This window comes from Bactrocera neohumeralis, chromosome 5 (genome assembly GCF_024586455.1).
Source record: "Bactrocera neohumeralis isolate Rockhampton chromosome 5, APGP_CSIRO_Bneo_wtdbg2-racon-allhic-juicebox.fasta_v2, whole genome shotgun sequence".
NCBI lineage: Eukaryota > Metazoa > Arthropoda > Insecta > Diptera > Tephritidae > Bactrocera > Bactrocera neohumeralis.
Window position 1 is genome coordinate 8,641,613 of NC_065922.1, and position 121,896 is coordinate 8,763,508.

At 33.6% G+C, this 121,896-nt stretch overlaps 1 protein-coding gene and 1 long non-coding RNA gene across 7 annotated transcripts; one reads left to right on the forward strand and one right to left on the reverse strand.

Moving 5' to 3' along the window:
- The first annotated feature begins 46,237 nt into the window (after positions 1 to 46,237).
- On the forward strand, positions 46,238 to 120,604 carry LOC126758534 (transcriptional regulator ovo). 5 transcript variants are annotated; one of them, XM_050472836.1, is made up of 5 exons: positions 46,238 to 47,098; positions 113,578 to 115,023; positions 115,141 to 116,378; positions 116,870 to 117,349; positions 118,754 to 120,604. In XM_050472836.1, the coding sequence occupies exons 1-5, from the start codon at positions 46,486 to 46,488 to the stop codon at positions 118,937 to 118,939; spliced, it is 3,963 nt and encodes a 1,320-aa protein (XP_050328793.1). In that variant the 5' UTR covers positions 46,238 to 46,485; the 3' UTR covers positions 118,940 to 120,604. The 5 variants fall into 5 exon arrangements, with proteins under 5 accessions (XP_050328793.1, XP_050328794.1, XP_050328795.1 ...); XM_050472837.1 differs by having other exon boundaries at positions 46,241 to 47,098; positions 115,141 to 116,162; XM_050472838.1 differs by lacking the exon at positions 46,238 to 47,098 and adding an exon at positions 112,785 to 112,915.
- Positions 109,211 to 112,597, reverse strand: LOC126758545 (uncharacterized). 2 transcript variants are annotated; one of them, XR_007666859.1, is made up of 6 exons: positions 112,322 to 112,597; positions 112,159 to 112,254; positions 110,945 to 112,046; positions 110,214 to 110,490; positions 110,070 to 110,141; positions 109,211 to 109,851 (listed from the first exon to the last, which is right to left on the reverse strand). It is a non-coding gene; the product is annotated as an uncharacterized LOC126758545 (long non-coding RNA). The 2 variants fall into 2 exon arrangements; XR_007666858.1 differs by having other exon boundaries at positions 110,214 to 112,046.
- Positions 120,605 to 121,896: the final 1,292 nt, after the last annotated feature.

A 121,896-nucleotide genomic window follows, 5' to 3' on the forward strand; every position in this document is an offset into this window, starting at 1 on the left:
TTTAATTAGTGAAAGATTTCCAAAGATTTTGCTGATAACTTAAAGCAAAGCTCGACGTAGCTATTTTAAAGCTTCCAAAGGCAAACTCTTAAAACGTCTTCCGAGCATTTAAAGACCCTTGCCCTGAATCAAAGCAGAATGTTCACTATATGTATGTTGCTTTTCAGAGCTTTCAAAGCTCCCACTATAAAAAAAGAAGGTAAAAGCTGAATATATGATTAGAATATAATGAGAAACGGGATTAAATCTTTAACTGAACTAACTCTAATATTTCTCTGAGCTTCTCCAGCAAGGCTCGACGTCGCTCTTTCAGAGCTTTCAAAAAAAAACTCTTAGAAAGTTCTTCCGAACATTTAAAGCCCCGACTAAACGCAGCAAGGCAAAAAGCTCTCTATATGTATGCTTATTTCAGTGCTTTCAAAGTTTCTACTACAAAAAGCAAGGTAAAGGCTGAATATATGATTCCAATAAAATGAAAAATGGGATGAAATCTTTAACTGTAGGAACCGCGACAAAAGTCCGTTTCTGAATTCATCAACCTAGAACAATTTATTTTCTGGAACTTCGACCTCAAATAACATAGGCATCCTAAAGTCACGTGAGTAAGTACCAGCAGCTTCTACTACATTCTAAACTAATCTTTAAAATATTAACTTTTTGGAATAATGACAGGATACTTTTTTATTACAAGCCAAAGAACCAAGAAATTGGGTATATCGTTTTGAGGAGAGACCTAAGAGTTCAGACCATAGCTTAAAGTCCAAATTTCTGGAAATTGTTTAATACTTTTCAGGACCATGATGAATATGTTCGAACAGAAATGAAAAATTATTCTTTGAGAAGAAACCACGCAATATTTTTTACTAGGCTTCTACTTTTTTTGGTGTCTTTTGATATGAACGTGGACCGACGTTAAGTCGTGATATGGAGATCGTCTAGAACAAATCTTGACATATATTTGGCCAACATATCCAATTCTTTTGACATAATTTCCTTTTTTCGAAGGGAAGTTTTGTAAATGGAACAGTTTTTATGGCTGAATTGGCCTAAATCAGACGAAGTCGACCACTTCGCTCTCTACCATTAGCTGCAGATATTTAGGGAAAACGATAAATACGATAAATAGTGCACACTCTATTTTTGATAAACGAAAGTAAACACTGAACTGATTAATATACATATATGAGAAGGCTCTGCACCTTTTATGCGATTGTGTCCTCATTGTATGTATTTTAAGCTGTGTGTGTAACAGAATTTATGGCAAGATTAAGTATATATGAATTTGGAATCCGATTTTAGAAACAACATAAGTGTAAATATTGATGAAAAAAAAGTCAGATAAAACTGTTATCCTTACGGGTAATCCTTCAATAATATTGCGTTTTTTTAGACCTTTTTTCTCACAAAAGATCTAAATTCGCCGAAAGAGTTACATGAGCACAATGACAACCCAGAGAAGAATGCCAAGACCCGAATTTCATACAAAATATACTCTGTTTCTGTGTTCAATTCTGTATCGCAAGGTTCGACTTCAAATAATTAACGCAAACGACCGCGAAGGTGACCTTAACGAGAATTAACAGCAGCTGCATTATTTCTGCCACATTTTTCGCAGCGTTTAGTGCAACATTTGAGTGACTGACTAACCGAATGTTGACGAGTGCCTTTGTTGCTGCGGCAAACTTCTAATGCAGCCGTGTGACTTTGTGCAATCGTCACATTGACATTGGCATTTCAGGCGGGCGATTAAACTTCGCCACTTGCCGACCGCCAGCAACCAGCAACCAAAAAACTGAAAACAAAGAAACTTCAAAAATGAAAAAAGGCGAAGTTAAGCGAACAACTGTTGCACTTTGCGGCGCTTGGCCCCAGGCGCGATCCATCAATCGGCGGAGACAATAAGCCGTTGATAGTGTGAACTGCTAAGCGCGCAGGCGAGCTGCCGAGTAGCCGACTGATGAGTGCCGCGCTGATGGCGCTGATGGACTCCTAAGCCGCTAAGCTGCAGCAGCGTTTCTTCTTGCATTCAAAGCGCTGGAATGTGCACTTGCGTGTTCTCTTGTATGTATGTGTGTGTAATGTGAGTGCGGCTGCTAATTTGCTCATGTCTATGTCGTTCGCGTCAGCGGCCAATTAGTTTTTCGCTCCCGCGCGCCACGCTTGCCGCTTGGCGATTTGAAAAATGCGCGCGTGCAACTGCAACGGATCGGAGGCGGCAGCGATCAAACGATCGCTGTGGTGTGATACGCCGTTGGGGCGAGTTTGGCACATTTTTAAGCGCGTGTGTGTGTCAGTCGGCTTAGTCAGCGCAGACGCAGACGTTTTACAGGTTCTTTTGGGATTGTAATGAAGCTTCTTTTGCCAGTTTTTTTGTTTCTGTAGCGCCTCATCGTTGCTGACGTAATGACCGGCCCAGTGACGTCTGATTCCACCGATGACGGCATATTTATTGCTTTGATGAATTGTGTGCAGATAGGCATGCCGCGAACTTGTTTACGGCTTTTGGACTTAATAAGCTGTTGTCGGAATGTTATGAAATGCCGATTAGTGATAGATTGCGGAAGATCATCTATTCTGAGGTGGGTTTGAGGCAAATTTCTGCAATTTATATTGATAGCTCTATTAAGATGAGCCACAGAGTCGTTGTGCTTTCAAATTGTGTACTGACTTCGGATAACAATGTTGAATATCAGGTTATGATCGATGCTCAGTTGCAATGACCTTTGAGAATGTTGTTTACGTTCGTAATCTTCTTAACCAAAAGTGAAGTAAAGAATTCGAAAGTTTGAGAAAGAATAGAGAAATATCATGGCAAATCGATAAGATCCACGCAAAAGCTTCAAAAGATAACGTCTGGTGTGTTTAACGTGGGTACCTGCTGACGTCAGCCTTACTCCACGGCGCTCAAAAGCACAGCGGATCAATATAATGCGTTGATCAGCGCCCTGAGAAAGCTAAGCATTTTCAGTACCAATTGGCAGTGTGGCATGGAGGCCTATCTAAAACCTCTTCCGTGCTTTGGGTCCGACACCCGGTTTGCAATGTAACTCCATATTCAACAATGAGCAGATTGGAGTTACCTCCAAGGGCTAACTGCTCCCCGTGGTACCAGGTTAAAGTCTTTGGTGTGACCTTGTAACCGAAGCTACAACCAGTTGAGCTTCCATACAGCTCTGGACTGGTGGCCAGGATCTTAGTCGCCTCTTACGACAGGCATGCCTTACCACGGGAATATGCAGTTTCCCCCCCCGAACCCAAGGGGGTCCCCCCTACCCGCAGGGGGAAGCTTCAAAAGACAAAGACTTTAGTCAAGAGTATCCTATAATAGCGTTACAACTTAATCGCCGATCGCTCTTTTGCCAGTTTTTTAAACATGCCGTTTAAACGAAACTTCGATTCCGATTTGTCTGAAACCGTGGGAACAGCAGTTATCCACGTCATCTGGACACTGGAACTAAGTACTTACAGGATTGTCTTAGAATAGATATTCGCATACTCAGATTCAGTATTTATAACTGTATCCGCCCAAAACAGCCGAGCAAACTATGCGGAGCAATATCTACAAGTTCAAAGAATTCCGGAGGAAAGCAAGTTGTATAAATATAGGTTAGTCGAAAAAGTATTTTCGTATTACTAATCAAACTTGTTTTTTTTTGTTTTGTATTTATACTGAACTTTAATGAACCAAATATGAAATATTCTGGTCCTCCACTTTTTGCCATTTTTCCGCTAGAGACCTTATTCCATCAGTGTAAAACCTTTCTGGTTTCTCGTCGAAAAACTGCGGCAAGTAATTTTCATAGGCTTGTCTTGAAGCCAACTGTACGCCATTAAGGAAGTTCTGCATTGACCGAAACTAATAGCAGTCAATGGTGCAAGGTCAGAGCTATACGGTGGTTGCATCAAAACTTCCCAGCCAAGCTCTCCCGGTTTTTCCGAGTCATCAAAAATGTGTGTGGTCTAGCATTGTCCTGATGGAAGACGAAGCCGCCTCTGTTGATGAGTTCTGGCCGTTTTTTCGATTGCTTGCTTCAATCTCATCAGTTGTTGACAGTAAATGCAGAATCAATCCTTCGATCAGACTGGAGCAGCTGATAGTGAATGATTCCTTTCCAATCCCACCAAACACTCAGCATAACCTTTCGAAGCGTCAATCTTGGCTTTGCGATCATTTGTTGAGCTTCACCACACTTGGACACACACATGATCCTTTTCGCACATTATTGTAGTGTTTGATCTTCTTTTCGTCTCCTGTCACCACACGCTTCAGAGATGGTTCGATTTCATTTGGTTTCAGTCAAGAATCGCAGATGTTAATTTGGTCCATTAAATTGTTTATGGACAATTCATGTGGTACCCAAACGTCGAGATTCTTTTTGTAGCCAGCCTTTTTTAAATGACTCAAAATCATTTGATGATGAATATTAAGTTCCTTAGCGATGTCATGGCTGCTTATGTGACCTGGTTAATCTCAATCTCAGTCTTTTCCAAAATTTCATCGACTTTTTCAACGATAGGTCCACCAGAGCGAAGATTTCACATAGAAATTTCCAGAACAGAAGCGAGAGAATCATTGTCGTGCTACACGAACTGATACGGCAACGTCTCCGTAAACTTCGCAAACTTCACTGGTGGCTTGCTTGGCATTCTTCCCTTTTTTATACAAAAATTTCAAAACATAGCGATTGCTTCATTATTTTCACTCATATTTGAACAGCTGTAACTTTTGTTCAACTTCCCCGAATTTGATTTTTTTTTTGACTTAAATGAAGCTTAAAGTCTCACCTTTCCAACACCATACGTTATGACGGAATGTGATTGGTAGCACTGAACATACAAGACTCCAACGACATCTATTGACAAAATACGAAAAGTCTTTTCCGACAACCCAATATGTTTAAATGATTCTGAGATCTCGTAGCGTTTCATATAGGACAACTCGAACAAAATTGAGTTCTATGAATTGCGATATTGGTTGAAATATTATTTTCAAAAAGGGTTCTTATTCAGCTGAGGCTTTTGTTAAAACGAATGCCCATAACATTGCTCGAAAAGGAAGTAATGAAGTATGTTGCCTTTAAAACAATGAGTTTAAGCCCTTATCTACCAGCCAGAAAGCCAAACACGACCCGAAATTTAGTTCATTAGAATTCAATTATCACAGACAAGAACCAATAACATAAATAATAACCACAGATTAGAACCGTTTAAGTAAAGGCATACATGGTGCCGAGATCAATTTTGCGGAAACAAACTAATAGAGTTCTATATAGTGGATTATCTACAAATGCCCCCAAGACTACTCGCATCTGGTTAAAATTTTATCATAATCCTAAATGAATAGAAATAATATGATATAAATACCATTATAAATAATGGTTTTGACTCCGATGCCATAAAATTTATGAGATATATCAATAATATATTAAGCAAGGAAATTTTTTCTCTAAGAACTATATGGCAACCGGTAACAGTTGTTTCAATACCTACTCTACTTCTTTGCTGGTAGTTCTGATTAAAGTGTTCTACTCTTTCTAAGATATAGACACGTAAAACTTGTCAGTATTTGTTGTAAGAGCTGAGTTTACTCACACCGTTATTATTGAAGGTTTCTTACTGAAATTTTGAGATATATTTCTAACTTCTGTCAAGGCAGTAAACAAATTCGAAGATCTAATTGAAGGTTTCTAAAAGTGCAACTAAATTACCCTTTCAAACTAAAAACAATTTCTTTAACAAAAAATTAAATCGAAACACTGTGCACTCGCACAATTAAACAACCATGCGTCAGCAATTATTTGCAACCAAACACGGAATGAAAAGGCGGCGCGTCGAACGCGAAAGCAGCAAATTACTCATACGCAATGATGCACCACTGCAAATGCTGAGACTCAAGCGCACGTACACAGCAGATACCATTCGTGATGAATTGCAATCATATGCGGTCTTTTGGCTCTTTTATAAACCGATTAGCAATTCGCGCCCACAGGAAAAACTCAAGCAACAAACAACAACAACTACATAAAGCATTTCATTACAGGCTCCGGACTATGAATTTGCGCCAGGGCGATCATTGGCGCTACTATAACTATGTCGCTGTTGTTTTTACGGTTGTTGTTGTTGCAGTGCTGCTGCGCTGCAATGTGGGCGTTATTATCGACCCATATTTGTGCACAGCTGCGAATGTGTGAGTGCCTGCGGCGGCAAGCAACCAGTCTCCGCTGAAATGACGGACGAGCAATTTCGCCACAAAGTTGTGCGCATCTTGATGACTGATTGATTCTCGCCGCACACACGCCTCCTGAACTCGCTGCGCACTTACACACATGGCTTTATGTGTATGTGTTTGCTTGCTTGTTAACATTCTAGCCGAGCGTGCGCAGAAGTGGCAATTAAATGATAACTTTACAAGGCATTTGCGCTGGTTCGCTTTGTAATCGCACAGATTATAGATAATTACTAGTAAATATATATAAAATATATGTATATGGCTGGAAAACACGCATTCGTAGGAGTATATATAGCATATAATTGCAACAACAAATTTAGGTCACTAGAGCAGTTTACAAATGAGGCGACTTTAAGAGGTTTGCATACTTGGAAATGGCTGAATCGTGGGAAATCGCGCTTCTCTATGTTGTTGGTTTTCCGGAAATCGTTTTAATTCCAATATGTCTAAGTAGTACATAGTATAGCAGACACATAACTTCTTCACATTTTAGCAATACCAGTACCAAATGATGGAATAGTAATATAGCTGGTCAGCAGCAAATTGCTTTCAGAGACAACAGACCATAACCTAAACAAATAGGAACATAAGAGACAAATAGACTTGATTTTCTTTCTTACATCTTGATCTTACATTCTTCCGCTCTTCTTCTTTGGCACCACAAACGTGGTACGCTCTGGGCCGAGAATACAAAACTTCACAAGTTGCCTCTATACTTTCGAGTTCCTGACAGTTGTACATTCCAAATGCAGATAGGTCGCTATGTACTTGGTTTCTTCCATTGGATGTGTGGGCGTTCTTGCTTTCTTTATTCGTACAAAGGTCTCGAGGTGGAAGAAGCTTTTTCACAAACGAACGACTTCCAGCATCATCTTAACTATATCGTCCCCGTAGAGCTCATACAGTTCGCGGCTCCATCTTCTTCGATCTTCATCGCTTACACGGACGGCTCCAAAGGTCTTAATAGTTTTCTCGAATGCTTCAAGTGCTTTCACATCTCGATTTCGTATCGTCGTATAAAAGAAAGGAAATAATGAGAGACTTTAGAGCGTAATTTTTGTTTGTCGAGAGAGATTTGCCTACAGATCTCAAACTAGCACCTTTTAGCGAGAATTATAGTGATATAGTTTCTCAGAAGCGAGAATTCTCTGTATGTGACCTTCAGTATTTTTTCTTTGCTTTCGTTCACCAACAAAGCAACTCCTTTCGCTAATTTTTCGACGGAACTGTTGATAGTGCTCAAAGTCATCCTGCATAACCGCATGAGTTCTGCCAAATTTAGTTATTTCGTCGAATAGGCAGTTTCTACACTGACATCCACAAAATACTGTCGGGTTCTTGTGCAATATTAAGGTAATTAGCGCAGAGTGAAGAATCTCCTTTCTTGTGAATATAACTTACATAACATGTGGAGGCTCTTATTTTTCCGATATGTAAAAATCCCTTGCTCGAGAATTTATAATAAGAATGACAGCAGTTGATCGGATTGTGAGAGTGGATAAAAGTTTTGATTTTTTAAATTTTTGTACTTAGTCGGCCACTTTTTGCCATCTATTTCTTAAACCCATGAGATTCGCAAAAACGAATGGGCGGAGCACTGCGAAATATTCACATGGGTCTTTTGAAGGTTAGCCCTAGGAGAAGTTTTATATTTCTTTTGTTGCTTACAAACATTACACCAAAGTTTTAGTGGACGTGTTCGACTTGGGGCTTCGTTGCTCGTTCTCTTGCCAAAAGTGTACATGGAAAAGCAGTAGCGAAGTTACTTCGTTGATTTCAATACAAGAGCGTATCGGACATCTCTTTAAAGTGCTTAAACCGTCTGTTCTTACCCCTGCTGCTTGTAACTGACACAGATTGTTTTCACACATAACCTGAAAAACCCGAAGTGAGGAAATATTTTCTATATATTGATAACTTGTCTGTAATTTAGCTATGAGTTACAGGTAAAGGGTTTTTTCAAAACGATAGGGACAGCAAACGACGCCATATTTTTTCCGCTCTTTTGACATTGCTCTTCAGTAAGGTCTGCCATTTCATCATAGAAAGATATATGATCCAACAGCGAGTCGAAATTATTAAAATTTACTACAGAAATTCGAAGTCATTGGGCTCAACTTTAGGAACGCCAGGTCCAATTTATGGTCGTCAAAATCGTGCTCTCAGATCAACAATTTGAAAATTTTGAATCCACAGGCCAGTACCAAATATTCCCGTGCCAGTGAGACAAAGAAGTGCCCGTATTGTTGAGAATATTGCTGCCGCTAAGTATCAATAAAGGAAGACCCAAATCAGTCTCTCACACATCGCGCGTCAAGCATCTCTATGACACCGTTGTGGCGAATTTTGCGAAAAGATCTTGGCCTACGTCCTTACAAGATCAAATTGACGCAATAACTGAAGCAGCTTGGCCACCAGTATGTTCATGAATTGGGCTGCGCAACAACTTGAATATTACAGAAATTTTCATTGAAAAAACATCCTCGGCGATAGGTTCATTTGTGCCGAAATGCCTTCGATAATAACCAAAATATGCGTTATTGGTCAGACAGCAATGCACACATACTCCATGAGTCACCATTGCATCCCAAAAAAAATTACGGTTTGGTGTGCCTTATAAGCCGGCGGCGTCATTGGGTCGTACTTTTTCCGTGATGATCAAGGCCGAGACGTTATTGTGAAGGGGAATCGCTACAGCTCAATAATATCCGAATATTTTTGGCCGGAATTGGATGATACGGACTTGGAGAATACATGGTTCCAATAGGACGACGTCACGAGCCACACATCGAATATCACAATCGATTTATTGAAAACCAAGTTTGGTGAACATGTTATCTCACGAACTGGCCCAGTCAATTGGCCGCCTCGGTCGTGCGATTTGACGCCTTTGGACTATTTTTTGTGGGGCTACGTCAAGCCTATGGTCTATGCCAACAAGGCAGCGGCGATTGATAAACTTCGTACGAATATCGAGAGTGAAATTGCATAAATATCGACCGATTTATGCTTGAAAACCGTCGAAAATTGGGTTCATCCTCTGGACTTTTGCAAGGGTGCCCGTGGTGACCATTCAAAAGGAGTCAAGTTCCATACATAATGGCATCAAATTTACTTTCACAGGAATAAAGAATTCCATTGATATCCCAAACAGTTTTTGTTTTATTTAGAAACAAATGTGTAGCGCTCTTATTGAAAGACCTGTTATTTAGGCTCTGCTATAATTTATTTATTTATTATTGAAACAAAATTCTTCGCAAATCTTCCTCAAACCTTCAGCTCCCATCACACACGATGTCAATTAATATCGAAATTTTCTCACAAAGAACCTTTGAAATTTTCGGCACCCGAGGACGTGATTTCCAAATTCCCTCATTAGACGCCAAATTATGGCATAATGTTCAAAGATATCAAGCCACCGATGATTGCCACAATGAGTCACAGAATTGCAACATGAGAAGTCAAGCAAAAGCGGCGAGCAAGGAAAGCGGAAGTGTGTCTATATGTGTGCGTGTGTGTGTGTGAAGTGTAAGCAAACTCATGACTCCGCTTTCAAATTCACTAGCAGCTACAACAACAACAAACAGGCTATGCCATGTGAACAAAACGCATATGGCACCGTCACCAAGAACCAACACCGCCGGTCATCATGCGCACTAACAACAACAACAATATAGCTGAACGCTCATATTAAGTAATAAAACTGCGCGCGTATAAATATTATGTAAGTGTCTAAGCCGGCTAGAAAAACCGAAAAAACACAAGCAACAACAAAAACAACAACAACAATCAGGAGCAATGAGTTTTGCATTTCGAAATTTTTCCCAAGCATTAAGTACAGCTATTTGAAGTGTAGTGAAGTGAAGTTGACGAGATGAGCGATCGCTAAGCTACAACAACAACAACAAGCAAGCGGAGCGTCCAACTTGTTTCGTGCAATGCTGGAGCTTGTGTCGTTTGCATTTAATACTCATTACAATTGCAGTTTGGTGGCGCTGTTGCTTCTAATATTTGTTGTTGTTGTTGTTGTCAACATTGATGTTGTTGTTGTTGAAAGATTAGTTGCTATTTCTAACGCCGCGAGCAAGTTTTTTCACTAGTGGAAATTTTTGTTGTTGTTGTTGTTTTTTCTTTTTTTTTTGCTTTTGTTGTTCACTTGGCGGCGAATTGTTGTAGCTTTGACTTGCCACTCACCGGTCACGCCAACAGCTTTATTCTGTTGTTACCCCTGTCATTTGTGACACACACACACACACACACACCCATCTCGTATGTGATTAAATACACACGAGTTAAATCGTTTGACCATTATGCTTACTTTGCTTGTTATTGTAGTTGTTGTGAAAACCGCTACTGTTCGCTCAGGTTTTGCTCAGGTTCAAGCGCCAAGCGCTCTTGACATTATGGGAATTCTGCGCGTCCATTACAAAGCGCCGCTCATCGGCGCGGTGGTCCGTCGGTCCAGTTGTTTCTTCCGCAAAGTCGCTCTTTTTTTTGCCTTTCCTTTGTTTTCCGTTCTTCTTCCCTTCTACGAATCTACAAATTGAGCAATACTATAAGTACATGTAGACATATGTCAAATGTGTAAGCCGACAAAAAGACCCATTAAGCTCTAATATTTATTTTGCTAGCCATCTAACTTCATAAACTATTTATATATATACAAGTATGTTTGTATGTGTGTATGTTTATATCTACCTGTGTACGCCTAAGTGAACGCATGTTTTCTGCGTCTTTCGAAACGCGCTTTTGACTTTGACAACTTAGCAAAAAGCTAATTAGATAATACTTTTTACAAATGTACCATAAAAATACACTAAAAAAAATTCTTTTTTACAATTCAAAGAACGAGATTCACCCAATTCTTGGATTGATATGTACAATTTAAGAGCCAAAAAAATATTTAAAAGTTATTTTTCGCTTTTTATTTTCGCAGATACTTATACTTATGGTAAGTTGTTAGGTTAGGTTAGGGTTAAGTTAGATGTCTGATCGAAAATCACATGTGGACTGCTAATGTAGTCCTTTACAAAGCCATAGAAAAGAAGAATTCCTATGTTCGGACTTATAAATTAGCGAAACGCTTACAAATTTTCTCAGACGCTTAATTTCCACTCCCGCCAGTTCGGTTGGAGGTCTGAAGGTATGCGCTGTCAAGTATTTAAGTCTTGACCTCCCAAATGTGGGACAGTCCAGAAGGAAGTGTTGAGTTGTTTCCACCTCATCTTCTTCCATACAGCTTCTGCAGATGGTGCCTGGTAAGATTCCTTACCTTACATCATAAACGCCAGTACGGCAATAATCTGTTAAAGGGCCCACAAGGATAGCCTTACTGAGGGCAAAGAGATCACTAGATCTCCTGCGATCGATCTTGGGCCAAAAAGCTTTTGCGACAGCGCTTGTACCGATGGTGGCCAAGCGCAGACCAAGTTCCCGCGAAGTCCGGCTATCTATTCTACCGAGCAGTTCTAGGGTGCCTTTCCTAGCTAGCTCATCAGCTTTAGCCCACCATCCATACTAGTTTATCACAAAGACACTCGATGCAACTGAAAGAGAGGTTGGGCACTCATCGACCAATCCTGAACGCACTGTAAATAAGTACTATCGCTGCGCTGCTATCTGAGTAAATGGTCAAGTCTCTGAAAGAGGCTGCACTCCGGACCAGTAGATCTAGCAGACCTTAATGGCTGCAACCTCGGCTTGGAAAACACTGCAATAGGCAGCAACTCTGAAGCTAGAGTTGATAGAGAACTCCTAATAGTAAGCCCCTCCATTAATGTTCCCCCCAAGTTTTGATCCATCCGTAACGAAACTCACTGTCGACAGCTTTCGCAATCGTACACCTACCGTCCATGTCTACGGGCCTGCTACATTTTTGAAGAAATATGAACCAATGATGCCCTCTGCCTACAGAGCATACCAAACAGTGACCTTTTTAGAATGAACAATGGGTTAGCATCCACGTACTAAAATTGAGCAAGGAACGCTGCACAAGAATTTCTTGTGAAAATCAGGATCGGCGTCTTATTTTGGGCCCAATCATCGAACGTGCGATGCGCTTGATAGTCGTTCGACTTCAATACTTTCATGAGTTGGATTTTGTAAGTCCGCAAACCAAGATCCCATGCAAAAATCTTCCATTAAGGTGATGTGCACAGCACCAATTGTTACGCGTGTTGGTGGATGAGCCCATTAGGTCTTCTTCCTCTGCTCACAGCAGTAATAGCGTCTTCTGTGCGCATTGTACGGAGTCTCTGAGATGCGCATTATCCGCTTGAGTAAACGCTGCTCTAGATTAGGTCTGTTAATTATGAAATGGAAAACTAAAATAAGTAAAATTCAGGTAATGGTTGCGAAAGGGCCAACTTCGAAAAATTTATTGCCTCGTTGAAAATCACACGTCTCAAAAAACACCCTATAAGGCATCTTCAATTATAATTCTTTTGTAAGAAATATCCGCTCTGTTAGCCTTAAGTATAAGCAATATACATTTTATATTTTTTAGAGCATAATCATATATTTTAGCCGAAAAACATTCTGCTGACAAACATAGCAAAATCGGGAGCGAAACAATATCTGACTGCCTTCTTCATAGTAAACTTCAGAATTTTCCATGCAAGAAAAGTCGTGTATCTTCCAATTTATGCGTCTAAGCGAATTTCATCATAATATTTATCTCAAGATAGTTCAATAATATCCATAATCAAATAGACTAAACTCTTTAAGACCAATATTTCAATTTTTCACTATATGGTCCGGCTATTATGCGTTTGAAGTGTGGGGTCACAGCTCCAGATCAGTCTTTTAACCAATAATTTAGTCTATTTATAACCCTTCTTGCTTTTCATACCAAATCTCAAATACTAAATCTTCTTCTTATACTAACTTACGAATACTTTCTTTAATACTTTCTCTCTCTCAGTTATAATAAATCGCACCGTTTTCACGACAGACTGGTCTGCCTAATCGGATTTTTCTTTGTCCGTAATTCTTTAAAATCATTTCGGGAATATTTGGGTGAGTAACAAAAAATAATCGAACTGAAAATGTGATGCATGATCGTTAAAGCTCTTATCAAACTGAACATTAAAGTTCTTTTGTTCAAAATACCAATTTGTTGTGGTAAATTGTGAAGGAAATGTCGTTTCCTATCAGCGTGTAGAGGAGCAATTCTCTGAAGAAACCAAGCGAATTTTGTTTAAAAACTATGAACAACATAAAATTTCTCCAAGTGTACCATGGTTCGTTCATATTTTTACACATATGTATACGTACATACTTACATATATGAGTATGTGTATCGGATATGTTCATGTCTACACGTAGTATTTTGCTAATCTTTTCCAACAAATTACGCACTTCAATTGAGCCGAGTCTTTACGTGCAAATGAATGTAAGTCCATTACCGTACCGTACAGCGGATATACATATACATATGTATATATAAATAGATATATTCGAACAAATATATGAATATATGTATGTAGTGATTGATAAAAGACACTTGCGTTGGCCGATGAGTAGGCAACTGGCGTTAGATTGTCGCAGTTCAAAGCCTCTTACAATAAAATAAAATAAAATAGTTTCGCTTTAAAGCAAAAGTAAAGAATAAAATGTATTGTATATGTGTATGTAGTGGTAAAGTGACAGCTAGAAAATAAATCGTCAATTTGCCGTTAATTATGTCGTCAGGTTCATAAACCTCTAATATTATTAACTTGTTTCTTCGCAAGTGCGCACTGACTTGATTGAAGAACATGCGGATAAGCGGAAATACGACATAGAATTGTCTTTATAAATCTATACCACTACTTTTAAATTATAAAATAATTTTTTTTTTACTTTTAATAAGATTTTCGGCAACTACAGGAGCGTCTGCCACTCACGAGCACCCAGGCGCCATCAAAAGTTTCTAGACATAACCACACATATTTTTCCTGCCATAATGAGTCTCCTTTAAAATCCATGAGTCATTCAAAGAACTGCATTGCGATTTATAACAATAAATCATTGTGCTGAAATTGAAGTAGCAGTAGAAATCATCTATTAAATTTTTAGTGCTTGATAATATACTAGAAAGCTGTTTTGGATCGGAAGATTTACAAGAGTAATGCAGTGGACTAAGACGACGTCTGTTAAAGATGCTTAAATGAAGCCTAACACTAAACTCGATCAAACTGCTCTAAAAGAGTTAGACGACATTCAGTCTCCTCTCTTGAAAATCATCAGTTCCATAAACCATAATTTTTAAGGATTTTCAAAACTTTTTCCCGCAAACCAGTTGAACGGATCCATCTTTCTTTATAGCGAATATGATCAATATGAGAAAGATATTGAAATAAACTTTTAACCTAAAAATAAGATTATTTTGACTTCTAAGTAAGAAAATTTCGTATATTCAACTGCTTAAAATGAAGGCAACGATAGCTTAGACGGCTGCTACGAGTTGGGTCTAAGTAGCTGAAGAAGCAAGCAAAAACTTGCTACTACTAGTAATTATTTATGGAATTTTTGTGCTGCTACAGCAACAACAATCAGCCTGAAATGTCTCAAAAAATATGAGAGTGAAAAAATATTTAAATTTATGAAGATTATATGGAATGCGTTTTCCTCTTTTATTAAAAAACAAGACAAAACGTTAACTTCGGTTGCACCGAATCTAAATACCCTTCACAGGTTCATTTCTGTTAGTAATCATGTATTCAGTTTGTATGGAAGCTTTATGCTATAGTAATCAGTTCTGAACAAGTTTTTTAGAGATTACATTGTTGAGCTAAATTGTTGCCTTAAATAACATATATCAAATTTAGTGAATATATCTTGTCAAATGTGAAAGTTGTCCATACAAGCCCTTGATTCCGTTCATTCGGTTTGTATGGCAGCTATATGCTAAAGTTAACCGATCTGAACAATTTCTTCGGAGATTACATTGCCTTAGGAAATAATCTACACCAAATTTCGTGAATATATCTTGTCAAATGCAAAAGTTTTCCATACAAGAACTTGATTCCGATCGTTCAGTTTGTATGGCAACTATATGTTATAGTGGTCCGATACCGACAGTTCCGACAAATGAGCAGCTTCTTAAAGAGAAAATGACGTTTGCGAAATTTCAAAACGATATCTTAAAAACTGAGGGACTAGTTCGTATATATACAGACAGACAGACGGACATGGCTAAATCGACTCAGCTCGACATACTGATCATTTATATATATACTTTATAGGGTCTCCGACGATTCCTTCTGGGCGTTACAAACTTCTTGACAAACTTAATATACCCTGTTCAGGGCATAATAAACACAGATGCTACAATGCTCCTCTTCAGAAGCTACTAAGCACCTCTACGCTTACGCCAACTCCGTTTAGTTTTGGTTCATTTACTTTGCGAATCTTCGTTGCCACTTGAAGCGTTGAAAGCAGCAACTTCTCGACATTCGACAGTTACGCAGTAATTATTTTCAAAAGTGATGTCTTCCACTGCTGTCAACTTACATACACTTTACGTTGCTAACGGTGCTTCTTGATGTGACTTCTTCAAGCATTATAATTATCAATATTTTTAATACATTTCTGCCCGCCTTTTGCTCAGATTTTGTCACCATAATTTCCGAGTCAATTAGAATTAGCATAATGCTGTCATTTAAATCACCACATTAATATATCAAATACCCGCCGGGGGGTAAATGCGTGTAGGTCTGTGTGGCAAGAGAATCCAACTGCAGTGGCTGAAGCTTCGTTCGATTTTCCAACTGTGTGCGTATATGTGTGTGTGTGTGTGCGCCGATATGCTAATTAGAGGCACTTGAAGCGATTTTATTTCGCCCATCAAATTCATTCACTTCACACGTCGCCCAATCAGCTGCTCTTGTGTGCTCCACAGCCAGCGGAAACGCACACAAGTGATTCGACGACATTTTACATCACCTATGTATATATACATATATATTCATATATATGTTGCCCCATTCATTATCACATTTCGTTGGCTGTTTAATGCAGTGCGGTTCGGTGACAATTCGTTCGATCCAGTCTCCTGCAGTGCAACACTGAGCCGCTCTGTGTCACTTGCTGCTTTTGATGCGCGTGCGTCTTGGCAGTGATGAGTTACTGGTGCTTGTCGCTGGTGCAACAACTATTGTTGTTGTTATTTATGCTAGAATTATGCACTGCGCAGCATATAAACATTTCCATTTTATTTACACACGGCATTGCGGCGTGTCATAATAATTTGTACGGCGCGGCTTTAGAAAAGCTGCGGCCTTTGTAGACGCGCTTGACCTGTGGACTTGTGATTTGTAAGCTTTCAACATTTGATCGCCTATTTAAACAATTGATGCTACTTTTCTGATGCTTAGCGGCATTTTAAGTGCATTTTTCTATATTTTCAATGAAAAGAAAAATTTAAGCCTCACCTACGAAGCTTTCACGCACACACACACACACACACATCAAAACATATAAGTAAGGCACATTTATGTCAATTGCTTAGAAATAAATAATATTTTTATGAGCTTTGACTTCGCGCTTAACGGCCGCTTAGTGGGCTGCTTTATGCCTGCAATTAAATCAGCATACAAATTGTGGCGTTTTCAAAGCGACAAGCTGGCTTAACTGCTCACAGCTTCCGTCTCTACTGGAATTTAATGCGAAAATTAAGGATTTCGAAGGCGGAAGATGTCTGTTGTGCGCTTAATAGTCTAAAAGCGCAGTGGGCGAGGTGTGGACTTTGTTGTAAAAAATAAAAAGAGAAAAGATTATAGAAAAATCTCGCGGCTTTTGTCTAGTTACTGTATCTAGTCTCACTATTTTTACTAAAAATGTTAATATATGCCCACAACTCATTGCTGATATGCTTGCCACTAAATAATAGACTGGTGTACAAACATATATACACATTTTGGTTGCATTTTTGTTGCTCCCACGTTCACCTTGCAGCTAATCAGTGAAGCGTTGCTGCCTTAATACCAAATTATTATTACAAATTATAGTTAAATTAACGGTAAAGTAACTGATTTTTGTAAAGAGAACTAATATTGTATACAAAAAAGGCAATAAACTTGAAAATAATTTCGATTTCAATGGTGTGAAATTAACTAAAAAGCAAACTTTCCATCATAAAAAGCTTTTAGTGCAACAGAAATATGAATTGAATATAATTTTCTCAATTCTCGTATGGGCGAGGAGTAAACAAAAATTTTTCATTTTCTTAATAGAAGAGTTGTTATTATTTTTTTGGCTTTGAATAAGATATAAAATGGATTTTAAATTACACAAAATCGTGAGAAATTTGTTCGAAATTTGCTTTTCTTTACGTGGAATAAGAAAAAATGATAATCTCTATGATTTTGACTTGCAGACAGAGTTTCGAATTTCCAGTGCAGTTTTGCATGCCGAGTTGGAGACTTCGACTCACCCGCCCACCGTGTCAGTGGTGACCAATAAGTCTACCCAGGCAAGCAGGAGAGTTTGCCAGATTCTCTTGTTTTCCACTTTCTGGTCCTAGGATTTCTAAAAGACTTTCTAGGCGGGCATTCACCGACCGGACTGCACCCGATATACCTATGATCAGAGAAGGAGTGATCGTCAAGGAACCTCCGAGCTGCGCCAAATTGGATGCCGCGAGTTGACGTCGAAACCAATGATAACGTCAGTTCCTCTTCGTGACGCTTCATCCAAGGTTTTCCTCAACAATGAAGGAGGTGGTTCCCCCTCATCGTCGTGCGGCATGTATGCAGAGATTGACACTCTCCAGATTAGCCATTACCATATTAGCGTTGCTAAAATTAGGCAAAAGAAATACCGTTAGTTCATTTCGGCCCATAGTGCAGGCTCTTGTTCTACCTGTATCACTGGTTATGACTATTCGTCCTCAGTCCAGAGGTGCCGTTACTCGTCGACCACGGTTCCTGGATCAGAACAACATCAGCTTCGTCTTGTTTTAGACGAAACAGTAAATTGGCGGAGACCGCCTTTGCATGTGGGAAGTTAACCTGGAGGAATCTCATCCTTCAGCCTATCCTCCAGAAACGCTAATTCAATAACCACGTCGTGCTACACCCGAACCACCTCAAACAGTTGTTCGAGACTGAGGATGGAGTCGCCAATTGACGGGCCGCCCCCAGAACTCGCTATTTCCGAAAAACTCGCACATTCTCTATGGTCGATTGACCATGTTCACCATCTCCTTGACATTCGCCAGGAGTATCCTAAGGGCCACCCTTTCGAACCCATAGATTTCTCTGGTTTTGCTGAGAGGACCGACGGACTCCGCATTTAGCAGAATCAGCGCTTGCCGATATCGTTCCTCGGTTCTCTCCAGCCTTATTACCCTCCAGTATCTGAGAATTTCCCTCACGCTGAGAGAAAGGTTCAGCCCCAAGGTGAAGGCCCGCTTTGACCACAGGCTCCAGCGTAGCTCTCTTCAAACCCTCCCTCACCCGAGAAACTTCCTCCTTATATAGGATAGCCGATTGCTCATGCGTCCTTTGTCGCTTGACCGTTGGTTTAGTTTAGTCTTGCCCTAACGTTTTCACTCTCGCACAGCACCCTCTTTGCCCACTCGAGTGTACTAGCATGCTGCTCAGACGCTGCTACCTAGCCGACGCTTTTCTTCTTTTTCCCCCTTTGGAGTCTAGTAGATGTTCCTTTGCTAGTGCTGGCGATTCCGCCGCATATGAAGGCTCTATAAACATAGGTTACCGGTGAGTTTCCACCGAGTTCCCCCATTCAACCACTCATAGAGTCCCCTGAAGTAGGAACTCCTACTGGGGCATCGGTATTACTACGTTTCACCAGCGACGGTTTCGTCGCCCCAGGAGCTGCACTCCCAACTGCGACAAATCTGGATGTCGGTTTCGTCATCGCCTCACTTTCCTTCGTCACCTTTCCTTTCTACAAGTATGAACTATTAATAGAGGGGTCGTCTACTTTTTAATTTTAAAATAATTAAACTTTTAAATTAAATAACTTTCGACAGAGGTTTACGAAAATATAATAAGAAAAGTATACGAAAAGTATAGGAGTAAAGAGTAGGTATGCAGGACCTCCTTCTTAATATTAAGAGCTCATACTGGAGACATTTTTTTAAGATGCCTAAGAACCAACCTTTCAGAGAATGAAGTGAAAAAATAAACGGTTTTTTTACCCATCCTAACCTACACTGCGCGGTTCCTTAATAGACCGGTAATTCCGCGCGAGTGACTTGTATTCTTGAAAGGCTTCGTAACAGGCATCACTTAAGAAATGTTGTAATTCTTAGTTCATATGTATGTCCTGGACGAAATTTTCAAATTAGAGAAGAAGAAGGGATGGACATTAAAATGTTAAAAAAAAAACATTATTTCAGTTAAAAGTATAGTGTTTTTCTTCTTACTTTCTGACTATGCTTTGCACCTATTTCCAATAATCTACCTTATTTCATTGCAAGCATATGATTCTAGAATTCCATGATCCGCAAATTTATAAACTAAATAAAAATCTATGTGTGTACTATACTAATATTTTTAGCACAATAACTGCTGATTCACTATAAGTCTATTTCTATCCAGAACCTACAAATATTACTACAAAACCTTTCTTGCAGAGTTATCTCACCTGTGTTTAAACAACATATAATATTACACTCCATTTGTTATACGAGTATTCTTCCAAAAATACGGTTTATGTACGCCTACTTCTCGGTAACTCGAATTTTTTTTAAATGCAAACGTTGCCTCCCTCAAAATATTCTAATCCTTTCAAAAAGAAATTGCCGCATGAGTAGCTCACAGCTCAAAGATTCTAAAACAACCGCCTCACACTTGCTGTCAGCACATTTATCCTTCAAGGAAGTACATTTCCCCTATAAACAGGTAAGCGATGACTCGTCAAATTGGCGTAACGCATTTGCAACGGTATAAGCGCATGTGAGAAAGGCAATCGCTGAGCAGAGTTTATCCCTTCGACTAAGTTGGTAGCTTAGCTATTGTTTACATATATACGGCTAAGGATACTTGATTGCTTAATCTTGCGAAAAGTATGTGGTTTCCAAGTGGAAATAATAAATGGAATACCACAGAAAAAATTAAATATCAACAGGAAATTGTTGCAGATTTTATTTAGAAATGTGTTTCTTGAAGCATTCACTCTGACTATACTTCATTAAAATGTAACGAATTAAGTAAGAAAAAAATAAAGAAGTCAAAATCAGGATGACAGTTATTTTTTGAGCTGATTGGATATTAAGAGTGTGAGGTGAGAACAAGAAATCATAGCTTCGTTCACTTCTTAACTTTAGGCCTTGACGCTTGTTTTTCCAATCTCCAATTTGCTACCAAATTACTTTTATTGATCTGTTTGAATGACAGCTATATTATATGGTAGTCCGATATCGACTGACAAATGACGAGTGCAAAATTTCAAATACAAATATTTATTATCACCTTCAAAGTATGCTCCTGAGCCAATACAGTCATCGCCTAGCCTAATTTTCAACACATTTGTTATAAGCCACTGCTGAGAGGGTCTTCAATGTCTTCAGCGAGTTTTGATTTTTCCGGTATAGGCTCATTTTTGGAGCGCCATTTGGAAGATTGTTGGAAAGACCAACGTCTCGCTTTTAACAGGTGAACCAAGTAGAGGTACTCTTGGTCTTATGGTCAACATAGTCGACCTTCTGAGCATACTAGTCGCAACACCATCACCCATCTTGAGACCCAGAATTCATTATTGGATAATATTCGATCGAATAGACCACGTCCAGTACGCAGTGAAGTAAATATAGCAGCCGTGGCTGAAACTCTACACGAAGTCCGTGGAGAGTCATTCAACGCCGTTTGCAGCAACTCGGACTGACGTTTGGAACAACTTGGCGCATTTTACGTTGAGATCTTAAATTGAAAGCGTACAAAACACAGCTTGGACAAGAATTGAAGCCGCTGGACCTTCCCAAGCAACATCGCTTCGCTCTATGGGCTCTTGAAAAGTTCTAAGAATAACCGACATTTCTGGCTCAATGGGTGTGTAAACAAGCAAACTTCCCGCATTTGGGACGAGAGCAAACAGAAGAGATTCAAGAGCTGCCATTTCATCCAGAAAACACAACGGTTTGGTGTGGAATCATCAGTCCATATTTCAATAATTAATAATAAATATTCAAAAATTATGTCGGCGGGAACGTAATCGTCAATGGTGATCTTTATCACGCCATGATAACTAACTATTTGAGGCTTAAAATTGAAGTTCGTGATCTCGGCGACATTTGGTTTCAACAAAATGATCACATTTGCCACATATCGGATCAATCAATGGATTTATTGAGAGAACAATTCGGTGAGCAACTAATTTCACCTTTCGGGCCGGTCGATTGTTCATCAAGATCGTGTGATCTCACACCGTTAGACTTTTTTCTGTGGGGATATGTAAAGTCTAAAGTCGGGTCATTCGCCAGTTACCAGTCGAAATGCTGGAACGAGTCATCGAAAATTGGGCTCAACGCATGAACCATCTGAGACGTAGCCAAATAAGATAATGTTTAAAAAATGAATGCTAAAGAATGTTCTTTCGAATGATAATAAACATTCCCCATTAAATGTAAAATTTCTGTGTTGTTTCTTTAAAAAACTAGGGAACCTAGAATTGGATCACTCCTTTGTAACGAATTATAAATTTTAATTTTGCAAACCTTTGATTAAGATTAATGAAACAAAGAAATATATTTTTTTCAAATTCTTAAAAAAAACTGTTTACTTTGATATAATTTTCTTGATTTTCTTAATTTAATCAATTCCAAGCGGTTTAAATTACACTATCCACTATCTTCTAGATCAGTAGTAAAACCACAAAACACCAACAACAACAATAGTCACTAAGCTACCAGTTCAGGCAGATCATCATCATCGCAGTCAAATTTATCATCAACAAAAACAAGCAGCAGCTTCAAAAACGTAAAAAACAACAATAACAACAACAACGAATACAACGAAAACAAGATGCATAAAAACCGAAATGCAAAATACGCCGACGCGACGCGACTCGAACAGCCGCAAGCTGCTTATGCGAAGTGCTTTTATTGCCATTGTTGTTGTTGTTTTTTATACTCTATAATTTTTTTTTGGTTTTGCTATTATTTTCACGTTTACTTTGCGATATCAGTGTGTGTGTGTGCATGTTTGTACTGCGCCTCCGATATGGCTGTCATTGCCACCGGAGCGCGCTGTCGGCCGCACGTGAGACATTCATCATGAACTTGAATTTTTCGATTTGAATTTGAACTTTATTTCGGATGCCGCTGCCAGCTAATGATATATGTATATTTGTGTGTATGGCTGTAGGTATAGGCTTGTATGTCTGCAGGTTTGTATGTATGTGTGTACGGGTTTGCATGTAAGCGGTTGATTTTTGCTTGCTCATAAATAGTTGTCTTGAGCACTGAGTTGCTATTGATAGCCAACAACAACAGCAACAAAGATTGCCGTGTTTATTTTGATGGATTTCACATCATTTGGCTATTGTAAGTGATTGTACGAATATAACCGCACGTGTAAGTATATATGTATGTACATATATATGTAAGCACTTATGTACGAGTAATAGAGACCCTTTAATGCTCAGATATTGCTTTTCTCTCAATCTTTTATTCATATGCGAATAACTGTATGCAAAGTTGCTTACTATAAAATAAAAATTATATGTGTGAGTGTATGTGTATTGATATATATGTATGTGTATATGTAAGTTTGTTACAATTATTACATTTAAGAGTGATTGAGTGTATAGTATCTGATATAGTATACCATTTCATATATTTTATTTTAATCTCCGACCTGTCGTGTCCGAATTTGTTTCCGAAATCATTTGACAGCTTTATTAGTTTTGCAGTTTTCTGCTTATTTCTCTATTTTTTTTTGTGTTTTTTTCATGATTTGCGATAATAAAAGTGTTTCTTGGCGTTAATGACACTTAATCGCCTTAAGCCTCAATTAGTACTGGTTGCGCGTGCGCGGAGCAAATGTGTGCGTAGACACACATTCAAATTATGACTTTACATACACACACCCATACATACCATATACTTTATTAATCGCATACAAGGCGGGTACTTACCGCTGCTTATAAAAGCTGATTTGTATGTATTAATTATTATTATTTTATTATTTAGAGACAGTTGCCATTTTAGTAGTACTAATTAGTACAAGTTAAATAATTTGTTCAATTATCGCCCAATAGAAATTATTTTTGGCGTGTTTCTTACAGATTTTGTTTAAAAAAATTTGTTGGAAGAGTTGCCATTGGTATTTGACCTTTTTTACTTTAATTTAATAACCAAGTGAAAACAGACACTTCTCCAGCAGATCTCTTCATTCTCCAGCGCAGTGTAATTCTGCCTTTCCTTCAAAGAGAGAGAAAGTCTGCTTTCATTTAAATATCCGAATTTTAATACGTTGTTCTCAGCTGCACTAAACTTTATTACGATCGGTATTAGATAAAATGTTTTACAACTTTGCAAAGGTTAATGAGTCATGATTAGTCATGAAGTTTGTTGTGTTATTTAACCTTTCAAAGCCGTTTAAGTTATTCGATGATGACATTTTTCGTACTTTTGCGCACTATTAGCCCATTTCTTAGCTAATTATTTACCTATATTTCATTTAAAAATTATATAAATTATTCATCAATATTTATTTTGTCGCTTTCAAAGTAATCCCCACCAGATTTATTACACTCATGTCAATGATTTTTCCACTCCTCGAAGGAAAGTTTTTCAGGGAGGGTCCTCAGCTCCTCAGCGAATTTTTTTTTATCTCTTCGATCGACTAAAAACGGGTTCCACGGAGCACCAATTTAAGTTTGGGAAACAAGAAAAAATCACAAGCAGCCAAATCAGGTGAATACTGTAGTTGATCGATTATATTCATTGCGTTTTTGGCTTTAAATGCGATCACAATCGTGGCTCAATGCGATTGTGCATTATCATCATGTAAAATCCAGCAATTGCTCCTCCACAATTCCGACCGTTTTAGACGGATGTTCTCATGCAAACACCTCAATACTGCCAAATAGAACTCCTTATTAACCGTCTGACCCTACGAAACCAACTCATGCTGCACCAAACCACGAATATCGAAAAAACCATGAACATCACCTTGATGTTTGAGCGACTTTGACCTGTTTTTTTTGGTTTCGGCTCGTTTTCCCCTCCATTTCGATGATTGTTGACTTGCTTGCAGGTCAAACTCATAAACGCATGTCTCATCGGCAGTTACAAGCATAATGCTCTCCATGAATCAGGGATCGGTACTCGCACGATCAAGCATGTTCAAAGAGACCTGTTTACCGTACTCTTTTTTTTCAATTTGGCTCTGAGAAATACATAGAAAATAGGAGATTATCCCAGCTCTTAGTCAAATTCTAAGACCATAATTAATTGGGAAAAACTTAGTAATTTCTTTGGATCGCTGGAGTACTATTGAAGGCAGTTAAAACGGACATAGGAAGATATATAAATCTCATTATTATCCAAATTAATTCTGCAGAATGATTAAGAAAATGTTCTTAGCTTTAACAAATGAATACAAAGTTGATTCTTACCTCAGCCTCAGATCGCAGAGGCTTTGCAGTGGGAAAAATATAACCTAAAAGAAGGCTATGTAAACCATTTTCGGAGAGGAGAAAGGAAGAAGGGTCGAAAAAAACCAGGTCGATATCGCACGTAGGTAGGTTGGTAGGTAGGAGTGCAGCCCTGTTGTATTTCGGGCTCAATTAGCACTAGCTGTTCCAATTTGATGCACTAGTCGTAGACCTTTTTAGTATTGCTATTACGTTTCACCTTCTCGTTCAAACCATTTTGTGGTTTCGATGAAGCTACTAATGTCGGATGTGCTTTTTATAGACGTCATTCAAGGTTTGGTACTTGATGGATTCCAAGTGTTCTGTGTCAGATCTTCGATAGGGCTGGGCATTCGCAGAGAGAGTGGATAATTGCTTCCTTATTCCCTACTAAAAAGTTCGCAGCCTCGGAATATGTTATTGTAGGGCATGCCCAATGCCCTGTTATGATAACAGTTAGTCTGTAGATACTTTCCCTGGACATATTTAATAAGTCGTAAGTTTTTTCCTTGTCATATATTGGCTATTTCTGCTTAGTTATATTGCATTTTCTTATACTTTTCCATCTGTTATTTGCAACTTGTTGAACTTGTATATTGAGCTTTCTCCTGATCGATCCTAGCGGGCTTGGTATTAAATCTGTCTCGGATTGGTTTAGGAAAGCTCCTGCCTTTGCCAACACGCCGGGAACCCAAATCAAGTCTAAGTGTAGCTTGCCTTCCAGTGAGCTCAGTGCCTTCTTGCAGTTAAGGACTATGCTGGAATAAGTCATGGGCGACGACAAGGACAGGAGAGCCGTCTGTATATTGTTGCTTTATGTATCCTCTCGTAGTTATACAATATCGGACTTACTAACATTTTAATTCATTTTCGACAGTAGAGTAAGCAAAAGCTTGTATTTAACATCTGAGTTTTGGATTGTCCTTTGAAGACTTCGTGTATTATCGCCCACTGTTAAACTGATTGGTGCCACAACTGAGATTATCGCACTTAAAATGCAAATCAGTATAAGCAAAACCTATCGGAAAACCCCCAAACACAAAACCATCAACCTGCCTTTCAAGGCGCCAATATCTATTTCTATTTGAAAAAAAGCCAGTTCGACGCCCCTAACCATTTGCATAGCCCTTGATTTTGAATTAGTGTAAAGGTGATGGCAAGGCACACCAGTTCGCATATGCCCAAAATGGCACCAGTAATGAACCCGAAATTTATTGCCCTTATTCAAATTGTTTCCGCTCACACACACACGCACACACTTGCATGTTTGCGTTATCTTACGGTGTGCGCACTTCGTTACGGCTAATTACGTGCGTTTGCGTTTACGTCAGTGTCTTTATATGTGTTTATGTGTGTAAGTATGAAACTAAGTACATTTTGCTAGACGACGCCAACAATTGAATTGCCATTGCTGGCTGCCAACTGCGCTAGTCGCTGCCAAATGTCGCCGTGCGATCGCCCAAAAGATACACAAACATACGGGCCCAACTAAACATGCACACACACACACGTACATGGTATGCAATGTACGTAAATGCGTTAACCCGCGTTTTAGCCAGCGCCGAGACCTTTTAAGGTTAAGCGTTAGCTTCTCAAAAATTCGCCACAGCAACAAAAATGTGGTTGCCTTAAACTTTTCGGAAGTTCAGCGCAAAGGCTAAACGCCTAAACAGTCTAACTAGCAACTAAGCAAGGCAGTTAATGTTGAACAATGTTTTTGTTTTTTTTTTTTAATTTTTTATACCCTAAACCGGTTTGTCAGCGAAGGAAACTTCGGAAACCCTACATATAGTACACATAAATGATCAGACTGACGAGCTGAGCTGATTCAACCATGCTCAACCGTCTGTATATACGAGCACTAAATCCCTTAGTTTTTGAGATATCGAACTGAAACTTTGTACACGTCCCTTTTTCCCTCAGAGGCTGTTTATTTGGCGAAATGATCAATATCGGGGCACTATATGCTACAGGTGTCATCTAAACTGAACCATCGGAATCAAGTCTTGTATGGAAAACTTATTTATTTGGCAAGATATCTTCACGAAATTTTGTATGAATTATTGCCAAAGACAACGCTATATTCTCTGCAAAGGCTATTAAGATCGGACGAGTATAACATATAGCTGCCATACAAACTGAACGATCAAAATAATGAACTTGTATTGAAAACTTTTTTATTTGAAGAGATATCTTCATGAAATTTGACATAGATTATAATCCAAAGAAACACTACACAATTTCCGAAAAAAATATTTCAATCCGACAACTATAGCATATAGCTGCCATATAAACTGAACGAACAACATCAAGATAGAGATCTTTTTATACCTTTCTATGGAAGGATTCCTCTTTGAAAAATGCACCGGTGAAGGGTATTATCTCAGTATAGCCGAAGTTAACGTTTCTACTTATTTTTGTTGTTATTTATTTTTAACTTTTTAGACGCATGCTTGGCTAAAGCACAGAGTTTGGGATGAAAAGGGCGTATTTTGCTTGTAGTTTTCTTTGTTTTTCTAGCCCATTTGCTGTATTTTTTTATACACTTGTCACATGTTGGTACAGAATATAATAGTTTTGTGAAAATGGATTGAATCGGATGATAACCTCGCTCACTGTCCACATAACGGTACTGTTTAAAACTAACAAAAGCGCCATAAATCAATAACTGAATACGCCAGAGACATTAAACTTCCAACCAAGATGGTATGACAAGGCTCTGATGGAGCCACGTTCAATATTGGACGATGGGCGTGTCACCGCCCACTTTTGGTTAAAAGCACATATCTCGAGACCCGTCCGACCGATTTCAACCAAATTCGGTACATAACATCCTTCTAACGTTCTTATTTAACAGTGCAAAAATGAACTACAACCACGCCTACTTTTCATATAACACAATTTTAACTTCCATTTGATTCTTTTACTTTCGCTAGTACAAAATCGAGAAGCAATTAATATAACGGCATAAACTTTTGCACAAATGAAGCTCTTGAACTATGCCATTTTATGATAAAAAAATCAAAAATAACCAAAATCCCATTAAAGCTGTTCAAGCCATTAGGTCCTGAATATGGATCCCAGTGTCCATAGTTGACTTTTTACTTAAAATAACTCTCAATGTGTGAGATATTCAATTGAGATTCAGACAGAAACCTTTACTGACAATAGTATTTCTGTGCATCAAAAATGGTTTGAAGCGGGTCAATACTTCCCTTACCTCTCATATTCATAATATCAAGATTTTCGAACTTCCTGGTGATTTTATACCGCATACATCGACCTATATGTAAGTTATCGTAACAAAATAGAAAAGGCATGACTTTCTTAGAATATTTTGGCTTACAAAATAAAATTGGGTGAAAACTCGCCGCAGACCCCATACAACTAACAGGCCTTATGTAGCTGGAAGTAATACCCCGGTTTTAGTCCGTGCAAGTTGCAAGATTATGGAAAGTTCGGTTATTCCCGAACTTAACCCTTCCTTACTTGTTGTTATTGCTTTAGTAGCTCTATCAAATTTCCGTGTGCGTATGAGGTGTTAAAATTTAATTAAAATTGCTGCTCATTACACTGGCAATGAATTTTTATGCTTGCGCAGGCGCATGAGTGTGTGTGTGTGCGCATTTGGTGTTAGTTTTTGTTAGTGTATGTGTATGTAAAGGTGCTGGGTGGCAGTTAGAAAACTCACCTTGGCATTGAAGGCGAATTGAAGTAATTTTGTGGCTTTTTATAACATTTATTCTGGCTTTTTTAATCCTCTAATTATAACCGCACATACACATACACGCACACATATATATATATGTATATAAACTCTATTACGTAAACCGGCAGTTCAGTTCTAAAGTCAGCAAATACACACACATGCTCAGCGAAATAATGTTAAGCCATTAAAGCTAGCAGGCAATTACATCAGTTTAGATAACAATAACAACAACTTGCAGCTTGAAAACGTTTCGATTTTCTTCGGAGATACGCTTATGATGAAAAAAGTAATCGATTTCAGTGGAAAATTTTTATTGCACCAAATCTAAGTGAACTTGATCGGTTTTCGAACAATCACAGATAGCGATTTCGGTGAGCTTTGATTGCACGAGGCTGTAATTAGCGACGAGAAGCGAGTTTGAAGCAACCATTGTTTGGTGTTAATCAGCAAATTAAAAGACTACCAACAATGGTGATCACTTAATAACAACACCTCGGCACTTTAATGGACAAATCAATCATAAACAAGATTATATAAGATTTTTGTTTTTCAGCAAGCAAAATCAAAATCAGTTATACTTTACACAAAAGCAAACTTTTTCGACTTTGCATTAGTTGATTATAGTGCCCAGAAGCTTTGTCTTTGCAAACAGAACACAGAGTAGAAAGCTTTTAAAGCTTTTAAGGGTACTTCAAAAGCTCCGGGTTGGAGAGGTTATAAGGAAGGAAGTATTTCTATTGAAAAAAGCGGTTATTTCAACTTGAATAAGGATGTGTAATGCTGTTGGACCAAAAGGAGTAAAATCTTATTATTATTACCTTATTCGAATATCAAAATCGGAATAAGCACGACTAAGTCTGAGATTTACAAAGCTCAAGAAGAATATGTTAAGAGCTTTTGTCGCAAAATCGCAATACTGAAAAAAGCTGTTGAGCTTTGGACTCATAAATTGCATAAGTTAAATTACAGAACAATGTCTCAATTAAATTGGCGCAGGACTGTTCCAAGCACCCTCGCATTCAATCCTATTTCGAAGGTATTTATTTAAGCATCTTTACAACAAAAACTCGAAATCTCAAAATTTTTTTAGGAAGAAATATCTATGGCTTACAGCTCCGATTTTAAATCTTCAACTACAAGCATAGTAAATGCCACAAGGTCTTTGCCCCACTTTTCACCAGCTTATCCAATAAAATCCCATTAGTTCCGAGCCTCTTATAAAGGGAAAAGAATAATTGAACCAGTCGAAGGGGCTGACTGCGTTGGTCACTAACGACTTTTTTAGGTACCCACTTAGTAGAATTTGGTTGTTGCTATTCACTGCTTCAGTGACGTCTTAAATAAGGAGGTTATTGAGAAGCTTTGAATGAGTAACACGAATATAAGATAACTTTTTGACGCCTTCTTCTCGAAACGGTGAGAAATATTTCTGTCTTCACAAGCCATACTGGTCTTTTTAGGGTTAGTACCTAAGTATGAACCTTCCTATAATAGCACTTGAATATGGTAATCCTCCTTGAGAGTTAACTCGATTAACGTTCTTAAGGAATTAAAGGGTGATTTATTTCGAGGTTCCATATTTTTTTAAGAAAAAATACAGAAACTTCAAATTTAATGGGGAATGTTTATTATCATTCGAATGAACATTTTTAGGAATTTATTTTTTGAGGATTATCTCTTTCAAATGTTGGCAGCGGCTACGTCTCAGATGGTCCATCAGTTGAGTCCAATTTTCGATGACTAATTCGAGCATTTCGACTGGTAACTGGCGCATGACATGCATGATGCTTTGCTTAAAGACCTGACTCGAAGCGGGATTGTCCACATAGACTTTAGTATTTACATATCACACAATCTTGGTGGCCAATCAACTGGCCCAAAACGTGAAATTATCGACTCACCGAAGTGTTCTCTCAATAACTCAATTGATTAATGCGATGTGTGGGAAGTGGCGCCGTCGTGTAGAAACAAAATGTCGCCGAGATCACGAGCTTCAATTTCAGGCATCGAATAGTTAGTTCTCATGGCACAATTAGTCATTGACGGTTACGTTCTCATTGGCATTATTTTAAAGAAATATGGACCAACAATTCCACCGGCCAACAAATCACACCAAACCTTTGTTTTTTCTGGATGAAATACAGCTCTTGAATCTCTTCAGGTTTCTCTTCATCCCAAATGTGGCAATTTTGCTTGCTTACATACCCATTAGGTCAGAAATTGGCCTTATCGCTGAACAAAATTTGGCTCGAAAACGTCGGATCTTTTTGGAACTTTTCAAGAGCCCATAGAGCCAAGCGAGGTCGCTTAAAAAGGTCAAGTGATTCAGTTCTTGCCTCTTTTTTTCTGTATTTTGTACGCTCTCAATTTAAGATCTCGACGTAGGATGCGCCAAGTCGTTCCATACGTCAGTCCGAGTTGCTGCGAACGGCGCCGAATCGACTCTCCACGATCTTCGTGCACACTCTCAGCTACGGCTGCTATATTTTGCTCACTGCGAGCTGGACGTGATCTATTCGATCGAATATTATTCAATAACGGATGATGGGTCCAAAATGGGTGATAGCGTTACGAATAGTTCGCTCAGTAGACCGATTATGTTGACCATAAGTTGAGCGCAACATGCGAAACACACTCTTTACAGAACGTGAATTTTCGTAACAAAGTTGAACGGTTTGTAAATGATCTTCAGGCGTAGGTCTTTCCACGATGAATTTCTAAACAATACTGAACAAAAATAACATGACAACTTGACACGACTCATGTGTGATCTGTCAAAGAAAGGCTATTGAAAAACTTGGATCTTGGATGTACTTGGATCACCCCGTTATTGCGAGTATAAATGAGGCTTAACGCTACATATTTCAAAAACCTTTGAGGTTTTTACATGCTTCAAATGAAGGTCCACATTAGCATTCCTAAAATGGCTTGGAATGCAAATATCATTGGAATAAGAGAAGCCATGTTCTCCTTCTATATACCCACCATAACTTGTTAATGATTTGAGGTTAATATAAGAGTCAATTTACTTTCGTTATCGGCACAACATTCCTGCGAGTTTTCCTAAAAAGTTCAAAAAAGCAGCGTCAACTTTCAAAAAATGTGTATTATATAAAAGAATTCTTGAGCTAGATCAGTTTGAGAATGTTTCAACACTCGGTTGGTAATGATAATTCAGAGTGGCACGGAGTTGTTCAAGGGGAAACATAATCTTCTTTCATTTATTTGCTTAAAAAAAAACTTCTCAAAATAGTAAATCATTTCAGCTGAAGCTTAGTCGACACTGAATAAGCCTATTAGTCGTTTTATATATGGCAAAGAGCACTCTTCTTCCACCCGATATAGAAAAATGAAATAATCCCGTGCAAAATCCCGTAGGAGTTAACGCAAAATACGCCAATTTTTATCTAATATACAAATTTATCAGAAATTCCTTTGAAACCTTATGTCGTCGCTGCTGGAAATTACAAAAGAACACACAATTCAGCCGCAACACAAAAGCTCATTTCAAGCGCTCGTACCAAATGCAGATAACGATCCTTAAGGCCATCGGCCAAAGAGCCAACACAAAGATAAACATGAAAACGGGCAATAACAACAACAAAGGCTTAACAAACAACAACAAGCGGCGCAACAACATTAACTTGTACCAAAGATCGAATAAGATGCTGCAGCCGCCGACGAGCAAAGGAAGATCTAAACGCCAACGATGCGACGGCGCAGAGTCGCAAGAAGAAGCAGACGAGCAAAAAGCGATTGCTTCCTTCGGTAATTTCAGCAACAGCAACAACAACAACAACAACTTACGGAGCCAAAGCCAAGGCAATGTGGCTATCGAACGGCAAGCAGACAGTCGAAGAGCCCACCAAAACGAAGAAGACCACGACGACATTGCCGTTGTTGCGGCCGCTATCGGTGGACGGACGGACGGCGGCAGCAATGAATCCGCTATAACAGTGTTAGTACGTTAGTAGGTACTTATGTATAAATAAATGTGGAAACTGGTAAAACTGGTATTTTAGCAAAAATATTGCCGGATCGCAAAGACAACAACAATAACAAAAACAACAGCAGCAAACATACAAGTGTACATGTATGAATATTGTACTAAACGCAATAAGAATAAACAACACAGCAACAAGAAGCGGCCAAAGAAAACAAGAACAAAATTAAACAACAATACAACAAAGCAACGCAAACAACAACAACAAATGATAAGTCAAGCACAGAACGCTTGAAAGCACACACGAAACACCAGCGATAAAGAATTCAATGAGGGAATACAAAGAGCCGGCAGAGGACGAGTCTCCCGGGAGGGTACAACTATATATATCGATATATATGTACATATACAGATATACATACATATATGTATATATATCGAATAAAGGAAGGTGAAGGCAACCAGCGAAGAACCTGCGTTCGCCAACCTAGAAAAGGGGGCGGTATGGTGGGCTAGGCAAAACTATAGAAACAACAAAAAGGCGCATAGAAGAGCGAATGGAAGTCTGAAACAAAGAATAGCGAGGAAGAAGAAGAGCAGGAGGAGTGCATAGAGCAGCGGTTGTTGAGGTACGATCTGCAAAACACGCAACCACACACACACATACAAACAAAGTGCAAGCGAACCAACAAACGAAAAGACCAGCCGACACACAAACAAACGCACACACATAGAGTGAACTATTAATAGTTAAGCACACACTAAAGTATAAACACACATACGCACATCGATATGTTTAACCGTGTATGTGCAGTTACGGATATTAGCAGCAATAAACAACCACAACTAGACACAGGAAGGAAAGAACAAGTGAAGACGTCGCTGCTAAATGAGCAACAAAATGCAAACCGCTTTGTAAATACACATGCATACACACATACACATACATATATGTACATACATACACATATGAGCATTCGTAGATATGTTTGCAAGTGGCTGAAAGTGGAAACGGGAAAAACTGTTGAACGCTAAGGCAAAGAATGGCGCTTGTGAGGCAGAAAGAAGCAGAGCGGCAAGTACTTGTCTAGCTCAGTGAAGAGCTGGCCAATAATTGTAATATTTTAGTATGTGGTGTTTAATGAATGCGCGTTTATATTGTGGAATAAAATTTAACTATTGTTAGACATTTAATGGGTGTGATGGCGGTTTGTGCAACAAAAAGGTGGTTCTTTGCTTTCGCATGCCATATTTTGCTTTGGCGATAGTTGAAGAAATAATTATATGCATGCATGTATGTATGTTTGGTTTCAAAATAGAAATACTTATATAACAAGAAAAAACCTTAACTTTGGTTGCAACGAAGCTAATATACCCATCACAGGTGCATTTCTTTTAGTAACTATGTGTCCAGTTGGTATGGAAGCTATGTATATGCTATAGTAATCCGACCTCAACAATTTTTTCGGAGATTATGTTATTACCTTAAGCAGTAATCCATTTAATATTTCGTGAAGATACCACGTCAAATGCGAAAGTTTTCCATACAAGCCCTTGATTCCGTTCATTCGGTTTGTATGGCAGCTATACGCTATAGTTAAGCCGATTTGAACAGTTTCTCCGGAGATTACATTGTTGCCTTAGGAAATAATATATACCAAATTTCGTGAATATATCTTGTCAAATGCAAAAGTTTTCCATACAAGAACTTGATTCCGATCGTTCAGTTTGTATGGCAGCTATAGGTTATAGTGATCCGATATCGGCAGTTCCGACAAATGAGCAGCTTCTTGAAGATAAAATGATGTTTGCAAAATTTCAAAACGATATCTTAAAAACTGAGGGACTAGTTCATATATATACAGACAGACAGACGGACAGACAGACGGAAATGGCTAAATCGACTCACTTGTGCTAGTTCTTTAGGCTGTAAGAGATTGTCCTCAAATAACTTTGAAGAAAACTGCAATGTTGAGAGTATCTGTTGGTATAAAATCGTACTTTGCTCCGGTTATGCAGATTTTACTGCCTTTGCTTCAGTTACTAGTGAGTAGAGAAAAAACTGGCATCCTTCTCAGCGAGTCTTTATTTAGTATATATTAAGAAATAAAAAATGTACATTTAAAGTATTTAATGTGCTTCAATAATCGATGATTCATTTTGAAAAATTTTGTCTTTCCTTGATCCAGTAGCCGATCTAAAGGGGAACCTCCGAGCGGTTTCTGACGGTGAAGACATTTTTCAACTGAAAATTTTCTCAAATCCCACAAACAAAAAAATATAATTTAATCAATGAATACCGGTAGTCTTCTTTCAGCAGAAAAACAACGTCGAACAACGGAAAGGGGAGGGGTATAAGCGCCGGACCGTGTTCGGTCGTCCATTGTACTAATGCTAGTGCTCCTCGGTGGTAACCAATTTAAACCTTACTTTAGATTAGATAGATGGACGAGCATTGCAGCGCGACCTTAAGTCTATTGTGCCTTCATCACAAAGACTCACCCAGCCCCATCATATTGACAAAGTCCAATATACTGCTGGGTGCCAGTGAAGCGATGTGCTCTCTCTTTGGAAGCATTGACCCAAAGACCTTTAACCTATCTCTGCTGCGCTGCTGCTATGCAGTCAATTAGCAGGTGTTATGGAGTTTCAGGCTCCCAGTCGCAGAACCACCAATTTGAGCAAGAAGTTACTCATTTTTCCTTGCGGAGCAGTCTTTAATAGTATGAGGACCCACGGCGATGAAGGGTTCAATTCCTACCATGTTAGTGGATGCTGCGAAGCGGAGAGCTCATCAGACAGTTCCTTCCCGTCTACACCTTTGTGACCGAGCACATAGATGAGGTGCAATTGGTTACGTTTCGCTAAGCTATTCAGGCGTTCTCTACACTCCTGCAGCAGTAGCGATTTCTTCTCATAGGCAGAGATTGCTTTAAGTACCGCTTGACTATCGCTAAATATGGTTATACGTTCGTCGCGATAGTTGCTTTGGAGGTTTATTATTACAAAGAATTCTGCCTGAAAAATGTTCGGAAAAATTCCCGTAGGTATGGAGAGTTTGGTGGGTGATCTTGTGACTCTTGCAGAAATTCCCTCTGATGATTTCGAGGCATCGGTGTACCACTTGATTGTACTTTCCCTAAGCAGGGAATAAGGCTTGCAGGCCCAGGATTTACCAGCTAGTCGATTACACACCCAAAGTGCTTTAGTCGCCTTGACCATGGTGAGGTCAACATGCTGTTTCCACCGCAGAGTGGAATCCAGAGTAAGACCCGGATATTTACCATGTTGGTCATATCTACCTCTTTGTCCCCAAGGGTAAGGTTCCTGAGGCCGAACAGGGACCTCCGTCTCGTGAACGAGGCGACGGTCGTTTTAGAGGTGTTGATGTTCAACTCAACCCCACTTCAACAACCTTTAGCCAGGTTTAAGCCCCTTTGTGTTAAGTCGTAGAGAGTGTCCTCGAATTTGCCTTTAATAACAATGTCATCTGCGTAACATTGGCAGCGCATCCCATTGTCTGTTAGCAAAACTACTAAGTGGTCCATGACAAGGCTCCATAACAGAAGGGATAGCACTTCACCCTGTGGGCAGTCTCTTGTATTGCCGAGCCTTATCCAACAACTCCGTTGATTTGGCAAAAAACTTGATACTTTTCTACCCCAGCTGACCAATCTTTCTTAAATTGCAGTGTTTAGAGCCGTGGAATATGTCCCGCACGCACATACGCCTGAAGTCTGGACATTCGCATAGATGAGGTTCCAGCGTGTCATCATTTCGAGAGAAAAGTTCTGCGAAAGATTAATGGTCCTTTGCGCGTTGGCCACGGCGAATATCGCATTCGATGGAACGATGAGCTGTATGAGATATATGACGACATTGACACAGTTCAGCGAACTAAAAGACAGCGGCTACGCTGGCTAGGTCATGTTGTCCGAATGGACGAAAACACTCCAGCTCTGAAAGTATTCGACGCTGTACCCGCCGGGGGAAGCAGAGGAAGAGGAAGACCTCCACTCCGTTGGAAGGACCAAGTGGAGAAGGACCTGGTTTCGCTTGAAATATCCAATTAGCGCCACGTAGCGAAAAGAAGAAACGACTGGCGCGGTGTTGTTAACTCGGCTTTAATCACATTTTAATGGATTTTTATCTCAAGAAACCAAGCGGCCTGTCAAATAAAGCAAAAAAATGCTAAAAATTTCAAAGAACAAAAGTTTTATATAGACTCTACAGACTTTCAGCGTGGTTCCATTTATACTCCAAAAGGGAAATAGTTATACCAAGCTGGTGCTTAGGCGATTATAATATACAAGATAAAATTATATCAGCGCTTCAAAAGAATTTAATCTTAATTTAGCACACTTTGCATTCTAAAACTCTTCAACTTCACTTAATTCATTTTCAAAATCAATTACATTCCTAATTCACTGTGCAGCAAATGTCTCTTATACATATATAATAGACTTATTTAAATATCACTTCAAACATGCTCACACATATTTCTTGGCAAGAATTGCTATTTATGCAACCACTTGGTTGTTCATCACCTATGCTAAGTACACCAACCATGTGTCTATGTATACTTCACCACAAATATCTATACAATTAAACTTCAATACAACCATTCTCATATATTCTTTAGCACATAAGTTGTATATGTATATATATATATGCACCTACAAATACATACTTACAAAAATACAATTGAAGTACTTTTGATTTAGCATTTTTACAGTTCTTGGCTTCAAATGTTGGTGTTGGTGTTGTTGTTGCTCATCGCTGATTGTTGCGACGTGTAACGAGTGAAACGTGAGGCGAAAGTAATTGCCACCGAGCAACAAAACTGAGTTTGCGTAATCACCGCCGCTGACGTTGTGGTCTTCATGTGACTTTTGCCGTTTCAAAAAAGAATAAGTGGCAAAGTGAATATGAATAAATGTGTGGTGATGGAGAGTTAGTGCATTTTTGATTATTCTTTCGCTTTTAATACAAAAGAAGTATTTTTTATTTAATTTTTTTTTTAAACTGATATTTTGGAAAAATTATTATTAAATATAAGTTTTAGAATAGTAATCAAATTTTTTACGTTATTACATTTTAATTACAACTAAATACTCGTTATGTGGCTACAGTCAGTAAAGAGGAGACATATTCGCATTAATGTTATCCTGGAAAGCCTCTGCTACTTTATATTTACGGTACTCGCATTCAACTCCAAGAATTGTGAGCTACAGTGAGCCACCATCACAGTCTATCGGTTTAGTATTATGTTTTTAACAAAAAAGGATGCACCGAAGCTAGAATACCCTTCACAAATAAAAAAGTTTCTGCATAAGAAATTGGTTTTGTTCTGTGGGTTTGTATATATATACATATAGCTATGTTATTGTTGTCCGATCTGAACAATTTTTTCAGATATTATTGCATTATCTTGGAGAATTATCTGTGCTAAATTTCATTAAAATACCTTATCAAATACAAAAGTTTTCCATATAAAAACTTGATTCCGATCGGTCACTTTGTATGCCAGCTATAAGCTATAGTAATCCGATCAGAACAATTTCTTCAGAGTTTGTAGAGCTAATTTAGAAAGTAACTTGTGCCAAATTTCGTAAAGATATCTCATCAAATAAAAAACTTTTCCATACAAAGACTTGATTCTGATCATTTAGTTTGTATGGCAGCTCTATGCTATAGTAATCTTATAACGGTGATTTCAAGAAATACGCAGCTTCTTGAAAAGAAAATGACGGGTGCAAAATTTAAGATCGATATTTCAAAAACTGAGGGACTAGTTCGCGTATATACAGGCGGTCATGACTAAGTCCACTCATCTCTGTACGCTGATCATTTATTTGTATATTTTACAGAAAGCTTACAGAAGTGTTACAAACTTCATGTCAAACTCTACACACCAGTTCAGGGCATAATCATTTCCATTTCTGATTATTTTATTACAAATTTTGAACGATGTAACCTCAAAATATCGATCGGAATAAGAGCAGACTGAAAGGCCATAGATTCTTGAGTCTTATGTAATCTTGAAACTTGAAAGAAACTGAAGACTATTAAAAGAAAGTGCAAATGTTCACGACAACTGATTAAAATATCCCTAAAAAGACAAAACAAAGCGAAGTACCACAAGAACCACAGATCTTTGATGTTTATAGAGCATCCTCTTAAAATTTTTTACAGCTGAAACCCCCGGAACCTCTAGCTGAAGGCATTAGGAGATCAAGAAATTGATCTTCGAAAAGAATGGTAAAAAAATATGATTGTTGAAAGCAGAACTTACTGGAGTCTAATAAAACTATGTGAAATCCCTCTACTCTACATAGAAAATATCTTATTCTTCGCAACCCTTCAAAAAGTATGCTTCTGAGATGTGTTCTTTAAACTAAATAAAAATTAATGAATATAACGTTAAATAATATTAAACACAAACAATATTCTCGATAAAATGGACCAACGATGGCTTGAGATATCCTACCCTCTGTCAACCCAACTTAACGGAACCTAATCTAATATAACCTAAATAAATGCAACCCTTAAATAAACGTGATTATATACCATAACCTTACTTAGCTTAGGTTAGGGTAGTCTGGTAGGCCAATGAGTCACGCATAGACCAGTTTTGGTCCTTTGCGATACCAGATGGAGTTCAGTTACTAGATCCATGAGGAGTAGTCATCTTTTAGGATGTCTGCGCTTGACGCGAATTTCAACAAACTCTTCGTTCTCACAATCGATACTTTCTCCAAAGTATTATACCATGGGCACCATAGAGGCTTACAGCGTAGACCAATGCGGGACAAATGCAGAAGAAATGCTATATTGTTTACCTGGTGCTTTGCTCTAGACATTTCCTGCAGTCTTCTCGATCTGTCAGCCTCATTATTAATTTCTAACCTCAAACAATATTGATACGGATAATGAGTTCTCCATTGAAGATCTTCAATCGAAGAGAAAATACCAATTTTAATGTCCAATGGAGAAGTAATTCGTATTGGCTGAAAGTATTCTCCGGAGGCACTTATATGGTTATATGTACTTATTTATTATATATTTCCAACAAGAGAGGTACATAGATATTTAGATTTTGGGAGCGATCTTGGAAACATCCCTCTTTCCATGATACTCGGGTCCACATATCCGAAACAGAACAGACATTTTTTCGACCAAGGATAGTCAGCTCGCCAGCATTCCTCGAAACTACTACAGAAATCATTTCTGCCGTTACAACAGCAACAACGACAAACATTTACGAAGTCTGACTGCCGGATTTCGAATTCGCTGAGCTCAATATTTTACTTATTTGAGCTCCGTTCCCGCACACGTTAGTATGTATGTACTATTTTTTTGTCAAATTTATATACATATCCACAACTCAGTTATAAATCCTTTCAGTATGTCGTAACTCACGCACACTCCGTGCACACACGCACACAAACACACAAGCAAAGGTCTGAATTTGAGCAGAACGGAATATTCGATGAGTGAGAGTGAAGTTTAATTTCATTCGTACCGTTCGACGGACGACACTGAATGCCAAGTATCTTCAACAAACAAAAACAAAAAAACACAACCGAAGAAAAAACACGAAAAAAAAGCGAAAAAGTCAAAAGGCACGCAGGCAGAACCCAACTCCTCAACAGAATAAGGAACGAAGATGAACCACTAATGAAAAGGAAGAAGCAATTGGCAAAGAAGAATCGTTCAAAATCAAAACGACGTGGCGACCCCCACCGCAAATGCCAATAGCCGTGTGTGAAGGGATGTGTGCAGGCGCAACAGCGCCGTTGGCAAAACGGCAAGCGAGGAGCAGTACTGACTAATAATACATTTAGACCCGTTCGTATTTGTTGTTGCCTTTGTTGTTTTGTAATCGCATCAAAGTCAGAGTCAATGTTAGATATCATGTAATGGGCCAGCAAACCGGTTTTGTTACGACCACTAAACCAGCGCTCCGCACAAAAAACACGGCGCTCACTCTCACGCGCGCTCTGCTAACAAAACCACGCTCAGTGTTTACTCTCCGCTAACCAAATAAAATCACAGCTAATCAGTGGTCAAGGAGCGTACATACAGACACACATGCTCATATGCTGTATGTGTGTTCCGAAGGCAAACACGCACGCACACAGCGGCAATTATAGCTGTAAATTTGTCGTCGTCACTCGGCTGGTCAGCCAACGAGCTATTGGCCGAATGTCCAAACTACCGGCCACCACCACCAAAACCACACACACAGGCGAGTTGGTGAACCGGTGGCGCACAGGTGGCAGTCGTTACGTGCTCATCTCCAGCAAAGCTGAGCGCAGAGCGGAGTTTCTCATGCATTTACTTTCCTCGTTCGCCGCGTGCGATCGGTGTGGCGTGTGTATGCGTGAATTCGCCGCAAAACACACAAGTGCATGTCGGCCGACAGCTGTGTGCATGTGTAGGTCAGTGTGTTTTCCGTACCGGCAGCGCGCTCTGCATGAATAACGTTAGTTCGGCGTATGCTTGCGCCAATAGGTAAACACAGTGGACAGTTAAGTGAGAGTGCTGGGAAATTCTACACATTCGCACACTAATTTGCTGCTGCCGCCGCTGCTCCAAGTTGAATGCAAACGCGATCGCAGCCTTGTTCTACTCTTTGTGTCGGCGGTGAGCGCGTCAGAGCGCCTACCAAGTGGGGGTATTGCGTAGTCCATGTGGTTCTTTCGCATTTCTATCACACATTCTTATTGGATATTGTAATTTCTTCGCACGACTTTTTGTGGATTCTGAATAATAAATAGTATTGCCAACTGGCTGTTTATTTTTCAATATTTCATAACAACTACTCTATATATTATAAATATACATACTTACGTATGTATATACAAACGCACGTTTTGTGAGTAATATTTGATTTATAGCATTTCGATCTGAAATTGAGATGAATAATTCATGCAAATATTAATAGCTATTTAATAGTCTACTTAATTAGAGTTAATTAAATATGACACTCCTAGTTCATCATATAAATAACCCCTCCTTTTCGTTATTTTTTCAAGTAATTGATATTGAAAGCTTCTTGTGAAAAATAGAATTTCATTTTATGCACAGGAAATCTAGTAAAAGCTTTTAGTAAGACAGCGTCAATTAACATTAACCAAAATCACTTAACTAAATTTCGTTGACTTGATATAAATAAATGATAAATATAAATGATATTTTAGTAAGAGCTTGCACAAGCTTTTGCAGAGCTTTCTAGTTCTTGTACCATTCGCAATAAAAACATAATTACGGCATTATTATATACCTAGGAAACCGAGTAAAAGCTTTCATCACACAAACCCTATATGTCGGTGACTATAGAGACATTTTATTTTAGTAAGAGCTTTCACAGAGCTTTCTGTTAAAAAATCGTTAAGTCATTTGAATACATTGCTTTTTCGTAAAAGCTTCCACAAAACTTTCGCAGAGCTTTCTACTTGCATTGGCACCAAAAATTTGTAAAAACAATCGTAAACTCATTAGAACTCTCCAATTCCCTAAAGATTACACTTCTTCAATTGGACTAAAAAGCTTTCGCTGAGCTTTTAGTGAACTCACTGATTTCTGACAGTAAAGCCATTCGCTTAAAAAATATATTTTTATTTTATACTCAAGAAATCTTATAAAAGCTCTCAGTGAGTAAGTATCAATTACCAAAATAGCCAATAAATCCCGATAACTAGAGCTACACTTTATTTTAGTAAGAGCTTTCATAGAGCTTTTTGTTAAAAAATCATTAAGTCATGTGAAAACATTTTTTTTAGTAAGAGCTTACATTGGTACCAACAATTTGTAATGAAAAAATCGTAAAATCATTACAATTCTCCAAAGATAACATTGTCTGAACTGGACTAAAAAGCTTACGCAGAACTTTCATAGAGCTTTTAGTGAACTTTCTGCTTTCTGGTTGTTGTGCCATTAATTAATGTGTGATTGGTACCCGAAACCATACTGTTATATTTTTGTAGTCACATTGTTAAGAAAGTCTTTTCTTTATCTACAAAAAATTAAAAAAGTGGCTGCTGAGGCCGCTGAAACTTTTCACATATGTATGTTAATCGATTGGCTTTTGCTGAGGTTGAAGGATAATAACCAACTAGTTAGTGATCCTCAGGAGTAATGAGTTTATTCTAGATGTTTCAGGAAAAAGCTCTAAGCTTTCATTTCAAACGAGAGCACTTTCACTATCAACTTTAGAAAGATCAAATTAGGAGATAGACCACATTGCCTCTTAATGAAGACCATTTTTGGGAAGCATTATCACTGAGAATATAATTACTTTTTGGTGAATCTAGAATTTAATGTGGAGGTTATTTCAATGTACAACGGTGATTTTGAAGATGATGACAAACAACATACTGTTTTCTGATATAAGAAGCCGAAGAAGTTGCTTAATAATAGAAATAAGTAATTGATGCAATAGTCCAGAAAAGAATATTCAAACTTCCAGGAAAGTTTAATAGTTCTAAGTGCTACCATAAAATAATTAAATTTCCTAATTTTCAGAACATTTTATCTATCTTAATTTCGAAATTGATTTCGACTCTCTGAAAAGTACTTAAAAATATATGCATTGGACCTATATTGTAGGTTATATCACCCTTTCTTGCTTCAATACTTTAAGGTGATGTATCTTAAAACATTGAAGAAGAAGAAAAGAGAATATTGACACCAATATAGTTATCTTTCCTTCCTCAAAGAAGCTTTCATTATTTAACTCAAAATCGAAAAGCGAAACCACGCTGCACTCACTTGAAGAAAACTAACCTATTATCTACGGAAGCACGCACATACAACCACACTCAACAAAAGCAAAAACTGCCAGCGACTACCAAACACCCAATTTTCTTCCAATCGTTACTGCACAACAACAACACGCGGATACATACATACACACGAGTATGGGAAACCACACGGTGCCTGCCTTAAATTTGGCCAAAAGCGAAAAACCACCAAGAACTGCAGCGATAAACATGCAACAAGCCAAGAGGCCAAAAAAACCGAAACAATTTCGAAGAACAACAATAAAAACAAAAATAAAAAATATATCTAAACACTAAAAAGACCGCAAATGGCTAAAATTCAGAGTCAAGAGCAATAACAAGAAAAACATCGTTAAAGCAAGAGTTATATGCCACCAAATACACACACACACACATACCAACACCACGAAAAGTGCTGTATGAAGTAATAGCCCAGACACCATCGCGGCCGAAAACGACGAAAATGTAGAAAAACACAACAACAAAGCAACGCCAACTTGCCGGCAATAATAGAGACACACAGCGGAGTGGTTAAAAACGAAGCAGAAGAAGAAGAAGAGCAGCAAGCAACAAGCTGAATACTAACGTACAACCTGCACAACAACAACAACAGAAGAAACAAAAACAATTCAAAAAAACCTGGCACAAAGGTAATACAAGTATTACCTCTACCTTGACTCTGAACTATGAAGCCGCGACCGCTGGCTGTCGGCATGGCCGGCGAAGCCAAATTCAAGTCGGAATTGAGCCGCAAATCAAGAAACCAAAGCAAAACTACGAAAGAAAAACTAAGCAAGCATACAAATGCGAAGCAGACCTGAAGCCAGCGGCACTACGAGGGGACTAAGGCGTCCGCGACGAAGAGTTTTACGCGTATGACAAAAACATGTGGTTGAAGAGCAAACACAAACAACAAAAAAACAACCGTACATTGGAGCTACCGGCCATTACAGCTAGAGCCGAGCGGGCGCTCAGCTGAGTAACTGTATGCGATGAAATCAACAGTGAGCAGCGCAAGAGCGCAAGCACGTTACACACACAGTGAGAGTGAGAGAGCGCCAGTTGGGAAAATCTCCAATAAGCGGCCAACAGGTGAGACAGCGCCAAATGAGCGAGTGTGCGTGCGACGACTGGCGCGCTCTACAACAGCAACACACAGTGACAATCAGAAGAAACAGTAAAGACAGGTAAAATGCTAAAACCGTTAAACACAAACACACACGCATAGACAACAACACATACAAAGAAATACAAAGAGCGCGGCAGCAGAGAGCAGCATACATAGAGGCCGCGGCAAGCAAACAACCCCAAACACTTGCAAGCGGGAAGTTGTGGGCTTACCTGAGCCAAGATCACCTGCACTCAGCACCAATACACGCACAGGCGCTGCTGCGTCAACCCACTTGGGCACGCAATCGAGGCTTGGCAGAGAGCGCGGTTTGGCTTAGAACGCTGATCGGTCGAGTGTCGCGCTCAGTTCTAACCGCATACGCTGCTCGTACGTTACACTGCGGCTTACGGTGTTTTTCTGCATTTACAACAACGACAACAACATTGCATGAAAATATATTAGTGACAAAAGTAAGAACTTCTAACAACGGCACACACACACACGCACAATCGCTTAGTTCTTATAATAAAATAAGTGTTCGTTGAAAAGACGAAGTAACGACGACGGTCGCCAACGATCGAGCGGCCGTGTAAAAGTGCCGATGCGCCACCGTTGCCCGACATTGTCGGCGTTGAGCTACACTTTCTACACACTTGCGCCCAAACTCACACACCTGTGTATATGTGTGAGTGTGTGTGGGTATTGGATGAACCGCTGCTGCTGATTGACGGCGTCGACAGCGTCCGCACAACGGGCCGACTTTGGACTAACTGCTTGTGCGCGAGTACCGCTGGAATACAGTAAGAGACGATCCAGCGTTGAGGATACACGCGTGTAGCGCTTCCAAATCGCGTTCGTCGCTTTGCAATAATCAAACTAACAGTGCATCACCACTTGATCTTGTTCTTGAAGTTCTAAGTTGAAAAGCAAACACATACATACATACACACATATAAGTGCCTATACATTTGTGTAGCATAGCAATTTCCTACTGCCAGAAAAACACGCAAGGAAACAGAAACAAGCGCAAGGCATTAAGCAAAAGGCTGAAAATCGGAAAATAGTCCAAGTGAAGTGAATATTTGTGAGAAGTGAAAAATATGAAATTTTTATAAGAAAATTGTGACACATAAAGGATTATAAGCTGCGAGCTTAACAAAGAATTTTTCGTGTGAAAAAGGAGTAGAAACCAAATTGAAAAATGTTTCCAAGCAGTTTTTGATAAAAAAAAATTATTAAAAATATTTTTGAAAAGATTTTGGAAAACAGAAAAATATTCTGTAATAAAACAAATTAAAAAACGAGAACAAATATGAATTAAAAATACGAATATCGAGTATATAATCGTTCTCAAAAACAGAAAACTGCCCGAACAGTAAATCAAACACTAGCACTGTGTTCAACAAATACTGGAAAATAAAACAAAATTAAAAAATATAAAAAACTGAAATACAATAAAAGTGTGTTCATAAATTTTGGTGAAAAAAAAAATTAAAAACCCAAAAATTGTAAAAAAAAAATTTAGGAAAAACAATAAAAGAAAACTTTTAAGAAAAAAATTTTAAAGACAAAATTTTTGAGAAAAAAAATTTCGCTGAAAAAGAAATTATGAGTGCAAAAAAAATTTTGGGTAAAAATAATTAAAAAAAATAAAAAATTTCAAAAAAAATATTTTTTTAAAAATAAAAAAATTCAAAACAAATTATTTATTAAAAAATAAAAAATTTGAAAACAAAAATTTTTTCAAAAAAAAATAAAAAATTGAAAAAACAATTTTTTTCAAAAAATAAAAAATTTCAAAAAAGAATACTTTGTGCAGTGTACGAAATGGCGCACGCGCGCACTCAACAAAAAGTTAAATTTTACAAAAATTACACATAAGTAAACGCATTAAAAAAACCCAAAATATTCTCAAAAAGAATTTTCCAAAACAAACAACAACTGTGCACGCCAACACAGTGGCACTTGCAGCTCCAGCAAAAACACACAGCGTGGATTAGTGTTTTGCTGGCAGTGACTATGACTGCAACATTCCAAACCCAGTGAAAAGAGAAAGAAAGTTGTAGCTAATTAACAAACTTAAACTTTTTGCCCAAACGAACACACACAACCAACAAAATGCCGAAAATTTTTCTCATCAAGAATCGGCTGCACCAGCAGCAACAACGCCTGCTGGAATCACAGAATCTGCTGCAGGACAAAAACGAAGATGACCGCCTGGTTCCACCGCTGAGTCCTTCGCCTCCGGTGGGCAATGGCAAGCCGAACACACCGCCCGGTGCCACACGCTCGTACACGCCACCAGCACGGCACCAACTCGGCCTACATAGTGGCTACAGAGCGCACACCACACCCTCGCCACCAGCACTCGTACCGGCACCGGTGCAGCCGCCCAAGACGCCCGAACCGCTGGGCAAGGCGGAGGCAGCGACTGCCTTGCTGGTGGACAAGCGCAGCACATCGCCCACAACTGCAACGGCAACAACAGTGTCGACAGTTATTGAGGATGTGCAAACAGCAAATGTGGCAAGTGAGGAGCCAGTGAATCTCCTGGTGAAATCAAGCACAGCAACAACCGAAACAGCAGAAACAACTGCGCCAAATACGCCGCCGTTGTCGCGCAAGCGCTTCCATCATCGCCGTTACTACTTCGGCCAACAACAATTACAACTACAACAACAGCAAGAGAAGAAATTACATAATGTTGATAATGATGCTGACGCTGCTGAAGGTAAGTTCAAAATTTTTACTCGATTTTTGTTTTTTTTTGTTCTGTGAAGTGTTGTTGTAGGTTGGATATATAATATATAGATTTGGAAGGAAGAAACATTTTTATTTTTTTTTTGCTTAGGGTTCTTTTCTTATGCGTATTTGATGCGCCGAAGCATTTGCCATAGTTTTATATGGAAGACACAAAAGACTTAAGCAACGAACTTCGCTGTATATAAAATTTGAAATTAACTTAATTTAAAAAATTCAATAAAAAATACACAAAAATAATGAAAAGAGTGAAATTTTTTAAAATCAATACTCAAATAATAATAATATTCAAATAAAAATAATGTTTTAAAAATGTAATATTGAAAACTTATGAAAAAATAACTCCATGCAAGTTCGTGTCTTAAGTCTTTTGTTTTATTTTTTCTTAAATATAATTCTAATGCCCCAAAACTTTGGCTTTCAGTGAATCAAAGTTATATTTTTAAAATAACAAAATGTGTATTTGGCTCCCTGACTAGGGTGTTGCATCCCTTTCCCAAATAAAATTGCTGGAAATACCTCAATAAATAGAATAAGAGCATATTTTTTGGGGAGGAAATATTAAAAAATAATAATTTTCCACAAGAATATGTATACTAAAGTCAATAAGGTTATTTGAAAAGGTGTAGAAAATTGTATGACATATTATTGACCCTTAAATCTGCTTATTCTATCATTTTTGCTCATAAACGTTAAAAGAAACAAATAATTAGTGTTTAATGGAGCTTAAAATTATTTTACATGTCTAAAAACTGCTATTTTCAGTTTCAAATCGAACATAAAATTTTTCAAAAACAACAAAAGTGAATTTTATTTCCATAAATAATTTTCTTTTTTTTTTAATTCTATACACAATTTAGCCAATATTAAATGCACGTCCAGTCCAGCAACCATGCTCACTGCTTATACTTTCAATTCCTGCTCTGCAACAAACATATATTATTCTAAAAATATTTTTATTTATTTGCTGAATATTTGCATAAAAAGTTGAAAGCATATTCGGCTGCGTGTCACTCTCGTTTTGACGCAAATTTACCGTTTATTTCTTATTTGTTCGTCACAGATTTATATAAGGAATTGCTTAATACTATAAGTCGAAACAAGTTCGCTGCTTCAGTCTTTTGTACAAAAATAGATTTTCAACTATTTGTAAGAGCAATGTTATAAACACGTTGTTAGAACACAATTATCTATGCAAAAACACGAAAAATAGCAAATAAAAGCAACATAAATATGAATAAAGAACAAATTGCTACAAATGAGTGCAAAAAAAAAATAAAAAGTAAGAAAAAATTATTTTCAACGAATAAAAACGCTGAAAGTCATTGACGCACAAAGAATATGTCATATTAGAAGTGAGAGTTGGATATCTGCATGTGATAAAAATGAAAAGAAATGAAATTGAAAAAATAGAAAATAATATATTTTTAATTAAAAAATAATTAAAAAAAAACACTTTAAAAATATTTTGTTTATAAGAAAATATTTTAATAAAAAAATATTTTGAAAAGTTTAATTATTTTGAAAAAAAGTACCAAAAAAATTATTAAAAAAAAATAATTAAGAAAATTAGCTTAATTAAAAAAATATATGTTATTGCACATAAAAAAATATTTAAAAATATTTTTTGTATCAAAGAAAATATTTTAGATAAAATTAATTTTTTTAATTAAGACTAATTTTATAAGTTAAAGAATAATTTAATTAAAAAATAATAATGATCTTAATTTAAATATATTTTTTTAAATACAAACAAATCAAAAATATTACTTGAAAAAATTATTAAAATTAACCTAATTAAAGAATATGTTTTTGTACATAAAAAAAAAATTTAAAAGTATTTTTTGTATAAAAGAAAACATTTTAAATAAAATTAATTTTTCACGTAAGATTAATTTTTAGGTAAAAGAATCATTTAATCAAAAAACAAAAATAATAAAAATTTAAATATATTTCTATGATTAAAAAACATAATAATTTTAATTTAAACTATTTTTTTAAATTATAATAAAATTTTTTCATTTTTCCTTAACTTTAAAAATTAATCTTAATTAAAATAATCATTTTATTAAAGTATTTTTTTTAAATGCAAAACGTAAAAATTTGAACTGAAGACATTTTTTTAAATAATACTATTTTTTTAATTTTCTTCAACTTAAAAAATTAGTTTTAATTAAAATAATATTTTTTTTTAACTTTTAAAGCGCAAAAGATTATGATTTGCATTTAAAATATTTTTTTAATATTAATTTTTTTTTGTCTTTAACCTTAAAAATTAGTCTTAATTAAATTAAATAATTTTTATTAAAATATTTTTTTAAGCACAAAATCTGTTTTTGAAAAAGAAATATTTAAAAAGAAAATCTTGTTTTGCGGCTTTTGTTTTCCTCCCTTTTTAGCCTTCATTTTCAAGCTTCCCTAATTACATACAATAAATATTTAATTGACCATCACTTTATAGTGTATGCATTAAAGCATTATTTTCAATTTTATTGTGTATTTAATAATTTCGCTCATTTACTGATTTAATTAAGTCATCGCCGCACTCCACATGTGTATATCGCTGTCTGTTCGATTGCCAACTGGCGATAAAAGTCATCTAAACTAATTAATAGCAAACAACAATTGGTCAACACCCATTTTGTTAAAATAACAATAACAACAAAACAAAATTATTATTTGTAACACACATATCTATCTATATCTATATCTATATAAAGCCGAGAACTAAGCGCTGGCCGACAAATGAGCCGCGCTTACTCGCGTTTGCCGCCGCTAAGCGCACACAATTTGACAACAAACACGACAGCTTGACACATGCCAGCCCCTTGCAGCGCGCAAGTGGCAAAATAATTATTTATACATATACATATATACTATATACAAACAGTTTATTCTACTTTGCTGCAGCATTTGTCCTCACGAAATTTAGTGCGCAAATAAAAAGCACACCCTCAGAGGCGCGCTGGCGCAAAAAATCACCACTGGGTGGAGGCAAAAAGGCGATACTTGAAAGCTTAGGGACTCAGCTGCCAAGCGCAGCATGAACCAATGCGAATATCATGCAATTGTAGCGTCGACAAACAGTTGAAGCTGCGCAAATGTAATGATCTCTCATTTTTGCATTTTGTTCTTAAACTTTTTTTTGTTGCTTTTGCGCATGTGTTTTTGTAATTTTTTGCTCATTTAATTTCTTGCGATCATTATTATTTCAGCGCACTCCATCTAACTGCTTTGCATGGGGGTGTGTTTACCTTATATTGTCAGCAAGCAACAACACTTACAACACATATACACACACCTATATGCATATTAGTGGTTGTGCCATAATTTAGCGCAGGAATAATTGTTGATCGCTTTGCCAGCGAAACAATGCAAAAATTCAGAAATCGCAAATGTTTCAAAGCGCATTAACCGTATGAATGACGGCCAGCCCGCTTGACTCCGGCTGCTTGATTGACTGCCAGCACCCACACACCCACACGCCACGCTTACATTGCCATTCGAATGGCTACCGTCGCGCTCAATAAAAGGCGTGCATGCCGCCGCCGCTGCCGCTGAGTGATTGCCCGAAATGAGTGATTGTCAACGACTGTTTAAATGTCGCTTTTGCATTCTGCTGCCTTCGCTTTGATTCTGCGCGCTTTTTTTAGCGTTTCTGTTTGTGTTTATGTTGTGATTTGCTTAGTAAAGTCACTTATTGTGCTCGCAAATAATTGTGAACTCAAATAAATTCGTTTAATGTGGCGATTTATTATATTTTCATTCATTGCTTTGAGGCATTCATGCGCCATAATGGTTTTCTACAATGCAAAGTATATTCATATTTGTGTGTTAATGCAATTTTATGTCATAAATATGTAAATTAATTAATTAATTATAAACATGTTTGAGAAAAATTCAAGTGTTCTTTGCTATTTTGGCTCACAAAGGCTTTTTAAGTTGATATTTTTTTCTTCAAATTTTCAAAATTGCATTGAAAGCATATTTCCGCCTAAATTTGTGAGGTACTTGAGTCTCAAATATATAACACGCCCTAGTATAGCTTCATTGAAAATAAAAATTAAATATTTAAAAAAATTTAATATTTTTTTTTTAATTCTTTTGTTAAAAAAAAAAATTTTTTTACTAAAAAAAGTATTTGTTTTAAATCTTCCTCAACAAAAATAAATATTATTAAAAAAAAAAATATTTTCCATCAAATTTCATAATCTTAAATTTTTTAAAAATGTATGAGACTTCATACACTTAAATTTAAAACAAAAATTTTATAATTCAAAATTAACCAAACATAAAAATTTTATTTATTTTTTTTATTTTTTTAACACGAAAATGAATATTATTTAACAAAAAATTTTTCTTCAAAATAATAAACTTTTTTTGTATATTTAAAAAAAATTATTTTTCAGTTTTTATAACCAAATTTTTTAACTCAAAATTAACCAAAAATAAAAAAACTTGTAACAAAATATTTTTTTTTTATTTTCTTCTCAAACAATATTTTTTTGAATTTTTTGAAACTAAATCTTATTATCTCAATAAATTTTTTTGCTTAATTTACAAATATTATTTTTCATTTTATTTTTTATAAAACAAGTATTTTTCTGTTACAAGTATAAAATAATTAAAAAAAATATATTTTTTTTTCTCAAAAAAATTTGTGTTCTCACTTTTCTTAACTTAAATAATATGTAATTTTATTTTCCAAAAAATGCCTTTTATTTGCTTAAAAAAGGATTTTTATATTAAAGATATGGACAAAATTTATATTTTTTATTTTTATTTATTATTATAAATATTAAAAATAATTATAGTTTTCCTAAATTAAAATAATTATTTTAAAAATACATATATACAAAAAATTTTTTTTTTCCATTTCATTAACTAAAATTAAAACATTTAAAATTGAAATTAAAATTAAAAGATTTTTTTTTATTTGTTGAATTTACCATTAAAAAAATTATAATATAACTCTTACTGAACAACATGTTTTTATATTACAGAATTTAAAAAAGTTTAAGGAACATATAAAATTTGTATAACATATGTATATATGTATATTCCTCTCCAAAAATATAATTGTTTCGAAGGAAAGTTCAAAAAAAATTTTTTTTTAACCTTTTATTTAATTTTGAAGTATTTTAATTGTAGTTGATGGAATTTAAAACAAAAAAATTATTTAATGTTTTTTTAATTAAATAATAATTATTTTGGAATAAGAAAATTATAATTTTTTTATAATTTTTTTTAATTTTCTTAATAATTATTATTATATAATTATATTTTTTTTCAATTTTCTTAAGTTTTTTTCTATATCTTTAAAATGAAAATACTTTTTTAAGCAAATAAAAAAATAAAAAGCATGATATTTTCTCAAAAATTTTTCTCACAAAAAAATATATTTATAATGTATATAATTATCAATCATTCATATATTTATATATATATTTTTTTTTATAAAATTAGTTTAAAAAAATAATTTTTATTTCATTTTTAATTATTTTGCTCTTTTGTCACCAAATAATCATAAACAACTTCAACTAGAAACACTCTTCAATCATTTTTTCGCATAAAATTCTCTTCGCAGTTGCTTAACCCGCAGTGATGCTCTAATCGCACGCGTAAAAACTAATCTCACACAATTTTAATTACGCAACTTTGTTTGTCTTTCTACTGAAATCAATTTTTCGTCAGAAAACAACTTGAAAGCCAACAACATTTCTCATTCAATCATTCGTTTGTCGCTTATTATTATGTATTCACACAGGAAAGCATGCGTGCATGTGTGTGTGTGTGCGATTACACAACAAAATGTGAATGCGCTTTTACCACCTCGGCTAGAATGAAGAATGAAGCGCAACTAATCAACGCCATCAACGAAATGGCCGCAACGCATACACGCGCACACACTCACACAGACACGGTACACTACTAGCGCGTACGTGAATGTCGTGGCGAGCACATAGCTAGCCCACAAAGCAGCCAGCCAAAGCCAACCTTACAGCCAGTCAGCCTGACAGACAGCCAGTTAGCCAGTTTGTTGCTTAAGTCTAACGTTTCGTTACACTGGCATGAATGTAAGTGTGTGTGTGTGTGTGAAAGCAAAAATTGAAGAGAAAAAAACAACAATAACAAAAAAGTCAAAGCCTCACAGCGCTTTCAGTAGAATTTTCGCCGTCATTCCAGCGTGCCCAACAACAACAAGCCAGCCAGCCAGCCAACTATTGCCATATATGTGCTTGTTGTTGTTTTATTTTTGTATTTTTTTGCTGTTGTTGTCTTACTTGGCATTCTTGCTTGTTTACGACTTTCTTTCCTCCTGACTGGCCGCCTGACTGTTTACACGTTTGCCTCGTCACGCGGCTGTTGTGGCAGCAATTCTTCCAAGTGTCTTGCCTTTTTACTTAATACTTCTTTTCCACTTATTTTTTTTTTTGTTTTTGTATTTTATGCTTGCTTACATAATCTCTTTCACCTTCGAATGAAAGTAGCAGCGGTAACAGCGCAAGCTTGTCCTAAACAACAACAACAGCATCAACACTTGGCTGGCACAGCTTCTGAAAGTTCTAGTATATGCGCATGTGTGTGTGTGTGTGTTTGTAGCCAGCGCGCAGACTTGTTGTTTAATAATATTTGTTTACAATTCAAATGATAAATGCTTTCGAACTTTTCGTGCACTTTTTTCACTGTCAATTTTTTCCAAAGCATTTTTCTGTTTCCCTTTCTAATGGGGTTACCATAATTTTTGATTTTTTTATTTGCTGCTGTGTAGCAACTACCACATGCGGTTACACTGAAAAGTAAACAAAATAAAATCGATTAATAAAAAGCGTCAGAATTCATCGGCTTATCTAAGCAAAGCCTCCAAGCTCACCTGGCTTACGCCGCTTGGCTGCCCTGTTACCCCGCCAACGCTTATCTCGCTCGTTTATAGCTCAATTGTGGCTACGCAAGCGTACATTCTAATATAAAAATTATATATGCAAGCTATAAACTTTAATTTCCCCCAAAACGCTGTGCTTTCCTCGGTCGGATATTAAATTTGCTCCGCCGCGCTTTTGTTTTGGGTATCATTTTTCTCAGTTGTCAGCGCAACTGTGCGCACTCTTGCCTCTAATTTAGTTGTACAAATCGCTTTTGGGAGCTTATGAATGAAACATTAGAAATCTTCTAGTTTTTCTCGCCACGAAAAGGGTCTAAATATGCTAATGTAGGGTGCGTAAACTTTTAGTGCTTTTTTCCATTCGGTCAGCTTAATCTTGTTATCTAAATGGCTTGTTTTGACCACGCTGTCGTTGCTGAATGCGTTTGTTAATTATAATATTAATGTGTATTAGTGTAATTGAGTGGAAAATTATTACATTTTAATGGCTATATTTGGTTTTTGGGGGGTTCTGGGCAATTTACGACATTTTAGTTGGTGTTGTTGGGAAGAGTTGTGATGTAGGAAAGCTTAAATGCCTCAAATTTACATATACATAAAGTCATATTGTGGAAGTAAGCACAGCAGGAGGTTCTAACGGGAGTATAAATATATATATGGCACCAAAATTAAGTTTAATATTTAATCAGCCTGAAAGTATGCAACAAATATGAAATATATTTAGAATTATCTATTTTCAAACGGTTCTAATATATTTTCACAGTAGTACTAGCTAAACTTTCGTCCGATACTTTGATTTTAGTAAAGGTTATGGTCAAAATTTCGTTTATATGAGCCTAAAAGTATGCAGAAAAAATTACATATAATTATAATTGCCTTTAACATACTTTTACAATAATAATATTTAACGTTTTGTCCGATAATTTTTGTTTTGTAAAGTTTGTCAACTAAATTTTCATTAAAATGTGCCTAAAGGTATGCTAAACTTATGAAACGTTAAAAATACCGCTAAACATTTAGAAACAGATTTAGTAATTTAGCATATTATAAACCCTTAGCAAATAGTTTATTATATGCGCTTCTAAATCGAAGCAAAGCTGCTTAACAATCCTAAAAGTATGCAATAGCTATACTAATTTGTTTCGAATTGGTAGAAAATCAACTTTTTCAGGCTACTTTTCATATTTTAACAATTTGGGGAGTCCTATACAACGTTTCTAGAACCTTTAGGCTTACATAGCACTGGTATAAGACTGATATAGCACCAGCTCTTTTGAAAATGTAGTCTACATTTAGGCTAAACAATTTTTTCCAAAATAAGAAGATACTTAAAAATTTGTAGTTACATTCAAACATTTATATTTATTGGGGGGAATTGTAAAAATTCTGCTCTATATCAGCAAAAAATATATATATTGCCAAGATTTAGGCTGCAAATGTAATATTAAGCGCATTTACAATTTGTGTCTACATTCAAAAATTCATATTCTTTGTGAGGAATTAACAACTATATTCTACATCAACAAAAAAAATTTTTTTTTACAAAATATTGCCTACATTTAGGCTGCAAATGAAATATTGTGTGACTCTTATACTTTTCTTTACTGAAGTGTTTCTTAGAGCGACTATAAATAACTTAAATTTTTAATTTAATGCAAAAAAAAATTATTTTAATTATTTATTAGCAAAAATAAACACTTTAATCAGTTAACAGGTGGCAGCTCGAACACTTGTTTACGCTCAACAAACACCACTAACTTTACAAATATAATAATTATAATTATGTCTGCTTGCGAAAATAATAAAGGCAAGAAATTATACGGAAAAGAGTGTAATTTTCACACAAAAATATTTGCGCGAAACACACGCATGCGCACAAACTGCTAGAGTTGCCCGCTGTAATGGGTTAGCAGTCAGCCGAAGAATATTCATGTTTTTAGCACTAAAAACATATACGAAGTATGTGAAGTTCAGCTGGCGGCCCGTTGACTCCCCACTCCAGCTGTAGCTTGAGTTCCAGCTAAGCTATTATGATTATATATACTTATATAAGCACAGAAGTTTATATGTAGGTGTGTGTATGTGTGTTTCTCTGCATGTCTGCTGTGCGTTCACTCGTCGCCGTTCACTGATTTTCCCATTCATACCAACTCCGCTGTTTTGTTCTTTCGAATATCTAAAACCCATGCAATAATTAATTATTTCTTTCATTTCACCATTAATTAAGCCTAGCGCTAAGCAAAACAAACACACAACCAGCGAGAAATGCTAGCATAAAAACAAGAAAATATAATAATAAGCCTCATGCAAGCATACAAGTGGATACTTATTAAGGCTGAGGGTAGCAGCAAAGATTAGTAGGAATTTATGAGTGAATTCACTTATACATAAGCTTATATATATGTGTGTGTATGGGTTAAGAGGCCTCAGCATGTGAGTGGTGGCACTAAAGTCTCTTCGTTATGCCTGTCAGCCAGCTCAGCTTCGAAGTTCGCCAAGAATCATCAAGCGTGAGCTTTGTCCATAACTTCTACAGCAACTTGCCCGGCTTGCGTGCTTAGACTGAGTCTAATTTCACGCCAGTGGCTTGCATTTCTTGCATATGATTTTGAAGATACAGACATTTCCCATCTTTTAATTAACTTAATTAATTAAAAAATTAAAAAAATAACAATTGCAATTTTTAATTAAAAATTAATTATTATTTTTTCATTAAGTTAATTAAAACATTATTTTTACGTATAAAGTAAAATTTTATTTAGAAGTAAAAATATTATTTTAATTAACTTAATTAAATTAATTTTAATTTATTTAATTAATAAAATTAAAAATAAAATAATTTTATTCGGTCAGTTAATTAATTTCATGTTCAGAAGTAACGTTTCCGTATATAACATATGGTAAACTTTTCTAAAATAACCAAAAATTATACAAAAAATAATTTTGAATTCTTCTACCAATTTTTCTAACCACTTTACTGTTAACAAGCTACTTTGCTGCCACTAAATAATTTCCGCTGCACTTTTCGCATATTTTTGCTTTTTCCTCTGCCCTTGCAACAAATAGAAAAACCCTGAACAACATACTTTTCACGCACGCACACCTCACTAACCGCTGGGCGCTCTCGCTTGCACTCAGAATTTGCGCCGCATCTTCACCATTCTATGCCGCATTCCACATTTGCCACCACTCAGACACACACACACACACAACTTCATTGCCGCCTCGTTCAGAGTTTTCTTCAGCCACCAGCAGTCTTCCCGGTCGGAGTTTTCTTCCCAAGCAGTTTGCTTTGCGGTCTGCCTATTTTATATACCCGAACGCTTAATGCTTGTCATATTTTGTTGTTGTACTTAGTGCGATTGTTGTTGCGTTTGTATGCTTGTTATTCAGCAATAAGCATTCTGTATTCACAAACAAAGCACTTAATGCGCCACGGTCTGGCGAATGAGTTACGCTGCGCTGCACTGCTTACAAATACACAAGTGCGCTGGCCACTCACAAGCAGCTTCGACTCCTTCTTCTGCCACCAAAAGCAGTCATAGCGCTTCCCTTTTATTTACTTACTAACCTCCACTAAGCGCGGCTGCGATTTTCATTCCTAGTTACAGCAACTAGTAACGCCATTATGTTAATCATCGGCATTAACATTGCACGCACACATGTACACTTGCATATATTCATACACATATGTATGTAGTACATGCCACAAGCGCTTAGACACGTAATGCCGCAGCATCCCTAGCAGCCACGCAAATGCAAAGAACGCTCTCCTCTTTCCACACAGCAGCGCTTGTTTGCTGCCTTCTGTAATGGCTTTTATAAACAGGCAAAAGGAAATCGATAATGGAAAAATGGCTCTTGCCACACACACACAATCACACTTACTACTGGGCCAGCTAAGTCAGCTTGTTACGCCTGGTAGAGATTCTTAATGCTGGAAACCGGCCTAGCCTGCCATATGCATATGTATAAGTGTGAACCAGAGTTTATTTCTGTTCAGGTTGGGCCTAATGACTCTTGGGTGGTAACAGCGACGATTTTCTGCCTGTTCTATGAGAATGTTGAATTTTGTTTACAAAAAGTATAGTATTTTACTTAGCATGAACATGCTCAACATAGAAAACACATTGAAGTTCGTTGCTTAAGTCTTTTGTGCCAGCACAATTTTCTTACTCGTATTTGAACTAGAGATGTACATACATTTTAAATAAAAAATTAAACTTAAATTAAACTTGAAACTAAACAATTAGAACATAGAAAACTTAAAACTTAAAACTTAAAACTTAAAACTTAAAACTTAAAACTTAAAACTTAAAACTTAAAACTTAAAACTTAAAACTTAAAACTTAAAACTTAAAACTTAAAATTTAAAACTTAAAACTTAAAACTTAAAACTTAAAACTTAAAACTTAAAACTTAAAACTTAAAACTTAAAACTTAAAACTTAAAACTTAAAACTTAAAACTTAAAACTTAAAACTTAAAACTTAAAACTTAAAACTTAAAACTTAAAACTTAAAACTTAAAACTGAAAACTTAAAACTTAAAACTTAAAACTTAAAACTTAAAACTTAAAACTTAAAACTTAAAACTTAAAACTTAAAACTTAAAACTTAAAACTTAAAACTTAAAACTTAAAACTTAAAACTTAAAACTTAAAACTTAAAACTTAAAACTTAAAACTTAAAACTTAAAACTTAAAACTTAAAACTTAAAACATAAAACTTAAAACTTAAAACTTAAAACTTAAAACTTAAAACTTAAAACTTAAAACTTAAAACTTAAAACTTAAAACTTAAAACTTAAAACTTAAAACTTAAAACTTAAAACTTAAAACTTAAAACTTAAAACTTAAAACTTAAAAATTAAAACTTAAAACTTAAAACTTAAAACTTAAAACTTAAAACTTAAAACTTAAAACTTAAAACTTAAAACTTAAAACTTAAAACTTAAAACTTAAAAATTAAAACTTAAAACTTACTTTCCATTTGAAATTGAGCATTTTATTCAGCATCTAGTGTAGCAACAACAAATCTCATTTTTAACCAGAGAATGAAGCAATAGCCGTGCGTCAATAAAAATACAAAAATAGCAACAAAAACAATTACCGTAATAAAATTAACACTTCCAAGAAGTTAAATAACAATCACCACACACATACCTACAAACAAATGGCAATAAACTTCAAAGCATTTACAAACAAATAAAAGCATAGAGAATAGTCGAATAGCAAGAAGTAGTCGAAAAAATTTAAGCAGCAATAACAGAATGCAATCAAGATCTGAGCGGCGTCAATACCACGAAAAAACAACGTTAGTTGGCGAATTCGCCAGACGGCAACAAAGCACAATGCCAGCATTTTATTACAACAAAGGCTTAGTTGCGCGCATGCGCACACACGCAAGCAGACACACGCTCGCCAGTGCTGGCTATCACGAGCGCTATCTGCGCTGTAATTTGCTTAGGCGTGTGGTGATAAAGCGGCAATGATAAGTTCGATGTTTTGCCAAATACAAATGTGTGTTTGTATGTATGTGTATATATGTACATTATGTGCATATGTGTGTGTTTGTAAACTGACTTCAATTTCTTTAGTTTTTGCTTTTCCATATCCCCATTCTTTTACTTTAGAAAATTATCGATATTTGCGCAAGACTTTACGATTTGCTAATGTCCGGCAAGCGCAGCCAACTTTAAGTGTTAGAATTTAGTGCGCGATTTCTCGGTAAAAAGTGCTTTGCCAATTGGCTAAGGTACTTCTTGGTTAGGTGTATATATTTTTAATTGCAAATCTATACAAATTTACTGCTTTTCCCTCGAGTTATAATTTTAATTTGTGAGTTTAACGAACCTCATTGCCGTCAGACTTGCTGCTTAGTGTTTTGGTCAGCGAACGCTTTGAAGAATTGAAATAAAATTAAGTTCTCAATACTTTCGCCATAAAAGCAACATTTCCTTATAGCAAAAGCAACAAAAAACATATTCCTTTTCTTACATAAATTTAGAAATGTCCAACACTTTTACTAGCGCTTGGTCTAAGAGAGGACCTTTGAAGTGTCTTCTGTTGTGGTTTTATGTATGCACACACTCATATGTACTGCTTATGGCTGCACATATACATGCATATATACTAATACATACATACAGCATTTTAAATACACATACAATCGAATGCTAAGTCATTTGTGCGACAGTCTGCAGCAGCGCCGCCAAACAAGTGTCCGCCAGCGCTCACACGCTGTGCAAACCACAGCAGCGAAAACAGCGAAATTGATGAGCAGGTGATGATATGATGAAGTTGCAATTTTTCACAATCTTAAACGGACCTCAAGGGTACAAAGAAGGAGTAAAACGATTGCTTGAAAAAAATCACAAATAAACATAAAAAATAAATAAGTTAATAAAAATACAACAAAAGTAACAAACGACCGCGAATTTCTGCAAATCACCATGTAAACGGAAATCGAAATGACTGCAGACATATGAGACACAACAGCAACAACAACAACAACACTTTAATTGTCATTTAATACAGAGAACTGCAGTGAAAAAAATCTTAGGAAAAACAACAAGCAGTCCACCAACAACTTCTTATTTGCCATCAAGCTGTATACAATTTGTGTTTGTCTTTCAAATTGCCCGCCGTGCTGCGAATTTCGCTGCCAAACCCTTCTGACAACCCGCTCCAGCCGGCATTTGCGCACTCGGCGCTCGCCCGCCATTTGCTCGTTTGGCACATCTGTTGCGTTTGCTGCGCGTTTGATCGTTAACTGTTAGCTACATCCGCTAATAATTCTTCCGTCGCTGCTGGTGCTTACTTACGCTTGCCATTTCTCCAACGTTGTTGTTGCTGTCGAGTGTTTTTTCTGCTTTTGCACACTTTTTTCAATACGCTTCATTTCATGCCATTTCCTTAAACAAAAGTAAAGACAACTATCTAAGTGCTGTGGTGAAGCGCTTGGCTTCACGCAGCCGCTGCACCGAAAACTTCCGTTAGTCGGTTGTTAAGTCGTAGGTGGACGTTTGCCAAACGCGGAAAGGATGTGCAAGGATATGCGCGTGCGGCAAATGTTTGGGTTTTTCGTTAATTTTTTTTTGGTAAAATTTCGGTTTTTTGTTCAGGTAGAATGAAAGGTTACAGCGAATGTATTTAGAGACTTTTTTTAACAAAAATATGTCGGAAATAAATTATTGTGAAAGTTGGCTTGTATAATGAGGATATGCATGTGCTTTCCTTCAAATTTTTTGGAATTCCTTTTTCGTTTTTATTCTTAAGAATTTTTTCGCTTGCGCACTTTTAGGAACCCTTAAGTGTTGTTATATATATGAATATTATTTTTTAGCAGATGTCTAATATTTCTAAGTCAATCAAAGATCTTTAAATTTAATTAAATAAATTAAGAAAATTTCTTTATTTTAATGTATAACAAATTACATAACATAAAAAAAATTAAATATTTAAAATAAAATTAAATTAAATCAAATTAAAGTAAATTAAATTAAATTAAAAAAATAATAATATAAATTTTTTTATTTTATTTTTTTTTCTAAATTTAATTTACTTTTAATTTAATTTAATTCAATTTTATTTTATTTTATTTTATTTTATTTTATTTTATTTTATTTTATTTTATTTTATTTTATTTTATTTTATTTTATTTTATTTTATTTTATTTTATTTTATTTTATTTTATTTTATTTTATTTTATTTTATTTTATTTTATTTTATTTTATTTTATTTTATTTTATTTTATTTTATTTTATTTTATTTTATTTTATTTTATTTTATTTTATTTTATTTTATTTTATTTTATTTTATTTTATTTTATTTTTTTTTTATTTTATTTTATTTTATTTTATTTTATTTTATTTTATTATTATTTTTTCTATTTTGATATTTTTTTCATAATTACATTTTTTTTTTAATTTTAAATAATTTTTAAAATCGCTTATGTAACGCTTGCCTACAAAAACTTAATTAAAATATTTTTCAAACTTTTCCACACACATTCACGTTCGCATGCTCGCCGCTAACTTACTTAATTCAGCATGCTAATCAAAATATGATTTCCTTCCCCAAGCCGGCGCACAAAAGCAACAAAGCAAATGCTGGAAAGAACCTTTCAAATGTAGGCATTAGCAGCACAAAAATAGCAATAATAGCAACACATAATAATAATAGTAACGAATTAACTTCACTTCACTTCACTTTAAATAAAAGGAAGCTTTCATTAAGCGCTGGCAAAAACAACAGCAACAGCCACAGCACTTAAGCGAGCACTTTGCCAAGTTCATTAACTCGCCAGCGTTGGCAGCGTCATGCCAGCGAATCGCCTGCCGCGGCTCTTGCCATGTATTCTCAGCTTGCTACAAAGGCTTCGACGAATCATTAAATGTATGACATCATTCTCATTCTCATCAAGCACAAGAACAACAATAACAAGCCAAAGCATACGTTGTAGAAAGAGCTGCAAAAGCGTTGTTTCAGCTTAATTTCCTTCGGCTGGCGAAAATTGTGCGAAAAAAGTTGTTGCGTGTGCACATTAATGAGTGAAGGCCTATTTATTTGTGTCTCATATGGTATAAATTTTGATATATTTCGTGATTTCTTGGAAGATATTTCATTAACATATATAATGTAGAGGAACTTTTTCAATTCGCAAATCGTATATAGTGATTGGTAGCAAATACGAAAAGACTTTTTCGACTATTAAGAAAAATGTATGAAAAAAATAAAAGTTTTTTTCCTGAAAAAAAAATTAATAAATACAATTAATGTTAAAAAATATATAAAAATAGTAATTTATATGAAATAATAAAGACTAAAACAATATAGAAAAATAAAATAAAATTAAAAAAAATAATGAATTAAATTAAAATTTTATTTTATAAAAAATGTTGTTTTTTAGAGCCAAAAGTGAAGAAAAAATTAAAAAAAAAAAACTTTCGAAAAAAAATTCAAATAAATACAATTAATATTAAAAAATATACTAAAAAAATTAATAATAATTTATATTAAATAACAAAAGTATTAAAATAAAATACAGCAAAAAAAATTTAAAATAATTAATATTAATATTTATGTTAAATTAAAAAAATATGAAATAAATAAAAAATTTAGTTCTGAAAAAAAAATTAAAATAAATAGAATTGATATTAAAAAATTATTAAATTAAAATAGCAATAAAAAATTATGTGAAATAATAAAAAGAAAATAATATAGAAAAATAAAATTGAATAAAAAAAAAATAGTTTATTTCAAATTAATATTTATGTTAAATTAAAAAATGTGAAATAAATAAAAAAAAATTATTTCTGAAAAAATTAAAACAAATATAATTAATAATAAAAAATATATAAATTAAAATAACAAAAAAAAATTTATATGAAATAATAAAAAATAAAATAATATGGAAAAATAAAATTGATTAAAATAATATTTTATTTTAAATTAATATTTATGTATGTTAAATTAAAAAAAATATAAAATAAATAAAAAAAATTATATCTGAAAAAACTAAAATAAACATATAAATTAGAATAACAAAAAAACAGAATTTATATGAAAGAATTTTGAAATAAAAAATAAACAAAAAAATAGTATTAAAAACTTATGAAATAAAAATAAAATAAAATGAATTAGTAATTCTCGTTCAATAAAAAATCTTAACCAATAACAATCCAAACAATTTAATTCAATGCCAATCCCCCCACAAATTTAAGCCAAAGCTTTGCCACTCACAACAGCACAAACAAAGCCAAATAAAAAATAAAAAATTATGGCAGCAAAACTGCATAAAAAATCGGTTTGAAAAGTATAATAAAGCAGCATGGCATGCCAGGATTTGCAACAAATGTAACTACGTTGGAGATTTAACGGAAATTCAAGGCGTCGTAATGGAAATAAAAATGCCTACGCCGACAGCATTTGACGTAACAAGCGATAGAGCGGCGTACACACACACACATAAACACACGTAATGCATGTCTGTATATCTATGCTTTATTGCTTGCGTTAAAATCAATGCCACTAGCCGTGGCATACCTGTCGATTCCTGCGTCTGTCTGCCGCCTTACCACACCGTACATCGCCCGATTGCATTTGATTATCTACGCCAAACACGAAACAAAGCAAATAAAATATTTACGTGCGGCAAACAAATGCATGCACAAACATAGAACACGAAAATTACAAAAAAAAAACCAAATCAAAAACCCACTCACACACGCACGCATAGCAAATAAGCGCATGCGCGTCATTCCAAGCGAGCAGAACTCGTTTGGCTTTGCGACGACGCAGACAGGTAGAAGAATTTCTTATTTTTTCCCAATTTCTTTTATACACTTTAATTGAAAGTAAGGAACAAAGCGACAGGCGAGTGATTGAGGCAAATGCACAGAGCGATTGCCAGCAGAAAGGCAGCAGGCAAGAGATATAAAAATCATAAAACGCCTGCATTCGTGATGTCCCATTGGGGGTTTGCCGTGCCTGAATTTCGCTTTTTAATTTTTATTTACGTTTCTTTTGCCTTCGCCTTTGCTGTGCGAGTGCGCATTGGGATAACAATTTGATAGCGAAGGAATACAGAAATGCCAACAACAATAAAACAAGTGCCCTGAAATTGAGGCATGAATCCTGCCGCACACTTATGTATGTACATAAGGCACACAATCAAATGTGGTAGTGTGTGTGTGCACAATAAACCTGTAGTAGATAATGAGGTAGAAAATAAAAGTTGGGAGCGGTTTCAAGACTGTAGACCCAATTTTCATTTTATTTGTAATTTTTTCATTTTTTTATATTATTTTCTTTTTATTTATTTTTTTTTTATCTAAAAATCACTGAATCATCAACCGAATTTCGTATAAAGGCAGTCAGCAAGTGAGTGTAGACGCATTATGTTTTGTATGTGGCAGACAGGTATAATGCATTTTGTATTTATATACAGTTGGCTGGGCTGCTGGCAGGAGCAATCAATTATATTTTGAGCACTTCAAAATGTTTTAATGAAATTTATATTTTTTTGCTATTTTTTGTAGGAATAGTACAGCAAATGCGTATGCAGTAAAATTTCGACTACCTATCGTCACATAAAATGCAAAAGAACGTATCATCAAAATGAAATCGAAAATTGCTGTCAGATATAATAACCAATATATACCCAATACATAACCAATATATAACCATTTTATAACCAAAACTCAAATTATGTTTCAAATTGAGTGGTTTCTATAATATCGTTTTTCCTACGCCTGTAAACTTATGAAAAGTGATTTTACGTTATTTTGCATTTTAGGTGACAGTACTTGTATATAGAAATTTTTGGCCACAAAGTATTTTGCTTGTTTGGTTCAGCTGTTTTCTGTTACTAAGGTAGTTCCGCACCACAACTCTGAGGTAGCCAGGGATTTTAAAGCTTTTTCCGAGGGCATCGATCATATCCACCCATCTAGCGCTGTTGAAGGCATTCGAGACATCTAAAAACACCAGCAAGACGATTATTTTGTATTTTTGCCAGCTACACTTTAACTGATGCATTTTATAGCTCCTACAATTGATCTGCTGGGTTTAAAGCCGTGTTGTCTGGAGAAGTCTCCGCCAGCTTCGTTGATAGCCTCTTCGAATCTTAGTTTAAGTAGCCTCTCATAGAGCTTTCCCTCTGTGTCAAACATGCATAGTGGACGGTATGCAGATGGCAAGTTGGTTGGATTTCCTTTTCACTTACTTTTTCAGTATTCAGGCAATATTCCGGCTTCGAGGCAGGTATTGTTCATAATTAATAGTACATAGTACTAAAAGAACTGAGAAAATAATGTTAAACTTAAATACCCATTTTAAAAAATACAAAAAATATATAAAAAAAATCTTATTGATTTGACTGTCTTTTTGTTTTTGCAAATCATAGGTTTGAAACTCAAAAAAAAAAAAAACAAAATACATATTTAAAAATAATTTTTAAAAATATTTAAATAATTAAATTTTATTTAAAATTATGATAATTATATTAGTAAAACAAAATTTTATTAATGGGACATGAAATATAACAATAAAAAAAATTAATTTAAGTGTCTCTTGAGCAAAACTTAGCTCCAAAGTACACCATCGCTGACTAGATCACCAAAATTTTATTATCTAAATATTTTTTCGTGTACAAAATGACTAAAAAATATTTTTTTAAATTTTTGTATTAATTATTTATTATAAAAAAAATTATAAAAACTTTACTATATGCGATAAAATCTTTCCTTAGATTGAATAAATCGCAGTAATATTAAGCAAAAATATTTTTAAAAATATTAAAAAACAAAAATCAAAAAAAAAAATAAAAATAATTTAAATATAACTTTAAATACAGTAAGCGCTAAAATGTAGCAAACTAAACTCAAAAGTTGCCCAAAATCCCTTGTAAAGAAATAAAATCCATCAACTGCGCATGCGCGCGGGCAGCAAACTACCGTTGTCGTAATCGTCACACAGCCGCTTAGCACAACGGCCGACAGCACGTGCATTATGCAGCCAACTTATGCGCAGCGGCTCAGCAGCTCGTCAGCATTGTGACACATTAAAAGCGTTGCTCCAACTTTTTTTTGTATTTTTTTAAAACAAATATTTGAGTCTTGCGCTTTTTTCCTGCGCGAGTATTACAAAATCGCACAGAAAAGTGGCATGCCCAGACATACTTAAATATACACACATACATATAGACATACATATATAAAACCACATTAGTATGCTAAAAAGCATTAACACATCTCAACGCTCCATTTCATCTGCTAAAATTACGCCACACAGCCACTGCAACAACAACAAACAACACGAAGAGGCAAAGCAAACAAATGCGAGGCAGCAGCATCACACAGTCGCTCGCATATTAAGCGTATGGTAGCGCAAATATTCAACGGCACACTCGCGCAGCTTTATTTTATTTTATTATTTTTACTTATTTTGGTGGTTTTTGTTGCCTTTGGTTTGTTGGCGACCGCAGCAGCCGCAAGCGCGCGGTTGCTTTTACAGTTGGAGTTGTTGCAGTTATGATTGTTGCTGTTTTTCTTGTTGTTGTTGCATTGCTACGGTGTTTATTTTAAAATCCGACGCTTCGCATGTGTGTGAGTGTGTGTGATTGCATGCATGCGTTTGTATATGTGTGTTTATTTGTTTTTATGCAATTCATACACAAGTCAACCCTGACCTGAAAAGGCATAATTTTTTCACATTGTCGCCGCCGCCGCCGCCGTTGACGCGTTGCAGTGTTGCACTCGCCGTTGCAATCGTGCGGTATTTAATATTTATTTATTATTTTTTATTTTTATTTGCGTTTTCCCTCTTGTTTGTGTAAGTTGCATGCGGCGCAAACACTTTGCGGCAGTTCGTCACAGTTACACACATACATGCACACGCCCACGCTTTATACATTATTATAATTTTTTTTGGTATATGGTAATATTTTGTTTGATTTGCTTTTCCTTGGCATTGAAAAGGAAATATGATTTATAAATAATTTTCTGTATTTTATTTTATTTTTCATGAAAAAATTTAAAATTTATGAAAAATTGAGAAAATCAAGAACAATTATTTTCGGTACAAATGCGATACAAATGAAAATATGCAAAATTCATGAAAAATCAAGAATATCGAGAAAAATTATTTTTCGGTAAAAATGCGGTACATATTCGTTACAATTACGGTACATTTACTGTAGAAATTTAAGTACATATTTAAGCTAAACTCAAAATTTACAGCACATAGTCATTGCAATATGCAAATATAATATACGGTCGTTAACTTATGAAAATAAGTCAGGTAGTAGCAGAAAGTGGCTAGCTGCCGACAACATATTAATTAACAATTTAATTGAGTTGAAAATTGTAGGTAACAACACAATTAAAATTGCATAAAATATTTGTAGTTATGCAAAAAATATAAATTGACATATTCGGTACAAATACGGTACAAGCTAAATATTAATAAAATATGTGCAGGCATTTAAAAAATATGAAAGTACATATTCGGTACAAATACGGTACATTTTAGATACAAATACGGTACGAATTCGGTACAAATTCGATTTATTTATTTTTTTTTTTGAAAATATAATATAATTATAAAAAGTAAGCATTACGTATCTCATTTGAAAAAATGCGACCGTTAGAATTTTAACTTTAAATGTTTAAGCATCTTAGATAACTTAGAAACTCTATGCTAGTAATTGATAACATAAAGCAAGCAAAGCTAAAAAATTTAAAGCTCTTCACTTGCTTAGTAACAAAGTTATAGTTTACAATGATTTCATATAATTACACCCAACTACATTAAAAACAGCATGTGAATAAACATTTATAAATATTAAAATTGTTGTAAAAAGGAGAAAAATGCCACTGAAATCAAACAAGTCCACCCACATGCCGCCGAAGCTAATATTAAACACCACATGTGCCAACACTAAACAACAACTAAAACAAGCAATGGCAATTAATGCCACAATGTGGCAAATACTAGCATTTTCAACCACGAAGGCGGCAACGAGCATTACAAAACAAATATGCCACGCTATAAGCCAACAACAACAAGCAACAAAACTGAATTGCAGTGAATCAAGCCATACAAATGAGAATTAAAGCACTGCAATTAACTGCATGTGTGTGCGTGCATGTGTGTGTGTGCTTGACAAATGTCTGCACATAAGGGGGCGCAACCCCGTCAAGCCAACCCAGGCCAGGCGAAGCCAAGTGCAGCGAGGCGAGCAGCACCAAGTCAGCGCCAAGAATTTATGCCAAGACCAAGGTTAATGCTAAAACGCGCAGCCAAGCTGCCGCCACTGAAGAACGGAGTGGCGGCTGCTTTGGGAGTTGGCGTTACCGAGTTGATTACCCACTGTGCAACGAGCTGGCTGGCAAGTGCTTGCTGTAATTTTTGCGACTATTGAAGGTCTGCGTGTGTGTGCGCTAAAGTCAAGAGCGTTTGTAGGTTAAGAAAAACGGTACTTGAAAAATGCAGTTTTATTAATTTCAATAATGATTACACGGCAATTACAATGCAAATTTTGCAGACACTCGCAAGCGAATATTTTTAAATAATTTCATAAACAATTTTTTGGTTAAATTTTTTTTTTTTTCACTTTTATTTTTATTTCACTTTTATACATACATATATCCAGTATTCCCAAAAAATCCATAAACCCGTTTCTCCACACACTCGTTTGGCGTAAAAATTGATCGGCGTTAAAGCAATAAACAAAAACAACGAGTTGCCCACTCGAAATACTAAATTTAAAATCTCGCATCTGCTTGTTGACGCAAAGCAAAACAAACCGAAAAAAACAGTTATTCCGCTGCCAACGGCATGTGCTGACACTGCTTGGCAATTTTGCCAAAAAAAAAAACGAAAAAAATATCAATTTTAATTATTTTATTGCATGAAAACTGGAAAGCGTCGCCCGAAAACTCGTTTTGTTGGTTTTGTATAAATTTAGCATTATCGACTTGCTAATGCTTAGTCGTGGCGAAAAATTTAACGGCATATTCTAAGCGAGACGGCCTTACATATGTTGATATCGAAATTTTATTTCGCCTTAAAAGTGCTGCAAAAATATTTAGGCTTAATTTATTGTATCAGCTGACAACGCCGGCTCGGTTGATTGGCAATTTGGTTTTTTTGTTTTTTTTTTTTGAAACTGAAGTTATTGACTTCTAGCGTTGTGGCGCTGCCGCTGAGCGTGATATCATCGCTGGCTGAAATGGTTGTAAATAAATTGTGGAGATTTTTTGATAGAATTTTTTGAAAAGTAATCAAATTTTTAAGTATTAAATTCGTATAATGTAGTTTTTTATAATAGAATATTAGATTTTGAAGGTTATAATAAAATTTTAGCAATAATATAATAATATTCTGCAATAATAAAAAAAAATAAAAATGTAATCATAGATCATTTTTATAATTACAAAATTAAAAGTTACAAAAAAGCAATTAATTAAAAAAAAATTAAAAATAATTTAAATAATTAAAAAAATTAAAAAATATAAATGAAAAATTATTGGACATGTAATAAAAAAAAATAAAAAAGAACTAATATAATTAATAACAAATAGAAAATAATTGAGAAATAAATTAAAAAAAAAACTATTTGTTAAATGATATTCCTATTTTTTGGATTAAAATAAAAAAAGTAAAAAATTTAAAGAATATTTCTGCAAATACACTCTCATTTTTTTTAATTTGTAAATTAACAATAAAAAATTAAAATAAAAAAAATAAACATTAAAAAAATTAAAAAGAAAACTTAAAAAAAATTAAAAATAAATAAAAATTATAAATAAAAAATAATTGAGAAATTAATTAAAAAAAAAATATTCTCCCATTTTTTTTAATTAAAATTAAAAAAAAAAAAAAAAAAAAAATTTTAAAAATTAAAAAAAAAAATAATTTAAAAATAAGTTTAAAAAAATATTTGTTCAAATATACTTTTTACATAATTTTTTTTTAATAAATATATTTATTTTCTAAATATATAAACATAAAAGTTTGAAAAAAAAAAAATAAAATGGCAATGTTTTAAAAATTATGAATTTATTTAAATTAAAAGTTTTAAATAATAATTTCTATAGAAAGTCTTTTTTTTAATTAAATTAAATAAAAGATTTATTTTTCCAATTTTAAACTTAAAATATTGAAAAAAAAATAAAAATGGAAATTAGCTTCATTATAAAATCTTAATAAAAAATGAATTAGTAGCTATAATACTTCCAATTTAATATAATTTAAGTATTAATATAATGAATCTCAAATAATAAAGGTTAACCTGGGCCGTAAAAATTCGTAAGAATAAACTCAATTTATTGCGCTTTGGACTCCACATATCATATACTTTTCTGAAAAAAACTTAGCACCAACCCCCACCACCCTTCAGAGAGAACGAAAAACGCCTTCGCACCCAAGTCTATAAGTTCTATCAAGCATAGCCGCCAATTGCAACTCAGCTTTTAGCGCACAATACCCGCCGGCGCGCCTCGTTCTCCTTCGCAAGCGCACTCGGATTCTAAAGCAGAGCAATCAGCTACTTAGCAACAACAATGTGTGAGGGAGCCTCCGAGCAGACGCATTGCCATTAATCATTTTAACACGCGCTTTCAGACATTTCATGCAGTGCAAAACTACCGCTACTGCCGCCTGCATGTTTGTGAGTGTGTGTACACTCGTATATGATTGTTGTTGTTGCGGCGGCAACAAATTTGCACAACGCTCGCCTGATTGCACTGGCATCATTAAGCAAGTGATAAATGCGTTTTTGAAACTGACGCGCGCATTTATGGGTGTTTCGCTTAATGAATAGGCTTTTCAGCGATGATTTTTCAAAAGCTCAAATACATGCATACGCGCCTATGCATATGCATATGCATACATACTTAGTTGCAAACATACACACAGAAATATATAATATTAGCAAAAACGCTAGCGAGACATAACTGCACTTTTATATGGCATTTGTAGTGTGTTGTTGTTGTTATTGTATATATGCATAAAATTATTGAAAATACTGCAATATTGTATGGGCGTTCGTGTGTTGGTGCGAGTTGAAGGCGGTTTAAGCGCTGAGGGTGAGCAGCTTTTGCGAGCAAACAAAGGTGTTAGGCATAAAATTACAAAAGCGAAATGCTTGCAAGCCATGAAAATCGAGAAAACTAACAGGAAATTAGAAAATTGCAATGACTGCAACTTTTTTTTACAATTTTTTTGAATTGTTTTTGCAAAATTCTATTTTTTCAAGGTGAATAGCTTATTATCCGAGCTACTTGCTTATGTGCAAAAAGCTGAGGTGAATGAATTTGCATGCAAAATATACTTGAAATGCAACAGAGTTAAAGTTTTAATTTAAAAAAACGTAATTTTAAAAATTTTGCAAATTAATTTAAAAAATGATTTTTACTAAATTACCAAAAAATATATATTTTATTAAATATAAATAAAGAGTTTAGACTTAAAATTTGTAATTAAATAAATTAAAACTAAATTTAACAATAAATTTAATTTCAAATTAAGCACTAAAAATTACAAAAGTTAAATAAAATTTCAAAAATTAAAAAAAACATATTTTGATTAAAAAAATTAAAATAATAATTAAAAACTAATACATATATTCCAAAAGTGTGTTAAAAAAAATATTTTATAAAAGTTTGCCAATAAACTTAATTTTTCAAAAATAATTGTTCGGATATACATAATTAAAAAATTAGATATGAAAATTAAGTGATAAACAATATTTCATAAAAAATTTACATTAATTTAATTTTTTCAAAAAAGAATTTTTCGAATATGTTAATTAGTAAATTAGTATACAAATATTAAAAGTTAAGCGATTTAAGTAATAAAAAAATGTCATACAAATTTGACAGCAAAAAGGAATTTCAAAAAATTTAGAATTAGAATTAAAAAAAAAAATGTTTCGAATATACACAACAAAAAAATAAATAAATATAAAAAATAATATAACAAAAATATATTTCTTAAAAATTTTACAGCAAAATTAAAAAAAAAAATTAAAGTCCTGAAAAAAAATTAATATTAAAAAATTATTTTTAAATAAACTTAATTTATTTTCGGCTCGAATTCATATATTTGAACACATATTTGAATATGTTTAAGCAAAAATCCCGCTTACTTAGTTACTTTAAGGTAAAATGTTTGAAATTTTTACCATTTGCTTGAATTATTCTTGTCAAGTTCGTTGCTTAAGTCTTTTATATATAAACATAGATAAAGCTTATGTATAAGTATATTAGCGGAGTTTGCATCTTAAGTCTCTTGTTGTGCATAATATTAGTATGCACTTACATATGTACATAACGAAACATTGCCATTGCTAATAACAACAACATAAAAATATTCTAAATTTTTACGAACAAATTAAATGCCTGAATATGACAGCAAATACATATAAGAAAGTGTTTTAGTAAAAATGTTAATTTTTAAAATATTTTATAAGTTTCTAAAATTCCATTTTTGTACTATAATTAAAATGTTGATATTAATTTATAATTGAAAATTAAAATTTTTTGAAACTTTTTTAAATTATTTTTAATAAAATTTTTTTTACAAATTTCCGAACTTTCTTTCCTAAAATATAGAAAAATTACAATTTTTTTTTTAAATTTTGCTTATAACATTTTTTTCCACAAAGTTCAAAATTTTCTTTCTTAAAATATAGAAAAATTAAAATTTAATTTTAAAATTTTTTTAATTTTTTTACGTAAAAAATTTTTCCACGAAGTTTAAAGTTTTCTTTCTTAAAATATAGAAAAAAAAATTTTGAATTTATTTTATTTTTTTTTAAATTTTTCTAAAACATTTTATAAAAAAATTTCTTTTTTTCTTAGTTTTTGATTTTTTTTTAATATTTTTAAACAATTTTTGAAGTTTTTTTTATTGCTTACAACTTTTTTAAACATTACTGAATTTAGTTAAGAAATCTAACTAAAATATGTTAAATATGGTATGTACATATGTATGTACATACATATATGTGTGTATATTACGTTTGTAACTATATTCACCATAATTTAGACAAATTATTTCACTTAATCCAGCAACTCTTCAAAATTCACAAGATTTACAAAACTCCCGCCAGCCAAAAATGCCTGCTCTCCAGCTCCCACCAACACACCAAGTTCGTTGCATAAGTCTTTCATAACTGCATTATAGGTACGCAGTCGAATTGTCGCACCAAATGCCCGCTTTCCTCCAGCTGATACGCGATCAACTGTGCCATCAGCTATTTACACCTGCAACTATTTCAACGAACAAGCGCGAGATTTCGTTAACCCTTTTGTGAAAAAAGCAACAATTTTAAATAAAATAAAATCACAACAGACGGAGCAATAACAGCGATGCCGCTATGTCGCCGCAATGAGTATATTTACCGGTTTTCAAGGTTATCGCTATGTTTAATCAGCAAATATCACAGCTCGCTGTAGCCTAGCGCGCTTGCGTTGTTGTTGTTATGGTTTTTGCTGTTGTTGCATTTGCCGTTTTTAGTTTTCAGTTTTCAGTTTCAACGGCTGCTGTTTACATATTTCATTTCATTTAACTGTATTTACATTGTTGCTGCTTTTGCTTGGCGTGGAGTAAAGTTGGTCAGCCGACAACGGCGCCGGCGACAGCGACGACACCGAAAAAAGTTACGTCACTTTTGTCTACTGTGACGACGCTGGCGAAAAGGCAACAGCTACAGCTAAAGCAACAATAAAAACACTTACAACAACAACACACCGTTATGTTACACAGCGCAGCTGGCAAGCGAACGCGATGCGGGTTAACTGGGGAAGCTGCATCGCTACATAGCGGTAGCCCCTAGCCCATAGCTAAGCTCCGATTCGGTTAGCTTTTTTCTTTCTTTCGTAGTTTTTGTGCATTTTGCGGTTTTCCGTTTCTGTTTTGCTTTATTGCTTTTCAATAATTTGTAATATTTTGTTGGCTTCCAATATTATCGCTTCTCTTTTTGCTGCTGCTGTTGTTGTTGTGTGCCGCTGCATAAATATTTCACGCATAATTTCACATGTGTAACAAAATATCCTCACACATACATGCACATACTTGCACAGACATAATTTCAAAACAAATTAATTTTTTTTTTTTTGTTTTTCTTTTCAAAACCGAATTTACATAAAAAACGGTACACGAGCGTTTCGCAAGCGCCGAATGCACAGTGCTGCGCGAAGTTTGTGCATTTGCTTTTGTTGTTGGAATTAATGACGCGCGTGGCCACACAGCTTTGTTTGCGTATGCTAATGTGTGTGTGTTTGTATGTCATTAACGAGCTTACAAAATCGCCTTTTGGTCATCAAATATTACACAGCATCGATTTGGTCAATATTGCTTATGCTTGTACTCACACATACACATGCATATATGTATGTATGCTCGTTCACATAAATATTTTTCGATTCGTTCGTTTGCCCTTTCGAAATAGCCGACTTTGGTTTGTGGGCTTTGAGTTGTTGTGTGTTAAAAAGTGGGTGTTTGCCTAACCGCCCGGCGAGAGTGTGTGTGTGTGGGACATCAGTTTGTCCGGCGTTGGGCAATTGTGCCTTATTGTTGTTGTTCTTTTGACGCTGTATCGCTTTGAGTGAAGTGTGTGACTGCGCTGATTTAAATTTTCGAAGATATCGGTTATACTCTGACCGCATTTCATTTGATTGAGCAATTTTTTAGAGACTTGTTTGTTGTTGCTTTTTGATGTACCGTTTTTGTTTTCATTTTCAAACATTTGTTGGTTGCAATTACAGAAATATTTCCTTTAAGTTTAGCGACAACAATGTGTCTTACCAAACCCACCTTGCAAGTATTAACATGTTCTAAAAATTGTACTAAAAATGTGTACAAAAAATTTTTACAATTAAAATTTTTGAGAATCGCTAAAATGTTCTTAAAATTTATGGTGAAAAATTTTACCAAAAATATTCCAAAAACATAATACTAGATAGTGTTAAGATGTTCTAAATTTTGTACTAAAAATTGTACTAAAAAATTTTACAAAAAAATTCTTAAGAATGTTTAAAGAGCGCAATAAAAATTTGTTCTAAAAAATTACTAAAAATCAGTACTAAAAATTTACCAAAGAAGCTGTAATACCTGTTCTAAAGATTGTACTAAAAATTTTTACAAAAAAACTTTCACAAAAAATATTAAGAACTACGAAAAAGTTCTTAAAACTGCTAGTAAAAAATTTTATTATATACAAAGAAATTAAAAAAAAACTTGAGAATTGCTAAGATGTTCTAAAGTTTGTACTAAAATTTTGCACAAAAACTTAAGAATTGTTGCTCCAGAAGGCCGTACTAAAAATTCGAAATGTTATATAAATTAGTACTAAAATTTTTCGTAAAAGCTATATTACTTGTTCTAAAGGTTGCTCTAAAAATTTGTACTAAAACTTTCCAAAAAAATTACTGATAATTACCAAAATGTTCTTAAGTCTTGTAGTAAAATTTCTTAGTAAAAAGATATTCAAAAAATAAAATGCTGGGAAATGCTAACTCTGTACTAAAAATTTTGTATTAAAAATTTGTACTAAACTTTTATATTAAACAATTTTACAAATAAATTCTTGAGAATTGCAAAAAAAGTGTGTACTAAAAAATTGTGTAAAAAGTTTCCAAATTAGTACTAAAAGTATTTTCAAGGAAACTTTAATATACCTAGTTCTAAAAACTGTTCAAAATGTTTATATAAAAAATGTTTGGCCACCAAAACAAAATATTGAGAAGTGCTAAAATGTTCTAATACTTTGTTGTAAACAACTTGACAAAAAAGTTTTGTATATTCTTTCAAAAGCTTGATCTAAAATTTTTTACAAAATGTACTAAAAAATATTCAAATATCGTACTAAAAATTTTTGTAAACAAGTACTTGAACATATATTAAAAATTTTTAAACATTTTCCTAAAAACACTTCACTGTCAAACATTTTTATATAAAAAATTATTTTTGAACTATCAATTATGCACTATATTTGAAGATAGCTAAACAGGCAGCTGCCAACAATTTGTGTGCTAAAAGTGTACTAAAAATCTGTACTAAAAGTCTGTACTAAAAATATTTAGTACTAAAAATTATTAAAAACTGCTTCCAAAAATATAATATAATATATTTCAACAAAAATTTGTACTAAAACTCTGTACTAAAAATATTTAGTACTAAAAATTATTAAAAACTGTTTCCAAAAATATAATATAATATATTTCAATAACATTTTTGCGTAATAGTTTCAAAAAAAAATGTTCTTAAACTCATTTCTCAAGCTATTTGTTCCAAAAATGTACTAAAAATCTGTCAACAATTTATTGTAAAGTATTGTTTCCTTAAAATTCATATCACAAATACTAAATATAAAATATATTTCTTAATTTCAAAATATCTTATAAAAATTTGTCAAATAACTTCTTGTAAAAAAGTGTCGAGAATTATCTAATATGTAAATTACTACATTGTTGTTGTTTGATTTATTTTAATACTAATTTTCTGCATTACAATTTTTGCCATTAAAATATTTCTTTTCCACAAATGAGTCACGCATACAAGCTTAAAACCTGTCTGAAATCTTGACAAAAACAAATCACTCAAATGGCGTACTTACGCACCCTTTGCCGCACTTGAAAAGCCCTAGAGCTTAGCAGTGAACACACCTACAATAATATGCCATACAAACTGTACAAATTAATGCGGCCAAGCCTACCAAGCCGAGTGCGCTCAGTCGGAAATGTCCTGCCAAAGCGATATAAGCAACAACAAAAACAAAACCGATACATTTTTTACGCAAATATTTTACAACAACAAGACATACAATGTGTTGGCAATAAAAATGCTAATATTTTTGCACAAAAAAAATTGTGTAAAGCAAAAATCATATGAAAAACTAAAGCAAATTGCCGCAGTGGGGCAATAACGGCCGCTATTGCACATTGACTAACAACAACAACAAAAACTAAAACAATTATTTACAAAATAAATTTTCAAAAACAATAACGGCAAAAGGCAATCGAAGTTTTGCTCTATTTTACTCATTGTTTTTGTTGTTGCCGCTTTGCCACCATGCCAACAAAAGGCGAATGTTACAACAATACAACAAAAGCGAAGCAATAATGAGCGCTGCCATGCAATAAGAATCGCGACAAAACATGCAACATCTAACAGGCATATGTGAAATGGTTGCACAAACACAGCAACAAACACACACACACACGCGAGCGACACAGCCATTTGCACATATTTACTTAGTTGCAATCGCCGCTAACTGAGCGCTAAGTGCACACACACACGGGCGCACATGCATATCAGCAAATTCACAATATATGCGTTGACCTAAATTTTATATTATTTGCAATTTAGTTGCAAAATAAAAACTCGAGAAAAAATCAATATTAACAATAACACTGAAAAGCGCTACAAAAATAGTTTAGCGCAGCAAGCAAAAAACGCTTAGAAAATAAAACTGTCAAATAAAAGACAATAGCTTAGCAGTGAAATAAAAAGTGCAGCGAAAAAAGTGCGCAGCGGCGCAACTTACGCTAAGCGCGCTCTAACTCTCTAGAGATTTTTGCACAGCGTCATGGTTTTGCATGCACGCGCACAAGCACACGCGCGCGCATAGCTGACGCGCTCTACTCAACAGCAAGCGCATTACCATATGCGTGCGCTTTTGCATATGAATGACTTTTGGACCGCTGCCGCTGCCGCCGTGGCTGCATTTGGTTGGCGCACGCGCGCGCACATGTCACCACAAAAGGCCAGCTTAGCCGCTTAGCATGCACGCGCCTACACGCACACACTCACTTATATGACTAGCTAAAAGTACATATTAGCAGTCGCGTTGAGTTCTAATGAAATGCATGGTTGCATGTGGAAGCAACCTTCTCGGCGTCCACTGCCCCAAACGCCCGGCGATTAGTCGCCGCCCAAGCGCCGCACCGCGCCGCACTTATGTATATGCGCTTATAACTACACAGCGCAAAGTATGTATGAGTAATGGCTGTGCGCGCGGCGAGCGTGCCATGCCGGCTATGGTGTTGGCGATGGCGATGGCGATGCTAATTTGCAGCTGACAGATAAGCAAATGCAGTTGTTCATACAAAAACAAGTCAATGAAATGAGCAAACAATATACTTGTATTTGCATATGCGGATGTGTGTGTGTGTTTGTGTTTAAAGGTGTATGGAAATGTGTTTTTTGTTGCAGTTAGTATTAGTCTAAGCTAAAAGTTATGCAGCGCACATATAATTGCCGTTTGCTAAAGCATTAGCAATGCTCGGCTTGTGTGCGTGTGTGTTTGCTTTTGCCTCATCTGCCTATCTGCCGTTTGCTTCGACATCCGTTGTGTATATTGATAAATGCAACGGATGCTTAACTTATTTATTTTCTTTTTAATTAATTAAAAAAATAAATATGGAAGTAGAGATGTTGGAGATTATAGTTGTTAAAGGAAAGTAATTTAAAATTTCAAAATTTTACAAAAATTAATTACTTGAAAAATAATACTTTTTAATACATAGAAGCAAGTGTATAAAAAATATTATAACAAATTTAAATATAAAATACTTAACGTGATATATGTAAATAAATGTTGTATAAAATTCTCAAATAACAAAAACAACAATTAAAATTATTTTTACTGTACATAAAACAATTTAAAAAAATGTAACAAAATTTTTTAATTACAAAAACAAAAATTTAATTTTTTTTTACAAAATTTTCAAACTACAAACAAAAACTAAAAAATATTTAAAACTAATAAAATAAGTAAAAATGGACTTAATGAAATCAACCTTAAAAAAAACGATAAAAATCTTAAAGCAAAAAAAAAAGAAAAATGAAATAAATTGAATTAAAGCACATCAGTTAATTAATTATTTAAAGATAGGACTCATAAAATTAACAAATAAGCAGTTGATGCTCTAAAACTATTGTTTCAAAGTGTACTAAAAATCGGTACTAAAATAGTTCTAAAATATTCAGTTATAAAAAATGTTTTCGAAAATACATTCGTTACATATTTATGCAAAAACTTCTGCAAAGTTTTAAACTATTTGTTCCAAAGTGTACTAAAAATTGGTACTAAAAAATATCTAAAATATTTAGTAATCAAAAATGTTTTCGAAACTAGATTGATTACAAATTTATGCAAAAACTTCTGCAAATTTTTTAAACTATTTGTTCTAAAGTGTACTAAAAGTCAGTACTAAAATAGTTCTAATATATTTAGTAATCAAAAATGTTTTCGAAAATAGATTCGTTACATATTTATGCAAAAACTTCTGCAAAGTTTTAAACTTTTTGTTCCAAAGTGTACTAAAAATTTGTACTAAAAAAGATTTAAAATATTTAGTAATCAAAAATGTTTTCGAAAATAGATTCATTACATATTTATGCAAAAACTTCTGCAAATTTTTTAAACTATTTGTTCCAAAGTGTACTAAAAATCGGTACTAAAATAGTTCTAAAATATTTAGTAATCAAAAATGTTTTCGAAAATAGATTCATTACATATTTATGCAAAAACTTCTGCAAATTTTTTAAACTATTTGTTCCAAAGTGTACTAAAAATCAGTACTAAAATACTTCTAAAGTATTTAGTAATCAAAAATGTTTTCGAAAATAGATTCATTACATATTTATGCAAAAACTTCTGCAAATTTTTTAAACTATTTGTTCCAAAGTGTACTAAAAATCGGTACTAAAATAGTTCTAAATATTCAGTTATAAAAAATGTTTTCGAAAAAAATCCAAAAAAAGAAAAAAATATTCTATAAACTTATTAAAAATGTGTGCTAAAATATTATAATTATTTAAAACTAAATTGTTGTTGTTGTTGTTGGGCTTAATCAAATACAAACAAAAAAATAAGTTGAAATTACACAAAACTATAATAGAGTAAAAAATAACAAGAATAAAAAAAATCACATATATTTAAGGGAAAATAAAATTAAAAAACCAGACACTTTTTCAAGTAAAAAAATATTTTATATAATTTTTTTTATAAAACATATTTTTTTAAAAAAACAATGTATGTTTTTAACTGCAGAAAAATTAAAAAATTTAAAAAAGTAGTAAAAAATAATAACTTTTCGAAATAAAAACAAAAAAACTACAGAAATAACCAAGCCTCTAAATGAAAATCAATATTTTAAGCTTTTTTTTAGTTTACAGAATTGTTTCGCCGCTCAAAGATTAAAACTGCATTTCCTCTTCATAAATAATTTCAATAAATTGAACACTCCTTTGAGTTGTCTTATCGCTCAATTTCTTAACCATTTCTTCTCAATTCACCACAGTTAACAGGATTCGCACTTTTCCAAATCCAAGCGCTCAATTCTAACCCGACATAGTCTCCGCACCAAGTCCATAGAACACTGCTAAGCATTATCATTTTTGCGCCAAGCAAAGTCGCGCAAAGCAGCACAAGGTTAAGCGCCAACTGCTTTACATTGGCAAACAGCGTAGTACAACAAACCAAAACCAAAACCAAAACCACCAAAAGCCAAAGCCAAAGCCATGTCAAGACCAATTTCAGAATCGAATACTCGCTTACTAGCCGAGCGTGCTAGATACATTTAGTATGAAACACAAAACTGCAGCCTGCAATTATGCGCCGCTGATGGACGCTAAGAATACACGCGCATGCGCTCGTATGTGTGGCGCGTGTGTGTGTGATTGCAAATATTAGCGCAGTGTCAACCGAAGCATAGATTACCAATGCGGTCGCCAGCGAGGCCACATGCAGCGCGCTGACAATGCGAGGTGCGAGAAAATTCGAAAAACGAAATTAGAAACGCAAATGCACGCACACACACACACACACAGCGCTGGTAGCTAACAGCAAACGCTGAGAATTAATAAATTTAATCGTTTGTTTAATTAAAGAAAAACTAAATCTGCGCCGGTACATGTGTTTTTATATGTATTCATGTGTATATGTGTGAGTTGATGTACATGCGTGTGTGTGTCTGTGAAATAACGCTAAATTGTTACTGCATTTAATTGGTCGCAATCATTGCAGCAAATAGTGCAGCACAAGTCGCGCGCACACACACAAACACTCATGTATGGCAGCGTCAGCGTCGCCAAGCGGCAGGTGGGTGTGTGTGCGTGTGTTAGTGCGCAGTTACATAGCATTTATTGCTATTTATTGACCTTGAATTTGTGTAATTTTCTTGTCCGACATGAATTAGTCGCCGCTTTTCTTTGCAATTGCGCTTATTGCTTCAAACTCAAGCGCGCTGTGACAGCCGCGTCCGACCCGCTGTCCGCCTTGACAGCCGCTGGTGACTGGACTGCCGCGAGCGCCGAGCCAAAATCAGCGCCGCTAAATGACTTTGACCAAGCCAAAGCGTTTGTGGGACTTTGCCACCAAACTCACACACACACACATACACAAATCCATCTGTGTGTATAATAAAATGCTTGTTTGCGCATTTTTTTCTAATTGCCGCTTAGTATGACGTCAAGTTGGCGCGCGCTTTCGAGGTTAATGTTAAAGGCACACACAAACACTCACACACATTTGGCGCACAATATGCCGCGCTTGTTTGCCGTTGTTTGTGCTTTTTCTCAGCCTCCACTCGGCACTTGCATTGTCATGACCAATATATTCGCCAGTCTTTGCTGGCTGCCACTCGCCATGTGCGCGCTCAATGCTAGCTGACGTTTACAGCTTTGCGCTTTGGCGCGCTTTTGCCCAAATTTGTGGAGATCTTTTGGCGCCAACGGCCGCCATATGCCGGACAGCAAATGCGCCGACGTTTTTGACATTTTTGTCAGGCTTACAAGCAAATTAGCAAATAAATGCATAGAATTTATTTTTAGTTTTTCACCTTTTTTTGCGCTCTGTACGCAGAATGGTTACATGGCCGCGCTTGCCTGCTTGGTCTTTGCTTGGTTGCGTAGTTGTTTTTGCTTTTGCTATATTTAACATGCTGACATGATTTTTGGCTTTTGTTGCCCAAAATCGAAATGACAGCTATCAACTTTAATTTGTTCAAAATTTGCCGCTACTTGTAATGTAGTGAGTCGGTTTGGAGCTTAGATTGCGGAGCTGCGAGCAACATAATGCGGAGTGTTACTTTTGAAAAAAAGTTAACATTTTTTTATTGCTATAATTTTTTGTTATTCTTAAATAATTTTTAATTTTTAACAAATTTTGTATTTTTTTGGCGAACCCGTGATTTTTTATTTTAAGATCTGCATATAATTAAAAAAAAATTATTTACAAAAATTTTTAGCGCCGAAATATATATTAAATATATAATGTATAATATACTTGTATATATTTTTGTACACAAATAACGCAAAAAAAAAATAAATATTTAAAAAATGTATTTAAAAAAATTATTTGAAAAAATAAATTATATTTATATTTATTCGAATAATTATATTTATTAATTTTTTTAAATATTTTTTTTTCATATTTTTTTTTTAATAATTTTTTTTTCATTATAATACAGTTTATTTTTTTTGATTTTTTTTTCCACAAATTTATTTTTATTTTTTTTCGACAAAACTTTTAAAACATTTTAAGTTTCTTACAAAAATAGTCGTTTTTGCAGTTGGAGCAACCACATCATTTTTAATTAGGTGTAGTTATATAAAAAAAACAGCTTAAAAAGTCGTCAGAATATATAAAAATTATTTTTAATTAATTATTTTAACTAAAAATTTTCGCTAAATTTTCCAAATTCATTTAAACTTTTAAATTTTAATGATTTTTTTGATTGATTTTCTACATACCAAACTTGGTATGCGACCTGGCTGAACATACTAGCACCTAAATGTAGGCAATATAACGTTTAGAGGCAACATAAAATTTAGAGTTTCATTTAATTCTACGTACCAAACTTGGTTTACGTCCAGGCTAAGTATAATAGCACCTAAATGTGGGCAATGAAATGGAATTCAGAGCTTCATTTAACTAAAATGTCTCTTCTAACTATTAGTTTTACTTGTGCCAAAACTAAGGTTGTGTTTTAAATACCTAAGCTAACGAAAAAATTCAAAAATTTATATTTTTGTGTCAGAATATATATCAATTACTTTCTTTATATATTTGTCTAGAGGTAAATAATGCGAAATATACCCAATAAAACTATAAGTTTCTCAAATTTTCCCCACTTTGTTAATGCACAAACAACCGCACTTGGTGTGTGTCTCGGCTAAACATATTTGCGCTTAAATGTAGGCAATATTATATTGATAGAGAGTAATAAAACTGAAAACTTTAAATAGAAAGTATGTGTTAACTTGCAATTATATTTCTGGCTTATAAATAAAATCTCTTATAGCACAAAAAAAATTTTTAAAAATCATATCTTAGCAATTTATCTGCCCATTTATCATTTTTTCCACACAAATATGCTCTGGTTAGCAATTAAACACATTGAAACGCCACCTTAGTCCACACAAACCTTGAATACGTTTTCCTGCTACTAAAATTAAAATGCTTAAACACACTCCATCATTCGCACATCAACACCCACAACCACAAACACGTTTCCGAGTATTTTTTCATGCTGAAATAAATGAAAAATTGCGTCTCGTTTTAATTACACGCTAAACACTGGCACTTACATTTATTTTAAATCACTGGGCGTTCAATTTCTTATCGCAAGATTTTTCTCAGGCGCGAGCTGATGAGATTTTTTCACATTAATTGAACAGCGCTCAAAATTTTACAAGTCGCACAACGTTAATTTAACATTAATTTTACAGCAAATTAATTTATGCAGATTTCGGCAGCGCCCTGCTACATGCACACACGCATGCATATATGCAGCAGCTGCTCGGCACTCGCTGCCTTCAACACTTTTCAATTACGCTTATCAGCGCGCATCTGGTGATTACATTTCGGCGGCGTTTTACACACACTCCAACAAACAAGAGTTGCTTTGACGACCACGATGTTATCAACAGCGCGTCGCTGCCAGCAGCAGCGCTCATTGCTGCGACGCTGCTGCGGAGGCATATCAATCAAAGTCTTTACTTTTTATTGTCTTCTTTAATTTTTATTTTTATTGTTATTTGCCATGAACTTTATATGAATTGTAAAATTTACATTTTGCCAACGAATGCCAAGTGCTTGAGCGCGCGCTTTCATGGCTGGCAATTAAATGTGAACAATGTGTTGCAGCGGCAGCAAGGTCAATAACTGCAGCTTCTAATAGCGGCAACGTCATAATTACGGAGCGCGCAACTGCATATAAAGACACAAATGCATACACATACATATACATATTTATATGCAACTTACTTAGAACAAATGTTAATTTGCGATTTTTTTTTTTAATTTTTTATAGCATGCAATTTTTTTTTAGTTTTTTGTGGCATGCGATTTTTTCAATATTTTTTAAATTTTTTTCAATTTTTTTTTACATCAAACGCGCAATTAACAACAATAACAAAAAGCGCATAGCATTTTTTGCGATAAAAATTTACTTTTAATGCCAAGCGCTTGAAGACAATTAATTTCAACTGCAGCGCAAGCGTCAAAATATGCTTGGATACAAACAAACGAGCACACATGTGTGTGTTTGTGTGTGTATATATGTAGTGACAATTCGTTTTTCTGCAATTTGCAGCAGCAAGTGTTATTGCAATGTGGGAACTGTTAAGTTGTTAGTAACAACAATTGCTTGCGCAAATAATTACCGCTGCGCACACACACGCACACATACATACCAACCTGCATACTTAGCTGTAACTGCAGCTTATTTGCATATGCGATTGCTTGCACAGCTGTTATTGTTGTTGTTGTATTATTTTACACTTTTTGCAGCACACAAAGTGGTTTCTAATATGCACTGCCGTTGTTATTGTTGTTGCTTCTAATATACATACATACATGTATATGCACATAAATGTGTAGTGCAGCTCATTTGGCTCAAAGCTCGCCGCCAACACGTGAGCTGTGTATTAACTACACGTAAACGTGCGCACGTAGCGTGTATTCCCCCTGCCCTATTGCCCTTTGTATACACTCATCGCGCACCGGCAGCATCCTCTCTGCCACTTAGCGTGTTTTGTAAGCGATATGAGCACTTTTAACTGCTAAAAATTAATACTCACTTCATTAGTGTATTATTCCAAGCTGCGGTTGCTACTTTTACTGTTATTGTCAAGCGCTCGTTACTCGCTCGCTTTTCGTAGCGTTCTTCCCGCTCGCCGCTGGTTATATAAGCTCAGCTGGATCAGCGTGCGCGCTATTCCTCGTAAACATATTATGCCGTTTGCTAAGCGTATTGTTTCTGTCAAATGAAGGGACCTAATTGTGCCTCACCGTGGATTTTATGACAATTGTGTTGTTGTAGAATTTTGCTTTTTGTTGCTTTTGCTGTTTAGAAGCTCGAATTCATGGCTAGTTGTGTTGCTGCGGCGTGCTGCTGTGAATCATCGTTGTTGTTTACACGCTCGCATGCAAAATTCTGAGAAGCTTTTATGAATTAAATTCCCTGGCGTGTAGCGGCAATAATTTGAAAGGAATTTGCACGACTTATTAAGCTGTGTGTGTTTATAAACTTGGAAATGTAGAAGGGCGTGGGTGGAAAATTTCAGCATATAAAAAAATAATAGTAGGAAAACAATTCGGAAAAGAAACTAAGGCAATTCTAAATTTTTTTGTAATTTTTCACCCTTTTAAAATCTGAATATTTTCCACTTTGAAAATAATTATTATTGAAAAGTGTATGGTAATTTTAAAAAATAAAATTAAACTTGCTAATTAATTAAAAAAATTAGAAATTAAATTATTAATTAAAATTTTAAAAATATTTAAATTAAAGAAAACTAAATGAAAAATTTCAAATTATATTTAATTAAATATTAATTAAAAAAATTAAGAAATTAAATTAATAATTATAGTTTATAAAACTAAATTTAATTAAAAAAACTAAATAAAAAACTTAAAATTATATTTAATTAATAATTAATTTAAAAAATTAAGAAATTAAATTATTTATTTAAATTTATAAAATTAACTTTAATTAAAAAATAATAATTAAAAAACTTAATTATATTAATGCATTTAATTATTATAACGCAAATTATATTTAAAAAAATAATGCAATTTAATAAAATTGTGTAAAGTAAGAAATTCAGTTATACTTAATTATATCAATGCACTTAACTATATTACTATAACGTAAATTTAATTTAAAAAATTAATTACAATTACTAGAATTATAATAAAAGTAGCAAAATTAAACCAAAAATTTAATCAGATTTAATTAATTGAATAAAAATACTTAAAATTTATAAAATTAACTTTAATTAAACAAATTAAATCGAAATATAAAGTTATATTTAATCACACAAAAAAAATACTTAATTATTTTAATTTATTTAATGAATAAAGTAATAAATTAAATTAAAAAATTCATTCTAATTAATAAAATAGAATAAAACAGGATATTAAATTATGCTTAACTAATAAAAATACTTAAAATTTATAAAATTAACTTTAAATAAATCAACCAAATCAAATAAAGTTTTATTTATTTGATTACCTAAAAAATACTTAATTTAATTCGAAAAAATACATAAAATTTATAGAATTATAATAAAACAACAAAAATTTAAATTAAAACTATAATTAAATAATATAATTAAATAAAAAATGCTTAATTACATTAAAATATTTAAATATTATAACGGATGCTTACATCGAAAAAATACTTAAAATTTATAAATACTTAAATTTATAAAAATAAAAAAATTTTAATTATATTAACCTATTTAATTAATATAAAAACATTTTAATTTGACAAATTTTTCCCAAAATTATAATTAAATAAATTTAACTGGAAACTAAATTTAAAAAAAAAATATAATTTTATTATTAATTTAAAAAAATTAAAAATAAAAAAAATAAAATATTTTTAAATTAAAAGATATAAAATCTCAAATTTTAAAAAATAGTTCATACGTAATTAAATTTAAAAAAAAAATTTTAAATAAAACTTAAACTTATATGAAATAAAAAATTTGGAATGTTTTAATAATTTAATTAGATCAATTTTAATTTTAATTTTTTATAAAAAAATTGTAACCTGCTTCCCGCAAAACACCCTCTACACTCCACCACTGTGTTGTAATATACGCAAATTTCTATTTCATGCAACGTTACATTGCCTTACGTCACTTAAACGCTGCACTTAGTACAGAAAAACATAAAAGGCGGCAAAATTTCTAAAAGTCATGCTATGCTAATAAAAAGTTTATTAAAAAAATTCCAATGATATTATTCACACATTTATTACACATTATTCCCGCGTTAGCAACAATCGGTAGCATTAATTTTCTAATTAAATTATTGCACTCGGGCGGAAATTGCTTACCTGGTTTATTGAAGTTCGCTGCCTAAGTCTTTTGTTCCTAGGCAATTAGCGGACAGGAAGTTATTTGCGCTGATGAGTCATCATTTTAGTGAGCAAATGATGAAACTTTGCAAGTTTTAACAAATTTATACATTTTTGGAAATAAATTTCGATTTTTTTATTAAATAAAGTATCGATATAAATTTATCGAAATCAGTTAATTGATAAAAATTAAACGATTTAGTGAGCATTTTTGCAAGTTTTAAAAATATAATTTTTGGAAATAAATTTCGATTTTTTTATTAAATAAAGTATCGATATAAATTTATCGAAATCAGTTAATTGATAAAAATTAAACGATTTAGATTTTTTTTCAGATCAATTTATATATATATGTATATATTTAAGTATATAATAACAAATAAAATAAAATAAACATAAAAAGATATATCGATTATATATAATCGATAAAATTTAATCGGTAAAAATTAATCAAAAAAAAATTTTACAATTTAATTTATATACAATTGTATACATAAATAAATAGAAAAAAGTATATCGATTATATGTAATCGATAAAAATTCATCGGTGAAAATTAATCGATATAAAATTTTTTACAAATCAATTTATATATACATATATAAATAAATAGAAAAAAGTACATTGCTGAATTTTATTTTGATTATATCGATTAATTTTTTTAATAAAAAATATCGATAAAATTTTAGTATTTTTGTATTCCAAATTTTAAAGAAAAAAGCTAGCAAATCTTTTATAATACATTGTTTTTTTATTTATTTTTATCTTACAAGAAGCTTAAAACTTACTCTAATCTAACTTTTCAGCTGCCATTGACAACTCAATTTTTTTCGCATTACTGCTGCATGCCTTCTAATATACTGACAGTTAACAGCCACCGCCTGCAACTAACTTTAATTTATACAGCTTTGTGCAGTGAAGCTAGATTAGCAGTTCATTTATCATCAGACGACAAGTGTGGCTTGGAATTATTGCCAAAAATTCTTTTTTCCTTCACTTTTCTTGAGAAACAAATTTTAGCGCGAAATGAAGTCACCTGTTGCAACTAAGTCGCCGCGCAGAAAAAGCCTACCTTCACGCACAACAGATTAGTTGACAGCTCATCTATTCTCGGCTGACAACTGCGTTGCGAATTTCAAACACCACACCAATTGTGTCGTGTTGCAACCTACGCGCACCTGAAGGCACCTCAAAGTCCTTTCAACTGTCAATTTGTACGAAATGCACCTTTTTGCGCAATTTTTTTCGCTTTTTTCGGCGCGGCCACTAATTCCTTAGACAACCAAAAGTAGCATAAAAGCTTCTAAGTTCGAGGCTAGCAACGCTTCTGCCTCAGCCAGCCTGCTGCGCACTTAAACACGCCGCAACACATGCTTTTTCATTTTCTAACCACGTCGAAAAATGCAAACATTTTGGGTAATTTATTTAAATATGCGTGTGCGCTGCACAAAAAAATTAAAAAAATAGAAATTTTGCAGGAAACCTTTATCAAATGCGGCAATGTGTGCCTGTTCCATCAATGCCGAGGCACAGTTGGTCAATTTCGTTTTTGCCTTTTTAGCCAAAAATATGCGCAAACACCAAATGCTAAATGCCAAACGCTGCTTCTTTCACTTTTGGCTCTTCTTCTTTTTATTTTTCTTCTTATTTTTCTGCTGCTTGTATTGACGTGCGGCGACGCCAAATTGATGTATGCATCCGCCGTCAAAGCAATATGCAGTCTAACTGCGAGGCAAACGAAGCCCTTGAGCAAAGCATATCCTATCACTTGCTGATATGCTGCTGCTTCCTCGGCGAAACAGGTGCAAGTTAGACACAGGCATATATATGTAGGTCGCAGCAGTCGGCGTTAGGCAACCCTTTGCTTTCCTTTTCGTTTGCAATTTATTTTACAATTTCCTTTCATTTCTTCAAATTTTTTTTGATTATTTTTTGCTTTCTTGTGCACTTTGTGAGTGTGCCAAAAACCAAATGACCTAATGCGCTTCACATTCACATTAAGGCCCGCATCTGTTTGTGTGTTTAAAAGTGTGTGTGCGTGCGCGCAGCTTGAACACATGTGCCAGCCTTAGAAGTCATTTAGCAATTCTAACAATAGTTCCGAGCACATAAAATTATATTCCGTCCATCATTTAACCCTTTAGCGGTAATAAGCTGTTCGCTGCAAGCGCAAACGCCCCAAAGCCACACATGCGTATTCCAGCTTTCATTTGCTGCTGCCTACAATTTATTTTTAAGCCAAGCTTACCCCTCTAGTAGAAACATTTTAATTTATATTTCGGCAATTTTTTTCGCTTTATTTTTGGCTGCTCCACTTTAGTTGCGAGAAGGTAGTACGAGTTGAGTCTATAAATTGTTAGGCGGCTGCGTTTAAATAAATTTGTCTCTAACCCTCTAATCGCCGGCAGCTAATATATAATCTAAGCGCGCCTTTTTCATCTAATTTTTTCCCCTTATTTTTGGAATTTTTTTTATATATATATTTTATTTTTTTTTTTTTGATATTTGAAATTTGTTTCGCTGCACCTTTTGCTTGCTTTGGCCAAATTTGTTACGTTTGCTGTCTGTTGCCATAAATTGTGGCATGTTGAAAGCAGCTGCAGGATGTGTTGTGTCGTCTCGCGTAATTTGAGCCTGCCAACTTTATTAGCTAGAATTTTGTGTGCATTTTTCGTGTAGCTTTTTTAATGGCTTTGTGTCCAATTTTGGCGCTGGTGGGGTATTAGAAGTCTAATAGTTTGTTTAATGGGTCTAATTTTAATTTTTGTTTTTTTTTTTAATTTATTTTTTTAGAGCTTATATAATGAGGCAATTTGCTAGTCTACCTTTTGATATGATTTTTCGATTTACATTTTCTAAAACGGCTTAAATTCCTAGAAATGAAGAGGATTCATCGAAAAAATACCTAAAAATCTTGTACGGACATTTAAATTATAAAAACAAAGTCTTTTTATTTTTTGTTTTTAATTTTTAACATGTAAATCACTTTTAATTAAAATCAATTTTAATTAAAAATGTTTAATTGACTTTAAATAAATAAAATTAATTAATTTTTAATTTTATTTTTTTTAATTAAAATTTGTTTTAGTTTTAATTTTTTTTTTTAATTTTCACCGTTTAAATTATTATTATTTCTTATTCTTATTTAAATTAATTTAAGTTTTTTTCGAATTAAATTTAATTTTTTTAAATTAATTAATAAAATTTTTTTAAAAATTAAATTAGTTTTTCATTAAATTTATAACTTTGTTTCGAAATATAATTATTTTTTTCTAATTAAAATTTTTTCTAATTAGAATTAACTTTCTTTCATATATAATTTTGATTTTGTTTTTAAAGCTCTTGATTTTTTTTACTATTTAAAATTGAAAATATTATTATTTCGTACTAATTTTTTAAATTAAAATTAATTTTTTTTTAATTAAAAAGCTTCAAAAAATTAAAAAAATATGAAAAAAGTTGAATCAATTTTTTTTTAGTTTTTGTGTTCCAAACTAATTTTTTGGAGATTTAAGCCCAAAAAATTTTAAATTAATATTTTAATGAAAGTGACTCATCTCGAGAATGAGTACACTGCAACCATAACTCTTACTTAAAAGCATCGAAATGTCGAAAATAAACGAACAATTTTTAAGGTTATGCTTTCCAAATGAACTCAACTAAATTCTAACAATAATCAAATAAATATATATTTACAACAAACCAATAACAGCAATAATGATTCACTTCATTGACACAAAAAATATGTGTCACGCTCTACATAACCTCAAACTGTATTATAAATGTTAAAAGCAAAAGTGTTTTCCATATAATGAAGAAACATTAGCGAACACATTTCGCCAAACAAACGAAGTTCGAAAAGCTAAAAATGAAAAATGAAAAAAGATAAACAAATTAAGTCGCATCCATGGCATTTCATAAGCGTATACGGATGAAAAGTAATCTCAGCTGGACAAACATGAAACCGAAATTATAACGTAACTCTATAATTTATGCAAATACAAATATCTATGCATATTAGGCAAGCGATTGGGGTAAAATCGAAAGCAGTAAATTTGCTTTTGCTTATTATTAACAGTTAGTGATATTTTATTGCGAAAATGAAATGACCAAAGCTTTTTTCGATGTTATTGTTGTTGTTGTAGACGCAAATTAGCTTGAGGTGGTGGCGATGACAAAATGATGAGCAAATACCTGTATGTATTTGTGTGTATATGAGTGTGTGACGCTATTGGAAGTGAATAAAAAGCGTAAAAGTAATGAAGCGTTGAGCAAATAACTGTACAAAAGCGCGTAATAATGAAATTGGAGTAAAATGTTAAAAATTTGAAAATTATAATTTTTATATAATTAAGAAATGGATTCATTTAACGACGAATGAAATAAATAAATAATTTAATTTAATTTAGTTAATAACAACAAAATAAATTCTTAAAAACAATGTTAATTAATTAATTAATCAATTAAAACCAATTAATTAGTTTATTTTTTTAATTTATTCCGAAATTTTTTTTAAAGGTATTTTTGGAAATATTTGAAAAACATTATATTTTTTATAACTAAAAGATTAAAAAAAAAATAAAAATTATTATTAATTAAATAAAACTAAAAACATGTATTAAAAAATAAATTTCTTATTAATCTTTAATTAAATGAAAAAAATGTATTAATTCAAAAATTAATTTAAAAAATTTATTTATTAATTATAATTTAAAAAAAGAATCTTAAGAAATATTATAAAACTAAATTTCTTATTACTCTTCTATTAAATGAAGGAAAAATGGATTTATTTAAAAATTAACGAAAAATATTTTTAACTAATTATAATTAAAAAAATTAAAAATATTATTATTTAATTATTAATTAATTATAATTAAAAAATCTTTACAAAATTAATAATTGACTATTCAAATTAAACCATTATCAATTTTTTAGTAAATTAAGAAATATTTTTTAAATAATTACGAATTTTTTTTTAAATTTTTTTAACTATAATATTATAGCAAATATTAGTAAATATAACTTTTGTGAAATTAAACGAAATAAAAAAGACTAATTCAATATTATTAAAAAAACTAATTAATAAAAATATTATCAAAAAGAAATAGATTGCTTTAAAAAGTATTATTTAATTAACCAATTAATAAATTTAATTAATTTTTATTAATTTTTTAATTAAACGGAATTTTTTTCCAACTTATTTTAATTTTAGCAAATTTTTTTTATTTCGAATTTCATGTTGTAATTTTTATTATTTATTATTATTATATCAACTCATTGAGAGAACATTAATGTTAATAAAAATATATATGTATTCAAATATATACGCAGAAAAGAAAAATAATATTGTCAAGCCATCGACTCTTTTCAACAATAATGTACCCCGAAACACTCAACCACCTTTTTTCGGCGCCACACCATTTGCTGACTAAACTACAAAGAATGACTCCATTAACAATGCTGTCATATGGTAGTTATATACATATACATATATATATTTGACACCACATTAAAGCTTATGTACATCGCAAAAGCATGCGCAAGCGCGTCTAATTTTTTTTTTATATTTTTGCTTAATTTTTTTGCAATATTTTACTATTTTACCGGCATTCATTGCCCGAAATTATCACGAAATGCAAATGTTTTGCGGGTTAATGATTTTTTGTCATTGTTACGCACGCAACGGAGCGAACGACACTGAGGCCTCCATACAATATGTTTTATTCGAAAAATATTTATTTGTATTATTTTTTGTGAAAAATTGTTGCAAACCACATTTAGCCGCTAATTCAGTTGTTTGCACTCCGTTTTGAAATTTTCAGATACTTTAATATTTTTTCAAATATTAATATTCTATATACTATACATATGTATGCATGTGACAGCACTTCCCCACCGCGCGACCGCTTCGTGTATCACTTACAAAACAATACAACTAACGGCCGCAAATAGCTGGCAGCCACTTTTGGCCAATGAATAGCCAACAACTACAACGGCTAACTACACAGTTGACGGCTTTTGCGGGCCATTGTTGGAGTCGTCGCTGTCATTGCCGCTTCAATTAAACGTGTTCGGCATACAACAATTTACAATTGAAACTTTAGCGCTTAGCATGCTTCTGGGGAAGTGTGGTGCTGCACGAAACGTGCTTAGTTTTTGTTGTGGATTTTTTTTGTCTGCTTTTTTATAATTTTTTATATATTTAGTTGAAGATTTTTTATTATTTTTTGCAATTTTTTTTATCTATTTTTCAATATTTTTATTTTTTATATAATTGAATATTTTTTTCAATTTTTGTTTGAATTGTTTTATATTTTTTTCTGTCGAAAATGTGTAAAATAATGATAATAAAAAAATAAATACTGTAAAAATATAAAAAAAAAAAATGATATTTTGCCAAAAAAGCATATTTTTTAAAATAATATAAACCTTTATTTCACCCAAAGTTCATCTCTTTTTCCATTTTTTTACATTTTGTAACCCCTACTCCTCCACTACTCTCCTATATGTTTCTATGCTTATAGGTACATATGTATGTAACACCGCATAAATATTCGCTTTCCAATTGAAATTCTACTAACCGCATAGCTAAAGTTCTATTCCACACAAATTATATACGGTTTTATTGTTGTTGTTGTTGCTGCGCGGAGTTACCGTATATATATCGCACTTTGTTGCTTTGTTGTTTGTGCTTTTCGCAGTTAATTTGTTACTGTTGTTCGCGTAGAAAATTATGATTACACAATATCTGCGATACGCTTGCGTTTTTGCTACGCTTCACACACACACACGCACACACGACACGCGCGCATGCGTGCATATCACTGACATTATTATAGATTCATTCAGAATATCTCATTGCTGATACAATCTGCTGCTAGATCATTGCTTTTGCTATTGTTCTTATTATTATTATAGCATATTTAGGCAGGTGTGTGTGTGTGTGTGCATAGCTTGACGTAATAGTTTTGTTGCTGTTTGTGTTAAATGTTAATTTTAATTTTTGTGGTTGTTATAATAATTGCACGCCTGTGAACTCATCTCCCGCTGTACGAGCATGAATAATGATTGGATTTGTAACGTCATTTGTAGGTATGTCAAGGTTTACGATTATAGGAGCATTTTTCGTGGTTATACTATGTAACTATAGATTTTGTTAATTACATTTCTTTTTTTTTAAATTAAAAAGTTACGATATTCTTTCATTTTATAATATTTCCTCAAAAATATGCTCTCTAACAACTGTTCAATGCTTTATTGGGTGTGCGACTTTGCTAAAAATAAAATCAAGCGCCTAAATGTAGGCAATATTTTTCAAATATATTAGAGTTTCAGTGTTCATAAGAAAATATTGCCTAAATTTCGGCTGTTATTGTATAAAAATTAAAAAAGTCATTAAAATATTAGTGTTGTGCTTTAGGGACTAACTGCGAGCTTAATTAAAAAAAGTGAAAAATTAACCAACACTCATAAACAAACCATATTACAATAAACGTTTTTATGAAGCTCCTAAAGCTCTAGGGCAAGTCCTTGAAGCTTTCATAAGAGCTTCGAAAGCTTTAGCATAAATCATATGAAATCTTCTAAAAGTTTACGAAAGTGCCAAAAACTTTCGTTAAAGTTCTGAAGTTGTGCTAAAGCTTTTTATAAAACCCTACTAAACTTTGAAAATGGCATCACATGACCCTCTTGGCAACAAAAAATCTCGCTTACGAAAATATTTTCAAATACATACATATATATTTAGACAAAGAAAGCAAATGATGAGAAAACAGAGCATATTTTACAGTTTATTTACACTAGCGCTCCCTTAAGTCTAAATATCTATGTGTATTTCTTTTGCAATTAGATATTTTAAGAACAAAACCAGTTATATTTTACAATTCTTTAATTTTAGCTTTTCAAAAACTTGATAATACCTACACTTACGCATATATAATGAAATAAATATTTACTACAACAAAATGCAAATTTAAAAATAGCTCAAAAATAACACCTTCAATAACAACACAACTCACTCAAGCAACTGTAGCCACCCTCACCGCATCTCACCGCGTTACTCACCACATTAGCATCGCTACTTCACCACAGCGCTGTCACAATTGCCAATCATACACAGGCTATTGACATGCGTAGGCGACAACACTTGCAAGTATGCAAATTAGTGCCACAACAACGGGGGTATATGCCTCTTCGTATAATTCTTTGGCCGCAGCACATGCTCACACACCTTTTTATGTATGTAGGTGTAAATAAATATTTATTTACAAAGCTGAGTTCGCCCTAGATGGTAATGGCTTGTTTACATCTTCTTGTCTTGGCACTTCTACTTTTGCTCCAGCTCTTCTGCTTTGGCACTTTCATTCACTCTTCACTCTTCCTGTGCGCCTTGTAGGGTCACAGCCCACATAGTGTTCCCTCGCTATTACTAGGTGAGTGAGTTTGTATGTCGGCTGTATTTACGACGCAATTGCAGATATCTCGTCTACTTTTTTCACCGATTTTTTTTCCTTCATTTCTCCACTTCTATTTTGCGTTTAATGTTGAACGCTGTGCGAAGCAGATTTCAGAGTTCATCCACCAACGCAGCGTGAACTGTTGAGTCGCCAGCATCATTTGGATGGCAGAAGAGCATGCTGTTAGGTTCGTCTGTCTGTTGGGGGTTCGATCGCAGCGTTATAATAGACGCACACTTGGCTGGCTTGGGGAAGTTCACAAGAAGTTGGGGTTCAATGCTTTTTAGATTATTTGTTTACGCAGTTGATTATGTGTCGAATATGTTCGTTTTTAGTTTCTGTGAAAACGGATGTTCATTAGCAAACTAAAAATCGGTATGTGTGCAATTTTCTGGAAGAGTCTGATGACCGGTCAAGCAATTGAAATTGAAAACAGTAGTAGTTGCATAAAAGTATGTAATTTTAATAGAAAAAATATTTTAATTTTAATTTTTTTAACATGTTTTTGAAAAATCAATCAAATCTAATCAAATAGTTCACTTTTTTGTAACAATTTTTTACTTTTCCTACAATAGTGAAAGACACAATGGCTAATTGCTTATCTTGAAATGCGTGTATACATATCTACATATGTACATAAATGTTTATATGCATGTATCTAATTGAGTTTGTTGCTTCCTTTCGCGTTTACCATTCGGTGTGGCGCATGTTGAATAAATTTGCAAAAATAGTAGTAATAGCAAAATAGTAAGTTCATTGACACAATCAATACAACTGCTAGCCCTATACACACATCTATATTTTGTTGTTATTTTATTGAGAAACGATTTCAAGTTAAACATAGTTAAGGTTTTAAGGTTAGTTTAAGGTTTTGAAGTAAAGAAAATATAACAAACAAAATATGTATTTTTCCGAAGTTATGATAGCAGAAATTGAAAAAAAGTGCAAAATTCAGGTTTGGTATAAAAGCTTTCTATAAAGCTCCTTAAGCTTTTCAACACTCATAAGCAAACCATATAGATAATAAACGTTTTAATAAAGCTCCTAAAGCCCAAGGGAAAGTCCTTGAAGCTTTCATAAGAGCTTCTAAAGCTTTAAGGAAGGCACAAAAAGTATTTTTAACGCTGCTAAATCTTAGGAAATCTTCTAAATGTTTACGAGAGTGCTTAAAGCTTTTCGTTAAGGTTTTGAAATTGTGCTAAAACTTTTTATGAAACCCTATTAGTACTAAACCTTGTTACAAATCTCACAAAGTTCTTGGAGAAGTGCAAAAAGTTTTCATAAGAACTTCCAAAGCATTAGCGAAAGTATCAACAACTTTCAAAAATTTTCAAAATTGTATGAAAGCTTGTAAACCTTGTACCGAAGGCCTCCTTCAAGGTTCTAAAAACATATTAAAATTGCTAAAGCTAAGGTTTTCATAAGAAATTCTAAATCTTTTACTAAAGTCTCAACAATCCCTTTTTACAAAGCTTCCAAAACTCTTGGATAAGGCCGAAAAGCTTTCATAAGAGCTTCTTAAGCTTTACTAAAGTGTCAACAATTTCTAAAGCGCTTAATTTTGTATGAAAGCTTCCATATCTTTTACGAAGGTACTGAAAACTTCGTCTGAAATTCTGAAATAATATAAAAACTGCCAAAGCTAAAGCTTCTAAAGCTTCAAAAAAAGTCTCCGAAATTTTTTAAAGCTCCTATATTTGTATGAAAGCTTTTAAATACTTTACAAAACACTGAAAGCTTCGTTAAAGCTTTTTATGAAATCATTTTGACTCTAAATGTTCTTAGAAACCATCAAAAGTTCTTAGACAAGTTCATTAAGATTTTATAAAAGCTTTTAAAAAAGTGTCACAAAATTCTTAAAGCATCTAAATCCATGTGGAAGCTGCTAAAACTTTCACGAAAGCTCTTAAAATTTTCTTTTAAAGTTATAAAACAATATGAACGTTCTCAAAGCTTTTTATGAAACTCACTTTGATAAAAACTAAATGTTTTCAATCAACTTTTAACAATTCCACACAAGTTAGTTACTTTAGCGCCACAACAAAGTATTTTCCGGCGCATTTATCTAATTAACAACAACAAACCGCAAATTATATTTAAACAGCATTCAACACTTTACATTTATGCAGCTGTGTGTGTATTTGTTTTTACAAAATTACTGAACTGAATTTTAAACAACTTTATTTGCAATTACGGAAGTAGCAGTTGAAGGTGTTAAATGTCGCTGCCGCACACTTGGCAATCAATTTAAATTGACAAAATTACATGCAAACAAACGCAACGCCAAAGCTTCCGTATACAAAATGTAAATACAAATAAATAAATATAATTTATGTATATACATATGCATGTATGCATGTATGTGTGTGCACTGATATTTAGGTATAAGTTTACAGCTAAGTAGACGCAGTGTGTGCTTTTTACTTTTATTTACTTATTTTCTTCTTTTTTGTTTTTGTTGAGCAAAGTATCTTTGCAACTGCTGGCGCGACTCAAGGTGGCTAATCTAGGTGTCTGCTACGTAATTAGTTGTGTTTGTGAGTTATTGGGTTACATGCATGTTTAGTTTTTATTTTTAATTTTTTTTTTTTTAGAAAATGCTTATAACTGTTGATATGAAAACGTCGTTTTGATATTTTATTAAATTATATTAAAATTTTATATATAAAGTTAGATTACTAAACGAAAAATTTTAGAAAATTTTGTCTACTTAATTACATAAAAATCATTTTTAAGCACCTTAAAATTACCGTTAGTCTGAGCTTAATACGATTTACAGTGAAATAATTATTATTTTTTAAGTTCAATTCATAAAGCTGTGCATAAACACATAAAACCTTCAAAACAGCAACAAAGTTAGATAATTTAATTAAATTCTAATTCCCACAACATTATTATATACCAACAAAAACATCAAAGTTCTAAAGCATTAGCGCTTAACGGACTACAATATATATTTGAGCAGCTTAGCGATTTACATGAAATCCAGTAAACAAATGGATTATTGTAGTAGCTTTCCCTTGGAAAGAAACATTATTTAATAAATTAACTAATTTACAGCATTTGAGTTAGTATTTGTTTGTAAGAATCATTAATATTTTCTCTTGAACCGAACGCTTGTTAGCACGAGAAACAGGCTCAGCTTTCGCGAGTGCGTGCGTTGGCACAATATTGTCCCCTTTGACTCAATGGCATCGCACCAAATGAGCTTTTGCCCTTCAGCTATGAAATTTTAGCAGTACTAACCACTGTACCAATGGCGAACTTTAGAATTCTTAGAAACCGGCGTTTGACCGTCGGTTGGATGACCGCTTTATTGTTGAGCTTCTACGAAAGAGTGTCTGAGTAAAGTGCTAAGAGTAGTGTGGGTTAAACGAGATGAACTCGGGAATGATTTATACATTGAAACGGTTCAAATTTTGAGCATAGCATAATGCGTGGATAAAAAAATTAGTTTTAATTTTATAATTAATTTTTTTAATTATTTTTCTAATGATTTTAATTTTTTTTAATAACTTTGAAAAATTAATTTTTAATAATTTTAATTCATATCATAATGCTTGGATATAAAATTAATGTTAATTTTATAATTAATTTTTTTAATGATTTTATTTAATTTTTAATAACTTGCTGGATAAAAAAATTATTTTAATTTTAATTTTATAATTAATTTTTTACTTAATTTTTTTAATGATTTTAATTAGGTACTTTTGTAATAAATTTTAAAAATTAGTTTTTAATAATTTTTATTTATATCATAAAGCGTGGATAATATATTAATTTTAATTTTTTAATTATTTTTTTATAACTTTGAAAAATTACTTTTTAATAATTTTGTTAAAAAACTTTTTTTTATACAATATTTTTAATAAATAATACATATTTTTATTTTAATTAGTACAAATTAATTAATTCATTAATTTTATTTATTTTTTTTTTAATAATTAAACGTAATTAACTTTTTCGATATTTTTTTAGTATAATTTGTATAAAATAATTTGTTTATTTTTTTGTTTTGTTTTTTACTTAATTTTTCTTTAACCATTTTATTAAATTTTTTTTTATAATTTTAATTGCTTTTTTTTAATATTTTTATAGTAAAATTTCTATAAAATATTTTTTTTTTGATATTAATTAGTTCAATTATAATTTTTAAATATTTTGATAATTTAATAATAAACTTTTTTAATAATTTTTTTAATTTAGTTAAATCTTTTTATAGATTTTTTTATAATAAGATAATTTTTTTAAAAACTTTTTATTAAATAATTAAATTAATTTATAATTTTTTTTTTATTAATTTTTTAATAATTACATTTTTGTAATAATTTTTATAGAAATTAATTTAATATTTTTAATCAAATTTTTGTGGTAACTCTTTATTAAATAATTAATTTTAATTATTATTATTATTTTTTTTTTTTTTTAATTTCAATCAAACTTTTCGAATTTCAAAAGTATCTTTAAAAGTAAAAGTGCATCCCAAATGCAAAATTCCTTAATAACTTCCCAATTTTTCTCCTACACTCCTCGTTGCACTTCAACGACTACTTGCAACATTTCGTTTACTTGCCTCTTTCGTTACTTGCCACTTACTAAGCACATCTTCTACCGGTCAAGAGCTGCAATAAATCGTGAAAGTGCAAGACAACCACAAAAACTTGTTTGAACAGCAGGGCAGCAGGCAGCACGAAATTGCCACCTTCTGTGGCAAGTGTTGAGTGTTGAGCGTCGAAACGCGCCAACCCGCCTTTATAATGCCCAAATGCTGCAATGCCCTTTTCAGCGCGCCGTGATTAGCATTTGCATTTCCTGCAACTCTTCGCCAATATTCTAACAATCAAGCAAGCCACTAACCAGCTAGCCAAGCAACTCCATTATCTCTGCCGTCAGTATGCATTACACACAGTGGGCTGCACACACGCGACCAACAACAACTCCTTCTGTGGCAGTGGTAATTTGCAACTTCCCTTTTCAAAGCCGACCAAGCAATCGCCTAACTAACCGAGTGACCAAACAGCTAAGCAAATATGCAAGCGGACGGACAGACGGCCAGCATTGCTTTGCGTGGTGAGCAATGCAACAATCCAAGCCGCAGCAGCAACAACACGAGCGCAATTGCAGCAAGCAATTCACGGTCATAAAACCGCATCGCCAGCAACGAGTACTTAGCCGAAGCTTTGGTTGCCGGCTGACGCGTCGGCAGCGGCTTTACGCGTTGTACAGCTATGCCAAGGCCCTCACAACCGACTTGGCAATTCTTTAGTGAAATGTGTACGCATGTGTGTGTGTGTGTATGTGAGTGCACTCACCACTTCGGCATGATGTACGAGCGTACTTCCAGTTCCAATCAGCGCTATGTTCTGATCCATGCGCCAACAACAACTACCCATCTCTCCACCATTGAGCCACCAAAGTGTCTTTGCGTGCTCCATGCCCGCGCTCACTCACCGCGCACTTCTTGTTTTCAATATTTTTTTGCAGCTCTTTTGATTTCTTTATTTCCCCATTTCCTTTTATCTGCCCCCCAGCGCGTTGTCAGCATTTCTCTGTGCTTCTGGCCATCATCGCATGCCCTTATATACCCTCAGCTATGCGCCGAGCTCAGATTTTCATAGGAAAGCCAAGCTGTTAAGGCAACGAGCACTGTTCGGAAAAAGCAAAAGACCGTTCAAAGGAATTCTGCAAATCGAACGGTTGCACCTAAGCAACTGCCGCTGCCACTACTGGGGCTGTTGTTGCACCGTTGCTTGTTGCCACCGTTTTAACGCCATATTTTTTATGCCAAAAGAGGGCGCGCGGCCTAGGCGGGACTAGAATATTTAAATGTATGCGTGCCGGTTACCCTTTTGGAGGGAAAAATTATGCGCGGAATTCCTGTACACATGCACACACACATATACATGCTGCTTGCAACACGTTAAATATGCTGATATGCTTAAATATAGAAGCCGTCCGCATTGCTCAGCGCACACACACATTTGTTGTTGCTGTGTTAGCCGCCTAAGCCTAGCGCTAAAAAAGGGGGAACACATGTACCGGCCTGTTGCTACACATTTCTTGCAGCACAACAAACAATTCTTTCAATATTTTTCAATTTTTATTAATCGCTAATGGTGTGTTTGTGTGTGTGAGTTGCAATGCGTCGGCAACAGCTGCTGCGCCGGCGCATCGACGCCAAATATCCAGCGCTTGGATGCTGCCAAGATTTATGTCGCCTTTAGGTGGCTGGAAAACGGTGCCGTTGCTGTGATTGCGGCTGCTGCTGCTGCGCACCGAGTGGCCGACAGGTGCAAATGCCGCAATTGAATTCTTACAACCTCATGTAATACGTATGTACACCGGTTGGTATGCGCTCAACTGACAGTTAGAGGAAATTCAAAATCGCCCATGCAACGATAATTGAAAATTGTTATTAAAGCATATTTATATGTGTATGTATATGTGCGTGTGTGTGTGTGTGAGACGAGTTTGTTGGGCGTGTTGATTTTCTGGTTTAACTGCCAGCAAATGTATAAATCTGGCTAGCAAAAGGGCTTCACTGGCAACGTCGAAATGCACAGCTAGCTCGTAAGAATTTGAGATGAGAAACACATTTTTTTGTTTTTTTAGTTTGTAATTTAAATTTTTTCATATTTTTTTTTTATTATATTATTTTTATTTTTTATATATTTTATTTTGTTTTCTTTTTATTTTTTTTTTATTTTTTGCTCTTTACTTTTTTTATAAAGTATAATTTGATTGTAAAAAAAAATAAAAAATAATATAAATAAATTTTCGCTTAATTTTTAGGTATAAAAATTAATAAACTAACCATTTCCAACACTAAAAAATAACTGTTTCAAAATAAATTTCGATAATGTAGCCTACATTTAGGCGAATGGTGCAATAAAAATTACGTCTATTGCAAAAAAATTAGTAATTTGAATGTTTTCTGACAATTTGTGTATTCCATCTCAAAAGAACTGGATTACTCTCAAGATTTGCGGCCAAAAAGAAATCAAGCCAACTTTTGGTTACCTTCTTCTGATGTCAGCCTTTTTCCCGTGAGAACGTTCTCCATGACTGTAATAGAAGCTGGTCAGAGGAAGCAATGCCTGGGCTATAAGACGATTGAATTAAGATATTGCAAAGGCGGTTTTCAAAATGGTTTGAACCGGTCTCGCAACGTGAGGTCAATGGAAAATTACTGCCTCGTGTCTCCCCGTAAATTCTTATCGTTTTTCGTCAATCACTCGCTATAATTTTACGAGTTGTTAGCGGTTGTGACTTCTATTTATAATTTCACACGATTTTAGAATCTCAAAATACTGCAAGCTCTTCTGATCCCACCAAATACAGATCATTTATATTGGCGGCCGGGATATTCGGCTTTGCCGTTGATTTGGTTGATTGATAAGGTTTCACATGTGATTTTTTGCATTAAGGGTTGTCGTAACGGCACTAATCACAATCCATTCAGAATTTATTTTTTTGTAGCGTTAAAATCTTCCAGTTCCGCGGCTTTAAATTTTCTTGGCTGCTCAGAACATCATTTGCCTTTCAAGCCGAAATCGCAACTTTTAAATCGTGCAAACCACTTTTGGCACATTGGCTCAGCTAGAGCATGTTCAACTTCGGTAAAAATTCGCTTAGTTTAGGCTAAGGTTCCCTACATTGGAAGGATTGAAGAACTCTCCGCAAAAACACTTTTTCAGACACAATTTTTCTGATATTTGAGAAAAAATGTTTGTGCTCAAAATGAATGCATTGACAAAGATCCAGAAGAACAATAGCTTTCCGGAGCATGGTCAGAATATCGGAACAATGGGATAAAAAAATAAAAAATTAACAATATTTTTTGAAAAATTAATTTGAAAATTTTTTTGAAAAATTAATTTGAAAATTTTATTTGAACAATAACTTTCAGAAGAACAATAACTTTCCAGAGCATGATTCTGACCATGCTCTGGAAAGTTATTGTTATCGGAACAATGGGATAAAAAATAAAAAATTAACAATATTTTTTGAAAAATTAATTTGAAAATTTTTTTGAAAAATTAATTTGAAAATTTTTTATAAAAATTTATTTGAAAATTTTTTTGAAAAATTAATTTGAAAATTTTATTTGAAAAATTTATTTGAAAAATTAATTTGAAAATTTTTTTGAAAAATTAATTTGAAAATTTTTTTGAAAAATTAATTTGAAAATTGTTTTGAAAAATTAATTTGAAAATTTTATTTGAAAAATTAATTTGAAAATTGTATTTGAAAAACTTTTTTTATTTAATTTGAGTTTTTTTTATTTAAATTAAAATGAAAATTAAATTTTATTTGTTTTTTAATATGGGAAAATTTTTTTGAAAATTTAACTTGAAATTTTTTTTCATACAATTTTTTTTTAATTTAATTTTCTAAATTTTTTAAAAATTAAATTTTCTAAATTAAATTAAAATTTTTTTTCAAAATTTAATTTGAAATTTTTTTTAAATTAAATTAAAATTAATTTTTTAAATTAATTAAATTTTTTTTATAATTTAATTTGAATTTTATTTTTTAATTTTTGAAAATTTATTTTTAATTTTGTTTTTTAAATTTGTTTTTAATTTAATTTAAATGACTTTTTAATTTTTTGTTTCTTCTCCAGCAACATTTATTTACATATTTCCCACTCCAATGTTAGACCCACCCACTTTCCAACAAATAGCCACAAACAAAACAAATATTTCTCATTAATTTGTTATTAGCAGCGCGTAGCTGTTAATCTTTACAAGTACATACATCTGTACATATTCGCCTGAAAACTGTTTGAACTCCCAAGCGAGTTATTAAATAAAAATGTAAATATGTATTTATTGGTGTCTGTCTGTCGGTCGATAATAAAAACCACGCTCCGAAACTGTAACGTGACTATTTTTTCCCACAACACGGTGACGCCTGCAAACACTCATTTTACAACATTGAAAAGCTTTGCTTTACAAGCTTCACTCACTTACACTATTTTTGTTTCTACTTGCTATTTTTATTTGCCATTATCTCTGTATAACACTTGATAGACAATGGCAGCGCGCTTGAGCAGCCACATATCTGTACGTATGTATGTGTTTGTGTGTGTATGTGGTCGCCAGCTAGCGAGACAGACAGCTGAGCCGTAGCGTTATGTGAAAACGAAACCTCAACGAAGGTTAAGCCGCAAAGCAAATATTACTTACTGGCAAACAATTGTAAGGCAATTACAATACATATGGCTATATGCATACATACATACATATGTACATATGTGTATGCAGCTACACTGACAATTTGTGTGTCTGTGCCTCGGAAAGACACATTTTGTTTGACTCTAAGCGAAAAAGCTGCTATATTTTTGCTGGCTTTAATTATTTATGTACTTATGCTTATATATAAATGTACATGACAAGTGTCTGTATGTATTTATACATATGTATGTATGTCTGCATATAAATTTGTAATTCGGTATTTACACTTGTCGTTTGCTTTGTTGTATATTTCCCATATCTTTTGTTGGCTTTTAATTTTCCTCAAACACTTATGAACAATAGCAAAAATGTAATGCATAAAAGTAACGCACAACAACAACATTCGTATTGTAATGTAATCGTTTGCTGTGCATAAATAAATAAACGAAACGCGTTTAATTGCACATTACAAGCGACCTTGACCTTAACACTGTAAGCCGTTGCATTGAACACACCCAAACGCTGCTGTAAGTGTGTGTGTGTGCCTGGGGCATATACATAACTGGCATTTATTACTTTTAATTACAAACGAAAAATCCAATAAATTCAATTTCGAACGCAATTTTGTTCGCGCTTCTTCTTCTTCTGCGCTCACAATAATTGAGCAGCTTTTGTTGTTGCAATTGATTTGTTTGCATGAGTTTTGTTTAGAGAATTTTCAATAATGCTTTTGCTATTAATTTTTTTTATAAGTACGCATACTAATAACAACAAAAAGCGCACTAAAGGCAATTCGAAACTCGTGTGAGTTGCAATAAAAAATCAAATTAAAAGCACATTTATGTATTTCTTGAGCGTTTGTATGTTTTATTATTTTTATTTAAATTTTTTGTTTTATTTTAATTTTGTTTTTGTAATTAATTTTTTTTTGTATTAATTAATTTATTTTTTATTTATATATTGATGTAATTTTTATTTAGGTTTTTATTTATTTTTATATCTAAAAAAATTTTTGTTTGTAAATTTTTTATTAACTGTTTTTGTATACTTTTTTATTTTTATTAATGTTTTTAGTTTTTTTATTTAATTTTTATTTATGTTTTTAATTAATTATATGATTTTTTTTTTATTTTAAGTTCAATTTGTTTTTTACTTATTGATTTTTCACTATATATGTATGTACATACATATGTATTTTTAATAATATATTATATGTAAAATATATGTAATATAATATATTTATAATATATGTATACTTTTTATTATTATTTAATTTTTTAATTATTTTATTTTTGTATATTTTCATTTTTTTATTCTTATTTTTTATTTATTATTTTTTATTTTATTTTTATTTAGTTTATTTTTATACATTACAAATTAAAAATAAATAATGAAAAATCAATAAAGGAAAAAAATTAAAATAATAAAAACTAATGAAAAAAATACAAATAATTAATTGAAAACATAAATACAAAAAATAAGAAAAAACTAAAAAAAATTAATAAAAATAAAAAAACATACAATTTTTTTTAGTTTTTTCTTATTTTTTGTATTTAAAAAATTAAAATAATAAAAATTAGTTAAAAGAATACAAATAATTAATTGAAAACGTAAATACAAAAAATAGGAAAAAACTAAAAAAAAAATTAATAAAAATAAAAAAACATACAATTTTTTTTAGTTTTTTCTTATTTTTTGTATTTATGTTTTCAATTAATTATTTGTATTCTTTTAATTAATTTTTATTATTTTAATTTTTTTCATTGATTTTTCTGTATATTTTTTTTATTTTTAGTTTTTTTTATTATTATTTTTTAATTATTTTTTTTTTTATATTTTATTTTTGTATATTTTTTATTTCAAATTTATTTATCATTTTTATCTATTTTCCTATGTTCGTAATTATTTTTTCTATTCGCATTTACGAACATCAAACTCCAGCTTAGTGCGTTACTCATACGCCATGTGCCGCTTCACGTGCTGTTAGTTCAGTGTATGAGGAACACTACTAATGCAATGCCGTCGCTGCTGCCGTTACAGATTCGTATTCGTTAATGCTAAAGCTGTGATTTACGGCGCTTTAACTACACATAAAGCAAAACGCTGACCTTAAGGCTTGATTGTAGTAATTACCCCATTATCACGGGTTTTGGTTATTTTAGTTGAAACTTGTTTTTTCGCCATGCAAGTGATACCGTTTTTTTGCAATTTTTCGTACGGTTTCGCACATGCGTCAAGTGTATGCGCGCAACGGTTATTTATTGCCAACTTTAGCTGTAATTACACGCGTGAATAATCGCGTTTTTTGTTGCCGCGCAGCTTGCCAAGCAAATTTATTGATTTTGTTTTTGTTTGAGTAACTACTTAAGTCCATGTAATAAGTGTAAGCGCGTTAAGCGCATAAATTTACATAACTATTTAAGCGACAGAACCTTAAAACTAACTCATATTTAATGCAGTTTGTTTTGACTTTAGACAGGAGCTGTTTTTGTCTAAAAAATATATTAACTATGCAAAAGTTGGTGAAGCTAGGAAACTTAAATTGACAAATGAATAGGTTTTTGCTATTGTTGTAAATACTCAAATATTTTTTAATGTTCGTATAATCTGATTTTCAATAAAATTCACTTTTATTTTCCTTGCTACATTTTATTGCATTAAATACTCTTAAAAAATTATAAAAAAACAAATAAAATAAATAAAAAAATAATTAATTAAAAAAACAAAAATTTAATGTACCGTTTCGCCATTATTTGTCAGTTTTGTTGAAATTCAACTTTAATTATTTCGATTTTTTCACTTTGCTTGTTGTCAAACTTCTTGGCAGCCGGCTGCGGTATTATTAAATTGTGATAAATGATTTGGCATAATTGCAGAAACGTGGTTATGATTTGCAGAAATCAATCTAATGTAGCAGAAAATGTATACAACTGCTCTGCGCATTCCTAGCTCGTTAAATGTGCGCATATGATAATGATATGAGCGGTCGTACAGCCGTCACGTAAGCCGCAAGACGGGTTTGCCGTCATTTTTTTTTTACAGTTTACTTATGTGTACAAGTTTGACTTTGATGTTTGTCTAATCAGCTACATACAGACGCTAAACAAATACATCATTTGGCTGCTTAAGCTTTTCGCTATCTTGTCAATTTTGCAGCAAGCGCGAAAAGGACTTCCTGTTTATAATAGTAACTAACGAGCAATTACTTGGAAAAATTAGAATTAAATACTATGTACACAGGCAAGTAACGAGTCAAAATCGCAGCGGAAGCGTTCATCATGCATGTTGCACATTGGCCGTAATGGGAAGTTCACTGTCAAACGTAATTAATATACTTAAAAACACATACTTATGCATATAAGAAACCTGCAAGCAGTGCTTATTATATACACTTGCATTATATTTAAAAAAAAAATGTATGCCACTTCTGATTTTTTTTATTAATTACTTGATATTCTATACTAAATATAAATATTTAAGTATGTACATGTTATGCTACTTACCGCTACTCTTCTCTTCTTCTTTGCTGGCATAGAACCTCTACTCACTGTCAATTATTTTACAATAAAGAAGTTATATATCTGTTTACTTACCTTGCATACTTCGTTATAGCCTTATTAGTTGCTTAGAGATGTATATTAAATAGCAGCTTTAAGGCTAGATAAACAGCTACAAGATTTATGCATACATACATACACATTACATTGTATGAAAGCACATTTTATTATTAATTTATATACGTTTGTAAATATATTGACATTTACAATTCAATTTGAATTACTTAACGTCACGAAGCTAAAAGAGCAATGCTCTGACGTGCACATTTTTGCTTCTATACTAAACACAGGAAAGAAACGTTAACTTTGCAAGGAAGCTAAATACCCTGCACAAATCGGACAGGTTTCCATACAAGAACTCGATTTTAGTTGGTTGGTTTATATGATAGATATGTATATGCTATAGTTTTTCAAAGTTTATACCGTTACCTAGGATGATAATCCATACAAAATTTCTTGAATCTGAACATGTCAAATAAAATAGTTTTCCATACAAGAACTTTATTTTGATCGGTTAGTTCATTTAGCAGCTGTAGGTTACAGCGGTCCGATATTGGCGATTCTGTCAAATGCGTAATTCCTTGAAGAGAAAAAGGCATGTGCATAAATCCAGATCAATAAGTCAAAAACTGAGGGACTAGTTGGCGTATATGCAGACAGCCAGTAGTACAAGGCAAACTCGACTCGGCTCCTCAAGCTGATCATTATATATATTTTTTATTGAGTCTCCAACGTTTCCTTCGTGCCAAATTTAATATAACCTGTTCAGGGTATAAATATATTTTCAGTATACAGAGCCATTTATTTATACATACACATTAAAGCAATATTATTGAAAAATTTATTTGCAAGCACTGCGGACTTGGCTTGAATAAATTCATTCAAGAATCTCACATATGCAATTTCTATATAAATATTTGTGCTTATGAGAACATTTGCGCATACACTTTAATATTTACAAATATACATATGTACATACCTATCACAGCACCCAACAAACAGCCAGTCAACGTACAGCCCCTGTTAGATTGCTGCCAAAGCGCGGATATGTCTAGAATTTGTAATTAGAATTGTTTCAAAATGTTATGAAAGAAATTAATTTGCAACAAAAAATAATACCAACCAAATTAAAATGCTGCAACCAACAATGTTTTTATTTATGGCCATATTTAATATGCCATAATTTATATGGTAACAAGTTTTTAAATTTTTTTCAACAAAAAATCGCATTTCTTTGAAAATTTCGTCAGTATTTCGAACGCAGTAGATGCATCTTCCTTTATAACAAATTATAACACTTTGCGTGCCATTTACTATATAATTAATTTTCAAACAACTCAAGTGCAGTCAAGTTCCAACACCTCAACTCAGCTGGCTTAAATGGTGTGGTTCTTATGCGCCTGCAATTACAAACAAATAATATACATATTTATATGAAAAACTGGTTTTACTGCACACGAAGCACCTAAATATGCACATACATAACGCTTACGTACGATAGTTATTATACATGTATGTAAGTACAGCGATATGTACGCTATATTGTGCTAGCAAGCTCATACCACTGGTTGCTCTTCTGTTGGCACTTAGTCCAATGTAATCATGGGCTTTGGAATTCTTAAGGCAACTATTTTAAATTCAACTACTAAGCACATGCGCGCACACTCACGTAATTGCGCTACGTAACATACACATACATACATAACTTTTATCCTCTAGATACATTATCTGTCTTTGGCTGGTCATACATATTGTGCCGCGCCGTTGTGGTCATAGTCAACGGCCAGGCAAAACGTGCCCAGCCAAGCAGACGTAATAGTTGCAAACTTTGTTTCGCGTGATTCTTTTCATTACTTTATTTATGTTTCATCTGCTGCCCCTTTCGCTTCCAACCAACAGCGTTCGTTTTTTATTCTTGGCGCATACACACATTTTAACGTGGTTTTTCAAAAACTTTGGTAGGCTGGCTCGAATGCTTCGCATACCCATATACATATTGGTATGTATGTTTGTATATAGGTAGTATGTTTTGTACGAAAATAGCTTCGCCAAAGCATTGCGTGATCACGACGCCAAACGACTCTCAACTTTTCGTTCTGCCATTGACTCTGACTTTGGCTTTGATTTTTTCGTAAACTTGTCGGGAAGGAAACATCTTTCGTGCAGTCTTGTTCCCTGCGCACTTTGCTTATATTTGTCTCCTAAAGTTGCAGCATTTGCTTTGCTAACGATCGCTTGGGCCCCTTATCGAATTTATGCATGTATCCACCACGTTTGTATGTATGTAAGAGTATCCTTGCCTTCGAACGGAATTGTTTCTCACATCCCAGCTGGGCCAAACGACGTACATAAGTATTTCTGAACAGCTATAATTTTGCCGTTGTCTGCAGCTACTTGCACTGTTTAGAAGTTTTTTTTTCGATGTTGCTTTGCATTGCTTTGTACTAACGCGAACAACTGGTTGTCGTTAAGCGACTGCAAAAAAAACACACACAAACAGTACAAGCCAAGCACATAAGACGCAAGGTATTGCATGAGGCTGAGGGAAAAAACCTTGATCTTGATCTCAAATATACAAGCAGCAAAAAAATAACTAGGTGCAAGTACAAGCACAATAACAACAACAGCGATTTGGTCTTGTTGCTGTTATACCACACCAGCTCCTCCCACAGCGCGACGGTTTCACATTACTCCAATACCAGTTTGCAACCTTGCCTTTGCTTTTATGCATTATTTATTGGTATTATATCCACTATTACACCATTTGTTGTTCTTACAACTATTTTTGCATTTGCTATTACTTTTTGCACGTTCTTCTCTACTTGTATAACTTATTGCGGTTCTCCTTCATGCGCTTCTATGCAGTTTTATATTTAGTGAGCCGGTCCAATACCTCCCGTAGTCACATACTTGCATATGTGTAAGTTTGTAAGTGCTTCTCTTGGCGCAGCATTCCCTACAAGTATATTCGTTTAACAATGAGTAGGTAGATCCAGGGCGCAAGCAAATAAATCAATTAACGTGCTATTAAATATGTATGGCTTTTTAAATAAGTATTTGTTACTTACAGAACTCGGTTTCAATTCACCCACATTAGTTCTCACGAATGTTTGTCACTTAAATAAAATCCATTAAGGTCTCATTAATTTTATGGAACATTTCATCTTCAAAAGTAAAAAACCCAATTAAAAATTAACTTATAAAAATTATTTACAAATATTTATTACTTACCGCAAAGTAGAGCACGTATTGCTAGCGAAATGTAAAAAAAGCAATATAAATATAATACACTATACACTTTGATCATCTATAAACTTCTCCATAAAAAACCTATAAACATTTTAAACTAACTTTTGAGTGACTACGAAACGGCAACTCTGGCAAAAGCTCCCATTGCCAGCGCTTTCTCCGTCACAGCTGATGATACAACTCATCTATTACAATTCATTCATACGGCATTATATTCAGTTATAGTAATCTCGTACAATACAATTCAAAATGTGGGCCGCACATGTTGAACCAACAGTTCTTGGTGCCGTTTTCGAATCCGTTTGTTTACTAAACCAGTGATAACGTGATTTCAGTCGGCCGTAACTCGAAATGTGTACTAACAAACAAATTTTCCAAATTTTATTACTCTCCAATTGTTTCAAAATTATACCCAGTGCTAATAAATTAAAAACATTGAATTGACAATGATGACAAATACTCCGTTTTGTGTTATATTAACAAATTACGACGTTGTTTTCAGCGGCAGGTCTTTAACCACATTTGTTTGTTCAAGAGACACGTACCGGGAGACCATACCATGTGAGACAAGTGCATGTAACTATGTAAATATCAATAAAATGTATTAACTGAACAGTATTTAGTAATTTGTTTTGTTTTCCACTGCTGTGATTAACGGCTTAATTAAGCTGGAATGTGCTGTTTTTATATAAACTTTAATAGTATAAATTTTTAACTTTTACCAATTTTATGTGAATTTATATATTCTTGAGGAAACGATGCTCGATATAAAAATGTAATAGTGCGACGATCCTCACAAAGTCCTCAGTTTCATAATAATCCTCTAAACCCGCAAATCTGGCAAGTCGTCCACATAATTAATCAGTCTAGGGGAAACAGTTATGTGGCAACAATTTGCATAGTCTAGACATATAAACAGTTATTTAAAATTCCACTTGGTTTAGTGCGCAGTTAACTAGAAAGTTTATAAATATCTGAAAATATTCTCATATAATTGATACAAAACCGTTATTGAGTTAACAAGGTCATTTCAAAGTCACAAACGATTGCAAAAAACTTGAATTTTTCAAAATTGCACCAAATAAAGTCCTAGTTTCCCGTTAATTCCAGGAAAGGAGCTGCCATAGTGCTTCCGTTAATTCTAGGAAATTTTGTACAGTTAACACTTCTCAGATATTAGAAAAATTTTATTAATTATGCAATTTTTATTTATGAAAATTTTCTTTCTTCTCTTCCAGTTGGAGGTACTGCAATTACACAAAACGATCGTTTATCACCAGCAGTTCCAGCTTTGGCAGCTGAAGCAACAGCCACCGAAACTACTACATCCCCACTACCACACTCATCGATCACATCTCCCCAACCACAATCACCTCCACACAAGACTCCCTCGCCGTGCAGTCCGCTTGGCCAGGACAGTTTTGGCAAAGAAACAGAAGACTGTAAAAAGGATTCGCAGGCGGATTCTTACATTCAAACACCAAAAACTGAAAAAATTCAGAACTCTGTTGAAACCGCAAAGCAAACTGAAGAAATTGTGCACACTGATAAGCCACGTTTCTACTCTTCGATTTTAGGTGGTAATAAACCATACAGTGGCGTTGTATTAACACAAGCACAACGTAAAGAATATCCGGTTGAAGAGGTAAGTCGGCGATTAACAGCAACTCCTATCGAAGATAGCTCCAGTGATTCTGATTCGGATGCGGAAGGCTCCAAACTTATTGTTGATGAAAAACCATTGGTTCCTGAAGATAAACCACTTTCATTGCGCTTGCGTAGCACTCCGCCACCGTTAGAGAAACGTCCTAGTCCACCTCCGCCACCAGAGCCAGCAGTACGGTGCAGTGTTATACAACGAACACCAAAACCTGCGCCAACACCACCTCATCGTCCAAATCAACACGAGGTTTTACTGCCACCTGGTTCTCTTGAACACCTCGGACCCGAACAACAAGAGCCTATTGACTATCACGTGCCGAAACGGCGTTCGGCTTCAATCGATAGTGACGAAGAGCAAACTGATTCGTTGAACACAAAACGTTTAGAACGTGAACGAAAATTGCGTGAAGCTCGTAGACGTAGCGCAATATTAGCAGCACGTGCTGTGCTTGCCCAAGCGAGACTTAATCCACGTCTGGTACGTAATCTACCCGGTATCTTAGCTGCAGCAGCGGGACACGGACGTACATCGTCTACAGGAGCCGGTCAAGGTTTCCAAGGCTCTAGTGGCTTTGGAGGAAACAATTCAGGCAGCGGCAACAATCAAAGCCCAAGCGGAGGTGCAGGTTCACCTACAGGCTTTGGTGGTGCGCTAGGCGGCAACGGTGGTGCTGGAGGTGGTATGGGCGGCGGTCGTGACGGTCGCAGTAATTACGGTCCAAATTCACCACCATCTGGTGCTCTTCCTCCATTCTACGAGAGTTTAAAAAGTGGCAACACAATGAATTCATCGTCTTCATCATCAGCGAATTTTAACGGAAATTCAAATTTCCTAATTCAAAATGCAGCGGCTGCTGCTTATTTGATGTCCGCAGCTGGTGGAAACGGCGGCGGCCAGCAACATTCAAATAGCTATTTAGACTGCAGTTCGACGAATGGAAACAGTGCAGGAGGTGTGGGTAGTGGTGTGAACGATAGTGGTAGCGGTGGCTTGGAGATCACCACATTTGCCAATGGCCAGGGTAACACAAATTATTCTGCGCATGCGCATAATAATAAATATAATAATAACTCTTCTCCCTCTGCTCAACATCATCATCACCATCATGGACATCCACATTATGGCAACAACCCATCAGCGTACGGCATTATACTGAAGGATGAGCCGGATATTGAGTATGACGAAGCCAAAATTGACATCGGTGCTTTCGCGCAGAACATTATCCAGGCAACTATGGGGAATTCGGGAAATTTCAATGCCGCGGCCTATGAAGACGCTATCATGTCGGATTTGGCCAATTCGCAAGGTCCCAACGGCTCTGTAGATCCATTACAATTCACCGCCACACTTATGCTGAGCTCACAGACAGATCATTTACTGGAACAACTCTCGGATGCTGTCGATCTTAGTTCTTTTCTGCAACGTGAATGTGTGGACGATGATAATTCCACCAGTCCACGACAGGATTTCGAGCTGGTTTCGACGCCATCGCTCACGCCCGACTCGGTGTCCATAACGCCTGTGGACACCAACAATGGAGGCAATCTCGATACATTCCACGAGAGTCTCATACAACAAATAACCAACAACATTTCGCGCAATCACATTGGCAGCAACCAAAATGGTAACATGCAATCATATCCATTCGAGCGTCAGCAACATCTGAACGGCAACCAGCAACATCTGAGCAACGAACAGCATAATAATGTGAATCATCAACAACAACAACCACCACCATCGTACCAACATGCGACACGTGATTTGTTGCAAATGCAGCAACAGCAACAACAACATCATGCACAAACACATTCCTATCACCAACAGCAGCAACATCATTCCAATTCCATGTTGCAACACGGTGGTCCAATGTTGTTGGCCCAGCAACCACAACAACATGCCTACCAACAACACGGCCATCCATACGGTCCAGCTCAGCATCATCACCAACAACCGCATCACATTGTGCCGCCTCACCATATGCAACATCACCATCATCACAGCAGCGATAACAGTAATTTGTCGCTGCCCTCACCGAATGCGGCACATCTGTCGGCGCATCACGGCATGTCGTCGGCAGCGAGCAACTCGTCGGGCGCCTCCACTTCCGGTCTGCTAGACGCCAGCACGGCCATGCTCGACACCAAGCCGCTAATACAAAGCGTAAGTCCCACACATTCGACCGGCAGTTCCAATGCAAGTTCTTGCGCTATGGGTACTAGAAAATTGAGCACAAGCTCCTCTTGCGCGTCCGCAACGATGGTGGCGCCAGCGTCACTGCGTAGTGTGGCTGCCGCAGCGGCAGCTACAGCCGCTGGCATACTGCCACCATCGCCCACTGTCGCCATGCTGCACGAAAGCAAAGTGCTACAGCAGAGGGTAAGCATCAAAGTCAAGGCAAAAGCAGAAATCAACATAACACTTTGTTCTATCGTTTGATTGTTTTCGTTTTGTTTGAATGCTATAACGGTTTTTTTTTCATGCACGTACCAACACATACGTAGTGTATAACCTGTGCGGCAGCAAGGGATTGCATATGCGCGGGTTTCACGCACATAACGGTGCTTACGTAATCTTTTACGAGCCTAGCTTGTATCTAATCCTCTGCTCCGCATGCGGCTTAAGGCTCTAGGCTGTTGTAAATAACCGCTACATGTAAATACCTACTTATTTCGTCTAGCTTCTTCTTGAAGACTTGTACATAGCTAATTGCTAGGCATCCTACTAGTTGTAGTTGTTTATATGAATAACGTTGCCAATGTTAGCTGTATTGTGCGCCCAACGAACTTGTTTTGTAACTCTCCAAAATGTTGTACTTTTTCTTTTATACAAAATTTAATTTTTTCCCTCCCCGCCCTGCTTATTTACAGTTGGGTCTACCGCCCGAGGTGCAACTGGAATTCGTCAACGGCGGTCATGGCATTAAGAATCCACTCGCCGTGGAGAACACACACTCGGGTCACCATCGCATACGCAGCATCGATTGCGTGGACGATTTGAAGAAGAGCGGCAATATCAGCACTGACGGTTCGGAGAGCGGTGGCGGCTGTGCCGGCGACGGTTCCAAATTCGTCTGTCGCATTTGCCTGAAATCGTTCTCGTTGCAACGCCTGCTGAATCGCCACATGAAGTGTCACTCGGAAATCAAACGCTATCTGTGCACCTTCTGCGGCAAGGGCTTCAACGACACCTTCGATCTGAAGCGTCACACGCGCACGCACACCGGCGTACGTCCGTACAAGTGCAACTTGTGCGAGAAGAGCTTCACGCAGCGCTGCTCGCTGGAGTCGCACTGCCTCAAGGTGCACAGCGTGCAGCATCAGTACGCCTACAAGGAGCGACGCGCTAAGGTAAATGCGAGTTACTATTGGAAATTTATTTATTTTCCTAATTTTTCTGATTTTATTTATTTTTTTGTATTTTTTTTTTTAAGATAATTTATGAAATTGTATTTTTTAATTACTTATTAAGTTTTATTTATTTTTAATTAATTTTTTATTTTTTTGTAATTAATTTTTTTTTTTAATAAAACTTTTTTCTAAATCATTTCTTATTTTTCTTTAGTAAAATTTTTTTTATTATAAATTTTTTTATTTTTTTTATTATAAATTTTTTTATTTTTTTTATTTTTTTTTATAAATTTTTTTATTTTTTTTTATTATAAATTTTTTTTATTTTTTTTTTTTATTTTTTTTTTTTTTTTTTTTTTATTTTTTTTTTTTTTTTTATTATAATTTTTTTTTATTATTTATTTTGTTATTAATTTTTATATTTTTTTTTAAACTTTTGATTTATTTTTTTATTTTTTTTATTACATTTTTATTTTATGTTTTTTTATGTACATATTTATTTTTTTATTTTTTTTTATTTAAATTTTTTTATTTTGTTTTAATTTTTTTTTTTGTTTTATTATTTATTTTTTTTATTATGTATTTTCTTAATTATTTTATTTTACTATTTTAATTATTATTATTTTATTAATCTATTTGTTTTATATTTCTATATTTTCCTAGTTTATTTTATTTTATTAATGTATTTCCTTAATATTTTTATTTTGAATTTTTTTTTAATTTAATTTTTTTTATTTTTTTCATTTGTGTTTTTATTATTTTTTTGTTTTATTTTTTTTTTTTTTATTTTTATTTATTTTTTTTTTTCTTAATTTTTTTTTTTATTTTCTTATTTTTTTTTTATTTTTTTATTTATTTTTTATTTAATTAATTTTTTTATTTTTTATATATTTTTTTATTTTTATTTTTTTTTTATTTTTTATATTTATTTTTATTTTTTATATTTTTTTTATTTTTTTTATTTTTTTTGTTATTAATTTTTTTTGTTTAATTATTTTGTATTTTTTATTAATTAAATTTTTGTAATTTCTTAATTAATTTTGTTTTATATTTTTCTAATTTATTTTTATATTTATTATTGTTTTTTTTTAATTTTGTATTTTCTTAATTTTTTTTATATTATCTTTATTTGTTTATATCAATTATTTTTATTACTTATTATTTTATTTTATAATTTTTTGATTATTTTCTACTTAATTTTTTTTATATTTTTTTTTATTTTTTTATATATATTTGGTAACATTTTTTTTTTATTTTTTTTTATTTTTTTTTTAAATTTTTTTTTTTTATTTTTTAATTTTTTTTTATTTTTTTTTAATTTTTTTTTTTTTTTATTTTTTTTTTTTTTTTTTTTAATTTTGTATTTTTTAAATTAATTAATTATTTTTATTTTTTTTTTTGTAGATGTACGTTTGTGAGGAGTGCGGCCACACGACTTGTGAGCCCGAAGTGCACTACATCCACTTGAAAGAGAATCATCCCTACTCACCCGCTTTGTTGAAGTTCTACGACAAGCGTCACTTCAAGTTCACAAACTCGCAATTCGCCAACAACTTGCTGGGTCAACTGCCAATGCCGGTGCATAATTAAAAGTGTAATGTGCTGCCAAGTGGCTGCATACACACACACATATTTATAACATAGTTAGTTCAATTGACACATTTGAGTTTTCGAAAAACTGCCCATAAACGGAGATTATTATATATTCTGCTTACCTTTTACCACTTGTACTATATAACATTATTGAAAGCGCGTATTTCATTTAAGTTCTTTTGGCTAAAAATTTTTTATTGTGAATTTTGTTTCATATACTTTAAATTTACTACAAAACATGTTTGCGCTGCAGACCGGCTGCGTGGCGCTCGGCCGCGTTGTTGGCAGCGCGTCTGCATTGCAAACATACATACATACTTACATTAAGATTAAGAATTTTCGCATATTTATTGAAAGAGCAAGACATATGGTTAGGCAAAATGTTTAATTTTTAGCGTATACTTTTAGCTATTGTATATTTATTAGAGAATTTGAAGTCATATTTAAGTTGCTAACACTGCGTAAGTAATTCTCATTACCTTTAAGTTTGTAAAATATTGGGATTTTCGCGTTGTAAAGTTTTGCATAAGTGATTTTGGCATTCGCCGCTGCCTTAAGCGTAAATATAAAAGTGTATATATATTACTAGCAACTACTAGCGCTAAGCTCAGTGCGTAATTGCGCTACGCAACGTAAGCGTTAAACCGCTATTTTAGCTTAGCACAGTTATTATAAGTTATTTATAGTTTTCTCAGAGCAAAGCATTGAAATCATTTTCGAACTTTAATTGATTTTGAATTAAAATATTTTTTCTTTACTAATTTCAAGTTGAACACCCAGTTTATTAGCCTTATAAAGAGTATCATGTACATTTCTTCTTTTACATTTTTCATATTCTATTACAAAAATGCCGTACGCATTAGTTATAAAGAATATTGTTAATTTTTTTTATACTTTTTTTTAATTTTTTTTTATTTCGAGTTGAAGTTAATTTATTGCAAATAAATGAATTAATGAACATAAACAGCAACAACAAGTGTAAAGAGGCGTAATTACAATTTAAAAAATATACATACATATATTACATTAAGCAACAAAAGCCGTTAGCTGCACTTGATTTCATTGTAAATTGCTGCAGTTGATGGCGCACATTTAGATTTCTTAGCTTTAAGCCCAAACTAAATTTAAAAAAATACGAAAAATTAAAAATATTTTTCTCGCTGCTTTTTGCTGCTCATAAATGAGGCAATTGCGTTAAAGAGCATAAAAACTTTGCAATTGTGTTAAGCTAAGCTTTAATATATCAATAATATTTAATATAAAAATAGAAAAACAAAAACAAACTTTTAGTTTTGTAATTTAGCGCCTAAGCGATTTGCGAGAGTAAACGAGAATAAGTGAAACCACCAATTTGTACTGATTTGAATCTCTTTTGTTTAATTACTACTTACTTATACATAAAAACATACATACATACTTACACATATAAATATATAAAAACGTGTTAGCATAATTTTTTGCTTAGAACATTTTTTTATTTTCGTTTTTGTTTAATTTTCCTAGTAATGCATTAATTTTAAGTTGAAAAAAGCATACACCTAACACACACAAGCAGTTTTAAGTAACAACACGTACATGCACACATGCACACATATTATTAATATACTGAGTATAATTAATAAAGGCTTTATTTACGCTAAAAAAAACATAAATTGAGTCAAATATATGCTATTTTATTTGTTAGAAATTTTGTTTATGAGCGGCAGCAGCAACAAGAGCGCGCTGACAGCAGTGCAGAAGAGAGCGCGGCGTAAACCGAGAGGTGGATTTAGAAGCGAAGCGAAGTGGTTTCAAACATTGTCTTTTTGAAAAATTTGTTTCTTAAAAAAAAACGAAACTTAAAAATATTTTAAAAAATTTTTTTAAACTTTTTTCTAATTAAAAAAATATTTTTTTATATTTTATTATTTAATTTTTTTTTTTTATTTATTTATTATTTTTTTATTTATTTATTTTTATTTTTTTATTTATTTATTTTTTTTTTATTTTTTTAATTGTTAAAAAAATTTTTCCAAAAAATATATGTGATTAAATGTTATATAATAATATTTAAATTTTTCTGTATTCTTTTATTAAAAAAAATTTAGTTTTTTTTAATTCCCGTTTTTATTTTTAAATTTAATTTTTTTTTAATATTTTCAATACTAAATTTTTTTAAATACATGTTTTTAAATACATTTTTTTTATTTTTGTTTTCAATTTTTTTTAATAATTTTTTTGTAATTTTTTTTATAATTTTTTGTTTTTCAATATTTTTTTTTAAACATTCTTTTTAAATTTTTTTTATTTCCATCCATTTTAAAAATTGGTTTTTGCACGCGTCGCTCTCTCCCATGCCTCTCGCGCAGTTTACGCAAATCATAATTTATTTGAAATAATCGGGTTTATTGTGCAATCAACGGTGATGGTTTTAACATAAGCGACACACACACACACACACTCATACACCCACAAGCATAGCAATAAGGCTACATTTTCGTTTAGTCGTTATAAAAATATTTTTAACATAATCGTTAATTAAGTCGCATTTAGTCGTCTAGTGGCAAAACAACGACAATACCCACCATTCCAACATTTACGCTAACTCACCTCGTTCACTAGCTCATGCAGCAGACTCTCTCCACTCCAGTCATGTTCGTCTTCACTCATTTGTTGATAACATTTAGCTTTATAAATATATATTTTTCATATATTCTCTAAAAAACAGTTATGTACTATGTATACTAATACATAATACGCCTCGTACATATATTTTGTTTTAAGTAAGACTAATCGTTAGTTTTGAGAAATATTTTCTACTTTATAAATTAATATCTAGCTTTAATGGCATATATACTGCCCTCTACTTTATTTCTTCGACTAACGGTAATTGCTGTTAGCGTTTTGTATTTGCATTTTTTTGTATTTAATGTATTTAAGCTGGAAATCTTGATATTGTATACTTTTAGTTTAAT

Bases quoted from the DNA above. Each gene is read 5' to 3' on its own strand.
- LOC126758534 (XM_050472836.1), top strand. From the start codon at position 46,486: ATGCCGAAAATTTTTCTCATCAAGAATCGGCTGCACCAGCAGCAACAA. The intron at 115,024-115,140 runs GTAACACAAATT...ACAACCCATCAG, and splicing joins CACATTTGCCAATGGCCAGG to CGTACGGCATTATACTGAAG. The intron at 117,350-118,753 runs GTAAATGCGAGT...TTTTTTTTGTAG, and splicing joins ACAAGGAGCGACGCGCTAAG to ATGTACGTTTGTGAGGAGTG.